The sequence below is a fragment of the Oenanthe melanoleuca genome, chromosome 20 (assembly GCF_029582105.1).
Source record: "Oenanthe melanoleuca isolate GR-GAL-2019-014 chromosome 20, OMel1.0, whole genome shotgun sequence".
Lineage (NCBI taxonomy): Eukaryota > Metazoa > Chordata > Aves > Passeriformes > Muscicapidae > Oenanthe > Oenanthe melanoleuca.
In genome coordinates, this window is record NC_079353.1 from 7809371 (window position 1) to 7939016 (window position 129646).

At 58.7% G+C, this 129646-nt stretch overlaps 15 protein-coding genes and 1 pseudogene across 37 annotated transcripts in view; 9 read left to right on the forward strand and 7 right to left on the reverse strand.

Annotated features, from left to right (window-relative positions):
- The first annotated feature begins 8677 nt into the window (after positions 1-8677).
- On the forward strand, positions 8678-12990 carry DNTTIP1 (deoxynucleotidyltransferase terminal interacting protein 1). 3 transcript variants are annotated; one of them, XM_056507277.1, is made up of 13 exons: positions 8678-8831; positions 8907-8977; positions 9109-9205; positions 9323-9421; positions 9918-9986; positions 10270-10326; positions 10575-10636; positions 11020-11065; positions 11516-11574; positions 11756-11816; positions 12114-12185; positions 12403-12458; positions 12825-12990. In XM_056507277.1, exons 1-13 carry the CDS (start codon positions 8745-8747, stop codon positions 12961-12963), a joined length of 975 nt encoding a protein of 324 aa, XP_056363252.1. In that variant the 5' UTR covers positions 8678-8744; the 3' UTR covers positions 12964-12990. The 3 variants fall into 3 exon arrangements, with proteins under 3 accessions (XP_056363252.1, XP_056363253.1, XP_056363254.1); XM_056507278.1 differs by having other exon boundaries at positions 8682-8822; XM_056507279.1 differs by lacking the exon at positions 12114-12185 and having other exon boundaries at positions 8682-8831.
- Positions 12991-13140: 150 nt separating this feature from the next.
- UBE2C (ubiquitin conjugating enzyme E2 C) lies at positions 13141-14980 on the forward strand. The gene is made up of 6 exons (XM_056507281.1): positions 13141-13744; positions 13821-13848; positions 13989-14075; positions 14250-14454; positions 14587-14646; positions 14789-14980. The coding sequence occupies exons 1-6, from the start codon at positions 13644-13646 to the stop codon at positions 14845-14847; spliced, it is 540 nt and encodes a 179-aa protein (XP_056363256.1). The 5' UTR covers positions 13141-13643; the 3' UTR covers positions 14848-14980.
- Positions 14943-16563, reverse strand: LOC130261248 (regulator of G-protein signaling 9-binding protein-like). Its single transcript, XM_056507280.1, has 2 exons — positions 15785-16563; positions 14943-15691 (listed from the first exon to the last, which is right to left on the reverse strand). Exons 1-2 carry the CDS (start codon positions 15975-15977, stop codon positions 15261-15263), a joined length of 624 nt encoding a protein of 207 aa, XP_056363255.1. The 5' UTR covers positions 15978-16563; the 3' UTR covers positions 14943-15260.
- A 50-nt stretch (positions 16564-16613) lies between these two features.
- TNNC2 (troponin C2, fast skeletal type) lies at positions 16614-18681 on the reverse strand. Its single transcript, XM_056507282.1, has 6 exons — positions 18351-18681; positions 17593-17644; positions 17352-17495; positions 17151-17265; positions 16938-17074; positions 16614-16859 (listed from the first exon to the last, which is right to left on the reverse strand). Exons 1-6 carry the CDS (start codon positions 18351-18353, stop codon positions 16828-16830), a joined length of 483 nt encoding a protein of 160 aa, XP_056363257.1. The 5' UTR covers positions 18354-18681; the 3' UTR covers positions 16614-16827.
- Positions 18682-18991: 310 nt separating this feature from the next.
- Positions 18992-22135, forward strand: SNX21 (sorting nexin family member 21). 2 transcript variants are annotated; one of them, XM_056507288.1, is made up of 3 exons: positions 18992-20472; positions 20592-20746; positions 21051-22135. In XM_056507288.1, exons 1-3 carry the CDS (start codon positions 20187-20189, stop codon positions 21720-21722), a joined length of 1113 nt encoding a protein of 370 aa, XP_056363263.1. In that variant the 5' UTR covers positions 18992-20186; the 3' UTR covers positions 21723-22135. The 2 variants fall into 2 exon arrangements, with proteins under 2 accessions (XP_056363263.1, XP_056363264.1); XM_056507289.1 differs by having other exon boundaries at positions 18997-20457.
- Positions 22136-22485: 350 nt separating this feature from the next.
- Positions 22486-26003, reverse strand: ACOT8 (acyl-CoA thioesterase 8). The gene is made up of 7 exons (XM_056507290.1): positions 25373-26003; positions 24512-24798; positions 24293-24429; positions 23862-24087; positions 23454-23611; positions 22963-23154; positions 22486-22864 (listed from the first exon to the last, which is right to left on the reverse strand). Exons 2-7 carry the CDS (start codon positions 24727-24729, stop codon positions 22746-22748), a joined length of 1050 nt encoding a protein of 349 aa, XP_056363265.1. The 5' UTR covers positions 24730-24798; positions 25373-26003; the 3' UTR covers positions 22486-22745.
- Positions 25993-30574, forward strand: LOC130261517 (zinc finger SWIM domain-containing protein 1-like; annotated as a pseudogene).
- Positions 30575-30663: 89 nt separating this feature from the next.
- On the reverse strand, positions 30664-33547 carry NEURL2 (neuralized E3 ubiquitin protein ligase 2). The gene is made up of 2 exons (XM_056507291.1): positions 32362-33547; positions 30664-31014 (listed from the first exon to the last, which is right to left on the reverse strand). Exons 1-2 carry the CDS (start codon positions 33035-33037, stop codon positions 30899-30901), a joined length of 792 nt encoding a protein of 263 aa, XP_056363266.1. The 5' UTR covers positions 33038-33547; the 3' UTR covers positions 30664-30898.
- A 47-nt stretch (positions 33548-33594) lies between these two features.
- CTSA (cathepsin A) lies at positions 33595-37834 on the forward strand. The gene is made up of 15 exons (XM_056507286.1): positions 33595-33690; positions 33897-34060; positions 34132-34243; positions 34362-34412; positions 34696-34782; positions 34883-35038; positions 35341-35432; positions 35730-35814; positions 35932-36023; positions 36196-36274; positions 36413-36561; positions 36633-36708; positions 36813-36902; positions 37012-37113; positions 37256-37834. The coding sequence occupies exons 2-15, from the start codon at positions 33897-33899 to the stop codon at positions 37337-37339; spliced, it is 1419 nt and encodes a 472-aa protein (XP_056363261.1). The 5' UTR covers positions 33595-33690; the 3' UTR covers positions 37340-37834.
- Positions 37835-38155: 321 nt separating this feature from the next.
- Positions 38156-44183, reverse strand: PLTP (phospholipid transfer protein). The gene is made up of 16 exons (XM_056507285.1): positions 42380-44183; positions 41477-41592; positions 41203-41302; positions 41003-41131; positions 40720-40875; positions 40514-40577; positions 40282-40345; positions 40087-40178; positions 39774-39950; positions 39565-39624; positions 39318-39479; positions 39078-39145; positions 38961-39003; positions 38744-38807; positions 38582-38658; positions 38156-38486 (listed from the first exon to the last, which is right to left on the reverse strand). The coding sequence occupies exons 2-16, from the start codon at positions 41583-41585 to the stop codon at positions 38346-38348; spliced, it is 1506 nt and encodes a 501-aa protein (XP_056363260.1). The 5' UTR covers positions 41586-41592; positions 42380-44183; the 3' UTR covers positions 38156-38345.
- A 114-nt stretch (positions 44184-44297) lies between these two features.
- On the forward strand, positions 44298-56446 carry PCIF1 (phosphorylated CTD interacting factor 1). Of its 2 annotated transcripts, XM_056507283.1 has the most exons (17): positions 44313-44407; positions 44642-44750; positions 47385-47523; positions 47703-47827; positions 48224-48361; positions 48539-48669; positions 48891-49045; positions 49270-49417; positions 49604-49687; positions 50408-50507; positions 50679-50841; positions 52057-52229; positions 52666-52752; positions 53228-53412; positions 53509-53602; positions 53799-53974; positions 55345-56446. In XM_056507283.1, exons 3-17 carry the CDS (start codon positions 47400-47402, stop codon positions 55595-55597), a joined length of 2136 nt encoding a protein of 711 aa, XP_056363258.1. In that variant the 5' UTR covers positions 44313-44407; positions 44642-44750; positions 47385-47399; the 3' UTR covers positions 55598-56446. The 2 variants fall into 2 exon arrangements, with proteins under 2 accessions (XP_056363259.1, XP_056363258.1); XM_056507284.1 differs by lacking the exon at positions 44642-44750 and having other exon boundaries at positions 44298-44407.
- A 1553-nt stretch (positions 56447-57999) lies between these two features.
- On the forward strand, positions 58000-59972 carry LOC130261395 (E3 ubiquitin-protein ligase RNF182-like). The gene is made up of 2 exons (XM_056507561.1): positions 58000-58099; positions 58543-59972. The coding sequence occupies exon 2, from the start codon at positions 58574-58576 to the stop codon at positions 59297-59299; it is 726 nt and encodes a 241-aa protein (XP_056363536.1). The 5' UTR covers positions 58000-58099; positions 58543-58573; the 3' UTR covers positions 59300-59972.
- A 3312-nt stretch (positions 59973-63284) lies between these two features.
- On the reverse strand, positions 63285-76890 carry ZNF335 (zinc finger protein 335). Of its 14 annotated transcripts, none has more exons than XM_056507318.1 (28): positions 72788-76890; positions 72087-72318; positions 71472-71745; positions 71010-71087; positions 70449-70778; positions 70175-70306; positions 69942-70097; positions 69570-69828; positions 69314-69491; positions 69121-69233; positions 68930-68948; positions 68608-68724; positions 68445-68521; positions 68205-68365; positions 67891-68084; positions 67680-67779; positions 67503-67597; positions 67105-67385; positions 66854-66992; positions 66397-66783; positions 66165-66307; positions 65692-65825; positions 65301-65404; positions 65099-65176; positions 64841-64924; positions 64613-64678; positions 64360-64441; positions 63285-64012 (listed from the first exon to the last, which is right to left on the reverse strand). In XM_056507318.1, the coding sequence occupies exons 2-28, from the start codon at positions 72285-72287 to the stop codon at positions 63897-63899; spliced, it is 4098 nt and encodes a 1365-aa protein (XP_056363293.1). In that variant the 5' UTR covers positions 72288-72318; positions 72788-76890; the 3' UTR covers positions 63285-63896. The 14 variants fall into 14 exon arrangements, with proteins under 14 accessions (XP_056363293.1, XP_056363282.1, XP_056363287.1 ...); XM_056507307.1 differs by having other exon boundaries at positions 63285-64015; positions 66854-66995; positions 67855-68084; XM_056507312.1 differs by lacking the exon at positions 72788-76890 and adding an exon at positions 72667-72739 and having other exon boundaries at positions 67855-68084.
- Positions 76891-82475: 5585 nt separating this feature from the next.
- On the forward strand, positions 82476-87220 carry MMP9 (matrix metallopeptidase 9). The gene is made up of 13 exons (XM_056507324.1): positions 82476-82928; positions 83131-83369; positions 83711-83859; positions 84066-84194; positions 84276-84449; positions 84532-84705; positions 84824-84997; positions 85129-85284; positions 85373-85649; positions 85771-85910; positions 86001-86151; positions 86251-86354; positions 86628-87220. The coding sequence occupies exons 1-13, from the start codon at positions 82788-82790 to the stop codon at positions 86735-86737; spliced, it is 2118 nt and encodes a 705-aa protein (XP_056363299.1). The 5' UTR covers positions 82476-82787; the 3' UTR covers positions 86738-87220.
- Positions 87221-94517: 7297 nt separating this feature from the next.
- SLC12A5 (solute carrier family 12 member 5) lies at positions 94518-119152 on the forward strand. Its single transcript, XM_056507676.1, has 27 exons — positions 94518-94586; positions 101289-101383; positions 101597-101728; positions 101927-102073; positions 102668-102722; positions 103566-103696; positions 103830-104071; positions 104150-104361; positions 106225-106392; positions 107278-107376; positions 107543-107600; positions 108251-108425; positions 109253-109371; positions 109666-109764; positions 109844-109963; positions 110137-110241; positions 110329-110497; positions 111403-111598; positions 111679-111848; positions 111933-112064; positions 112246-112353; positions 112525-112647; positions 112727-112914; positions 113253-113267; positions 113814-113947; positions 114444-114552; positions 114692-119152. Exons 1-26 carry the CDS (start codon positions 94535-94537, stop codon positions 114533-114535), a joined length of 3336 nt encoding a protein of 1111 aa, XP_056363651.1. The 5' UTR covers positions 94518-94534; the 3' UTR covers positions 114536-114552; positions 114692-119152.
- A 615-nt stretch (positions 119153-119767) lies between these two features.
- Positions 119768-129646, reverse strand: part of NCOA5 (nuclear receptor coactivator 5) — an 18009-nt gene continuing 8130 nt past the window's right edge. For all 6 annotated transcript variants that reach the window (XM_056507536.1, XM_056507537.1, XM_056507540.1 and 3 more), the window contains 6 exons: positions 126176-126526; positions 125835-125926; positions 125605-125731; positions 124425-124624; positions 122156-122479; positions 119768-121748 (listed from right to left, as the gene is read on the reverse strand). In XM_056507536.1, the coding sequence (XP_056363511.1) occupies positions 121090-121748; positions 122156-122479; positions 124425-124624; positions 125605-125731; positions 125835-125926; positions 126176-126526 (1753 nt within the window). In that variant the 3' untranslated portion in view covers positions 119768-121089. The remainder of the gene's footprint in view (positions 121749-122155; positions 122480-124424; positions 124625-125604; positions 125732-125834; positions 125927-126175; positions 126527-129646) is intronic.

The window sequence follows — 129646 nt, forward strand, 5'->3', positions numbered from 1 at the left end:
CCACTGGCCATGGGCACAGACACCACTGTGGTCTGGCAGTGCAGCATCCCACCTGTGCCCTTCCCCCTACATCTCTGCATGCTGCAGAAATGACTACCAAAACCCCTCACAGCTCCCTGGGAGAGCTGTCTGGGGTCTCTGGAGCCCTCACCTCCAGGGTCCCACTCTGGGGCTGGCAGATGTGCCCAGTCATGTTACAGTGTGAGGGCCTGAGCAGGGATTCCTGTCTTTCCCAGAATTCACCTAGCCCTCACCTGGACCTGGACCAAGGACCCAGTCTGTGCAGCCAGACAACAGCTGGACAGCTGGACAGCCAGCCATGGAGGGCTCCAACAGCTGCTGGATAATCACCCAGCCTCCCAATCCCCCCTCAGCACCCTCAGCTCTGTGCTTACCATGGGGGTCTCTGTGCCCCCTACCTCTCAGTAAACCCACTCTGTGATGAACAGTGTCTGGCTCCCGCTGAATCTGTCTCGTGGTGAGGCCCCACCAGCTGCTGAGAGACCTTCAGTCCCTGTGGGAGGGGTGGGGTACCCGTCCTCGTGGCTCCTGGTCAGGCTTTTGGAGGATGCCTGGGGAGCCTCAGGGAGCTGGGGCCACAGACCCTAGAGTATGTTTCCTCTGGTACAGCGATGCTCTGTGGGTCCTGGGTAGGTGCATTCCTGGGGCTGTCTCTGAGGGTCTGTCACAGGGAACAGAAAGATTTTGCTGTGTGGAAGGCCCTGCTGAGCCCAGCCTGGGCAGGAGCAGCACCAGAGGGTCCCTGTGCAGGGACAGGGCTGGGACAGCCACAAGGACCTGGCAGTGCCAGGCACTGACCAAGGACAGCTTGTTACACCCAGCCAGTGGCCAGTGTGGGGTTAATGAGGAAAGAGAAGGTCCTGCCCAAAACACCACTGTGCCCAGGATCAGCCCTGGTAGAGTGAGGCAGAGGAAGAGGCCCCTGCACCCACACACTGTGGGCTCTCCTCACCTCACATGCTCCTCATGTACCTTGTGGTATCAGTCAACAAGTGTAATCACTGTCACCATCACATCATCATCATCATCTCATCATCACTGTTAAAGAAATTTTTGACATCAGGCTCTCATCTCCATCAGATTGATTTATTGGCACAGACCCATCACAAAATCTGGTAGCTTGAGCTGCAGCCTCAAAAGGAGGACCCCAAACTAAGAAATCTCTGGGCACTTATACCCTTATAGTGTAAACTCCTCATCCCTCACATTACAGTTCAAATCAAGAGTTTTGTTAGGCTCTGGGGTCTTCTCACTCTTCATACCTTACTGTTTCATTTCCAAGTGGTTGCCATGTGGTCATTTTCACACCCTCTTGAGGCCAGTGTAGGTGAGAATTTCACTCAGTTCTGTGGTCCATGTTACAATATAGTTGTCACAGTTCATACACAATGATCTATGGGCTGTCCACACCAGCTATTAATTTTTAAGTAACATTAAGTAACAGCTTAATCTATTATAGTAATAATGTTCAGATTGTCAGCCCTGGGTTTCACTACTCTCTTTTACCTACACAACACACCCAATGTGGTTTTGATAAAGTTCAACTTGCACCTAACAGGTCCAGCTCCTGATATCAAACAAGCACTCAGCCACTTTCAAATAATAGAAAATTATCAGTCATGATCACCACGGGCATCATCACTGCTGTCATCATCATCATCACCATCACTGTTGTCATCATCATTGTCATCATCTGCCTCCTTGTCACCATGGTCAGATCCATTTCCCTTCTCAGGCTTCTCAGGCTTCTCTGGCTTCCCTGGCTTCCCCCCCGATCTCTGGCTTCTCCCACAGCTCAGGTTCTCTCCAGCTGCCAGCTTTCCTCCAGCCATTGGCCTTCTCCCCATCCCTGGCTTTTCCCCTGGCACAGATCTCTCCCCTGATGCCAGTTTCCCACCAGTCTTCAACTTTGTTAAAACCTCTAGCTTTTCCCTAGTCACAGTCTTCCCTCCCATTTTGGTTTTTTTTACCTTTAACTAGGTTTCTTGCCGGGGGAATTACTATAAACATTCAGCAAATGTTTACACCCCAGTGGGAGTTGGTTAAAGGTATTTTGTCCCTTCTCAAGGAAAAGCCAATTTCTCTTTTCTCCTCTATTATGGGGGCTATAAAGCACATATCTTTCATATCCAGTGCTGCCATCCATGGGTGTATGGCTGCAGAAATCCCATTCTGTGCTGCAGCAGAAGTTGGGTATTGTGGTACATTGTTGAATCAGGGAGTGCAGGTGCTGCACAGAGCACACACTGCAGCCTACTGATTTCAGGGTTAGGGCTGGCATTTGAACAGAAGGACCATACCCTGCTGAACAGCAGACACCAGGCTTGGCCTTTCAGAACATCAAAACCCAAATGTTTTCATTATGATCTCTAACTGCAAAGCAAGTGGCTGACATGCACTTCATGCCAATATGTGTTTCTTGCCCAGGGGCTATGAATTAACTTGGGTAGTTTGGCATTTGGAACTTGTTCAGTTTACTTCGATAACTTTAACTCTTTGCTGACCAGGTTGAACACCCAACAACTTTCTGTTGTGTTAAAACTGAATCTCATGCTCCTGTGTCTGTTAAAAATTGAATTAATTTTTGATGAGGTCAAATAGCACCAGAATGTCTGGACCATTATTATGTCTGCATTAATAGGATTTCACTTGCCAGATTTCAGTCTGGCCTGGCTTACAGCCATAGTGCTCCTGCTAATCAGTCATCTAAATCAAATCAAATGGGGCCAGTTTGGAGTATAATTTCCCACTCTATTCCAAGGTCCATTGGTTTCTTCTGTTTCTATAATGAGTCTGGTTTCATATTCAGGGGGATTTGAAGGAAACAAAGAATCATCTTCTCCAGGTCATTATGGTCAGGGCTACCCCAAATGTTTCCAATTTCATTCTTCAGGGGATAACAGCTAGTTTTCTAGTCTACACAATGTCAGGGGACAGGGAGACCACATAAATATAACTGCAATCTTTTCTTCTGACTTTTATTTTTTTCCCTTTTCTTCCTGTTTATGCAGCTTCTCAATTTTCAAAGACAACAATACAGCTTCTTTTCAACCTTCTATTTCTCTCTCAGATCTTGTCTCTCTCTGCTATGGTTTTTCCTATCCTAACAGGCAGCTTCTATGCAGATGTGCAATATCTTACAAAAAATCTCTTTGCTCTTTTCATATTTTATACAGTCCCTGGCCACCTTTAGCTATTCTTCCACAGCTTTCCAATCATGCCAGTTTTCATCATGTGGAGCATAAATTTGAAAGAAAATAATTGAGCACATTGCTCCGGATCTTCCCTCAGCCTTGGCATGTTAGTAGCCCACAACACTAAATCTCCTGTAATCCAAGGTCAATTGATATAAGTTAAAATAATTGTTGGCTGCCCATTAATAACAGCACTCACATAAATTGTCCAGATTGGATTGGGGCAGTTGTATATGAAGTAGCAGTGAGCACAGAAAACAAAGCAACAGGAACAGGAACAGACAGTGGAAAATCTTTTTCAGTGGGCATACAGGGAGGAGCAGAGTCTGGGCTAGAATTTACCTTAGGATATCACGTACCACCCCCACTCCTGAGATGCTGCTTTTCCCAAGCTCAGTTGTCCCACACATATCAATAGTCCATCTGCCCTATGTATCAGTCCTGTAATCCATGTTGAAGGCAAATCAAAACAATCTATTTGAAATCCTCTGTGTGGGCCACATTTCTGCAGGTTTTTCCCCAGCACATCAAGTAATATATGGCCATTCCTCCTGGTGTAATATCACTGTGAGCTTTAGAGATCATTAGTAGTGCAGCTATCTTCTCCCAGTCCTGCAGTACCTCAGCTAAGGGCATCTCCTTCTTTATGCCAAGTACATTGTTCACTTTCCCAAAACCCATAAAACTCAAACTTGAAAAAGGCAGGACTTGAACCTCCTTTAGAGATTTGACCCTCAGTACTCAGTCCTTCCTTACTCCGGAGCTCTTGGGTGAAACCACCCACTGCTGTAAATTTGGATATCTGGTGCTTAGAAGAAAAAGGGCAAGTGGCCAAGTGTCCCATTTTGGTTGCCAGGCTGTTAAAGAAATTTTTGACACTAAGCTCTCATGTTCACTAGATACATTTATTGGCACAGTTCAATCATGAAATCTGGTAGCCTGAGCTGGGTGCCACAAAAGAGGAAACCAAAAATCTCTGAAAATCCCAGGGCAATACAATCCCTTACAATCTAAAATCTCCACCCCCCATAATCAGCACCATTTTCACTGCTATTGGAGTGATCATATTCATTGTCATTGGAGTCACCATCTTCACTGCTATTGGAACTGTCACTGTTGATGTCATCATCACCATCATAATTGCTATTGGAATTTTCATCACTGATGCCATCATCACCATCTTCATTGCCATCATCACCATCATCATTGCCATCATCACCATAATCATTGTCATTGTCCTTGCCATCAGAAAGGTCATCTGTATCACCACCATCACCATCTTCATTGCTATTGGAATTGTGACCATCATCACCACCATCATCACCATCGTTGTCACCATGATCATGGTCACTGCCATCACAAAGCTGATTTTTATTACCATCATCACAATCATAGTCATTGGCATTGTTGCCATCATCACCAGTTTCAGTTCTATTGGTCTCATCAGTTTCATTGCTATTGGAGTCACCAGTTTCATGGCTACTGGAGCTGTTGTTGTCATTGTCACCATCACCATCATCATTGCCAGGCACCATGCTGGGCTCTTTCTCAGGCTCAAGGCTCAGAGTGCTTCCCAGCTGCCCTGGTGGTGGCCACCCAGCTGGAGCTACTCCATGGAACTCTAGGAGAGCAGCAAGCAGCAGCATTAGCCCCAGCATGCTAGCCCATCCCAGCCCTCCCACCCACTGCTCCCACCCAGCAGCCCAGTTTACCACAATGCTGTGCTGTGTTCTCCAATGCAGCTTTTCCTGGTGGTTTTCAGGGCTCTGCCTGACCCCTGTTGCCCTCAAGACTAAGATAACTCAGCCCAAGGCCATGCTGGTGCCTCCCAGCTCATGGCTGGTGCCTATGGGGCACCTCCTGGGCACCTCTGCCCTGGGGCCAGCAGCCACACATGGCCCCAGCTGCACTGGGGAGTCAGGAAGAGATGGCACTGTGCCCCAGCTCACTATGGCACTGCAGTGATCCCCACATCACCTGGGTTCTTCCCACCCCACTCCCACCACAGCTTCCCCAGCCCTCGCCAGGCAGCAACCTGGCAGCTGCCAGCACCTGCAAAACACCTGTGATTATATGAAAATAAGGAAAAAATATTCTTAAATATTCTTCCCACCCACTGCTACTTGCCTGCAATGGGTGCTGCCTGGAGCTGCACGCACAGGGTGAGGAGCCCCAGCAGGAGGATGCCTCGTGCCATGCTGATGAAGTCTGTATCCAGGACTGCGCAATTTAAAGGCAATTTAAAGTGCCTTGCAGGCAGCCCGGGTCCAGGAATGGGAGGAGGCAGCTCACAGGTGACTTCAGGAACCTCCCACATTTGCCTCTGTTTACCGAAGAGCCACTCCAGCTCCACCCACAGCCAAGGCAGGAGCAGGATCCAGACTTGGCTGCACTCCACGGAGGATAACACAGGGACTGGAGGACAGAAGAGGAAACCAAGACTGCACACAGGCAGATTCTTCACTGCTGCTCTCAACAGGAATCGATGTTGAGATGAGCTTTATCAACAGCAGTGACCCCAGTGCCGGGCTCTGCCCCAGTGCTGGGATCTTCTGCGGGCAGGAGCCTGTCCTGGCCCTGCCATCCCGGATGGAACAGGAACAGGGCAAGAGCACCTGGCAGCAGCACCAGGAGCTCCCTCCTTCCACATGCAAAATGCCCTTCATTCAAGGCTACTGTTTCACACATGAGATTCTTTGCAGATTTTTGTAAGTCAAATATTCAAGGCTTCATTTGAGCATCAATAGGATAGGATAACTTAAGGACTGGTCTGCCCAGGACACATCAGCACCAAGCACAATAGATTGAAGTTTCTGGATAACAGACTACATTTAAATTTACATCAGTGGAGTGAGTGAAATTAATTTATTTGAGATTGACATTATTACTACAACTGTAAGCTGGCACTTGACAGGAGCAAAGCAAAGTCATGCTCAAAGAGCTTTCCATCAAGATCACATCAAGACAATGCAGGGACAGTGCAAGGGAAGGAGCACAGCTTTGCACAAATCTCTGTAAATCTTTGTGGGAAGAGGGCTCGTGGCAAGAAAAATGCTTTAAGTGCAGGTTTATCCTTCTCCTCCTGCTATGACTCAAGAGGGATGCAATTCCTCCATGAGCCACCCATGTTCACCAGAGATCTGGTGCTCCACACCTCGCAGCTGCCTGGCGGAACCTGACGTTCCAGTGCTTATCGCGCGTTTCTGTGGCTGTTAATCACCCCTGAGCTGGACACCCCAGAGCAGGCAGTGCTGGCCAGCTGGTGTCAGCAGTGCCCACTCCCTTCCACGCACCTGGCAAACCATCTGGAACAACCTGAGGGATTGCAGGAAGGGCTCTTTCCAGCCACAGAAGTGGCACGATGGAGAGCTCAACACTGCGGCTGTCCCCGTGCTTGCCTGGTGGTTCCTCCGTCTGGGAACAACACCATAGTTTTGGCACATTTTTGTTTTAGCAGACCATATTCCTGGAAAATATTTAGGGAACTAATGGAGGAGAATGTCTGACAAGCAAATTGCTCTGATGAAATAAATGCCTGAGGATACTAAGGGTCAGAGGGACTTGTCCAAAGTCTCCCTGAGAATCAAACAGGAACATGGATAATCTCAGCTGTGAACCAGGTGTTCATGTCTGGCAGACATGCACCTACCACAGAGATCCATGGAAAAATTACCATTAAAAACAATGGCCTGAAGGAGACCCAAATAAGGCATCACATCAGTTAAATTTAGGTGATCCCTGACAGATGTTGTTCTGATACACTCTTGAAAAACATCCCTCTCCCTGCAAAAGTGTCACCTCAGTCATTGAGAATTTGTTCCAGGATTTAAGTCTTCTTCTTAATTGGAAAGCTTTTTCAAAGATCTGATCTCAGTCTCTCTTGATTCCAATAAACACAAGGAACAATTTGTCCATCAAGGTGGGTACAGAGTGCAAGCCTGTCTCACAGATTAACAGCATCACTCTCCTCACCTTTCCATGGGGGTTTCTACAGCCACAGTTGTTCTTCCTTTCCTCTAGGCAATGTCCAGTTTTTGTTGCTGACAACTTGGACCAACCAAAAAAAATGCACAAGCCCAGTGTTGGTGATAATGAAGTTGTGCTGATGTTGATGGTGACTTGGTTGGCCCCACATCCGCCACTGGGTTTGTCTAACAGCCCAAAGCTTACCCCGGGCTGGTGCAGCCCTGGCCAAAGCAGCAGGGAGGGGACAAAGGCAGCAGCTTTTTCCAGCATGTGAGCCCATCCTTGAGTCAGCAGCCTCTGCTCCCACAGGAACTCCAGGCTTCCATGGGAGCCCAGCGTGGTCACTGCTGAGCCGACAGCTACAGCAGGAGTCCCACTGAGGGGACACAGCCACAGGCTGCAGTGACAGGTGCTGAGACACCAGCACAACATCCTCTGGAGGTACCAGCACAGCCCCCACAGAATTGGTCACAGAACCACAGAATGATTTAGGTTGGAAAAGACCTCTGAGATCATCAAATGCAATCTTTGACCGATCACCACCTTGTCAACATGATCATGGCTCCAAGTGCCACATGCACTCATCCCTTTAACACAAATGAAACAAGACGGAGCATCTGGCAAAGCTGGTGGGAAGCAGATCCCACTTTTCCCCGCAGCATGGCTGAGGAATGTCCCACTGGCTCATAGGACAGGGACAGTACTTGGAGATGGCTGCTGGAGCATATCCCTGCTCTGCACAGCAAGACCCACCCTGCACTCTGGCAAATCCCCTTCACTTGGTTTCTCCCATTGAATCATCTTGGAATGAGGAAGAAGGTTACCAGCAAAATAGTAAATGGATTATCAATGCAAATTGTTATCCAACTGATTCAACAGAAAAATTTCTCTTTGACGGCATGGGGTGAGATTAGAAAAGTTTTTTTAACAATTCTGCACACATCAGACAAGGAAATGCTGTTACGGGATGTTTGCTCAGAGAAGCAATGAGATTTCAGGAAGAGGGTTATACGACGAAACAGAGATCATGGAAATTTATACGTGTATCACACAGATCATGGAAAGACTGGCATTCCCACTCCAGCTGCAGGTACTCGGGTCTCAGGGTCAGAGGCCACCCGCGACAGGTCCTCCTCTGGGTGGGACAGGGTGAGTTTATTACTTTGGGACTCAGTGTGCCCTGCCTCGCCCTCCGGCACTGCTCAACCCGGCGGGCTGCGGCTAGCGCTCCGGCGGCACCTCCAGGGCGGGCACGGTGTGAGCCCGGGGCTCCCCGAACACACACCGGGTGTTCCCCGGGGCTCCTAGAGGACATAGCGGGTGTTCCCCGGGGCTCCCCGAGCACACACCGGGTGTCACACCGGGGCTCCCCGACCACACACCGGGTGTTCCCTCAGCGCTCCCCGAGCACGCACCGGGTGACCCCCAGCCCTCCCTGCTCGCTCCCGCCGCGGGCCCGGCCCGGCCCCGCTGCCCGGTACCGTCACTTCCGTCGGGGCCCGATGATGCAGCCGCGGGATCCCCGCGCATCCGGCGCCTCGCACCGCGGCCGGGAGCGGGGCCATGGGCGCCGCCCGCGATGCGGAGCAGCAGCCGGGGCCGCCCGGCGAGGAGGGCCCGGGTGAGGCCGAGGAGCAGCTGGTAAGCACGGTGAGGAGCGGGCCGGGCCGAGCCGGGCGGGCTGCGGGCGGCGGCGGGGCCGCGGCTGACGCGTGTGTCCCGCAGAGCCCCTGGAACATCATGATCAAGCACCGGCAGGTGCAGCGGCGCGGGCGGCGCTCCCAGATGACCACCAGGTACGGCGGGACCAGGACGGGCGGGCAGGGCACGTGGTGGGTGGAGCAGCGAGACCGGGATGGGCACCGGATCGTGTTAGACCGGGCCGGGGCAGAGGCTCCGTGCCCCCTCCTGACCCCTCCACCCGCAGCTTCACGGACCCCAGCGTGTCCATGGACCTGCTGCGCGCTGTGCTGCAGCCCAGCATCAACGAGGAGATCCAGGGCATCTTCAACAAGTACATGAAGGTGGGCAGCAGCAGGGGCCTGGGGACAGCTCGGCTGCCAGCGAGGCCATCTCGCCTCTCTGTAGGAGCTGAGCCCACCTGTGCAGGCTGTCACCCTCTCCTGCCTTTGCCTCTCCAGTTTTTTCAGAGAGCAGCAGTCAACGTGCGTGATAACGTTGGGGAGGAGGTGGACCCCGAGCAGCTCATCCAGGAGACCTGTAGGAGCTGCCTGGAGCAGGTGGGTGCTGGTGAGGCGTTTCTTGGGTGCCTAGCCAAGCAAAGCAGCCTGGCTAGAATATGTCCCTCTTAACAGCTTTGCTGTCGCTGTGAGGGGACATCCTCAGCCCTTGTGTGACTGCTGTGTTGGGATTTATTCTCACTGGGAAGAAGGCAGCAGTCATGGCTGGGCAGCTCATGCTGCTTCTTCTCACTGCTGCTGTAGGAGCATTGCACACTGCTGGAGTCCCACAGAAATTGGCCCCCAGCACCTGTCAAAGGTCCTGGCAGGGTAGGGCAGGATTTTTTCCTTTCACATCTTGCTTATCTGCCAATTCACCAGAGTTTATCGTGTTCAGATTGTGCTTTTGTATCTGGCTGTCTGTGGAAGCATAGCCTGGTAGCATTCCAAAAGCAAAGCTGTTGCAAGGTTTTTAGGTAGATATTTAGAGGTGGGGGTTGCTTACAGGGCCCTCTCTCAGCCCAGAATCCATGGAACCTTTTTTGTCTTCCTGCAGGCCAAACTGTTGTTTTCCGATGGTAAAAAGGTGGTTCCCAGGTTGCCTCATGAGCAGGCAGTGCCAAAGGTAATTGTTGTGATTGTACACAGAGGTTTAAATGACCTGTGAGAGCTGGGAGAAGAAAAGTTGGGATCACTTTGTTCTCTGGCTCTTCTTAGCTGCCTGTGCAGTAGTGCAGAGGCAGAGAGGGGGATGTTTGGCTTGAAGGGAATATAGGGCAAGGAGAACCCCAAGTGCAGGTGCTGCTTGTTGCAGTTCAGTGCTGTTCACAGAGGTAGGCTGGGGTCAGCGTTCACCTGGCCAGATAGGGAGAAGAGCCCTGCTCATCCCAGTGCCCTTCCTCTTCCAGCGTGCCCGACAGATGGATGAGGAGCTGAGCCGTCGAGGGAGCCCCATTCCAAAAAAGGTAAGATGGTTTTCCCTACTCAAGATTTTATGTTTTAGGAAGCCTGGCCCTCCTTCGTGGCTATTCCCACAGTGTGAGTGCATGGAGGTGCACAGGCAGCTTTTTTGAGGTGGTGGAGGTGCTCACTCTAGTGCCATGCAGTGTTTCTGCCTGTGACAAAAGAAGCAGCTTCCCTGGGAAAGGGAGGGTTGCTGAGAGGGTTCCCTCAGCCAGCACAGCTGAGTCACAGAAGGATTTCTTCCCTCCAGAGGAAGGGGCGTCCCCCAGGACAGAGCCTGTCAAATGACCGCGGAGTCTCAGGCATGGCAGCGTGAGTACAAACCCTGAGCTAGAGCCCTTGTTTTGGGAGGGCAGGGGGAATGAGGCTGCCTGTGGGGAGCACAGAAACCCCACTGGCTCCTCCCCTGCAGAGAGGTGATGGGAGTTCTCCTACGGGCAGAAGGGGTTTTAAGCAGGTCCAAAGGGATGAAAAGTCCAGATCCAGAGTGAGTGGTGAGACACAGGGGTGGTGGGATCTGCGCTGCCAGGAGATGAGAATGTGCAGCAAAGCTGAGGGTCCAAAGCTGGGTTGTGGGGGAATGGAGGTTGTGAAAAAGGGTGGATCTGGAAGGGCTTGGGCTGAGTCCCTGCTGCTGGTGGTGACTAAGCTGATCCCACTGGGACTCATTCTTACTGTATTTTCCTTCCCCTCAGGTGGAAGCTCAAAGTCTCTGAGTCTGTGAAAAGGGATGGACCGAAGGTATTAGCTGTCCGACACTGCTGGGCTCCTTCTCTCCTCCCCTTGGCTCCCACTAGCAGAGCCCTGCAGCTGCAGGAGCACAGGACAGCGTGGGCTGTGGTCTGCCCTGATGGGGCCCTGGGCAGGGGTGGAGCAAGAAGAGGAAGCGAAGTGCCCGGAGGCCTTTGCTGGTCTCCCCAGGCACCATAGTCTGTAGCCTCAGTGTGAGACCTGAGGAGACCAGGAGTAGCCAGGAGAATCCCACAAGTGTTTCCCACGAGGGAACCTCTTAGATCAGCCCAGGTGGAATGTAACATCCCTCCCCTGTGGAAGGCTGGAGGTCTATGGCCAGCTCACTCCCTCCCAGTCTGGAGGCAGCTCCAAGGTTCCCTGTCAGAGAGCCGAGGCTTGTGGAGCATGGCCAGCCGCAACTTCATTTCTAATGTTGCCCCTTTTCCAATTGCTCTGTAGTGGGATCCATCCCGACTGACTGAAACCACAACCTTTGTGCTGGGATCTCGAGCAAACAAGTAAGGAATGGCCCTCTTGGTGGAGGGTGGTGTCCCCAGGCAGGAGCCCGTGACACTCCTCCCGTCACTTCGCTTCTCTGCCTCAAAAGCAGTAGGAAGGGCCTGGGGAGGAGAGGGGTGTCCCTGTGCCACTGCAGCTGTCCTCCCCACAGTCCTAACGCCCCTCATCTTCCTATTGCAGAGCTCTCGGGATGGGAGGAACAAGAGGGCGACTCTACATCAAGCATCCCCATCTCTTTAAGGTCAGGTGCCACAGCCTGATGGTTTCCCATGGGAAGTGGGAGTGTGTGTTTCAGCTCCCCTGTTTACTTCCTCCCCCATGCCCTTGTTTGTTATATTAGAGCACGTTCCCAAGGTCTGGCTAGCACACAGAACACAAGCCAATGGTGTTGTGTGCCTGCCAAGGCAGCAGGTTTGCCGGAGCCAGGGCTGAGGCTGGAGCAGGGCAGGCGGAGCGGGGGCCAGAGTTGCGCAGGAGGGGGATTTTAGGGGTGGGTCTGTCGCCCGTTCTCAGCTCGGTCCTTGCTGCTTTGTTGCAGTACGCAGCCGACCCGCAGGATAAGCACTGGCTGACAGAGCAGCAGCACATGAGGGCCATCGGGGGCAAGATGGTGAGTACAGCCTGGCACAGGGCCAGGCTGCGGTGGCAGGAGGATAGGCAGGGCATGAGAACACAGTGCTGCCGAGGTCCATCCCCAGCCCACAGGACTGGGGTGTGGGCCAGGAGGCACAGCTGGCTCCCACGGGGGCTGTGGTGGCTGGAGGGTGTGGCCCTGCTCTGGCTGCCCCTCACGGGTGTCCTGAGCTGTCCCCTGCCTTGTGCCACAGGCCTACCTCCTCATCGAAGAGGACATTCGGGATTTAGCCGCCAGTGAGGATTACAGGTGAGGACCAAAGTAGACATTCTGAAGGTGCTGCTATGCCTAGGGCTGCTTCCCTGGGGCCCCCCACCATGTCCCCCCTTACTGCTGCATTGCAGGAGCATCCTGTGCTGGAGGGACTCTCTCTGTGACGGTGTGGGGCTTGGTTAATGGGTGGGGTTTGGTACCCAGGGGTCCATGTTGGGCAACTAAGGTTTGGACTTGATGTTGGTTGGGGGGTTCACGGTAGGTTTGGGCTCAGTGCTGATTGAGATCCCAGATGTTTTTGGTGGGTCAGGGCTTGGTACTGATGGGTACCAGGGGACATGGTGGGTTTGGGGCCAGCAATGGGTGCTGGAGTCCCTCCATCTCCGCCTCCTTCCTCCCCAGGGACTCTGTTGATCTGCGGCTGGAAGAGCTGAAACCCTTCATCCCACCAGCCTGGATGACCGAGAAGATGCAGAAGCACATGGAGACGCTTCGCCGCGGGGGGGACGTGCCACCCCCCGAGGAGCCACCCGAACCTTGATACCCCCTAATAAAGCCGCTTCGTTCCCACCTCGCTGCTCCTGGGTCCGGCTGTCTCTGGCCATTTAAGGGCGCCGGGACCCGCGGTTCCGGCCCCGCGGGGCGCTGACCAATCACAGCGCGGTGCGTCAGCAGCCGGAGGGCAATCAGCAGCCGCTGGCCGTTACCGTGGGAGCTGCATCCTCGGCGGGCGGTGGTTGGCCAGCTCGAACGGGGCTGCGCGCTGATTGGTGGAGGGGCCGCACGCGGAAATATTCAAACGGGGCGCGGAGCAGGCGGGGCGAGCGTACCGGAGAGTGTCCGGGATCGGGGCTGTGACTGAGCCGCTCCTGCACCGGAGAACGCATCGGGACCGAGCCGCTTTTGCACCGGGGAAAGGCTCGTGACCGAGCCTCTCCTGAACGGGAGAGCGTCTGGAACAGGGCTTGGGATCGGGCCACCGCCGCTACACGGGAGAGCCCCAAGCACCGCCGTTCGGCGCTGGGGAGCCCCGACCAGTGCTTGACACCGGCAGAGCCGCAGAGGGGCCCGAGTCCTGCCCCGAGCGGGACTGCGGGAGGGAGGAAAGGAGCAGCGCGGCCCGGTGCGACGCCGCCCGGGAGCGGGAGCCGCGTCCAGCCGGTGACCCGCCGGCAGCGGCGGCCGGAGGCCGGTGTGCCTGTCCGTGACCCAGGAGCCGCAATGGCCTCGCAGAACGCCGACCCCGCCGCCGTATCCAGCGCAGCCGCCCGCAAAGCAGCCGAGACCGGGGCCACGGCGGCCCGAGGAGCGGTGGGGAAGAGGTGAGCGGGGCCAGGGCCGGGGCTCAGGGCGGGGGTGCCCCGGTGAGCCGGCCGGTAACGTGCGCTTTCCCCGCAGGCTGCAGCAAGAACTGATGGCGCTGATGGTGAGTGGGGCCCCGCAGACGGGTCGGGGTTTGGGGATCCTGGGACCAAGCTGGGGGCTGGGAGTCCCAAAGGCATCTGAGGCTGAACTGGGGGGGGGGGGCGGGTAGCCTGGACTGCCCTGACGCGCTGTGCCCCGCAGATGTCCGGTGACAAAGGCATTTCTGCCTTCCCCGAGTCCGACAACCTCTTCAAGTGGATCGGTACCATTGACGGCGCCGCCGGGACGGTAAGAGGCCAGATCCCGGTCTGGGGAAGGCCCTGACCCTGCCCCGCCTTCCTCCCTTTAGCTGAGGGTGGTACTAGTCCTCCTCTGCCCCTTCCTCTTTTTCCCCGAGGCTTTCCCGGACCTCTAGGGTTATAGCCCCCCCTGACTCCTGTCCCCCTCGACTCCCACCCCCAGGCCTACGAGGAGCTGCGGTACAAGCTGTCGCTGGAGTTCCCTAGCGGGTATCCCTACACAGCACCCACCGTGCGCTTCCTGACCCCCTGCTACCACCCCAACGTCGACACCCAGGGCAACATCTGCCTCGACATCCTCAAGGAAAAGTGGTCAGCGCTGTATGATGTCCGCACCATCCTGCTCTCCATACAGAGCCTGCTGGCAGGTGGGTCTTGTGGATAAACCGCTGTGGAGTGAAGTGCTGGGGGAAGGGGTGGTGGTGGGGATCTCCAAGCCAGATCAGGGCTCAAGGGTTTCCAGGTAACCCCCAACCAGCTAACCCAGCCCCTGTTTCCAGAGCCGAATATCGACAGCCCTCTGAACACACATGCTGCCGAGCTCTGGAAGAACCAAGTTGGTGAGTGCCTGAAGCCAGAACCCTCCTGCCCCCTCCGCAGTGGGATGGGCAGCAGCACAGCCCCCAGTGCCTGTCTGGCCCCCCAGCTGCCCTGGCCACTGCCTCAGGACCCTTGGCATCATATTCTCCCCTCTCTCCTTAGCCTACAAGAAGTATGTGCAGGAGACGTACAACAAGCAGACCAAGAGCCAGGAGACCTGACCATCACCACTGTCCCCCAACATACCCACTCCCTCCCAGCTGTCCCCTGCGTTCTGTATCATAGGCTGTTTTTAAATTAATGTCACAGTCCGAGCCACGGTTAATGTATAAATAAATGCATGTTTATAACTTCTGCAGGGGATTCTGTAGCAACTCTGGCATGCTCTCAGTGCCCAGAGGCTCCTCTGCAAGTGTGGGCAGGGAGGGTGAAAGGGACACTTACCCCTGTGGGGTAACAGGAGCTCTATCAATATTTGGGGGCCTGGAGTGGATCCCTTCCTTCTGCAGGGTGGGAGCAGCCCACTCCATCACCTGCAAAGGCAAGGGCTGAGGACTGTAGGGGTAAATAGGGCCTCTGTCCCCTGCTCTGTGACCAGGGTGCCACCTCTGCTGCTATCTCCTGCCCCCCTAGCTCACAGCACCCCACAGCAGTGCCCAGAACAGGGGCCTCCCCAGGCCGTTCTCTCTGTAGTGCCGCTTGTCTCTGGCTGTGTAGTCTCTGTGGCTTCCACTGTCCATGGTGGAATGTTGGCTCCGCTCTCCATTTCTGCCAAGGTCGCCCTCACCTGCTCGATCTCTTCCTCCAAGCACTGGGTGGTTGGGAGCTGTGTGGGCCCCCCTCCTCGCCGGCTGGGCAGCCCCCAGCCCCTCAGCCCAGTATGCAGTGGGGCAACATCACCCCCTTGCATAGAGAAGAGCTTACAGAGGTGCTGGGCTCTGCACAGGTCCTGCAGGAAGAGCTCCAGGGCGGAGAGGAAGAGCACCCACAGCCACTCCAGCTCCTGCCGCTCCAGCGGGCTCGCCGGGCTCTGCCGCAGCCCCGCCAGCAGCACCTGCCGCAGCCCTGCGGGACAGGCATGCTGAGCCCCTCATTGGCCCCAGTGAGGCTGCAGAGGTTCCCCGTGGCTGCTGCCCGGTCCAGCAGCTCCCTCCTTACCCATGCTGAGCTCACGGGCCTCTGTGCTCCTCCTGCGGCGCTCCTCACGCAACCGAGGGCTGTCAGCGCTCCCCCCGAGCTGCAGCACCAGCTGCCGGTGTCCAGCCGTGGCCTTGCAGAGGGCAGCCTGGGCTGTGGCACACGCTCCCACTGCACCCCGCCCACGGCACGCATCCCTTCTGTCCGGTGCCATAACATCCCGTGAAAACGGCCGGGTCAGGATGCCCTCGGTGGTCGCTGGCTCTCCAGGGGGCTCAGCTGCTGCTGTGCTGTGGTATGTGACCAGCTCTGAGCTCTGTCGTTCCAGTGATCCCACCCACCTTGGCTGGGGACTGTACCCCGCCTTATCTCCCCCGCTGTGCTCCACCCCAGCTGGTCCCCAGGGAGCTGTGATGCCCAGGGAACTGGCACAGCTTCTTCAGAGAGACCCAGAGACAAGTGTCACCTTTCCCCTATAGGGAGGGGGCTGTTCCTGCTCTTCCACCTTATAGCCAGGTCCTCTGGGTGGGAGATGTGGGTCCCAGTGTGGGGCAGGCAGTGGTGGCTCTCTAGAATCCCTGTGGTCCCACAGCCCTGTCCTAGAGCAGGACCCTTGGGGCCAGGGTCATGCTCCCTCACTCTCCAGCATGTGAACGAGCTGCTCTGCACGGAAACTCTGAGCTCAGCACTGGCGCCCGCCCAAGAGTCCGTGGGAACCACAACTCTGGGCTGCCCCTGCAGCACTGCCCTGTGGTGTGAGCCCGCCCACGTTCCCTCCCTGGGGAGCCGAGCAGGGACATGCTGCCACAGCCCCCTCCCCATGCACCCCCAGTGAAATCCTGCACCAAGCTCAAGCCTTTCCTCTTTAATTGAGGCTCGAATCAAAGCCACAGGTGACAGATGGGAGGAAAAGCTCAGCCGCCGGTGGTGAGAAGAGACCGGGACCCTGGCACAGAGCAAGGTCCCAGCCAGTGCTGAGGGCCAGATGCTGTGGAGCTGCTGCTCCCTGGACAGCAGGGGAGCAGGGCTGGGTGCAGCAGCTGGCCCGAGGAATGTCTGGTCCTTTACTGCACACCCTCCATCATCTTCAGGAACTCTGCAAGAAAGCAGCAGCCTCAGGCCATGGCCCTGCCTGGGAGCACAATGTGGGTGCTTGGCTGGGGCCATTGCTTACCATCAAAGTCAATGCGACCATCATTGTTCTTGTCTGAGTCCTTCATCATGTCCTCTATGTCCTCATCAGTGACAGGCTCTCCGGTGGCTCTCAGGATCTCACCCAGCTCCTCAATGTCAATGAACCCATCCGCATTCCTGCAGGAGGGTGAGGAAGGGATGGGACCTCGCTTGGCCCCACAGACAAGATAGGCCACTTCACCCCCACACTCACCGGTCAAAGATGCGGAAGCAGTTGGCCAGCTCCTCCTCAGATTTGCCTTTGGCATCCTCTTTCATCTGGCGCACCATCATGACCAGGAACTCCTCAAAGTCGATGGTGCCGCTGCCTGTGGGGAGGAAGCCAAGCGTGAGTCAGGCTGCCTGCCCAGGGTCCAGTACCCACCCCTGCCACCCACCACCAAGGGCTGCTCACCATCCTCGTCCACCTCCTCAATGATGGCATCCAACTCCTCTTTGGTGGGGTTCTGGCCCAGCATTCTCATCACCGTCCCCAGCTCCTTGGTGCTGATGTCTCCACCGCCATCAGCATCAAACATGTCGAAGGCGGCTTTGAACTCTGTGGAGAGACAGGTTAGGTCTCTGTGCAGTGGGGCAAAGCCAGGCCTTTCACCATGGCCATGTCTGGCCCCTGTCCCTGCTGTCCCCATACTCACCCGCAATCATCTCCTCACTGAGGAAGGCACGGGCCTCTGCCTGCTGGTCCGTCTGCAAGGCAAGGGAGAGGGGTCACCGTGCCACCCATGTCAGGCCAGAGCCCCCTCACACAGCATGGCCCAACTGGCTGTGTAAAGAGCCTCTGCCCTGCTGCAGGAAAATCCTGTGCTGACATGAGCCACAGACACCAGCAACCCTAACAGTTTCAATGCTTTCCAGGCATCTATGAACATGATGGCCTGCAGGGAGCTGCCTGCCCAAGTCCCCCACTGTCTAGGGGGCTCCATTGTGCAAGGGTCATGGTCCCTGTGTACAGCCTTGGCATTTTGAGCATGCAGTGCTATTTTTGGGATCTCCTCAGTTCCCCTTGTAGGGACTGCTGGGGCTATAATCGTGGCACCTGTCAACCCCGATCGAGTTTCTCCTGGAGGCGAAGGCCGGCCATGAAGCCAGCAGAATGACCCAGCACTCGACTTTCAGCCACCCCTTGCCACCACAGCCTCTGTACAGCCCTGAGTTTCAAGCAGGGGTGAGATGGTGTCCTCGGGCACTTGCACCCCCTCAGCAGCCACATGGTCACCCTCAGATCTGTCCTGTGGGGAGCCTGTACCATCCCAATGCTTCCCTGCCCTCACTGCCAGGGTCAGCACTGGGGACCATACTGCCCTTGGCAGAGGTACCTCCACAGCCCAGATCCCCCTCATGCCTCCTGCCCAGTCAGGTCTTGTCCTGGCACACAGCACACAGAAGCACTTACCATCTTGGGAGTTTATGGTGCTTCCCACCCCCAGAAAATCACCAGCTTCTGCAGCAGGACCTCCCAGAAGCTTCGTGGTGCCCCTGGCACCCCAATTTGTAGTGTCTCCTCTGTGGGATGTGTCTCTAGCTACTGCCCCCTGGCCCCCTCAGCCTATCAGCGCTCCGGCAGCACTCAGCCCCTTCTCACTGGCAACTGGTGCCTTTACCTAATTTAGCCAAAGCTTTATTGGCCAAGGGCTGGGATTAACGTGGGGATGAGGCTGGGATGGAAATTCAAGCCCTTCAGGAGGGGGACCGAAGCTGTGGCAGCAGCGCAGCTCTGCCCACCCCCAACACCCCCATCCAAGGCAACTCAGTACTGAGTGGGTTAAAAATAGCCCTGGAGCCGTCAGAATCACCTGGGTAAGGGGCACAGGGTCCCCCCTGCACAAGGGGCATGGGCTATCACCCATTGGCCCCTGAAAACACAGCCCTTCCTGGGACAAGTTCCCAATACCAAGCTGATTTTTCCCAGTGTAGCATCCCCCCCTGCATCCCCATTTTCTGCTCCAGGGGTCCCAGGCAGAGCAATGCTGCAGCCCCCCACCTGCCCCAGATAAGGAAGAGGTCCCCAGTGGGACCTGGGACATGAAGTCCCTGGAGAGATTTGGAGCATGAGCCCCATGATTTGGGGTCCCAAGTGCTGTTGGCACCTGGTTCCGGAAATGGCTCCATTTTTTCGTGCTTCTGAGGAGTGGGAATTATGCCCGGCACCTCCTCGAAGGCTCAGTCCTCACACTCACAGCCCGTGCCAGCCACTGCTGCCAGGACTGGCTGGGCCTGGTGGCTCTGGGGACGCACTAGCCAAGTAGCCCATGTCCCGTGGTGCTCGGAGACTCAGGGCTGCAGTGGGGTCAGGGTGACAGATCCCTGTCCCACAAGGTCCCAGTGCCAGGGACATCAGGGGTTTCCTGGCTCCTGGTTTGGCCAGGTTTCACCAGGTGGGAACTGTGAACGAGTCCAGCCCCTAGTGCATCCCACCCTGTCCAGGGAAGCTCTGGGGTCCCATCTGAGCCCGGGTGGGGTGCACAGCACTGGAACAGGGTGAAGTGAGCAAGCAATGGACAGAGTGATGGCAGCAGCTGGGCTGATTCCTCGATATTTATAGACATTCCCAAGGAAGTGGTGAGGAGACAGCAGGCGGGCACTAAAAAAGGCTGGGCAAGTGCTAGAGGTGCAGCCTGGCCATGGGGCGCATGGCGAGGCCGACTGAGGCCAGGGTGGCAGGGTGCCAAGGTGACCCAGGGGACCGGGATCGGGAGCCTGAGTCTGGGATACCAGGACACAGGGGTGTTGGGGAACCTGCCTGTCAGGGCACAGCGGTGCCAGGGTAGTGGGGTATCTACACCCTGGGGCACTACACCGCCGAGCACCGGAGTGTTGAGCTCCAGTGGCCCCAGGGCAAATACCCGGGGCTCGGCCCGACCAGGACATCCCGGACAGGGGACAAAGCAGCCGAGACCGGGACGGGCGGGGTCGGTTCCTAAGCAGGGACTGCGGGCAGCGCCGGCCCGAGCCCTGACCCTGATCCCAGAGTCCCGGGCGGCGCCGCAGGCGCTGATCCCGATCCCGGCCGTGCCGGGCGGTGCCGGCTCCACCGCCCCGATCCGGGTTCCCGGCGGAGGCGGAGCCGCGCAGGGAGGATCCCGGGACGAGCCGTGGCGGAGCGGCCATCGCTTGGCATCACCCGGCTCGGCCCGGCCTGGGGCAGCACCGGGAGGGTGTCCCGGTGCCGGGCTGTACCCGGTGGGGCTGTGCCGCGGTGGGCAGCCCCCGGCCCGGACCCCCGGCAGCGATGGCCGCCCGCATCCTGCACCGGCTGCGGCACGCGCTGGCGGGCGAGGGCGGCCGGGAGGAGCCGGCGGGCGGCGGCGGCGAGGCCGAGGACTGCCCGGAGAGCTCGGAGCTGGAGGACGACACCGAGGGGCTGTCGACGCGCCTCAGCGGCACCCTGAGCTTCACCAGCCACGAGGACGACGAGGAGGAGGAGGAAGGAGACGGAGCTAGCGAGGAGCTGGAGGAGCCGCCGCAGGCGCCGGGAGCGGCAGCAGGCACGGAGGACGGAGGCAGGTGCTGGGGCGGTGAGCTGGGGGGACTGGGGTGACTCCAGGGACACTGATGCGGTGGTGGCGTCCCGCAGCCCGACAGATGTCAGAGCCCTGTACCCACGGAGGGCACTGACACCCCTCTCCCGGCACAGAGTGGGTCTCTGCGGCTGAGCGTCCCGGCGGCAGCCTGCTGACCCGACAGCTGCAGGAGCTGTGGCGGAGGTCGCGGGGCAGCCTGGCACCGCAGCGGCTGCTCTTCGAGGTGACCAGCGCCAGCGTGGTCAGCGAGCGCTCTTCCAAGTACGTGGTGAGTGAGCCCGGCGCGGCTGGGCGGGCACGGGTGGGTGGGTAGGAGTCCTGCTCTCCCCGGGTAAGGGATCCCACGGGGATGGCGCTTATTTTTTTCTCTTTCCCCGTGCTGCTTGGATGGTGCTGTCGGCTCAGATGAGCCTCAGGTAAGTGTTTCTGATGGGTGCTGCACCTGCAGCAGCCCAGTCCTCTCCCTTCTGTTTGGGCAAACTCCCCCAGCCCCTTTGTGGTCGTACATTCTGCTGTGCCGGTGCCAGGAGTAACGTGCCCACAGCACTGCCTGACACCTGCCTCCTCTGCAGCTCTACACCATCTACCTGATCCGCTCTGGCCAGTTTGACAAGGCCCCTGCCACCATCGCCCGGCGCTACTCAGACTTTGAGCAGCTGAACCGCCGCCTGCGCTGCCGCTTCAGCTGCGACATGGCCAGCGTTGCCTTTCCCAGGAAGAGACTGCGCCGGAACTTCACTGCTGAGACCATTGCCAAGCGGAGCCGAGCCTTCGAACAGTTCCTGTCCCATCTGCACTCCATTGATGAGATCCGCCGTTCTCCTGAGTTCCTCGAGTTCTTCTTCCTGCCAGACCTGCAGGTTGCGCAGCGCCTGACCTGCACGGGCATGTACCGCGAAGCCCTGGCCACCTGGGCCAATGCCTACCGGCTGCAGGACCGCCTGGGGGTCTGCAACTCTGGCCGCTTCCTGCTGACGCTGGCTGGGCTGGCCGTGTGCCACCAGGAGCTGGACCAGCTCAGTGAGGCCCATGGCTGTTGCGAGCAGGCACTGCAGCTACTGGAGGCCCAAGGCAGCCACCCACTCCTGGGACCCTTCCTGCAGGCCCATGTCCACCTGGCCTGGAAGGTGGGCAAGGACAAGCGGCGCTCAGAGGCCCGGCTGCAGGACCTGCGGGAAGCTGGGCTGCCCCTGCAGCAGCAGCCTTCCCTGAAGGAATGCCTGATCAAGGAGCCTCTGGAATGAGCTGACTGTGCCCACATGGGTGGGAGGGCAAGGGCTATGGGGGGCTCATGCCTGTGGCAACTGGGAACAGTTGAGAGCAGCCGTGGGTAACAGTGGGGCAGGGGAGCAGCACTGCAGTCCCACGGCACCAAAGCCCATGCCTGGAGCTGCCTCCTGAATGCACTTTCTCTCTGGTTAGTCTGTCTTGCAGGGCTGGGGACTCATAGGGGTCCACCACCCCCACTGGTGCTTTGAGAAGCTGCTCCCCCTCTGCAGGGTATCCTGGAGTGGCTGAGCCTTTAGCTGGGACGTACTGGCACCTTGCAAGGGAACGGGAAAGCTTCTGGCAGGGTCCAAGGCTCTTGCCGGGAACTTCCCATGAAATTTACACAATAGAAAGGACTTTATTAAATAAAGTATTGGCAGGAAGAAGAGCAAGGCGCCTGCTGTGTCTGTTCAGCCCCACTACCCCAGGGCACCAACGGTGGGAGGCCTTAAGCCTCCACACTGAGGTGGGAGCTGCCTTATTCTCTTCTCCCAGCTGGGCCCAAGACGAGTCCTGGAGAGGAGCCCAAGGGCAAGCAGAAGCAGCAACTGAGGAGCCAGGGCACAAGTAGTGCAGAAGTGAGAAGAGGAAGCAACGTGTGCCAAAGTAGCACCTTCCCTTACTGTGACCCAGCCTGCCGTGGGGGCAGAGCTGATCTACTGTGCTCCTGGCACTACCCGCCCTCGAGCAAGCACAGTCACACGTCCAAGGGGACAAACTCCAGAGAGAGAGTCCAGCTCTTCACCCAATGGCTTTATTTTAAGATGGGTGAAGGATAGCTGATGGCAGCGTGCAGTTACATGCTGTGCAGCTAGCAGCTGGTTGCAGCAATGCTCTGTTAGTCACTGTCTGTCGCTGACACCACTGGCACCAGGACTTCCTGTAGTGCTTGATCCCACCAGGTCTCCTTCCTGTTCCTGTCCAGGTCCTATCTCGATCTGAGGGTCCCTCCCTCGGCATACCTGAGCCCAGTCTGAGTAGCATCAAGGTCTCCTCAGCTAGAGCTTGCTCTGGTTTGGTGTCTGTTCCACCCTGATGACACCTTCCTGTGCGCAGGTAACAGCCAGGACCCCGTCCCTGCGCCACAGCCGTCCCTGCACCAAGCCCCGGCAACCACCTGCAGAGTGGGACAGTCAGAATGCAGCACACTGCCCCCAAGACAGGCAGGGCTGGCCTTGGCCATGAAGACCTCCCAAAAACATACTAAGGACTTACCAGCCCAGGGGCTCTCACACTCATACAGCATCCAGTGGTCAGCTCTGAAGGGCGCATGGAACCACATGGAATGGTCAAGGGACACCATGAACTTGATGCGGTACTGCCGGTGTGGGAGCAGGGCCGTGCCCAGGAAGGCGTAGTCAGAGATGTAGGCGGCCACGCAGCAGTGCACCTTCATGTCAGTCTCCCCTGCAGAGCAACCAGTGCTGCCCATCCTGCAGGGGCCCCTGGGACACGCCTGGGGCTCCGCTCCCCTGCCAAGCACAGCTGAGATTCTTCCAGATTTACTCCCCTTGCCATGCTATGCCCCAGTTTGGCTCACAGCACCATCTCTGCACCCACACCTGCATTACAGCCTTGAAGTGCCCAGCCTGCGGCACAGGCAGCACCCTAATCACAGCCTTCCCAGCCCACTCTGTTGAAACAGTACTCCACAGTGTGAGCTGGTGCCCTTGGATTAGGAGGCACCTGCACCCAGCAGGACCCACCTATGTAGCCTCGTGCTCGCACCCAGAAGAGCTGCTTTGCCTCCTGTGGCTCTGAGCTGAATATATCTGGTGGGTTCACGGGTTTAATGTCAATGGGAACATCTTGAGCTTGGATCTTGGTGAGACGTTTCCTGTATCCCTCGGCCACATTAGGATTCCTGCAGCTCAGCACAGAGAAGAGAGGTTAATGCCAGACAGGCAGGTTGGAACACATCCTACTGGCAGCAGCTCCAGCCCAGGGACCCAGGGGAGCAAAGAAAGACAAGAGGGGCATAGCTCCTGTCGTGTCCTGCTCCTCTATTCCCCTCTCAGGCATATTTGAGAACTCCTCAGACAGTCCTCTCCTACACTCCCCTATGCCTCAGGCAGAAAAGGGCATCCCCGGCATGTTCCTTCCACCCCACTCACTGCAGGAACTTCTGGATGAGCTCCTCCTGTGTCAGCAGCTCCTCGGGGGGTGGCACGGTGGGCATGGTGAACTGGTGCTGCACTGGGCTTCCCTGGGAGAGCTGGAAGGAGGCCTGGCAGGTGAAGATCGGCTGTCCATGCTGGATGGCCTTTACAGAGCGAACAGAGAAACTCTTCCCTGTACGGGTCCGCTCCACCTCGTACAGCACCGGCACCTTGGGGTCCCCTGCGACAAGAAAGGGACGTTCTGCCGCTGGCCCACGGCGCACCACGCACAGACGAAACCTGCCGTGCAGGGGCCGAGCCCGGCAGCGCCACTCACACGCCTCCTCACTCCTGCCAACTTCCCCAGCGTCCCAGCCACTGCCGGGCCCGTCCCGAGCCCCTGCAGCCCATCCCCGCCGCCCGGTTCCTCGGTTCCTCGGGCGCACCTGTCCGCACAAAGTAGCAGTGCAGCGAGTGCACCTGCTCGTCGCGGCTCACGGCATGGGCTGCCGCCACCAGCGCCTGCCCCACGATCTGCCCGCCGAAGAGGCGCTGCGTGGCGGGCACCCAGTGGTGCCGGCCCCTGCGGAGAGAATGCGGCCGCGGTGAGGGTGGCGGCGGAGCAGGCGGCGGCCCGGTCCCGCTGCCCCGGCGTCCATGCGCACCTGAAGAGGTCGACCTCCAGCTGCTCCAGGTTCAGCACGCTGGTGATCAGCACGCTGCGCAGGTCACCGGACGGCGGCGGCTCGGATCCCGATCCCGCTCCAGCCCCGCTGGCGTCGTCCGGAGCCGCCATCACCTCCGCGAACCGGGACCGGCACCGCGACCCGATCAGCAGGGCGGACCAGGAAGCACCGCCCAGCCGCGGGGCGAATACCGCCATGCGAATGGACAGTAGAGCCGTCAGTCACCCTCGTCCTGTCAGGATGCTCTAGGCTGGTTGGTTCAGCTCCTGTCAATCGGGAAAAGACGGCGCTGGTTGGTCAAGATCGGGGTGTAGGCGGTGCCCGGCTGGTTTAACGGGGATGGCGGGGTGGGCTTGGGCCGGTCCTGGGGGCACGGAGCCGACGACCGGGCGGAGAGCGTCCGGGCATCCCTTCGCGTCTACCCTTCGCCATGCGCCCGCTTCCTCGCCTACAGGGGCTGACTCTACGGGCAGCAGAGCTGCGTCCCGGCGCGCAGCCACAACCGGCGGCACGGCACCGCTGTCCGCCAGGACGTCAGGTAAGGCCCGCCCGCCGCGTCCGGCTGGAGCTCGCAGCAGCCCTGTGCGCCCAGGGTCCCCCGGTGTAGCACCGCCAGGCCCCGTGGAGCCGTCACCTGAGGCCAGCCCAGCGCTGTCCCGGGGCACGGGCTCTGTCCTGTACCTGGCTTTGATAACCGAGCTGATCTCGGTATTGTGATGCCCCGGTACCGGGGCGCCGCCAGCTGTGCCACACATTTGCTGTGTTCAGTGTATAGCTCCTGCCTCTTTCAGCTCAAGGCTCTAAGCATCGGCATCTGCAGCATTCTCCAGCTGTCCTTACCTCACTGCAGTGGAAAGGTGATATCAGGTTTTCCTCAGGGATCACTCGATTCCACGGCCCTCACTTCTCCAAGCGGGTATAGTGACGCTGTTTACTTTCCATCTTAGCTGGTGGATCTGCTTGTGTGCGCAAAAGCTGCAAGGTCACTCACTAGTTACGCAATTGCTTCCTTTGCCCTTTTAAAATATAACTTGCCTTCTTAAAATACAATTTAACCTCCTTCCTTGAAGCTTTCCTTGTCATGTTTTAGCCTGCTCCTCCAGAGCTGCAGAACCGTGTGGTTTAGGGATAAAGGCACAAACACATGGGTATCGGCTTCCTCACTAATGATGCAGTGCTTCTTCAGGCAGCTGCTGAGAGTCTTCTCCTACACTGGGCGCCGGGCAAAGGAGGACAAGTCCTCTCTCTACTTGTCCTGCCTCCTTGTGGAGAGCAAGGAGTGACGGCGGAGAGTGGTGCACTTGTTGCTGAAGAGAGAGACATGAGAGAGAGTCCAGCCGCTGAGCCTCGAGCGATGGGGAGCAGCTGAAAAAGGAGGCAGCCAGGCAGGATCGGTGCCCGCACGCCGCTGCGGCAGCGGCCGCATCGCGGGGTGCTCCCGGCGGCCCCGGCCCGGTGCGATGCGCTCCCGGCAGCCCGGCTCGGCCCGGCCCGGTGCGATGCGCGGCGAACGCTGCGGGCGGCGCCCAAGCGCTCCGGTGCCGCCGCGGGCGGTACCGAGTGAGGCAGCATCGCGCTGGGAGGCGGCAGGGACCGGGACATGTCGCGGTGTCCCCGCCGGTAGCGGCAGCCCGGAGCGGCCCGCACTGACAGCCCGAGCCACGCTGGCCTCCCCGTGCTCTCCGTGTTCCCTCTCTGCTGTGTCTGGAGCACCGCACCGAGTGCTGGCCGTGATCGCCGCCGGGAAAGCCATGGGTGCAGGCGCTGAGAGCCACCGGCAGGAGCTGCTCACCGTCCGGAGAGACCTCATCAGGCCGGACTGGCTGTCTCAGCTCCATCTTCACTGGCTGCTCGAGGACGGGATCTGGACCACGCACAGAGGGCAGCTGAGGGGGGGGCAGCAGTGACTCCTTCACGGAGCTGGAGATTGTAATCTAAGGGTTAAGTCAGATTTTCAGTGCTGGGCTCTCTCACCACCTTGGCCCGACACTACAATGAGTGTGTTTCTAAGATCCCTCCTGATGCTGTGACACTTTATGCTCCCCATACCAATCATTGTGCTGCTCAGGCAGCTCCCCAAAGTCTGCCTATTTCAGACTCACCTCTTGCCCCTCACTCTGCCAGGGTAACACATCCCAGAGCTCTGGCCAGGCTGTGGCAGCAGCTCAGCAGAAGCAGCAGCCCGTGTCAGCCTCTTTTGTACCCATTGAGAGTCGTGTGATTGTTCTCCAGCGTCCATCAGCTCCCTGAGGCCCGTCAGTGTCAGCCTGAAACACCTCATGCTCTTCCCCAGAGTGAGCCAGCCAGCTCAGTCACTGTTAGATCCTGTATCCTGAGGTAAAACTGGAGGCCACAGAAACCTCAGAGGATGACAGTGAAGATTAGATTACCCAAAGGACTGAAGACAGCATCAGGCAGTCTTTGAGTGGTATTTGCACAGAGGCTGCTGCCAGCCTGTGCCTGACTGAGCTGGCAGTGGTTCAGAAGTCCATACAGCTGACTGGAACCAGGTAGGATGCACTCAGTGTACAGATCATCCTGGAGGATGCCCATCCTGTTGGCATCTTCCAGGAAGGCCCAAGTAGCTACACTTGCCACTTCACCCAGGCCTTCCAGCTGCCCTGCTGGCACATCTTTGCTGTGCTGAACTCAAACAGGAGGCTCTTGCAGAGGAGATGCTGAGTGCACCATGGCAGAGGGGATGTGATGCCCATCTGGCTGGATGAGACTGAGTTCTGATGGCCTCTTGGAGGGCCTAAAGAGCTCCTGAAACAAGTCTTTGAATAATCTCTGGTGGTGCCCTTTCTCACAGCAGAGATCAGCCAGCTTCCCACTGCAGTAGTGAGGAGTTTGAGCACAGGACTTTGTGGGAGGTGGCTGATAGCTGGATCAGACCCTACATTGAGGTGAAGCTCCAGCACTGAGTGGGAGCTGAGCTGGGTGCTTTCACTGTGTCCTGCACCTTCATTCCTCTCCGCCTGTCATTTCCTCAGTGTGGAAGGGGCAGTTTGGGTCCTTTATCTGCTGAGAGAGCATCACTTCTTGTACAGGGCAGCAGAGGAACTGGATTGGGAGCTCCTGATCCTGCAGGAAGGGTAACAGTGACTGACCTGGCTAGCAGCTGTGGCCAGGACCAGCTCTGGGTGGTGCAATGTGGGAGGTACTGGTAACATAGAATCTGCTGAGTTAGAAGGGACCCATTGAGATTGTGTCCAACTCCCAGTCCTGTGCAGGACACCACAAAAATCCCACCATGTGCCTGATAGTGTTGTCCAGACACTTCCTGAATGCCATGACCACTGTCCACAGGAGCCTGTTCCAGTGCTTAGCCACCCTTTAGCTGCAAAACCTTTTTCTGATATCCTACTTCAATCTCTTGTGACTCAGCTTGATACCATTTCCTCGAGTTCTATCACTGGTCATGGCAGTGAAGAGATCAGTGCCTGCCCCTCTGCTTCCTCTCACGAGGATGCTGAAGACCACAATGAGGTCTTCCCTCAGTTTCTTCTTCTCCAGGCTGAACAGACCAAGTTACCTCAACTGTTCCTCATAAACTTCACCTCCATTCCCATCACCATCTTCGTTGCTTCCTTTTAACTCTCTAATAGCTCAGTGTCTTTTTTATATTGTTGTGCCAAAACTGCCCCTAGGACTTGAGGTGAGGCTGTACAGTGCAGAGCAGGGCAGGACAATCCCCTCCCTTGCTGGCCATGCTGTGCCTGATGCACCCCAGGACAATTGGCCCTCCTGGCTGCCAAGGCACTGCTGGCTTATATTCAAATTGCCATCAACCAGGACCCCCAGCTCCCTTTCCTCAGCACTGCTCTCCAGCTTCTTGTTCCCCTGTCTATATATACAACCAGGTTGCCCTGTAGAAGGTGCAGAATGTGTCATTTGCTCTTGTTAAACTTCATACACTTGTTAATTACTCATCTCTCCAATTTGTCAAGGTGTCTCAGCAGGGCCTCTCTGCCCTCAATGGAGTTGGCAGCTCCTCCCAATTTAGTGTTGTCAGCACTAAACATTAGTATATTACTTAGTATTCCTTCAAGTCCTGAGTCCAAGTTGTTAATGAAGATGTTGAAGAGAATTGGGCCAAGGATGGAGCCCTACAGAACCCCTCTAGTGACTGGGCACCAGCCTGATGTCACCCCATTCACTATAATTCTTTGTGCCCAACCTGTGAGCCAGTTGCTCACCCATTGTGTATCAGGATTATTCAGCTGCAAGCTGGAAACTTTGTCCGAAAGAATACTGGGACAGACAGTATCAAAAGCCAAAAACATTAAGTCTACTGGCTTTCCTTGATCAGTTACATGGGTTACCCTGTTGTAGAAGGAAATCATGTTCAACAAGCAGGACTTTCCCCTCATGAAGCCATGCTGGCTGTGACTGGTGACTGTTCTCCAGATGTTTTCCAGTGCCTACCAGAATGATCTTTTCCATTATTTTACTGGGCACTGAAGTGAGACTGACAGGCCTGTAGCTTCCAGAGTTCTCCTTTTTGGCCTTCCTTGAAATTGGGACATCATTCCCCAGCTTCCAGTCGTGTGGGACCTCTCCAGATTTCCAAAACTGCTCAAAAATCATTGAGAGTCTTTGTGATTACATCAGCCAGTTCTCTGTGGTTTCTTAAATTAATTCCATAAGAGCCCATAGATTTTTAGGGATCTAGGTACAATAACATGTGACAAAACTATTTCATCTGTGGCCAGCACCCGCAGGTCCTTGCAGCATCCAGCTGTGAGGTGTTGTGCAACAGAGCCAATAAATCACTCTTGTGTTGTTTGGGAGCAGAGTCTGTCCCTGTGCCAGCTGCAGCCACCCTTCCCTGCCCAGAGAGCAGGGCATGGGGAATCGGGCAGGGCTTTGGGCAGTGCTCCTCAGTGGTCTTGTCTCAGGTGGCAGAAGGTGGCAGCTCCTGAAGGTGACAATCCCACTGTGCTGCAGCCCACTGTAGAGCAGGGGTGTTGTTTATCTGCTTGCAGCATCTGCTCTCAATTCCTCAAGAAAGAGGAACCCGCCCCCGTGTGCGGGGGTCACTGCCGGGCAGATAACGCTGCAGGGAGGTGGGGAGCAAAGGCTTCATGCAAGGGTGGGGGAGGGAAAACAGCCTGCAGAGTGAACGCCCTGCTCTGTGGGTGCTACTCTGGTGTGGGTGAGTTCCCCAGCCCCATTGCAGCCAGATGAGCTCCAGCCCCAGCAGCTCCCAGCCTGTTATTGGGACACAGCAAGCAATGTCAGAGACCTCACTCCATTGCTGTGGTTTGGTCCATATTTTCCCCATTTAGCAATTCCTTCATTAACACTTTGCTGTTGATGGAGTTGGCCGTGGTTGCGGGTTGGGGATTTCCTTTGAGCAGGAGTTTTGTAACATGATCTGATACTATCGAGTCTCTGCCTAAATATAGCATCATGTTTCTTTAAAGCACCTTTTTGTAAGCATAGAGCTGCTTGTTTCCCCTTTGTTGTGCTGTGGAAGACGCCTGGAAGGCTTTACCAGCCCCTTCACTATGTCTCTGGCTCCCGTGTGCACCCCTCTGATTTTAGCAGACCTCTCCCCTCCAGCCTGTTCCTTTGCACAGCTGCAAAGTGCCTGATGGAGGCACTGCAGGATGCCAGCTGCCATCCCCACCTGCCAGGAGTCGAAGGGTCTGAGGGCACAGAGCTGAGGGCATGGAGCTCCAAGTCAGGATGGCTGCGCCCCGCACCAGGTCACTGTGACTGGCTCTGTGGCCACAGACATGTGCCCAAGCAGTGGCTGCTGCCAGCACTGCTGTCTGGGTGCTCCAGCATCTGACTCGTCCCCCTCTAATCTGAACACACAGGAAATAACTCATCGTTCTCTGGGTAAACATCTTTCCCAAGAGTGAAACTGCCCAGCCGGGATGAGCGTCCAGCTGTAATTTACCTCCACGTGAGAGCTGTGCCGTGCCCTCCCACGCTCCACCAGCCCCAGTACTCGCTCTGATCCACCCAGACAGTCCCAGCATAATTCCAGGGCTGGGGACATGTCCTGAACCCCACAGGGTGTGGCCTGTGCTCCCTTTCTCACTGGTGGGGGAACTGCTCCCACAAGGGGTTGCTGAAGCTCAGGGGGGTCCCAGCCCCACAAGCCTCCTTTGACAGAGTCTTGTCTGGAAGCACTTTATTGCTCTCTCTGACCCACATCAATCCCCCTGCCCATGCTCTGGGCATGCCACCATCAGTGCGGGGAAAATCCCAACCCCACTTTGCCCTGCTCTCATTTAACCCCTCAGCAGCACACACTGGAGTGAGTGGGCAGGGAGGGGCACAGAGCCTGCTGGGCAGCCATCACTGGGGGGCTGTTGATGTGGGGGGCAGCCCAGCAGCACCCTCAATACCTCACTCATGTTGGCAGAAGCTCTTGAGTAGCGGGGGCAAGTCCAGGCCATCAATGGCCAGGCGGTGCACGATGTGTTTCTGGATAACCAGCCGGCACAGCGTCTGCAAGGAAGGAACTGGAAGAGAACAGAGAGTATACCTGAGCTGGGCAAGTCGGCAGTGAGGCTGAGCACAGAGGGGTGGAGGAACTGGCAGAGGTTCTCAGAGGCACTGTGGTTAAAGGCAGTGGTAGATGAGTTTGTTCTGTAGCGTTGTCCTGCCCTGGGCTTGAACTGGCTGTGCGGGGGCTGGTGCCAGGCTGCTCCAGCAGGGCTGGAAGCTCAAGGGCCCCAGGCAGCAAAGCTCTTCCCGTTATTAGGAGGAAGGTTGAGAGACAGTTATGTGCCCAAGCTGTGTGTGGCTGTGCCTGGTTTGCATTTCTTTCTCTGGCAGCTGTCAAGCAACTCTCCAGGGTCTCACATACCCATGCTGTGCTTCTTTTCCATCCCACTGCCTTGGTCTGCCTGCACTGGCCCCAGCACCAGGCTGGGGCTGCACTGCCTGCAGAGACAGGGCCTGCCATGTCTTTGGGGCAGGCCACCATGAGAACCATCCCCTTGGGCACCTGCACAGAACCTGCCTGGTTCCTGCTCCTGTGATACCACTTCCCAGAGCCATGGGTGGCTCAGCAGTGTGGGTACTGACAGCTGCAGCCTGCACTCTCCTCAGGTGTTACACCACAGAGAATACCAGGTTCCAGCCTTGGGACAGAAGCAGCTGCTGTTGACACCAGCATGTGAAGCAATGGCTTCCAGTGCTGGGGGCAGCCAGTACTCTGGCTCTAGCTCCTCCTCTGGCTCTGTCTCACCTGATCCATCTCCTCATTTTTCCAGCGTGGTGCTAATAAGTAGTCATTAGCCTGATCCCTCCCAGCAAGCCAAGGGACACGGGATAATGCCCAGGCTTCAATGGCATCACAGGGTGTCTGCCCAGGGAACATCGTGTCTGGGGCATGTGGCAGGTGCGTGGGCACAGTGTGCTGAGCCATGGTGGGTGTAGGTGGATGTTTTGATGCCAGGGCAGGATTTTGTCTGGCTCAGGTTGCCATGTGCTGTAGGCAAGACTGGGCACAGCGAGGCCTCACAGCTGTGGGACAGCCCCAAACACCCAACTCCATCACTCTGCTTGGGAAGGGTGACCAGGGGGCTCTGCCTGACTGCTGTTGCTGCTGGGGGTCTCTCCCCTGGCCCCAGCACAGCACCCATGGCAGAGCTTTCATCAGACACTGCCCAGCAGCAGTACTGTGAATCTCGCCGGTGCTCCACAAGGACCAGAGGCTTTCCCGTGCCCTCTTACCCCGTGTCCCTCTGCCCAGTGGCACACATCCACCTTCCCACTCTTGGTGACTATGGGATGATCCCACCAGAGCTCCCCCACTCCTGGCCCACGCAGCACGTGCTGCAGGGAGGGGCACCGGTACCTACAGCCATAATCCACTGGGACGACCCGGACACTCTTGGTGGAGGCAAAGACGTCGATGACGGCGTAGAGCGGGCGGGTGGTGGGCAGGCCCCTGGCACTCGGCCCCATGTCCTCGCCGTTGATAACGATGTGCATGTCGGCGGTGCTATCGGGCTGCGGGGCGTACAGCACCCCGATGCGGCTGCGCCGGGCGGTGGCGGGCAGCACGTTCATCTTGTACAGGTCATCCAGGATATGGCTGTAGCGGCCGGGCCGGCTGCGCCCCACCAGCGTGTCGCGGGGAATCCGCACCCGCTCGATCAGCAGGAAGGGCTCCCAGGGCCGCCCCTGCGCCTGCACCTCCGCTCCCTCCACCACCACGCGGTTGTGATTCCGGGTGATGGCAAACACCCAGGTGTCCCCCATGTTGACCAGGTCCGGCAGCGAGTACTCAGGCACTACCTCCAGGCTCTGGGGATCATGGGCCGTCAGTCCCACGCGCAAGTGCCCGCACCAGCCCAGCTCCTTCTCCTCTATCTCCACCAGGAAGATCTGCCCGGGTGCCAGAGGCTCCTGGCTGAAGCACAGCCCGTTGGCGAAGCTCTCCACTCGTGTGGCTTGTGTGTGTGAGGCATCCAGGCGGATGTTGGCGCCGTGGATGTGGTGGAAACGTGCAGCAAGCCGGCACCGGGCAGCCATTGCTGCCGGAGCTATTTTTAACTATCCCTGTCACAGCTGCTCTGAGGTGGTGACAGCCCGGCTGGGAGGGACAACCAGAGGCCTCAAGGAGGGTCCTAGTGCCAGGGGGGAGGTTGGGGGGGGCGACCCTGTGGCTGCTGGGCACAACCGGGCCCAAAACAGACCTACAGACATTCCACACTACACTGTCCAGCGCTGTTACTTGGGCCGAGGTGCCCATGCTGTCCAGCAGTGCCTGGCAGTGCCCGGTGGTGCCCAGTGGTACCAGCTATAGACAGCAGTGGCCAGTGGTCATCACAGGGTGATGACTGGCAGTGCCTGGTGATGCCCGGCTTTACCCAGCTGTAAACGGTGGTGCTCGGTAGTGCCCACCGGCGCATGGCCCCTCCGGCAGGCTGCCCCCGTTAGGGTGCGGGGGCTTCATCGCTGACTCCCCCCACTGTCCCTGTCCCGGTCCCGGTCCCGGTCCCGGTCCCGGTCTGGGCCGCTCCCACGTGCGCGGGCGGAGCCGAGGCGGGGCCGGACGCCCCCAGGGCGCTGATTGGCCGCCACCGGGCCCCGCCCCGCTCACGTGAGCGCCGCAGGTCATATGGGCGCGTGTCATGTGCCCGCCGTGACCGCCGCCTGCGAGCGCCCCGCCGGGAGCGGCCGCGGTCAGCGGGACCGGGGGGCACCGAGACGGGAGCGGGGGGACGGGATGGGGGCACCAGAACCGGCGGCAGGGGAGCCGACTGGGCCGGGCTGGGGGCCAGTCCCGAGTGCGGGGCCGGGCCGGGGCGGCCGGGCCGGGGCGCTCGCGGGGGCGCTGCCGCGGCCGTTCCTGGCGGCCGCCCCTGACCGTCCCTTCCGCCCACCGCAGATGGGGCCAGTGTTGCTGTCGTCGCTGCTGCTGCTGCTGGGGTTGGGCCGGGCCGCCCCCCCGGACCATGAGGTGACCTACCTGCCCGGGCTGTCAAAGCAGCCCTCCTTCCGCCACTTCTCGGGCTACCTCTGCGCCGGGCCGGGCAAGTACCTGCACTACTGGTACGTGGGACTGCGCCTGGCGATGGGGGGGCATCGGCTGGCACTGGGCACTCACAGCTGCACGTCCACAGGTTCGTGGAGGCCCAGAGTAATCCCCAGAGCAGCCCCCTGGTGCTGTGGCTGAACGGGGGCCCTGGCTGCAGCTCCATGGAGGGCTTCCTCAAGGAGCATGGCCCCTTCCTGGTTAGTAGTCACTGCTATCCCGTGGCTCGAGGACTCAGGGAATGACCAGCTGCATGGCACGAGCCATCCTGCTGTGTCCTGCCCTGCTTTGCCCATCAGTCACCACCTTCTTCCTCAGATCCAGCCCGATGGGGTCACACTGAAGTACAATGAGTACGCATGGAATAAGGTACAGACACAGGCACTGCTTTCCTTTGTGGCTTTGAGATGGAATGGCCCTGAGCCAGTTCTTCCTGAATCTCCATGGAGCCAACTCTTCCACCGCTCCCCCCCCACCCAACACACCCTCCTCTCAAGTCTGCTGTTGAACAGCACAGGAATGTGGCCACCCCAGCACAGCCCTGGGGAGGGCCACGCTCCTGTGGGTGCTGCCGTGGGTGGGGCCAGCAGCCCTTGGCCCCACTGAGCCACAGGGTCTCCCCTGATTGCTGCCTCCACTGCTTTCCTCGCAGATTGCCAACATCCTCTATGTGGAGTCTCCTGCTGGTGTTGGCTTCTCGTACTCCGATGACAAGAAGTATGGCACAAATGACACAGAGGCGAGTGACTGGGGTGCAGGGAGAACCCTGCTTCCTGCCTGCCCACTCCTGGGCATGGAGCGCAGCCTTACCACCTGACCATGCCACCTTCTCCCTGCAGGTTGCTCACAACAACTACCTGGCACTGAAGGACTTTCTCCGGCTCTTCCCCGAGTACTCCAAGAACGATCTCTTCCTCACGGGGGAGAGCTATGGAGGGATCTACATTCCCACACTGGCAGAGTGGGTGATGCAGGACCCCAGCCTCAACCTGAAGGTGGGCAGCTTGGCTCTGCCCAGCCGGGGAGAAGAGGGCTTGGCACAGCCGGGTGGGACCAGCCGGGATGTAGGGCACGCCTGGCCTTGCAGCCTTTGATCTCTTCCTGGGGTTCTGGCAGCAGCTGCTGGTGGACGTGTCTGTCCCTGCTGCCGGGGGAGCGTCCTCAGGCACCCCCAACCCTCCCTGTTCCCTCTGCAGAGTAAACAGTTCCACATCTGCTTCCTGCCTGCGGCTGCTGAGCTGCAACTGCCCCGCAGGGAGCTGGAACACAACAGGGTTGTTTTCTTCTTGCCTCGCAGGGAATCGCGGTGGGAAACGGCCTCTCATCTTATGAGATCAATGACAACTCCCTGGTGTACTTTGCCTATTACCACGGGCTGCTGGGGACCGAGTAAGAGCAAAGGGAATGCTGGATGAGCCATCCCTGTGAAAGCGGGATGGATGCACAGCTGAGGCTGGGACTGTCTGGGTTAGTGGTGTTGAGAAAAGGGCAGCACCTATCTTACTCTGGGCCAGCAGCTGGGTTGTAGCTCCTTATCCCAGGCAGCTCCCATGGGTGCATTTTTTGTGGGATAAAGAGGGTATGGGGCCAAGCTGTGTGCCTTGTGGCCACTGGGCAGAGAGCTGCAGGGCAACTGTCATGTCAGTGTTGCCACCTGGTCCAAGTGGTCCTGGTCTCTCCCCACAGGCTGTGGAAAGACCTGCAGGCCTTCTGCTGCTCCCAGGGGAAGTGCAACTTCCATGACAACTCCAACCTGAACTGCACACTCAAGGTGAGGGGAGCCAGAGCCCCTATCTGTGTGCTGGGCAGCACATGCCTGGCTCTTGGTGGGCCCACAGTTCCACAAGGGTCCTGCTGAGTCCCAAACCCTTCTTGCGATTCCTTGCAGATGGGGGAGATGATTCAGATTGTAGAGGAGTCTGGCCTCAATATTTACAACCTCTATGCCCCATGCGATGGAGGTGTCCCAGGGAGCATGAGGTGAGAGTGAAAATTGTTCTGCAGGCACCAGCTCACTTTGGTTGCACTGGCACAGAGGGACATGGTGGGCTGGGCAGAGGGCCCCTGTGGGACAGATGGATGGTGTGTGGCTGCTGCTGAACCCTTGTTCTCCACGGTTTTCAGTCTGTCCTCATACTCACTCTGGCTACAGGTATGAGGGTGACTATCTCATCACACATGACCTAGGCAACTCCTTCATCCGGATGCCACTGAGGTTCTCCTGGCGGCAGGTAAGCCAAGGTGCCCATGCTGCTGGGCTGTGAGCAGCCTCTGTTTGGCCAGTTGTGCTGTTGTGGGCAGGAGGGGCAGAAAGCAGCTGCTGCAAGGGGCAGGTGCTGCAGTGACAGTGACTCTCCTGACTCTCCCAGAACCTGTTCCGGATGCCAGTAGCCCGAAAGAAGGTGCGGATGGACCCGCCCTGCACCAACTCCACAGCCCCCAGCATGTATCTGAACTCCCCCGAGGTGCGGAAGGCTCTGCACATTTCCCCTGAGGCCTCAGAGTGGCAGGTGTGCAGGTGAGCAAGCTGTGGGCAGGGAGGGACTACTGTGAGAAGGAGCAGACATAATGCCAATGCTTCCTCCACAGCTTTGACGTGAACCGCAACTACAAGCGCCTGTACATGCAGATGAATGAGCAGTACCTCAAGCTGCTTGGAACTGCGGTGTGTGCAGGGGAGCCCACAGACCCTGGGAGTGTCTCTGCCAGCTCAGCCTCCTACCTGGGGCTGCTGCCCTGCCAACAGCTCACTCTCTCTCTGCTACACAGAAATACCGGATCCTGGTGTACAACGGGGACGTCGACATGGCTTGCAACTTTCTCGGGGATGAGTGGTTTGTGGATTCCCTGTGCCAGAAGGTAAATGAGCAGGGCCCAGGCCAGGCCAGTCACTGGCTCCAGGCTATGTGCTGTAGCTGGCTGTGGCAGGAACATGGGCAGGTGCTGAAGGCACTGCTGCTACTCCCAGGTGCAGGTGGCTCGCCGGCCCTGGCTCTACACTGAAAACGGTGAGAACCAGATCGGTGGCTTTGTGAAGGAATTCACCAACATCGCTTTCCTCACTGTCAAGGTAGGGCTGAAGGCTCTGAGGGCCAGGAATGAGGCTGTGGTTGGGTGTGCTGGACACCATGGCTGCAGTTAGAGTAGGGTAGTGTTGACTGGGCTGTGGCAGCACCCCAGCCACACTGACAACCGCTACCCCTTTCCTACAGGGAGCTGGCCACATGGTGCCCACAGACCGGCCGCTTGCTGCCTTCACCATGTTCTGCCGCTTCATTAAGAACCAGCCTTACTAAGAGCTGCAGAGGTAGCGCCCGGCGCTCCAGCTGCTCTCACCACCCCACCTGCCCTCACTGCCGGCACCTTGCAGCCTGTCCTCGCTGCTGCTTGGCTACGCCATGGACCTGTCACACCTGCAGCCTTCCCCCAGCTGGACAGGGCTGCCTGCCATGGGTAGGGGTCATGGGCTGGGGGACTCTAACCATGTGGAAGAGGTGTTGTGCACCTGCTGCAGCCACCTCCTCCCTTGTGGCTTCCTGTATTGCCTCCTCCCTGTCTGTGGTGGCAGCTGCTTCCCTCCTAGGCAGGGAGCAATCCCCAGCACTTCCCCTGAACACAGCTTGGGCAGGCTCTGAGGAGCAGCAGCAGGGGGCAGCTGGGTCCTGCTTACCTCTACCTTGGCTCCCACCACCTCTGCTCCCACTGAAGGAGACTTACCACCATTACCACAACAATCCCACTGCCAGGGCATGCAGTGCTTCAGGAACTTGTAATAAACTCTGACCAAGGTGGTTCTGCTCCTCCTCACACCTTTGTGCCAGCCCCTGCTTTGCTTTCGTCTGCTCTTTGAGGAACACCAGTGAGTGCCAACGCTCTGTGGCAGGGAGCCCTGGGCTCTGTGAGCTGTGCCCTCTCTGCAGGAGTCCCTGCATCCTGGAAATGAGTGACCTACCTAAGCAGCAGCAGCACAGTCACTCTGAGCCCTCTGGCACTGAACTAAGCTGCTTCTGCTCTCAAGGACCAAGCTGGGCAGCAGCATCAGCTGCCTCTTTTACTTCTCCCAACCATGTACCCCAGCATGGACATGTCCTCCAAGCAACAAGGCCATGTAGTTGGAGTCAGGTGGTTTATTAGTGTAATGAGCAGGGGTGCAGCAGGGATTCCCAGAGCACCCTCTCCACCTTGCTGCGCCCCACCAGGGCCTGGATGCCCTGACAATGTGCTGGTGGTACCAGGGAAGCTGCTTCCTACCTAAAGTCTATGGGTCCAGCCCGGGATCTGCCCTTGGTCCAGGGAGGAGAGCTAGAGTGAGCTGGGGTCCAGGCTGGGCTCTGCAGGCCGGGAGCTGGAGTAGGCAGTGGCAGTTGGCACTGGGCGGTATTTCTCAATCACCTCCCGCAGCCCCTTGGAGAAGTGAAGATCAGCTCCCACTGTGAGGAATCCCTGTGCAGAGGGAAGAGGGTCAGTTCAAGGCTGGAGAGGAAAATGCCCTTCCCAGCAGGACATGGAGGCAAAGGCTGTCCCATCCCACCACATACTGCATGATTGGTGACCACCTCCCTGGTGAAGTCCATGCCTTCGGGCAGTGGGATCTGCACCCCCTTCTTTGTCCTTTCTGCAGAGAGGGAGAGCTGGGATGAGGCTGAGCCCTGCTATGCCCCTGCCTGCACTCCCAGTTGCGTGGGAGCAGTGTTGCCTACCATTAATGATGGGCATGATAGTCAGCTGCAGCAGGGTCTTCAGTGGGGCCTGCAGTGAGAACAGCTGCAGGAGAAGAGCTGGTGTCAGTGTAGTGACAAAGCTGCCAGCCAGGGCAGGGAGGGCTGTAAGTGGGGATCCTGAATGGGCAGCTTCTCCCTAGCCCACCCCATGCTGTGGCTGGGTGTAAAGGTTCCCAGGCCATCACCGTGCTCTCACCGCGAGCGACTCCAGCGCTGACTGCTTGGAATAGATGCGAAACCTGGACAGAAGGAAGCAGTTGTGAGTAGGGTTTGGAGGGGACTCTCCCAATGCCCCCACAGACCCCAGCCATACCGTCGTAGGTCCAGCTGCACACGCAGCGCCTTCCCTTGCAGGAACACCTTGGCACTCAGCTTGGTTTCCTGGGGAGGGAGAGGGCTGACTCACAGCAGGCAGAGGGCAACCAGGCCAACACAACCCACAGGTCCAGTGTCCCCTCTGCTCGGTGACACCAGTGCCTTGCAACACAGGATGGGGGACACTGCTCCTGTGTACACTGGAGTGACTGCACAAGGAGCCCCACCCCTCCCTCACCATGGCCATGCTGGAGAGCTGGACAGGTGGGCGGTCCGGGGGCACCAGTGAGATGTTCAGGAAAGCAGAGACAGAGACTGAGGTCCCCGAGGGTTTGATGATGCAGCGAGGGGGAGCAGAGACCTGCAGCACAAGCCGCAGCGGAGCATCCACAGAAGGACTCTGGGGAAGGCAGGTGAGCTGGAGTCTTGGAGCAGGGCAGGGCTATGCTCTGCCATGCCTTCCACCCTGTCTGGAGGCTCCTTACCAGCATGAAGATGGTCCCAAAGAATGTGGCTCTCAGCAAAACTTCCAGGTCCTTCGGTATCTGTGGAGAGCACAAACCACCGGAGGGAAAGGGAGCTGCTGCTGCAGGTCCCAAAAAAGCTGCTCCCTGACTGGCACCTCCTTTACTCTGTGACACAGCTCACCCCTCCCTCCTGCCTGCACACAGTCCGAGTGTCTGGTGCTCCTTACCTTCTCCCCCTGGAGCTCTATGGTCAGCACTCCTGCCTGGAAGTATGAGTGCATGGCTGAGTCGAAGAAGTACTCAGAGAAGGCAACATAAACCATGCGTTCAGTCTCCTTGATCACCGGCTCCACCGCGTGGTTCTCCAGCTCCTGGTCTTCTCTCACCCGAGGGAAGAACATGCCCTGGACCAAGAGCAAGAGAGGTTCCTATAGCCACGGGGGCAGCCCACCTCACCTGCTCCATGGAGCCCAGCGTGTCTGCTGACACAGCCTTTCCCCAGGGATGGGGAAGGACCAACAAGCAGGACCCAGTGTTCACCTTGAAGTCGAGGTCAAGGGTGTCAGTGGAGATGGATGGATCCCGTAGGAGGGAGTAGTCAATCCCGATATGCTCATCCACATAGTTCCTCACTGCCAGGGAAGATGTGCTGGTGTCACTTAGCCTGGAGCTGCCTGGCAGACTGTCTGCCCCACAGTGAATGGGATCCAGTCCCTTTCCCAGGGCAACACACACCAGGCACTGTGTCCAGCAAAGAGTTCAGCAGCACCAGGCTGGCATGCTCCAGGGATGGGCAGATCTGCAAGGCAAGGAGCCAGGCTGAGGGGAATCACTCCCAGGACTGGATGAGGAGCTGCAGAGGCAGGACAAGGCCCAGCAGATGGGTGGGATACAACTCTGCCCTCTCCCACACACAGAGGGCCAACCCTAACATCCTACAGCCCCTCTCCTCTACACTTGGTTGTACCTGCTGGCTGAGGAGGAAGCGCATCGCTGTGACAATGAAGGTGCTCAGGAACTCATAGACCTTCCTGCAGGACACAAGAGTGGTTCTGCACTGCCTGTTCTCCCTGTGGCTCTGTACCCATTCCAACAAACAGCTGGGCTGAGGAAGCACTGAGGGTGTGGGAAGGGGATTAGAGAGCCAGGCACAGGCAGAGAGGTCAGGTGTACCTGAGTGTGCCGGAGAAGCCAGCATGCATTCTGGCTATGGAGGCATTGCAGGTCATATTGGAGATCTTGAGGCGCCCAGCCTCATCCTTGGCCAACTGCAGCACCGTGTAGATGTGGACACCATCCGCAGAAGCATTGATGGACCCAATGTCATAGCTGGAAGCCAGGAAAGAAGATGAGAGGAGCACACAGCTCCTGCCAGCTGCAGGACAGCAAGGCACCCAGCAGGCATAGCTGTGGGGTGGACTAGCACCCAGAGCAGCAGGAAGGGGACGCAGCTCACAAGAACCAGTAGAGCAGCTGCCTGCGGAAGCGTAGGCTAATGGAAGCATTGTTGATGTCGAAGACAAGGTGCTGCTGGGGCTGGAAGTTTAGGTCTGAAAAGGCCAACTGCAGGTCTGTCACCTTGACCCTGCAGAGGGGACAGGGGTGGTTACATGGACAGATGGACATCGGAAGCCGTGGGCAGAAGGCAGCACTCACTGGCTGATGTTGTACTGGAACTGCCCCTCACTCCCATGCAGGTCCGACACCGTGATGTTGTGCAGCTCCTGCTCCACAAAGCGCAGCCCCTCCTGCTTCACTGCAGGGAAAAAGGAGGCTGGGCTGGGATGTGCCCTCCCAGCAGCATCGCCCCTGACAGCCCCCACTCCTCCTCGGCCACCCCACGGTGGAGCAGTACAGGCAGAGCCCTACACAGGCACAGACCCCAGGAGAGTGCCAACGTCCCTCTTTCCCATCCTGGCCAGCCCCTTACCCAGGTCCAGCCCCTTGGAAGTAATCCGGATCTTACAGCCAGGAGGGCTGTGTGAGGCTGTGACCAGCGAGGGAAGAAGGAGAAGAAGGAGGCAGCTCCCGGCAGCCATCTCGCACCTGGGGAGGCAGAGAGCAGGGTCAGCACGGACTGGCCTGGGGACACGCACGGTGTCAGCAAGGACAGGCCGGGGGACACCTTCCCGGGAAGGGAAGCAGCTGGTGTCCACCCTGCCCGGGGCAGGGGGTAGCTCCAAGGAACACCCCACGGTTCCACTATTCTCCCTGGAACCCCGCAGTGCTGCCCAGGTCGCCTTTGCCCAAAATCTCTGGACCAGCAGCCCACGCGGGGCACGGCCCCCACCCTAGGGTGCTGTGCACAAGCCCCAGCACTGGCCCTTTGGAGCCCAAGGGTCCCACATCTGGGAGCACGCACTGCAGCACTCTCCCCGCCCTGCACACACCCCGCTCCCCAAACCGCAGGGACAAGCGCCAGCCCCGTGCGTGCTGCAGCAGCGGGGAGCCTCAGCACTTCGCAGAGGAGCGAGCCCTCGCCCGTGGGACCGTCCCGCAACCCTCACAGGCCCCCCGAGATGTGCCGCCTGCCCCCAGGCTGGTTTGAGACGGGAGCTGGAGTCCGTCCATCCCGCAGCAACAGGCAGAGCTCCGTGCGAGGCTGTGGGATGAGACGGGGCACCCCCGCACCTTCCCCCAGTTCTCTGAAGGGAGAGGATGGCGGACCCCCTCCCTGGGGCTGTGTGATGGGACAGGGCTGCCCCACAGCGTTTTCCTCCACTTCTATGAAGGGAGAGGATGGAGGTTCCCCTTCCCCGGGGCCCGGAGGCACTATCGTGCCCAGAGGCTGGGGGGGTCCCTCACACAATGCCGGCTCAGTTCGGGTACTTACAGCGAGGCTTGTCCTCGGCTCCCGGCGTGGGGAAGCTGAATCACGTGAAGGCAGGAGGGAGGGAGAACACCACCAGCTCCAAGACTTTCTTTTGAGCTGGCTGAGGTTTCCCTGCCTTTATATAGCCCCCAGCTGCCACTCCTTGTGGGCTCACAGCTGGGAGGAGACAGCGGGACGGATGGACGGGGAGGATGCAGGTCTGTGTCCTGCCGAGCCCGGCTGGCTGCCAGCTCCGGCACAGACAGCGGCTCGCCTGGCCACCCCAGCTCCAGGCTGGACACGAAGCCTTCCTACCCCCGAGAACACCGCTCCCCGCGTCCTGCACACGCAGCCGTGGATCTCTCCGGCACCCGCCGTGCGAGGGGCACATGTGCAAACGGCGTCCTGGAGGGCCTGGGGTGTTGGGGACTCCCAATCTGTATTATAAAGCTTCTGCCAGTGCTGATCTATCCCAGCTTCAGTGCAGACTCCGCGGCCCCGGGCCGGAGGTGCTGTTGGGGGCTGTTTCATGCCTATCTATAACATGAACTAAGCAGAGAAGCTGCCGAGGCTGTGGACTCTCAGAACTGCCCCCACAGACTGTGCCCCGATTCCAAGCCAGGCATCACTGGCTCTGCAGGATATGCCTCTGGATGGCCTTGCCCCGTGTGTTAGCGGCAGTTTGACTGGCTTCGGGGTCGCAGCACGTATATAGGCAACTGCCGGAGTGTCCCCATTTCGCCGTCCTGCTCCCGTCACGGGAAAGATGGGCAGCTCCTCAGCCCGGGGCTCCCTCCCCAGAATCCTGCCTGGTCGAGCCATGCCGAGGGTCTGCCCCTGCCCTCACCACCCCCTTGGCCACCTGAGCTGCTTCGCTCCAAGGCAGGAGTTTCACTGTCCCGTCTCAGAGTCCCCTCTGCCCTCAGGGGTCGGTCTGAGCCGGCCCTTTGTGCCCCAGGCGGTTATCGGTGCTCTGGGCAGCGGAGCCGGGCTGCTGGAAGCCCAAAACGGGAGCCTCAGTGCTTACACAGCACTTACCCCCTCCAGAACTGCTGCGCCAGCGTTAACTCATTAAACTGACCCCAGTGCTCCCGGAGCAGAGGGCAGGACTCCGGGAGATGGGAAACCCCTTGGAAAGCTGGGCAGCGGGATATCCCAGAGGAAGAGTGCAGGACAGACCCCGCGGTTTCCCCATCGGGATAGAGGGCCATCGGCTGCCCAAGGAGGTGGGGTCAAGGCAGGACGGGGGCTCTGCTAGGCGGATGCGGCTGAAGCTCCCCCGGCTGGAAGGGGATCCTGCGGCCCCCAAGGAGCCCCCAGTAACAGCCGTGTTCTCCTTCCACGTCCCGTGTCATCCTCCAGCATACGCTGTGCAGGAGCAGTCACGGGCCGCGGGCAAGGGAGCGACCCCAGCGCCCATCAGGCTGTGCCCTGCACTGCATCGCGTCCCTCACTGCCAGCGCCCGCCGCCTGGCACCGGGACCCGCGGGCCAGGGAACAGCCACGGCAATAATGTGGGGAGGGACGTGTCATGCGCCCGAGGAAACGCCGGGACAGGCAGTGGCTGCCAGGGCCGGCCCGGGCTAAAGCGCAGCAGGAGCAACCGCTGTGCCCGGCGGGCGGCGGAAGCCTCGCGCCCGCACATCAATGCAGCCCCCCCCGGCCCAGCTGCCGTCCCGCCCCGGCGCCGCCGCTCTTCAAAGGCCCTTTGGTGGCGACCGCTGCGGCCGCACCCTGTCAGTACCGGGAACCGCCCGCAGCGGGTGAGAGGGCGGAGCCGCTCCGCTTTAAGAGGGACCGCCACCGCTCCGCACCCACGGCGGGGTGGTGTCCGCCACAAAGATGGCGCCGGGTGGGCGGGAATGACCGCGCAACATTTGCGCATGCGCCACGGAATTCCCCAAGCGCGGGCTCTGCTTCGCGCAAGCGCTCCACACCCGCGGCCCCGGCGCAAGATGGCGGCGGCGGGGCGGGCGAGGCGGAGGTGGGGCGGTGGCGGTGGCGGACGCAGCGGTGCCCGGTGCCTGCAGCCCCTGGCCTCACGCCCAGGTAAGCGGCGCAACCGCGTGGCCGCGGCTCGCCGTGCAGGAGGAGGCGGCGGGGGCGGGCAGCGGCGGCGGGCAGGCGGCGGAGGGGAGGCGGCGCAGGCCCATGGCCGCCATCTTAGAGCGCTGCCGCCACGGCCGCCGCGCTCCCGCCGCCGCACCCCCGCTGTGCCCCCGCCGCGCCTGCGCGTCCCGCGGCCCCTCCCCGCGGCGCCGTAACGGGCTCCTGTCTCCGCAGCCGCCCCCGCGGGCCAGGCGCGGGACGCCCCGCTATGAGGATGCGGCCCCGGCGCGCAAGCGGCGAGCACGGAGCGACGGCCACGCGTCCCGCCAGGCAGCCCGCCACCGTAAGTACCCGCCCGGCCGGCCGCCGCCCCGCTTAGGCCGCGCCCCCGGACCGCTCCCGGCCAGACTGCAGAGTTGTCGCCGCCGCCGCCTCCTCTCCGCACTCGCTAGGCGCCCGTGGCCGCCCGCCGGCCCCGGCCCGCCGCGCCGAGGAGCTCCGTGCCGTCTTCGCCGCCGGCAGGGCAGCCCCAGGAGGTTCCCGGCCGCTTCCCCGAGCAGATACGGTGCCCAGTGCCCGTGCTGCCCCGGGAGCGCTGCGCTGCTCAGCTCCGGGCCCGCCGGCCGGGAAGGGGATGGGTACCGATGGGGGAGGCGGTGGTCTGGCTCCCAGCCTCCTGGAGCAGCCGTGGTTCTGGGATGGGGGAGACCCGCGGGGTTGTCCCGGGGGGCTGTCGCTGATCTCCTTTGTCTGCATTTACTGTTGTCTTGTACAAAATGCTACCTCGGTGAAATGGAAACAAATACCGGTCCTGTTTGCTGTACTTCTTTACTCTGTCTCCTTACCCCTCGCTGTGGTCTCTGGTTGTGCTGCTGCTCTAGGTTGTAAGCTCTCTGGGCAGGGACAGCATTGTACCGTGTTTGTGAAGCACTGTATGCATTGCCATGGTGTATAAAAACATACCGTAATCACCATAAAATGCTTCCTCTGGATCCCTGTCACTGTCTAAGTCCCAGTGTAGTTGCATAAACGTAGAGTGGCTTCTGCCACTATTCCTGTTAGTTTGGCTGTTTCCTTTTTCCAGACCTTAAGGGTACTTGGATTTAATACTTGTTAACACTGATCAAATGATAAAGCTTCTTGGCTACTTCCACCGTTCCAGTTTATCCATAAATGGGAGGAGGCAGAGCCAGTGACCCTATTTGACAGCTCTTTTGAGCAATGGGTGGTGAAAAACACTGGCAGGTCCCTGGATCTGGCGCGTGCAATCCAAGCTGGCCAGGGCTCCATGCCCAGCACTGTCTGAATCCTGACATACATCACTTTGAAAGCTCTGGTCCCCCCAGTACACACCAGTTCACTCCAGCATGTGCTCTGTGTAACGTGCAGGACACAGCAGCAGCTGCATGTGCAAATGTGCCTTTAGTTTGAGGAGGGACTAAAGATCCTTCAGAGGTACCCTGCACTCCTGCCTTGCAGGCCCACAGTCTTTGGGGTCCCTGTAGCCACAGGCTGACAGGAGTCTGAGCTGCTGCCCTTGACCCAGCTCACCTTGGCACCTTTGTGAAGTGACTGTAAAGACACGGTGGGGTTGGAGTTCAGGAGGGAGTGCGAGATTGCTCAGTGCTCACTTCTGAGGCATTAAAGGTCCCCAATTGTGCCCTGCACTCTGAAGCAGGCATGAGGTGTGACCTGCCTGTACTGGAGAAGAGACCCAGACTCTGCGTGTCCACAGTGTCCCACACCATCCCTTGTGTACCCTGCCTGAAAGGATGGAAACATCTTCCTAGGGGCTAAAGAAGTTGAGTTCCTCAATGCTGATCTCAGCCAATGCTGTGGGCAGCTGAGCTACTGCCCACTCTTGACCAATGTTTGCTCCTGCCGTTCTGTTCTGCTGAAATAGCCACTGGCCTTTATGCACAGGAAGGATAGCAAAGGCTTCAAATCCAAGTGACTTAGCCCCAAAAAAATCCAGAGTTTTTATTGAAGACCTCCTATACATGGCTTGTGCTGCCAGGTGAGAAGTACACTATGCACAGCATTGTGCTGCTGCTGCCCTGATAGTGCTGGTGTGTGCTGTCGGGTGTCTCCAAAGCCTGAATAGAGTTAAGTGTCTGAGGTAGCTGGGAATTATGTAAAATGCTTGTTTCCCCCCAGTTCATTGCCAATGTGTTTTGGGCTGCCAGAGAAGAGCAATCTGCGGCGCTGTTTCAGAAACTTCCCCAGGGGAAGCGTGGTGACTAAGAGAGGAAAAGCCTGGCTGTTTCTCTCCAGCTGGCAACATTAAATTATGATTAAGAGGAGCTTTATTGTTCCAACAGACCTTCTTTTGCATGACTGTTGTTATGCAGATGAAAAAGCAGCAAGAGCCAAAACAGCTGGCTGAGGCCCTGCTTGTGGGACTAGGACTAGGAGTATGACATGTCGGCCTGGGACAGGCAGAGGGTAATAATTCGGGAGCTCCTGACTCCTAGCCTGTGGTTTTCTGAACCACAGAAGTTGTTAGTGAACCTTCAGGGCTATTTTATATAGCAGAGGTTTATTTTTTTAATTAAAGCCTTTAGTGAAATGATGTGCAGTTATGTGTGTGTGAGTTGATTTAAACTGTCTCTGAGGACAACAGATCAAACCTGGCTGGTGGTATTGGTGTGGCAGAAGGTGGTATATAATCACAGAGGAGCATATGTTATTTTTTACAATCTGATGCTTCACTCTTTGAAGGCATCTAGCTGAAAAGGAAATATATTGAATGCTGGCCTGAAGAACACCCTGGCTAACCCCATTTAACACTGAGCATTCTTCATAGCTAGTTGTGTCCAGGATAATGGTTGTTTTCCAGGGCTGAGCTGCTGTTTATGTGTACTGGTTCAATCCCTGTTTTATTATCAGAATGAACTTGTATTGCTACACCTGAGTGTGCCGAGCAGATCTGGGACCTTTCCTGCTCTAACACTGGATATAACTCTGTTTTTTCTAGTGTGGTTGCTGAGAAATGGCCAATGAGAATCACAGAAGCCCTGCGGAGGAAGCGTCTCTCATGAGTCACTCACCTGGCACCTCCAACCAGAACCAGCCCAGCTCCCCCAAACCCATGCGCCTGGTACAGGACCTGCCAGGTACCACTCTGCCTTTGGGAATTCTGCAGGGCCCTGGGAGTGGGGAGGGGGTGGAGCAAGGTTACCAAGGGAGGCTGGGAATGATGTGTGTTTCAGAGTGTGCTGTGACAGTGCTGGGCACCTGCAGGACAGGTCTGTGGTGCAGGATGCTCCTGTCCTGACTCTCGCTGTCCTCTCAGATGAGCTGGTGCAGGCTGGCTGGGAGAAGTGCTGGAGCAAGCGGGAGAACCGCCCATACTACTTCAACCGCTTCACGAACCAGTCTCTGTGGGAAATGCCTGTGCTGGGACAGCACGATGTCATAGTAAGCACTCACTCACCTCAGAGAGGACTGTGCCACTGCTGGGGTGTTCATGGTCTGTGGACCTTAGATTACAGGTGTGGGAGGGTCTTCTGTGCCTTCAGAACCTGCTCGGTCCATTGTCTGGCATGATTCTGGGGAAGTCATCTCTGTCAGGTGATGCTGTTCCAGGAGTCATGCACCGCTCAAAGAACAGTCAGCGTGGGGGATTTGTGATGAGTTTTTCATTAAAGTCTTTTAAAAAAACATACAGTTATCTAGAAGAGAGTTTTTCAGCTTTGTGCAGGTGTGACTAGCGGTGTCCTTATTTGCATCCACATGGGAGGTGGGAGCAGTGCAATGGGATGCTGCAGTGGCAGTAGGTGAGCTTGACGTGTCCTGTTGTTTGGACTCTCATAGTCAGACCCTCTGGGACTGAACGCAGCTCCAATGCCCCTGGAAGGTGGGGTGGCAGATGCCTCTGTGGAGAGCAAGCAGAGGAAGAGGAGATACTCAGAGGAGGTTCCACCGAGTGGCAACAGTGTGAAGAAGCCCAAGGTGGGTGTGGTTGGGTGTGGTGCTCCGAAACAAAGGTGCAGCCTGAAGTCAAGGGTGGCTGGAGGGCTCACAGGGTTCTCCCACGTGGTGTTCTGGTGTGGGACTGTTTGTTTCACTGGGCTGCTTCTCCTTTCCTTGTCTCTCTGGTGCAGTAATTAATCTTTCTCAAACACACAGGTGGATGTCCCAGGGAACTCAGCTGCTCAGCCAGTCCCCAGCTCTCCCAGTATTCCAGGAACCTCTGTTTTGAAGGCATGGTGTGTTTCACCTGAAGACAAACAGCAGGCAGCTCTTCTACGACCAACTGAGTGAGTTGTCTCCAGTTGTCTTCTGTTCCTTTCTCAGTGAAGTGTTTGAGACACACAGGTTTCCAGATATTTTCATAAAACCTGATGGATAAATCATTGCCAGGAGTCTTGATAGTTTGGTTTCCTGGCTTGGGAAACAGCCCAAGGAAGCATCTTTAAAAGTAATATTTGATAGGTAACCAATGATCTGGTTATCCTGATGACATTTGCTTCTTCCACAGAGTATACTGGGACCTGGATATTCAGACAAATGCTGTGATTAAGCAGAGGGCACCATCAGAAGTGCTTTCTCCACACCCTGAGGTGGAGCTGCTCCGGTCCCAGCTCATTCTCAAGCTGAGGCAGCATTACCGTGAGCTCTGCCAGCAGCGAGAAGGTGAGTTTCTATTGGATTCCTTTGATTTCCTTCTCAGTTCTGCAGTGCTGTGGTGATTTGCCTTCTGTTTCATCTCTGTCTAGTCCCTGTGTTCTCATTTTGTGATGGTTATACTCTGTGACATTGTTGGTTAATTGATTAGGCAGAACTTTGTGTGATGATCCTTGTCAGAACTACTGGGCATTTCTGTATTGTATTGATTAGACCCTTCTGTGCATCTCCAGGGATTGACCCCCCGAGGGAGTCATTCAATCGCTGGATGTTGGAGAGGAAAGTGGTTGATAAAGGGACAGATCCTCTTTTACCAAGTGACTGCGAGCCAGTAGTGTCTCCTTCCATGTTCAGAGAGATCATGAATGACATTCCCATCAGGTACTGTTCACAGACAGTACCTTGTTGGGGTGGTTCTGGGCTGGTCTGATCTGGTGATTTACCTGCCATGGTTCTGCTGTGGTTCCCTTTGGGTAATGAAGTGGTTGGATGCTGGTGAAGCTGGGGAGCTGAACCTGCCTTTCATGCCTTTGTGAGACTCATGCCTATGAATTTAACTTACCTCAGGTTATCCAGAATTAAGTTCCGGGAGGAAGCCAAGAGGCTGCTCTTCAAGTACGCTGAGGCTGCAAAACGTCTGATTGAATCCAGGTGGGAGCTCTTCTTGCAGTACTGTCACGTTCAAAAAAGGACTAGGAGGGGCTTCTCATGCCTTATCCAGCACTGGTCATAATGTTATTGAAGAAAAGCAAGGTTAAGAACATACAGAAGAAAAACAGTAGTGCTGGAGCCATCTTTTGGTGTAATACTTGGAAACTGAATGTGTGTGGAGACAATGAAGTAGTGGGTTGTGGAATGCCTTCTGTTATCCCTAAGATAAAATCAGGGGTACTTGGGCACTCACTGCTGTTGCAGAACAACAAGCTTAGAGTGGCATTTTGTATACAAGGTGGGGTTTTGCTGACCAGTTCTGCCACAGGAGACAGAACTGAGGAAGATAGTGATGGAGAACCTTGTGAGGGAAAGGAAAAGCTTGTAAACAGGGTGGTTTTCTCAGAATCACAAGTCCCTAGCAGTACTTGAAAATTACAGGCAATATCAAAATGGACCACTGCCATGACAAATAAAGGCTTTGTGGGCCTCTCCTATTGCATGAGGACAGCAGCCTGCTACACTAAGTTTTGGAGAGAATATGGCAGTTGGCAGTCACGCAAACGTCCGGAAGGCCTTTCCAGAGAGCTCGAGGGGAGTGACAGGGATGGGCCTTGAGGAAGTGTCAGCATCCACATTTCCCACTGATTGAAAACTTTGGAAGGGGGTGGAATATCTTAGTGTGCAGCCATGAGTTAAATTTTGCCTCTGTTTTTGCAGGAGTGCTTCCCCAGACAGCAGGAAGGTGGTGAAGTGGAATGTGGAGGACACCTTCAGCTGGCTGCGACGGGACCATTCTGCCTCCAAGGAGGACTACATGGTCAGTGTACCACCCATGTGGGGGTATGTGGGGACAGGTACTGGTCCTTCTGGAGACTGCTGCCATTAACTCCCCTCGTTGTGTGCCATGGGAGAGCAGCCTGGAGACACTGAAGAACCCTGGAGAGCCGGTGTTGGCCACGTGAGAGACTTTGGTTCTCTGTTTCCACAGGACCGCCTGGAGCACTTACGCAAACAGTGTGGGCCCCACGTGTCTGCTGCAGCCAAGGACTCTGTCGAAGGCATCTGCAGTAAAATTTACTACATATCCCTGGAATACGTCAAGCGCATCCGGGAGAAGCATCTTGCCATACTGAAAGAGAACAATATCTCTGGTATGCAGCCAGCTTGGAAGAGCTGTAGAGCTACTGCACTGCAGTTAATGGCCCTGCGGTCTGGCCTGTCCCTATTCAGAGAGTATTACCTGTTGGGAAGACATTTCTGTCTCCAAAAGTCAGAAAGCCTGTATTTCAAAATAAGAAACAGCCAGTCCAGCATAAGCCTCAGCTTTCAGTCAAGTGTCTGTGCAGTGACAGACCATCTTCCATCAGGTGCTCTGACCAGCTGTAACATCAGATACTATAAATATGTGATTTGGCAGGATGAAGTAGCTTGTTAGGAACAGGTCACACTGAGCAGGGCCATTCGTTCATTTCACTGGACCATGCGTTTTTTGCTCTGCTGTTTCATTAATTCTTGGGGACGGCTGACACCCCCTTAGTAATGCTGAGTATTCTCCATTCATTCTCATTTGACACATTTCTTGTGTTCTGAACACCTTCCTGCACCCCCCTGCCTCCCATCTTGTCACTGTGCACCTTTTCTTGGCAGAGCTTGTGTTCCTTGATCTTTCTCTGTTCTTTCTTCCATTCAGGTCTGTACATCTGCCTCTAGTCAGCTTTCCAGTCAGCTTTCCCTTCCTCCCTGGGATCTGCTCCTTTCATTACCACTGTCTGTAGTCCTTTTCCCTGTTGGGTCCTGGCTCTCCTCAGGCTCCCTTTAGGTCCCAATGTCTGCCTTTTGCCATTGTTTTTGATGCTTGTCTTCCAACCCCACTAAGTCAGAGATTCTTTCCAGCTGATCTGTGAGCTCTCCCTGAAGTTGAGGCAGTGGATAACCACAAGGTGCAGCGCACCTTTGCCTCCTGCATTTGGCAGCCTATGAATTGGTATTGTGCTTTGGATGAGTTTGGGGCAAACTGAAATAAGAAACAGTAACAACAGAAAGAGTGTTTTGTGTATTTTGAACATGCCTCAGGACGCTGGGTTGGCTGAATGCTGTCTGCAATTCTGCTGGGTTAGAGGCAGAGAAATGCTTTCAAGTGGGTCCTCTCTGTGCTGTGGCAATGGAAGACTGAACTGATTTGGGGAATCAGCTTTGAACCTAGGTAGCTGCCTATGAAATCTGTGAGGGACCACCATGGTATTTTCTGGGACGACCACCCTACTCTTCAGCCTTATTTGGTTTGCTCTGTCTTTTGAGGTGGACTGAAGATTGGTCCTGAATACCCTTGGCTTCTCACAGGCTGCTTTTCTGTTCATTCTGCACAGCTGAGGTGGAAGCTCCTGAGGTCCAGGACAGGCTGGTGTACTGCTACCCCGTGAGACTGGCCATCCCCTCACCGCCGCTTCCCAGCGTGGAGATGCACATGGAGAACAATGTGGCGTGTGTGCGCTACAAGGGGGAGATGGTCAAAGTCAGCCGCAACTACTTCAGCAAGCTGGTAAGGGCTGGGTGCTGACTGCTGCCCCTCAGGGCAGGGGCATCTCCGGGGCAGGGCTGGGCAGAGGCTGGCCAACTGACCTTGCAGGGCTGTCAAACACTGCCACGGCCATGAGGGCAGCTACTCTCACATTAGCTGGAGCCAGGCTCTGCTGGGAGTATTTCCCAAGTCTTTGGTGTGCTCTGAATAAATGTTGTGCTGCCAGAACATTGCACTCAAACCAAGGCAACCCTTGCTGAGAGACACGTGCTGCTGTGGTGGTTCATTCATTTCATGTTAGTGACAAGCTGGTGGCTCACGCAGTGACAGCAGATGTACTGACAACTCCCTGCAGAGGCCACCTGCTCATCAGGCTCCCTCTCCCTGTCACATTGTGCTTGTATCACCATAGCTTGGCTGTTCCTGGTGTATTCAATGGCTGGGCTTTCTCTTCCAGTGGCTTCTCTATCGGTACAGCTGCATCGATGACTCGGGCTTTGAAAAGTTCCTGCCTAGGGTTTGGTGCCTTCTCCGTCGATACCAGGTATGGTCTCACCACACCTATACCTTGGCAGCACTGGGAACTTATCTTTGCTCTGGGAAGGGGTCACAGCTTTGGGAACCTGGGGCAACACAGGGTTTAAACTGGGTGTGTAGTCTGCTCGTGCTATGCTGGGGTAGGACTGTCAACTGGGGAGCAGTTGTGGTCTTTACATGAGACCTTGGTGTGGGTAAAGATTTTTGTGAAGCTTCAGTAGCTCTTGTTTCAGAGGGGCAACTGAAGGCTCACTTGGGTAAAAGAGAAAACTGATGGTTTTGTGAGGTCAGAGTTGCATAAAATCTCTAAAGAGCATTCTTGGGTACATGCAGGGACCTACAGGAATTTGAGAAAGGACGAGGGGGCCCTGCATACCTAGAGGAGTAGGTGCATGGACATTTGACCCTGGGTCCGTGGTCAGTGAAGGGAGCAGCAGGAACAGCGAGTGCAGGCACGGCTCACCAGGGTTTGCTCTCCTCAGATGATGTTCGGTGTGGGGCTGTATGAGGGGACTGGTCTGCAAGGGGCACTTCCTGTGCACATCTTTGAAGCCCTCCACAAGCTGTTTGGAGTGAGTTTTGAATGCTTTGCCTCGCCCCTGAATTGCTATTTTAAACAGTACTGTTCAGCCTTCTTGGACACAGACGGGTATTTTGGATCCAGGGGGTGAGTATTACATTCCCTTGCTCTGTGTGGGTGTGGGTGAATGCCCATGAGATGACTCAGGATGAGCTGATGGGGGATCTTTGCCTCTTTCTCCAGCCCGTGCCTGGATTTCTTCCCTATAAGTGGCTCTTTTGAGGCAAATCCTCCGTTCTGTGAGGAGCTGATGGATGCCATGGTCTCTCACTTTGAGGTATGTCTGCTCACCAGCGGGGTTGTTTGGGATGGAGCCATGCTGTCCATCCTCTGCTCCCCACACTCCTGCACTCTAAGAGCAGGGACAGAGGACAGTGACAGCTGGGCACTGCTCTTGAAGCAGAAGCATTTCCTTTCTGTAGGGCTCATTAAAGACGTCGTTGCTGAGATTGCTCCTTTTCTTCTTGCACTAGAAACTGCTGGAGAGCTCCAGCGAGCCACTCTCCTTCATTGTCTTCATCCCTGAGTGGCGGGACCCCCCCACACCAGCCCTGACGCGCATGGAGCAGAGCAAGTTCAAGCGGCACCAGCTCATCCTGCCCGCCTTCGATCACGAGTACCGCAGCGGGTCCCAGCACGTCTGCAAAAAGTAGGCTTTGTTCTTGGGTCCTTTGGGAACACGGCTCTGAAGCTGTGTGACAGAAATATCCTCTCCCAAACTGAAATCAGTGGGAAGCAGAGAGCAGGCAAGGACAAGCGCAGCGCATCATCACTCTGGGTGTTTAGGATTGTGGGAGCCCAGAGTATTCCTCTGGCTTCCCTGGGAGGTTTAAGATCCCCCTGGTGGGGTCCCCAAAGACCTTCGAATGGGACCCAAGTGTCTTAGGGGCTGGATTTAGCTCCGTGGAACAATTTGCCAACATTGAGAGAAGAAATGCAAGCTGCAAAAATAAATAGAGTGTAAATTAGACTGTTAGAATGTAGAATTAACTGATTTCTAGAATGTTTATATTAAGGGGCTCTTGGCCAAGATGGAGGATTTGGGGCGGGGTATACCTCTTCCTCCTTCTCCTTGTCATCCATGCTGGGTGACAGGCTGGCACTTTCAGGTTGGATGGGGACAAAGCTGGACCATGTTATAAGATTGAAGTGTATTGGGAGTCAATTGTAAATATCTAGTACGTAATTTAGACTATAAAAGATAAGTCCTGCCTTTCTCAGGCAGACTCTGCCCTGGACATCTGGCGAGCAGACCACTGTTCGCTGGACAAAGCATTCCTGAGATAAGAAATAATAAACAACCATGAAAACCTCTAAGAACAGCCTCCTGCAGTCTCTCATCAGCGGGCATCGGAAAGAACTGGGTTCCAGACCACCTTTATGTCCTCCTGAGGTGATCTTAGGTCTAAGGAGACACCTTGGGCAATGATATAGGATGGGCAGACAGTATGGTGAATTCAACTTCTGTTTAATGACTGCTAACTTCAGCTTGTGAGAGGTGTGTGCCTTGGGCACAAATCCAGCTAGAACAGGTCACATCTGTGGCACTGATTGATGCCTCTGCCCTCAGGCCTGGTAGATGCTTATGCAGCAGCAGCTGGATATCCCTGGAGGACCAGAGGCAATTGGGAGCTTGGTCCTCGGTGGGGCAGGCTGGCCTCTGCTCTGCTGCTGAGGCAACAGATTTGAGCAACGGGTGCCTGAACACTGAAGTTCTTATCTACTTAGGACTGATGCCTCGGTGTGATGAGTCCCCTCTGGAGGGACAGCAAGTTTCCAGCACATGTGTACTGGTAGGGAAAACAGTGAGGCTCTGCAGCATGAGTGCTTTTTTCCTCTGGAAGCTCAGGAGCCTCTACTGTACTCAGAACTATCTGAGGCTTCCCTTCTCCTCAGAATAATGAGAGAAAGGAGGGGACAAATACTTGTCCTAGTGAAGGCAGGAAGATGAGGAGCAGGTGTCCAGGGCTTTGGGCAGGGGCCAGGGGAAGTGCTGATGCCTGTGCTCTTCCCTTGCAGAGAGGAGATGTACTACAAGGCTGTGCACAACACAGCCGTCCTCTTCCTGCAGAACAGCGCCGGCTTTGCCAAGTGGGAGCCCACGCCGGAGCGGCTGCAGGAGCTTGTTGCAGCCTACAAGCATTCGGGCCGGACCCTCAGCTCCTCATCTTCCTCCTCCTCGTCCTCATCCTCCTCCTCCTCCTCCACAGCAGACAAAGAGCGGGAGCTGGGCCGAGAGCAGAGCAGCAGCCGAGAGACTAATCCCAACTAAGGCAGAGGTGCGAGGCAGCAGGGGAGGTGCCAGCGGCCCCGGGGCAGGCTGGCCGGGGCAGCAGAGACTGCTGGCTGTGCAGCGCCGGCCCGGGACTCGTGCACAGCAGCTCCATGGCACTTGCTCTCCTCTGCGAACTGCACGCCAGCCCCCAGGAGCCGGCAGCGCCCGGCGGCCAGTGGGAGAGAAGGCTCAGCCGCAGCCCTCCGCAGGGGCGAGGGAACCCAGCGTGGCGCGGCAGGAGGAGCCGGCAGCTCCGCCACTCCGGAGCGCCGAGGGAAGGGACAGCCAGAGCTGGGATGCGCGCAAGCAGAAGGACGGCGGGACAGATGGAGGGATGGATGGATGGATGGATGGATGGATGGATGGATGGATGGATGGATGGCAGGCAAGCGCGAGTGCTGGGCGCTGAGCGCCACGGCCGGAGGGGCCCCGGCAGGAGAGGGACGGGCAGAGCCCGGGGGCTCCTGCGGCCGGACTGGCCCCAGCACAGCTCCGTGTCCATAGTGTAAATAGTTCTGTCTGTGGCACCCACGCTCCTCGTGGGGCTGCTCCCATCGCATCTGTGTTTCTTTCTCATGTGTGAGTCCCGTGTTCACTGACATTGTGTCCTGAAGAGGGGAGGAGCAGAGGAGAAGAGTTTGGTGTGTAAAGACGTCTTTGCAGCTGTTTTGTAGTCGTGGTTTTTATGCGGAGCCTCCGGGCTTTATTTAACCTCCTTGGGTTTTGTTTTGTAAGGATTAATTTAACACCGCTAACCATTTTATTACTTTTATCAAGAAGAGCAAAGTCTATTTTTGATTTCTGTTTCCTAGTTCTTAGGAACATTAAAACCAGCATACAGCTCTGCTTGTGTCCACGACTTGCCTTCTTTGGTGTCTGGGGTCTGTGGTCACCCTTCTGGTCTCTCTCTGGGTGGAAGATAGAAAAATGTTGGGGTTTGGTTTTTCAGAACTATGTGGCATCTTCACTGTTCCAGGCAGCCTTGCCCTTCTGGTGGGTTTTGTTTCCTAATGAGCACTGTGAGCTTGTAAAGCAGCCTGACCACCTCACTGCTCCAGTGAGGTTTTGGTGCTCTCCCACTGGAGAAGTGCAGGGAAGTGCACTGCCTGTGGACTCCCTGGAGCAGGCAGCACAGCCAACCTCTCCTATGGTGTGCCACAGGACTGCTGGTGCCAGTGCCAGAGCAGTGACAGTGCCACCCTGAGGTGGGCAGGAATTGCCCAGACCCAGAGGCATCACAGCTCTCCAGAAATGCTTATGATGGTGGCAAGGAGATTAATAATGACCTTTAAGTGAGGGCAGTTGGGAATGTCAGCTGTGAAAATAGCAATTTGTGAAGCATTTTTTCCTCTTTCAATCATTGTTTTTGAGCCAAGACTGCCTGCTCCCAAGGCACAGGTAAGCAGAGATGTGCAGATGCTGGGAGCGTCCCTAACCCACCCCTTGGTCAGCCAGTGCACACTGAGCCCTTTGCCTGCTCCCTCAGGTGATGGACATTTACCTGGTTAAGTATCCAGTGGCTGTGGTCTCACATGGGATGTGTAAGTGTCATCAGTGGCCAGAATCCTCGTAGCATGGGCTACTTCTCGAGTCTTTATCCTAACAGCAAGACGTGGTCGACGAGGCACATCAGGTTGACACTGGGGGCGTTTCAAGGGCAGATAACCAGGACTAGGTGCAGCTGTGGGAGAGTTGGAAGAAGTGGGCGAGCAGGAATGGTGGGAATGAGGCACACCAGGAGCTGGGGCTCTCCCATAAAAGCTCCAACAGGCTGTACTAAACCTGAACGATTTGAAAGGCTCTCACGACCATTGTCCCTGTGGTGGACAGTGCTGCCACTCTTACCTGCAGGGAAGGAGGGGATCCCTGAGTGCTTTTGCACCCCCCGGGGCTACAGGAAACGCCATGTAAGGGCAGCAGCTGGGCTGGGTTTGACTAGGTTTGGGGAATAGAAGGTGCAGTGTGGGATGTGCAGGGGGCTTGGCTGTGCCCAGCCTGACCCTATCAAGTGCTGTGTCCACCAAGTGCTCCCGACTCGACTCCCCGGGGGTGCTGAACCCCAAGCGCCGCTACCGCAGGCCCCACGCCGGGAAGGAGCATCCTCAGGGCTACCCATGAGCGGGGAACCCTGGAGTACCGGGAGACGCACCGATCCCACACCAAAACCCGAACCGCCCCCTGCATCGACCCCTGCGCCTACCCCCCGGCAGCCGGCGGGGCCCGGTGCTGCAAGCGGCGGCTCCGCAGGGCTCCAGCACGGCCTGTCCGAGCTCCCCCTCCGTTCCCCGCTCCCCGTTACCGGGCCAACGCCGCGGCGCTGCCGGCGGCCCCTGCGCCGCGCTCGCCCCCGCAGCGCGGCGGGCAGCGCCCCGCGCCTCCCCCATGGGGCTGCCGGGCCCGAGCCCGCCGCCGCCGAGCCCGCCGGTGCCATCGAGCCCGCCGGCGGCGGGGACGCGCCTGCCGCTGTGTCCCCGCTGGGAGCTGCGGCGCGGAGCGCAGGTACGGGAGAGAATGCGGTGCGGGCTGGGAGCGGGAGCGGGGAGCACGGACCGAGAGCTGCTCGCCCCGGGAGCGCGGTGCGGGGTGGGGGGACCCCGCCGCCGGCACAGCCGGTGTTCGGAGCCGTCCCGTCCCCGGGGAACCGGCACGCACCGCAAGGGCCAAAGATGTGTCCGGGAGCTGCCGTTCCGCTGGTGCCGGCCCTGGGAGCGATTTTTTCCCCTGCAAAGCAGGGCCCGGGATGATGGCGAGTCCCGGCGCCGGTGGCACCGGGCGGGGGTTGGAGTCGAGGCCGGGGAGAGGAGGGGGCTGTCAACACCGTTCTGCTCTCCTGCCCCGCTCTCCCCCCGAGCCCCGGGGTCTGACCGGGACAACACCGTGGAAGGCCGCGGGCCCGGGGCCTCCCCTCAGCCCTGGCTGACAGCGGTGCCCCCTCCCTGCAGCCCGGGCAGCCCCCAGCCGCCCACCAGGAGCATGGCGCAGCCAGAGAGCAGGCTGATGTCCCCGCCGGCGGCACCCTCGTCCCCCGAGCTGGAGTGCCAGATCTGCTACAGCCGCTTCGATGCCCGTGCCCGCAGACCCAAGCTGCTCCGCTGTGGCCATCGCCTCTGTGCCCGCTGCCTGCGCAGGATTGTCCCCCCGGGGGACACTTCAACCCCCCAGCTCCGTTGCCCCTTCTGCCGCCAGCACAGCTCAGTGCCGGGCGGGGACGTGCAGCAGCTGCAGGATGACGGTGAGGCGCTGGCACTGCTGACAGGCCGTGAACGGGCCAAGAAACGGGGCCCACCCCGATCTCCTGAGGTACTCCTTTGCCCCAGTGTGCTGGAACCCACGTCCAGCCCCGACTGTCTGGTTGTCACCATCCTGGAGGTGCCAGAGGACGTGACCGCACCAGAGAGCCTGGGCAGGCTGGAGGTGGTGCGGCTGTACCGCCCCGCCAGCCTGGGTGCGCTGCCCTGCCACGGCCCTGGGCAGAAATGGCGCTCGTGGGGGTGGCAAGCCATCCCCCGCTTCATCCTGGGCGTCCTCTGCCTCCTCTACTTCAGCTCCCTGCCCTTTGGCATCTACCTCCTGCTCATCGAGCACCACAGCCTGGGCATCATCCTGGTCAGCCTTGTGCCCTCCACCCTCCTCCTCTGCATCGTCTACAGCCTCTGCCAGTGCCTGTGCCTGGAGGTCTTTGGGTTCCCCCACTCCTGACCCTGCACAGCCAACCCCTGTGCCTGACCCAGGCAGGATTTGGGGTCCTTAGGGTATTATCCCTTGAGGTACACGTGTCCCCTGACCCACAGCATGCTCTGCCTGGACCTTGGGGAGAACAGTGCCTGGTGCCTTCCCATGCAGAACACTGTCTTTTCCATGTGGGTGCTCACACCGGCTGGAGTGGCTGCAGGAGCTCATTGCAGCCTACAGGCGTTTGGGCCAGACCCTCAGCTCCTTGTCCTCCTACTCCACAGCAGACGAAGGGCAGGAGCCAGGACACTGATCCCAACTGAGGCAGCGCTGAGCGCCGCGGCCAGAGGGGCCCCGGCAGGAGAGGGACAGGCAGAGCCCGGGGGCTCCTGCGGCCGGACTGGCCCCAGCACAGCTCCGTGTCCATAGTGTAAATAGTTCTGTCTGTGGCACCCACGCTCCTCGTGGGGCTGCTCCATGGCATCTGTATTTCTTTCTCATGTGTGAGTCCCGTGTTCGCTGACATTGTGTCCCAGAGGGGAGGAGCAGAGGAGAAGAGTTTCTGTGGTGTGTAAAGACGTCTTTGCAGCTATTTTGTAGTCGTGGTTTTTATGCGGAGCCTCTGGGCTTTATTTAACCTACTTGGGTTTTGTTTTGTAAGGATTAATTTAATACTGCTAACCATTTTATTACCTCTATCAAGAAGAGCAAAGCCTGTTTTTAATCTCTGCCTTAGACTTGCCCTGCTCCACAGGGGCTGCTCACTGCAGCACTGGCAGTGAAGTTACCCACATCTCTGCTGGCACCCTGTATCCCTGCCAGCATCCCCCATCACACACAGGCAACACCAGGAGACCCAAAACAGAGTCACGTTTATTACTGGGTTGTGTCCCTCCCCACCCACATCTCCCACTCTCCTTGGCCAGGCAGCTGCTGGGACCCATGGCTGTCTCTCCTGCCACGTCCTTGGGGACAGGACATGACTGTCCCAGCTCTATACCTGCTCCAGCACCACTGGCACCCCTGGGGGACACCCGTTCTTGCTGGGGGGAGATTCCAGTATCTCCGCCACACTCCAGATCTTGGGTTTCTGGGGCTGCTTGTCCTGCCCAGGGCTGGAACTGGGGACGGGGATGGCGCCCCATGGGACCCCCTCGCCCTCGCTGTCCTCGCCATCTGAGGCGCTGCGTGTGGCCCAGCTCGCCTTGTTCTCCTTCTTGAGGCGCCGGCGGGCATTGGCGAACCAGGTGGAGACCTGGGTGAGGCTCATCCTGCTGACCACAGCCAGCATCACCTTCTCCCCCTTGCTGGGATAGGGGTTCCTGGGGTGCCGTGCCAGCCAAGCCTTCAGTGCCCCGGTGCTCTCCCGCGTCGCCGCCACCTTCGCCCGCCCCGGCACCGTGGGCAGCCCCAGCGGCACCTCGTAGGCTGCCGAGACCTGGATGGGCAGAGGGGTGTCACGGTGGGACAGGTGGGCATGACGGCCAGAGGAGAGGGGCTATGGGATGTCAGGGCTCGGCCCTTTGTGTGTGGGAGAGGGCAGAGCTGTGTCCTGCCCGCCGCTTTCCTCTCCCATTCACACCCAAAGTGCCAAGTGCAGGAGGGTATGTGTGTGGGGCCAGGGGAATGCCGGGGAGGGGCAAAGGTCTCAGGACAGCAGGTCCCCAGCCCCGATCCCAACCACCCCACACAGTCCCATCCTGGTCCTGGGAAAGCCCCACATCCCATTCCTGCCCCGGAGCTGCAGCGCGGCACTTACCATGGGCGTCACGAGGCTGAGAGGGGGTGGCAGGAAGCTGTACCCGGCCAAAACGGGACAGGGGCAGGAGTAGGAGTAGGGCAGGAGGGCTTGGGGTGGCCCCCGCAGGGTCTTCCAAGACCCTCCGCAGCCCCCCAGCTCTTGCCCTGGGCTCCTCTCACCCCAAGGTGCTGCCATACTGCAGGAGAGGAGCTGGGGAGCTGTTCCCGGGTGTTTTATAGCTGCTGGGGTCTGCAGTGACTGACAGCTGATTAGGGGGTATTAGCACCCATGAGAGCAGCAGCAGGATCTGGGGCACCTGATACCCTCCCTTCCCCAGCTACTGTTGGGCAGGGACTTGCAGGGACCGTCCTCCTCGCCTGCCTGCCACCAGCCAGAGCCCTGGTCTCTCCCAGCCCCCCAACCCTGCACAGCCTACACAACTCCCAGGGATGGGGTACAATGGCACCCCAGGGCTGGTGCATGGGGCCCACCGTCAGCCCCACGACACCCACAGCCACAGCACACAGCCCAGCTGAGGCGTTACTGCAGTGCTGAGCTCTGTCCCATCTATGACCCCAGCCCTGACCTGGGGCTGTGAGTGTCAGAGTCCCCTGTGCTGTGGAAGGGCATGTTGGAGGGCCAGGAGTGGGTGGAAGAACTACCGCCAGGTGAAGAACTACAATCTGGTGGGAGGACAGCAACCCATGCTGCCCCATCCTGCTCCTCCTCTGGCTTGGCCAGATCCTCACCCAAACCCCAGCAGTGCCATGCCTGCCCCTGGATTCCTGGCAGCAGAGTGGCAAAGGGGAAGGGTCCCGCAGCCCCATGGACAGCAGGGACCCCTGCAAGGCACTGGGGGTTCCTGTGGTTGGCACAGCAGGGACAGTGGGTGGGCAGGGCAGTGGTAGGCAGCTGTGAGGGGCCCCGAGAGCCCACGACCCCCTGAGCCGCCTGCTCCTGCCGCCACGCCTCCCCGCTAAGGCTGGGATTATCCCACAGGTTGTATCCGTCATTAAACACTGACTAATAACGCTCTCAGGATATTAAATATGTAACAAACCCGCTTAGCGCTGGCCAGGACAGGAAGGCGAAGGTCACCAGTGCTAATGAGCCCGGCCACATCCCAGTATCCCTGCAGGCCCTGGTGACAGCAGAAGGTCCCAGGGCTGAAATGCCATTGCCAAGAGGTCCCAAGCCCCCACACTACTCTATGGCCAGAGAGTGAGCAGCACCTGGAGCTCCCGACACAGCAGCCAGAGCTCTGGTCCTATCCATCCCACAGTTGGCTGATCTTTTGCTCTGGGCAGCCACAAATGTAGAAGCCTCAAGCCAGCCAGGACACTACTGATGCTGCTGGCTGGGACCAGCCCTGGCCACTGCCCTGCAGTGGCCCCATAACCTTGTCCCCACAGGACTTGTCCAGCCCTAATCAGCACGGTGGATCTGCTTGATTAGATAATGGGGCTGTAATCTAGGAAAGCGCCTGCGGATTGTGTGCAGCACCCTGACCCTGCACAGCACAGCTGGAGAGGGAGGGACACGGCCAGCAGCCGGCACAGCGGGCGGACACAGCTGGACACCGAGCAAGCCACAGCTGGGCAGGCACAGCCACGCACCAGCACCACCGCACACAGGCACGGCTGGTGTGAAGGCAGAGGGATGGAGCCGCAGCTGGGAGAGCCTCATCAGCCGCAGGCACCTCAGGGGAGGTGTGGCGCCACCCACACCTCACTGCCCTGGAGGTCAGTGAGGTGTCCCACAGCAGCCCGGGGCCATCGCCCTACCCTGCATGAGGGCAGGGAGAGCCCGGCAGAGATCACTCCACCCCCGTGGGGCTCAGGCTTCACTGAGGCTCCCGCCGAGCCAGGGTGGTTCCCAGCCTTTTTCCCCTCCATGGATAATCAGTTTAATGCAGGAGCAGAGAACTAAAACTCTGCGATTAGCTGTTATAATCGCATGTAAATAGGCCCAGACAAGCCGCTCAGGAGGGCGGTGTGTGGCTCGGGACAGAGTTACACGGGATTTAGGCTGTTTACCACTCGATTAATTTCATGACTCCAGCCCCAAGCCCACCGCTGTCCCAGCTGCCCGGCTTGCTTCCCAGGAGTCAAGGTCACTCGGGCGGGAGGCAGCTGATAGCCCAGTGCGTCTGCCAACAGCAACTGGCTCAGAACACTGGCCTCCTGGATCCATGGGCCTCAGCCCCAGGGCCATGCTGAGGCTGGGCTGTTGCATCCCTGTCCCCTGGACCCCCACATAGGCACACACACGGATCTCCATCCCTTTTTATTCATAAGCATAGTCAGAGCTTGAGAATGTCACAGCTGAAACCCTCCAACAACCACCAAAGAACTAACATGAGAGTCCATCCCTCTTCAGAACAAAAATAGAGCATCTTCTGCCTCCTTCTCCTTGGGTTCCTCCAGTCCAGAGCCCTGCTGCTGCCTGCCCGCAGGCTGGAGATACCACAGGAGGGCTGGCTGCTGGCACACTAGGACCACTGGCCCCATGGCTACGGGGAGCAGTGGCTGTGGCTGCACACACCTCGCCTCTGACACTGCACCACAAAGTTGTGCCCAGCCCTATGGCTTCCCCGGGATCCTCATGTGTGGGGCAGACGCTGATGCATGGCTGCCCACACAGACCGTTCAGGAAAAGGGGTTTCAGACCATCAAGTGCAACAGGCAAAGAGACTGTGCACACAAGGGCTGCTTAGCAGTGTCTGGGAGAAGGTGCAGGACCCCCACGGTGCAGGGCTGAGCGACGGCGTGTCCCTGGTTGTGTCTGTGCTGCCACAGCTCAGGCGCGTCCTTGCAGCCCCGGCACAATAAGGCAATGCTGGCTGGGGCGTGCCTGCCCAGCGCGGTGCGGCCCCGCCCGCTACTAGTCCGACAGCGTGATGACATCGTAGTGGATGCCCGGCTGCAGCTGCTGGAGCTGCTCGGCTGCTGCCTCGGCAGTGAAGACGCCCTGTGCCTGGGCCATCGCCGCATCCGCCACTGCTGCAGGGGAGGGAGGTCAGTGCTGCCTCTGACCGAGGGCAGGGGGAGCCGAGGGCTACTCAGGGCTCCCCTTCATGCTCCTCACCTGCCCCCGGGGAAGGAACATAAGGCCACCATGCCCATGTGGGGCTACAGCAGGGAGCCCACCTCCAGTTAACCCTGTTCCAGAACTGACAGGGTGGGACCAGCAAATATCTGCCCTTGGACACCATGGCTGATCTTCCCAGCCCACCCACCAAGGACTGCTGCACAACTTGCTGCCAACCCCAACAACAGGACTGACAGGACTGGCACCCCAAAACCCTGTGATGATTGGCCCTTCTGGCACAGGGCCCTGCTACTACCTGAGACAGCTGAGTGTGCTGCTGCTTCCAGCTGTGCCTGGGTGACAAGCTGCTGTTCAGGTGACACAGGCATGTACTGGATCTACAGAGGGGAAAACGGAATCCCTGAGGAGAGGGTTCCTCCTGGAGCTGCTCCAGCCATGGTTGCTGCACTCAGGGACTAGCCCACGAGCTCCCTCTACTTCACATATCCCTCTCCAGTTGCAGGCTCAGACCCACCCTCCAGCTCCTGCCACCATGCCTGGCTCCTTACCTGAGACTCCGGGAGGAACTGGCCACCCTGCTCGTACTGGATGTGGGTGATCTGACCATCCTGTACCTGGGGACAAACAGAGAAGCTGTGGTACCATCTGGGTGTCCAGACCCCCAACAATGCTGTGACCCAGAGTAAGCAAGAGGGAGCAGGAGGGGGCCCAGCCTTACACAGGACACCCCACAACTCCAACCAACAACTGATGGGAGCCGACAGTCTGAAGCTCACCTGGATGTGGTGTCCCTCTGGGACAACAACATACTCTTGGGGAAGCAAGTGCGGGACACCTTCCTGGGCAATAATGTACTGAACCTGAAAACATGGGAAAACACAGAAGGGAGGTCACCACTACCCATCCCTCACCACAATAGCAGGATCTCTTCTCTCTCCTGTGCCTGTTTCCACACCCCAGTGCCTTCAGCTCTCCCCACTGCTGCCAGCTCTTTCCACTGGGCAGTCTCCCATCTGTGGGCCACATCCCCTCACCTGGTTGTCAGCAGTCACTAAGTGCTGTACTGTCTGTCCATCAGCAGTCGTGATCTCCTGGATGTAGGCTGCCTCCTCCTGCAACATCAGCAAGTGTCCAGTGCAGTCAGAGGGGCTGGGCCTGACCACAGCTCCCCAGGAGGCTCCCACTGTGAGGAGCGGCCACACAGGACATCAGTTGAGGCCAAGGGACCCAACTCACCTGGCTGGTGACACTCTGTTCCTGTGCAACAAGGATGTGCTCCTGCCCCAGAGCCTGCTGCAGCCGCTCGGGAGCCAGCACGGCCTGGCCAGCCTGCAGAGCAGCTGCAACGCAGAGAGAGCCAGTGGGGATGCTGCTGGGGACACTGTCTGGGCTACCAATGGCCTTGCTCCCCAGTGGCCACTGCCTGACAGCTGCCCCAATGAAAAGCACAGGGCAGTGTCTGGGCTCTGCTCACACAAGGTGAGAGCTAAACTACTATGGGCAGAAAACACCCTCCACATCAGGTCCTCAACTCTGCTCCCACATGCACTGATCTACCACAACCTGCCTGGAGGGAACACAGACCCCCTGATTCCCCAGTTGCCATGATCCTGGGGACATCTCTTACTGTGCAGGGTGGCCAGGGTGTCCTCATCACTGTTCAGGATGATGGTCTGCTGGGCAGCAGCCGGCCCTGGCCTTTTGCCCTCTGAGCTGTGCAAACGCTGCGTGTGGAACTTGAGGTGCCCATTACGGTTGAACCTATGGAGAGGCAGAGCGAGGTGGAGTGTGCTACAGGCAGCACAGAATCCTGGGCTCTCTGCAGGCCACGGACTCCGTAAGCACATCCTACAACATGGCCTGTCCCCTCTCCCAGCATGTTCCCATTAGTACCCAGGGACTTAGTCCTGCTATGCAGAGGTTCATGGGAGACAAAGTTGGGTCCATCTGCAGCAGTTCCCAAGGGCACTGTCCCCTCCAATGGGCTGATCCCAGGGAAGGTTTGAGGCAGACAGCTTTGCCAAGATTCTATCTCGTCCTGAGCCGTGTAGAGCTCTGTGGGATCCCCCAAAGTAGGATCAGCCCAGCTCCATCACTCACCTCTGTCCACAGACCTGGCAGACAAAGGGCTTCTCATTGGTGTGGGTCAGCATGTGCCTGCGCAGGTCCTTCTTGTTCTTGGAGGCAAAGCTGCAGTGGGGGCACTTGTGTGGCCGGAGGTTGGCATGTTGAACCATGTGGCTCTGGGGCAGGAGGACAAGTGCTGGGTCAGAAACCCCCTTGTTTCTCCAAACCCCTTGTTCCCAGGGCTGCTTTGTGCCAGGGAACTTACCCGGACCTCTGGCCACAGCGTGGCAGTGAAGGGGCAGTCAGGACACTTGAAGGTGCTGGGCCCAATGTGGGCTCTCTTGTGACTCTCCATCTCTGCTCTCCCTGTGAACATGGCTGTGCAAATCTTGCATGAAAACTTTTTGGCCATGGAAATCTTGCATGAGAACTTCTTGCCTGTGGAAATCTTGCAGGAGAACTTCCTGGCCATGCCTTGGAGTGCAGGCCACTTGACCTTGGGTGATGAGACCTCCTGCCCCTCAGACACTGGGGATAAAGACGAGTCCTTCTGGAGCTGCCTGACACACTGCACCAGGGGCCACTTGACGTCAGCAGGCTGTACCTCCTGGCTCTCCGCAGGTGAGGAAAAGGCAGCATCCCCGCTGAGGGGCTGAGAGAGAAACATCAGTCACATCTGCTCACACTGCTGCTCAGGATGGGGAGCAGGCACAGATCCTTACCTCCATGGTCTGGAACTGGCTTCCTGGGACACCAGATGACATGATGTAGTGATTGCTATGGTCCTTCAGTGTCTCCTCTGTCACCACATCTCCACTCACCACAACTGTGTGGGAGGTCTCCACAGAACTCTCCTCCTCACTGCTGGAGAGAACAGGTTCAGGGAGGATCCACCTTCTCCTCTGCACTACTAAAGCCTCCTCACTGGAGGCCAGAAATGCCTCCCCCTGCCTACTCCTCCCGTACAGCTGACCTGTACAGCGTGGCAGGAGCCTGGATCTCCTCGCCAATGGGTGCAATGATGCTGTACTCTGCTGTTCCATTGAAGGGGATGGTGATCTGCTGCAGCTCCGAGCCACTCAGGCTCGCTTCCCCATAAGCCTCCTGCACAAGTGTCTGCCCAGGCTCTGCCATGTGCAGCATCACCAGCTTTTGCTGCTGCTCCTTAGAGTCCACCTTTACTTCCTCATCCTGTGCCTGCAGCTCACAGGGGCCTGGTGTCTCTCCAGGATTATCTGGCTTCACCACTGCCACCTGTGCAACAGAGCAGCTCAGCCGAGAGGGCAAGGCTCTGCAAGACACCCCAGCAGAACAGGGCTGGGAAGCCTTGTGCCAGATCCCAGCAAGCCTGCCCACCTTGACTCTGCCTACCTGCAGTGAGCTGGAGGCCAGCTCCCGCTGGGCGCTCATGTTCAGCAGGAGATCCAGGGCAGTCTGCGTGGCCAGCTCTGCTGATCCAGCCACATCTGAGGGGTCAGATAAGAAGGGTCAGGCAGGAGTTCACCTACCTCCCTCCCCAACCCACCCCCTTCCCGAGTGCTCACTGACCTTGTTCATAGATGATGGTGGCCCCTTCCAGGGAACCTTGCGAGAGAACAGAGGGCTCTGCACCTGCGACAGCCTGGACTGTGTGGCAGGTGACGGGTGCCTGCATGAGAGAGATAGCTGACAGCACAGTGGGCAGTGAGCAGGGGGAGGAGCTGGGGCCAGACATGGCACTCACTGGTGAGCTGGCCTCTGGCTCAGCCGGTGCCTGCACCTGGCTGTGCTGCTGCTTCAGCTCCTCAATCTGCTGCAGGGTGAAGAAGGGGCGGCGGCGGCAGGGCGGCTCCTCAGGGTGCCTCTGTGCCCACTCCTCAAAGGAGTCAGCATGGCGGCACTGCACGTGCAGGCGCAAGTTCTTCTTGTGCTTGGTGGTGAAGTGACAGAACTCGCAAGCGAACGGCTTCCCTCCTGCAGGGCCCAGGAGGGGGAGTCAGGCAGGAGGTCCCCAGGGGATGGCAGGGAGAACAGGCAGACTCTGACTGGCTCTGGGAGGAGGGTGCAGGGCATCAGTCAAACAGCTTCTCTCACCTGTGTGCTTGACCGCCATGTGCGAGACCAGGAAGTCCTCCCGGAAGGTGGAATACTTGCAAATGCTGCACTTGTAGGGCTTGTCATTCATGTGCGACAGCTGGTGGTTCAGCAGGACCTTCTTGTCCTCACAGACATAGTCACAGAACTCACACTTGAACCTGCCAAGACAAAACCACCTGTCACACCTGCTGAGGGGGAGAAGGACACAGGCTCTGCCCAGGCATGCCGGGCTCCTACCTGCGGTTGGCAATGGCCTGGATGTGTGTCAGGAGGTGCATCTTGAAGGTGTAACGCTTCTTAAAGGACTTCCCGCACTGTCGTGAAACAAAAGTGAAGCAGTGCTCATCCCTTGCCCTGCCTCACCCACTGCCAGCCCCTCCCCAGGCAGTGTCCCAGTCACCTTGTCACACATATGTGGTTTCTCTGTACTGTGTGTCTTCATGTGCTGTGTAAGCCTCTTCTGCATGGGGTAGACACGGTTGCAGACAGGACATGGGAAGGAGTTCAGCTTTGGTGGCTGGATGGAGAGCATAAAGATGAGATCACCTGGATGTGCTCATCAGTTTCTTTACCCTTTCCCCACTGGAGGACCTGGGCTGCCTTTCCTCAAGAGATCCATAAACAGTGCCCTCAACGAGCCACCAAGTTTTGTGGAAGACCCAGATGTGCCTCTCCCCACATAACAGTGCTGAGATTCAAGCCAACAGAGTATTCAAACTCACCGGATCAGCTCTTTTCTTCCTGAAAAAGAAGAAAAGCCCCTTGTGTCAACCACCCAAAGCCCAAGCTGCCTTATACCCAGACACCAAAACTCTCAATTTTGGAAATATCTGGGGATGGGACAGCCATGGCCACTTCTCCCAGAAAGAACAGTGTCAATGCTGTCCAGTCCCCAGGATTGTGCTGCCCTCACCTGTCCCGGCTATGCACTGTTGAGTGCCGAATGACATCCTTCTTGTACACGCTGGTGTAATTGCACTCTTCGCACTTGTAGGGCTTGCTGCCCACATGGTTGAACATGTGCTCCTATAAGAGGCAGAACAGGGCCATGAGACCTGGGGCTGCCAGGCAGCCTGTGGGTTCAGAGCAGGGCAGATGAAGCTCACCTTGAGGGAGGACCAGCGCCGGGAGCGGTAGCTGCACTGAAGACACTTGAAGAGCTGCGGGTCATTGGCCTCGTGCGAGTTGACGTGGAAGCGCAGGTCATCGTGGGTGAGGAACCGCGAGCCACAGATGCGACACAGGTAGGGCCGCATCAGGGGCTTGGGGGACTTGTAGTAGTACCTGCAGAAACAGGAATGGGGGTCAGAGCTGTGGTGGCAAAGGGGCTGGACCGGCCAGAGGGCCCAGCACACCCCTCACCTGCGCCCCATGTACTTGCGGTATTTCTTGCCCAGGAAGCGGCGGGAGGGCCGCCCGCGCCGCCGGGGGATGACATCTGCATCCTCAGCACCGCTCTTGGAGGAAGGGTCCTTGTTCTCAGAGTCCGACTGGCTGATACCAGGCTCTGCCAGGGTCTCACCGGTCCCATTCTCCAGGCCAGAGGAACTGGCTGCTTCCGAGTTCTGCAGCTCCTGGCTTGGTGTGCTTTGGGATGTCACCATGGGCTCCACCTCCCCTCCTGTTCCACAGAACACAGCACAGTTCCATCAGGTTCTCGCTGCAGATCCAGGAGCTTGCACACCACTCCCCACTCCACCCCTAAACATGGCTGCTGCCTCCCACCTCCCTCACCTTCCGGCATGTCCTGAGACATGTCCAGACGAAGCAGCTTGCGGGGTCTCCCTGGGCGTCGACGTGGCCTCTCCTCACTGGACGTTGGAACAGTGCGGCCATACTTGGGCAGGCGCCCCCGGGGCTCGTCCTCAGCTGGGTTGTAGTCACTGTCCTCTGCAAGCAAGTGCCCCAAAATATCAGAGACTGGGAAAAAACTAAGCTACGTAAAATGTGGGAAGGGCGAGTCCTACCTTCAGGATCATCAATAGCACCAGCATCCATAATATCGTCATCTTCTTCTTCTTGGGCCTCCTCATCCTCTGTCTTTGGAGCAGCTCCCACCTTCCGTGGTCGTCCTTTCTTCAGAGCCAGAGCTGAACCCACTGGCACAGAGAACAGGATGAAAGCTCTTTACCAGACTGTGCAAGAACAGGCCCTTATGCTCTAGCTCCTCTCGTTTCTTCCCAGGAGAGAGCAGAGCCTATCTGCACTGAGATGAATTTCCCCTCAACCCTTGGCGCACACCTGGCTGGAAGTGACGCTCTTTCATGTGGTTAATCAGTGTTTTCTTAGAGATACTCTTGTACTGACACATCTTGCACTTGAACTGCTGTACCACCACCACTTCCATCATCTCTTCCAGGGTCTCCAAGTCTGGCTGGTCCAGCTCCTCCCCACCATCCGCCTCTTGGGCTCGGTCTGGCTGTGCAGGCAGTTTTAGCACTTCCAACTGCCTGGAAGTCTCTGAAGGGCCGGGCTGCTCAAGGCACGTGGAGGTAGGTCCATCAGCAACAGCTTCTATTGCCAAGCTATTGGCTAGAGCCGAAGTGGCCACCTGCGACACCATGGGGGCACCTGAAACACCAAAACCCACTAAGCCAAGGGGTAGACTCTCACCTGCATCTAAGGCTGCACCTATACAGGGATCACATGGCTGAATACAAGCTCAGGAACAGGCTTCTGACAAAACTGTGGTACAAGCACTGTGGCTAATAGAGCTGGGACACCCACTCCAGGCCACACTCCAGTGGCACAAGGCTCAGAGGCAGAGCTGGCCACCATGGACAGCCCAGGGAGCTCCCTCACCATCATCAGGTCCTTGCAGAATGAGGTACTGCGTGGTCTCTGCCCTTCCATCCTCTGCACTGGTCACAGCGATGCAGCCTGGCAGGGAGAGGAGAGCAAAGTGGTGACTGCTAGATCCAGGGCCTGTAGAGTAACTGGGGCTCCCTAAGGCTCTTCCACTTCAGACAGAAACCAGAAGGTGTGAGGAGGGTCTGGCTCTGGGGTTGGAACCGGCCCTGGGCTAAAGGACTAGCTAGACAGAAGGAAGGCTGTCCACCAACACGAGCTCCCCACCAAACCCTCCAGTCACTGCAGCAAGGCAAGAAGACAAAATCCTCCTGACCAGTTGGACCCAATGATATTAAAGGTTTTTTCCAGTCTTAATGATTCCATGTCCGTATTTCCCCATCTCCTGAGGTCTGGTGCAATGGCAGCTCCCTCCCCAGCCCACCAAGCCATGTCCACATGGGAGCACACACTCACTCTGAATAATGTCAGGCCCGATTGTCGACTCGATGATTTTGTCAATGGCAGAACCCAGGTCTGAGGAAGTGGATGCAGTAGAGTCTGACACAATTGTGGCTCCATCGGTAACGACACTGGAGTGGACCAGAACTTGTGGGGACTCTGACACCATGATGGACTGGCTCATAGTGGAGACACTGGACACCAAGGTGGACTGGGCAACAGAAGATGAGTCTGGCAGGTAAATCCTTGGAATGGCATCTGTGCTGGAGCTGCTCTCCGAGACCTCTTCCTGACAGATAAAGAGTCCAGAAGAGCTCAGGTGAGACACCTTTGCCAGCCCAAGCCCTTGGGGCAGCCAGCTTATGCAAATGACCCGGTGTATCACTGCAAAACTTCCAGGAAAGGCATCAAAGCAAATCCTTTGGTACTGACAAAAACCTGGACCTTCAGGGCTGCTCTTGCCATCAAGGGGAGTTTTACTCCTCACACTGACAAGCAGACACCAGACCAGCGGTATAACAGTGCTGTGCCAAGGCTGCAAAGCTCAGTCTGTCAGAAACTACAGAAACTCCTAGGAACCAAAACCACGGCTGCCCTCCCTGCCGCCCCATTCTTCCTACCAGCGCCTACCAAGGAGACTCCGCTGCTGTCGGAGCTCTGCCCCACGCAGGAGTCATCAGCCCGCGAGAGGAGCCCGGGCCCCGCGGCGGCATCGCTGCTGTCCGCCGACACGGCGTCCGAGCTCCCGACGCCCAACCCGCTCTCGGTGGGCTCCTCCAGCGCCGCCTGCGAGGTCGCGTCGCTGCTGCTCTCCACCGCATTCTCCTCCATGCCCGCCCTGCCGGGGCCCGCTACACTCGACCTGCGGGAGGAGTGCTGCCATCAGGGCCGCCGCTCGCTCCCTGCTGTCCCCGTGCACAGCGGGGGCCCAGGCTGGGCGGGCACGGGGCCCCGGAACCGCCGCGGGCCCGTTCCCGGCGGTCTCGAGCCGCCTTCCGGGGGTCCCGGCACCGCCTGGCGCCCCCGGTCCCATCATGCCCCGCGGCCTCGCCCGGCGCTCGGCCGCCATCTTGCCGCGGGGTCCCCCCCGCCGCCTCCGCGCGCGCGCACACGGCGGGGCGGCCCCGGTGCCGCCGGGGCGGGGAGACGCCACCACGCCGAGGGGAGGGGGTCCCGCCGCCGCTGCCCGCCCGCCAACCCGCGCCCTTACCTAGTCCGCCGGGGCCCCGCCGCGCCCCCGCCGGAGCCGGCACCACGGCGGCCGCCATGCCCCCCCGCCCTCTTGCAGCGCAGTGATATGGCGGCGCTGGCCCTGCGCCGGAACTACTTACCGGCGCCCAGCCCGTGCCGCGCTCGCTGCGGCGAAGACACACTCCTCGCCCCGACCGCTGCCTCAGGCGCCTCCCAGCGCCGCCCGCCGCCCGCGGACGAGGAGAGGCCTCGACGTCCCGCCGGGGACTACTTTACCCGCGGAAGGGTCGGCGGTGGTGCGGCCGTGCGTCATGGCGTCTGGTAGCGGCGCCCGGGCCATGAGCGTCGGCGTCGCGCCGGGTTGCGCTGGTCACGTGGCAGGAAGACGGAAGCGGCGGCGGGCGAGGCCGGGGCCAGGAGCGGGGTTGGTCGGTCACACCGTTCTCTCCTCTATCTCCGTTTCCTGCCCGGCCCGATCCGACCCGACCCGGTAGCTCGTTCCCCCAGCCGAGGTCCTTACCTCGGATGAACCATGCAGCCCCGGCCCTCCAGCTCCCGTTCCACAGCCCGCGGTGGGCGCTGAGATCTGTGTGGGCTGGGGGCGCCCATTCCCGGACTGATCCTGGCCGCGCCCTTCTCTGTGAAGCCCGGGGCCTTGCCGCCTTCAGCCCCGACCCCGGCCGCGGCCCAGCCTCAGCCTGCCGAGCACTTTTCCTATCGGTCTCTAGCGAGGAACGGCACCTGTTGTCCGTTTGTTCCTTGACGCCAGACTTTCCTCTTTCGATGGCAGCTCTGCATCTGAACAGCAGCCACCTTCCGATGGGCTCTCGCTTACCAAATTCTGCCCTGCGGGATGGTTTTCCCCCAGAGCAGATGGCGACGGGCATCAGATTTGGCTGCCCTGGCTACCAAATCGGGCTGTGCCCGCTCTTGGAGTGCACAATCTGGGGGGCTGCTCTGGCCTCACTGAGGGCTCCCACAGCACTGCTGGCACCTCCTGATGCCACAGCATTCCCTGCAGGGATGCACTCGGACCTTGCTGCCCTCCCCGCTCCTTCAGCACTGCTGATTGCGGTGTGTTCCAGATCCTCCAGCTGAGCTCAACTGTGCATGGCCTGGGCTTGGCCTCTGCTCCGTGGTCATGGCTTTAACAAACCCTCAAACCCTTGGTCCCACTGATATTTTCTCATGTTGCAGTGCTCTATTGAGAACGGCTCTATCCCGGTTTTTTTTCTGGAAGAAAGGCAGCTGTATTGTGCCTGTTCTCTGTTGGGGCTGGGCCGTAGTGGGCTGACCCTGGCTCTGAGTCCCTGTGGAACAAACACACGGGGCTCTGCATCCCAGCCAGTTCTGGGGCAACTCAGACCAAGCCAGTCCGCAGTGCAGGTTGGGGATGGCAGTGCCATCATGTCACTGGCCAGGATGGCCGGTCTGGAGCCGGTGCTGACATGGTGCCAGCTGCAGGACAGACAGTGTCTCATCTGGCGCAGTCTGTGAGCACGGACATAGCCAGAAATCCGAGCTGATGGGTGCTGGGCTGGATCAGCACTCTGCAGCATTGGCTGTGGTGCCTCTGTGCCTCTGCTCCGGAGCGAGGCAGGCGGGGCCTGGATCCAGCCCCCACAGCCCGGGGCTCTTCCTTGGGACTCTGCGGGTCCCTTGTGTCCTGCTCCAGGTGACAGTTCCAGGAGGCACCGTGTGCCCGGCAGAGGCAGTAGAGGATCTATACCGCCAGCTGCTGCGTGTGCACCTTCCGGCTCTTTTTCAAGCTAATTAAATGCATCCTTGAAAGGTTTATGCCCTCATCCATCATGGGCAGACAGCAGCGGTGAGAGCCATCCCCGGGCTGGCTGTGTGAGCTCCTCTGCCGCAGCGCTGCTGCCAGTGCCTCAGGGCTGAGTCCCCACATGCGCCCGGCTGCTGCCGTCACTGTTATGCCAGAAACCCAGAAAGAACACGGGCTTGAGCTTTTTTCTTCCATTACTGCTTTTTAAAGCAGCCCTGTGTAGCTCAGTGGGGGAAGTGGAGTTGGGGAGGAAGGGAGGGAGGTGCTCCTGTGCCTGTCCTCTCTCTGTACTTCTGTAGCTCACACCGGGAGAGCTCAGCACTGCCTGTGATCGGCTCTGTCTGGGTTTGGAATGCCCTTGTGGTCCCTGTTGCGGGAAGCTCTGTGTATCTGTTGGGGAGGGGGAGTGGTGTCAGAGGAACTCCTGGCAAAAGCTGCCTGCCAGGTAGAGGAAGCGGGGTGGGTTTGTGTCAGACCAGCAGGTTTCCTCTTTCTGCCTTCAGTCAGTTGCTGTGTGAGACAAGTGAAGGATTTTCCCAACTGGCGATGGCTGAAGGGCAAAACAGCCTGAGCTCCAGGGGCCTCAGGGGCTCATACAAACCCTCCTGGTGCTGGCTGTGCTGATGGAAAGTTGCGTCAAGCTTCCCTGTCATCCTGGAGAGGTGCCCCATGTCCTCTGTCTCAGTGAATTGTCCCAAGCAGAGCTTTGCTGTGATGGGTAACCTGCTATTTTTAAAAATGCTGCGTGCCCCCAAGCGGGGTGAGTGGGGGATTTCCAGGGCAGGCAGAGCACAGCTCCCGTCCTCAGTTCCAGAAGCACAGCTCTTTGCTGATAATTCTCTGCTGTTGTGCTTGTGAGCCTGAAGTCACTTCAGAGCCAAAGAAAACACAAAGAAATCTCAGCAAGACGCTTAAAGAGAATCCAAAAATGGCTGCAACACATGTTGGATTTGTGTGTCCAAATACCTTAGCGGGGGGAGCAGCAGGTTAAAGGCCTTTTGAGAACGGGCTGAAGGAGACAACGCAGCGCTTGTGCCTGGAGGACAAAGCTCAGGCTTGGGCGGAGTATGAGGCTGTTTTTATCAGGCTGCTTGATGGGCTGCACTGACAGGCTGTCCCACGCCCGGGGAGCTCCCTGCTCTTCAGCCCGGGTGCAGCGCTGGGAAGGAGCTCCCATCAGACAAGCTGCCGTTCGGGCAGGGTGAGCCGCAGTGATGGGTGACCCCGGGCACGGGCCTGTCCTTGCTGGTGCCCCATGGCCACGCCGAGCTGACCCTCCCCGTACAGTTTGCTGAGCTGCCGAGCAGGCTTGTCCCACAATGGCTCTTCCCTGAGCTCATGGCCCCGGTCACTGTCCCAAAATAGGAGATGCTGAGCACGGTGCCCAAGGCAGAGCCTCAGCTTCCCCCCCTCCCCGTGCAACCCGAACCCCGGACTTCCACTGCCAGTGATTTTGTCATCCGCGCTGTTTGTTCCTCCTTGTTTTCTTTTTTCTTTTCAAAGAAAACATTGTTGCGATGTTTGTGTAGCTGCAGGGCACAAATCCACATCAAGACTTGTATTTATATCCCACCTGGGAAGGGCAGTTGCATCAGCACATTTTGCAAAACGTTGAGCAAAGCAGCCCTTGCTGCAGGAAATGGTTTTTCTTTACACCAGATTGCCTCACCGCTCTGTGCCTTCCCAGCAATGCTGGCTCCTGGAGAAGGCTCCTGGGGCACTCCTGGGGGATTGCTCCACTCCAGGATGGCCGTGAGAGCTGGGATAGCTTCTTGCTAGACACTGGCCTCTGTACCCTGTGCCAGGGTGGTGCTTCTGTGGCGAGCAGCCTCCCCTGGTGCTGGCTGTTCCTGCTGGGAACCCCATTTCCCAGAGCGCTGGCCTGAGTGGAAGTGCAATAGGCTAATGCCTGTGTTCTGTGGCCACCAAAGCTGTGGCTGAACCCATGACCTCAGCCATAATGCCACCCTTGGGTTCAGGCAGGGCACTCCCTGGACAGGCAGGAGCCACTCCCAGTGGAGGAGCCCATGAAACTGATGGTGAGACCACTCAAAACCTCACACAGTCTCCTTGGCAGGAGGCAGCTTACTGGCCCTGGAGGTGCTGCTGGTGGCTGTGCCTTAGGCTGTCCTGGTGTGTCCTGGTGCCTCTTGTGCTATCAGTGACTGCCCTGACCCCAAGACAGAGCGATGGTGGCACCGAGCCATGCATTCCTTCTATCATGTGTCTTGTCCCACACCAAGGTCAGTGCCATGGCTGCCGTTCCTGAAAGGTTTTGGGGCTATCAACAGCCTTTCCAGGATGTGCTTGGAGCTGCTGGATGCAAACAGCTGGCTCCCTCATGCCTGCCAGAACTGCTGCTGCTACTGCTGAGTGGTTTTTTTCCCCTTCTGGAGGGATCCTGTGGCTTCCTTCCCAGACCCTGAGACCTTGGAGCCATGGTCCAAGGCCACCAGTTTCCACCCTCTCCCATGCTGCTGATTCATCACTGCTGGTTAGTTAAAAAATGGTAATCAGCAAATTACTGAAATACAAGTAAAATAAACAAGGTGGGCAGAGAACTGTGTATGTAGCAGGGCCCCAAAGGCCTCGGGTGTGCAGTGTGTTGGGCTCTGTCTGTACCCTGCACTCGTCCCCTTCACAGGGTCTGTGTCTGGATGAGCATTCCTGGAGCAGGGGGTCAGTACCTGGCACTGCCGTGAGGTTCCCAGCACTGCTCACAGCTGGTCCTGCAAGGCTGCTCGGCTCAGTCCCCCTCGCTCCAGCCCCTCAAATGAAAGGTTGCTACACTCCCGGGCAGAGCAGGCAGACTGTGGTGCTGCTCCCCACCCTATGGGGGCATGTAGCTCCCACAGGTCTGCTGGCCCTTGCTTGGGTGCTCTCCAGCCCTTCTTCTCCCTGGGCAGCACGATGGCTCTGTCCATCCTGGTGTTCCTTCAGCCCAGGGTGTGCTTTCCCCTGCTCACATGATGCCCAGTTTTGAAAGGTCTCAGGTCGTGTGGCTGGGGCAGCTCCCAGCAGACAGCCAGGCTGTGTGCCGTTCCTGGGCTGCCTGGGCTTTGTCCATATGCCTGTGTTGACAACTGAGCTGCTCTGAGTTAATTTGGCAGCAAGTGCTGGAACAGTTGTCAAATGTTTTACTGAAATCTGAACGTGTTGCATCTACCGCCCTTCCTTCTGCTTTGCGCAGTTTACAATTAAATGCCACCAGTTTTGCCCATATTCCACCTTCCACAAACCCCCGCTCCTTATTCCCAAGCCGCTCCATTGCTGACAGCCATGGATTCCTGGCAGCACATTGTCCCCTTGCACACAGTCAAGTTCCCTGTCATTGTCACAATTGCTGCTCTTCCTGTTTTAGCAGGCAGCTGCTGTGCCCGTGTCACTGCTAAGAACAAAGTGCTGCCCACGTGTGCCAGGGTGCTGATGGTTCACCACAGCAGCTGTGGCCCCCAGACCTGGCAGCCACCCAGCTCTGTCCTGCCCTGCTCCCCTCCCAGCTCCTGCCTCACTCCTGTAGTGCTCAGGAGATGCTTCCATGGAGCTGATCCAGCCGGTCACCCAAGAGGGGATGCTGAGGGGATGATGGCCATGAGGTTGCCCATGGATACCCCTTCCCAAATGTTCCCCAGGTGACCTGGACCCTGTGCCCCTCTCACCTGCCTGAATACCCCATGCTCTTGCTCCCGGCAGGTAGGAAAGTTTAGGAGAAGAAAGATTGGTCAAAGCTGGAGGCAGAAGCTGAGGAAGGAGGAGGGTTAAGGGATGGGATGGAGTTTACGAGGAAGTCCTGAAGCAGTAAAGCCCTGTGAGATGTTTGGAGCAGGCTGCTGGCGGCCTTGGTGTGAGGTGTGCCATGGTGCTAGCTGTTAGCCCTAGTGCCTGGTGAATGGAGCTCTGGGTGGGATTTCTGCAGTATTCCAGTGGGACCCCTAGAGATATGGGGGGTTCCCAGGGCGGGCATGGAGGGAGATGTCCCAGCTCAAGACATGGAGGTGACTGTGCCACCCACCTGGACACTGGGAGCTGGTGCTGCAGGCAGGGCATCCGTCATGTGTGGTTTGCAGCTGGGATGGGTGGTGACACGGCAGCACTGGTTTCAGTGCCTGCAGGGAGGAGTGAGCCTCCCGGTGACAGCGGCCGCGTCATCCTCACCCAGACAGGAGGTGCGGGAGCAGCAGCATCAGTCTGCGGCAGAGGGGCTGGGCCCAGTGAGACTAAGGGGTAAGAGGCTAGGGGGGGCAGGACACCAGGCCAGCAGGGTGAAGGACTGGCAAGAGGGGATGCTGAGAGGTGGGTAGTTCCCCAGGTGAGTCAAGGGACAAGCAAGGACCTGAACAGGTGTATCCACAGAGCTTGGGGCAGGCAGGAAAAGGATGCAGGGCCAGGGATTGCTGGTGCTGGAGAGCTGCAGGTCTGTGGCATGCAGAGTGGATTGCCAGGAAGGGTGCTGGACCCAGCTGGAGACTGCAGCTCCAGCCCACGTGCGGCCCAGCGCAGGGACAGCAGATACGGGAAGTGTGTGCAGGAATGTGGTTTCTGTCTGGAGCCCTTGAGCAGGAGTGATGGGGCTCCGAGCATCTGATGCAGAGCTGCTCCCTGTGCCCTGTCCTTCTCCCATGCCAAGTGTCTCTGTGCTCCGGTCACTGCATACCATGGACCAGTGCTGGCTATGGCAGCCAGTGCCAGGGTGTCAGCTCTGCTCCCTGGGCATGGGCAGAGCCCATGAACCAGGAGCAGGGATTGGTTCAGGGCACTGTAGCTTAGGGCAGTGGGCCAGTGGCTGCCTTGCTCAGCAGTAATGCCCTGTCCACTGTTCAGGGTGTCTGGCTGTGCCATGGTGGCCGTGGCACTGGCTCTCCCTGTGGCTTCTGCCAAATCCAAGTGCTCCCTTCCCTCTGCACGGGTCATGTTCCCAGTGCGACCAGCACTTGCTCTCTCCAATCCAGTGCTGTCTCACCCGCACAAGATGCTGACTCTCTCCCACCCCACTTCCCCTTGCCACCACACTCCTACTTATGCTGGGAGGGCACCTGATACCATCCACACGCCTGTGCCTGTCCTTTGCTCCTGTATACCCCTGTCCCCTGCCTGGGGTTTCTGGGTGTGAAGCAGTGACTGTGGCAGCTGCGTGTTCCCTCACCCCTGTACCTCAGCTCCCTAGCAGCTTTGTTGCCCTGGTGCATCACATGTTTGTGGACCTCTCCCCTGGCTGTCTTGGTGCCCTCCCTGGCTGGCCCCCACCATGCGTGCCTTTGTGGGGGGAATTGTACTGGGGGTGAGGGGGTCTATGGGCCCAGGCTCCATACAATCCCCCCAAACATCACTGCTGACCCAAACAGCACCTCCCAGTAGGAGACCTGCAGCCCCGCAGAGGTGCAGCTGTGTTCTGTCAGCCTTTGTCCTGGACAGGGATCCAGGCAGGCACCAGCCCCCTTTGAAGTCCTGTGGCAGCTTCCCACAGAGGATCTGCAGGAGGGTGGCCATGAGTAAGGGTGTGTGAAGGGGCTGTGGTGGCTGTTCCTTCCCCTTTTGGCAGCGCCGGTGGTGACCGGCAACCTCGTGGTTTGGGCAGTGTCTGGGATGGAGGATGTCTGCCTGGGTTTTTCCATCTCACTCCTTTCAGTGGCTCTGGGAGGGAAAAGGCCATGGGCAGTCTGGCCTGGGCACAGCTCCTGTGGTCTCTGCCATCCACAGCCCTCTCCTGCCTGTGGCACTGCCCCATCATCACTGCCCTCCTTGCTTTCCCACCAGCCACAGTGGTTGCCCCAAGACTGTGTGCCTCCCTCCACACATGCACTTTCTGAGGAACCTGTGCCTTGACCAAGCTCCCATAAACAAGCTTATTGAGGCTGCCTTGCACGGGGCTCATGCCAGAATTCCCTGCCTGGCATAGAGGCTGCCAGGACTGCCAGACATAGGGGTTTCCCTGCTGCCCTGGCCCTGCTCCCTGACGAGCCTCCAGAGAGTCACCAGAAATTCCCCCGGGATGGTTCCAGGAGGAAGCTGCTGAGTGGGGCCATGAGTCAGTGGGAGCGGCCAGGACGGGGGCAGAGCTGCAACCGGCAACCCCCCACTGGAGCTCCCACTACCCAGCTCGAGGGCTTGCTGGGACTGGTGCACACTGTGTGAGGCATTGGCCCTCATCTCCTTCTGCCATCATTTGCTCTGATATCCCACTCCCCTCCCAGCCCCATTTCTGCCAGGGCTACCCTGTGCTGCTGGGCCACAGGCAGTGTGATGCCATGGTGTGCCCTGGCGGAGTGCCCAGGTTGTTGGAGCTGCAGCTTCTGCATATGGTGGAAACAAGAGATGGGAATAGCATGGGGATGGCTAAGGGATCTGCCACAGTGTCAGTGAGACCAGAACCAGATCTGACTTTGACTGTATCCCAGAGCTGGAGTCAGAAATCTCCTTGTTGGGGCTGCCCTGCAGGTTCATCCTCCCAGGGGTTATTTAGCACCCAGCTCCCACAACAGCTCTGTGCTGAGAGCTGAGGTCCTGGCAGGCTGGAGAGTGGAGGATGTGGAGCAGTGCCTGCTCCCCAAATGCCTCAGGAGCCATCAGCTTCAATGGGCGTACCCTGAGAGAGGCCCTTCTCACCTTGGCTACCAGCACAGAGAGCCAGTGCCTCCTGCTTGGCAAAGAGCTGGGCCATCACAAGGAGGGCAGGCTGGATCCTGTGGGAGGGGGCTGTAGGATGACCTGGCTGCAGGGTCCCTGGGCTATGTCCCACCATGAGGGAATGCTTGTCACACCGGGTGCAGGATGTGTTTGTCACACCGGGTACAGGATAGCTGCTGCTTGTGAAGCAATTTCCTGTGCCAGGAAATGGGGGCTGCTCTTTCAGGGCTGTGGTAGGGGAGTGAGGCAACCCCCTGATTTCTCACCATTGCTTCCTCCCAGCTTAGCCCACATTGCCGGTGGGTTTCCTGTGCCCAGCCAGCTGTGGCCCTGAGATGCATCCCACCAGCACAGGGCACCTGGCAGGTGATGCTGCCCCAGGGATGAGCCCTCCCTTGGGCATGGGGGTTCCTCTTCAAGGGCACAGGGAGCACAGCCCTAACCTCTCACTGTTCCCAGCTGTGCTGGGTGCCAGCATAACCTGCTTGTCCTTTGGCTCGGCCAGGAGCTGCTGGCTTGGCTCAGCCAGAGCTGGGGGGATACTGGGAGGGGGTGGCTGCTGAGCCACAGTCTGGCACTGTTGGGAGCTGGGAGGACAGGCACTAACAGCATTGGGGTGAACAGGAGGATCCTCCTGAGGAAGCCAGCTGAGGACCCCGTGGGCTCATGGGGTGTGTGAGGACTGGGGCAGGGGATCACTCTGGGACCTGTGTCTCAGGCAGCCTCACTGGGCTGCACCAGCCCTCCCTCCCCCGCCGCTGACGCTGCGCCTTGTTCTCTGCCATCTGTTTTCCCCTCGCTCCTCATCCCTGTTTGCTTTCCCCTTCACTGCTCTCGTTCCCACAAACGTCGGCACTTTGGGAGAAGCAGGAAAACACCATCCCATGGCAAGGTCTGTGCTGTGCTGGGTGGGAACCTGAGTCAGCAGCACCCCGCAGAGCAGGGCAGCAAGGATAGGGCACCCCTGATGTCCCAGGGCCTCAGGTGGAGCATTCCCTTGCCCAGAGCTGCTCCTGGGCAGGCACTGCCTCTGGTCCCGGGAAGCTCTGCCATTCAACTGCTGGCATTTGGGCTTAGAGGTCATGGGGTGAGGAACCATGGGCATCTCCAATGCTGGAAACACTCTGACCCACTGTGGTGATGCAGCTGTGGTGGGGAAGGATGCAGAGTCCTGGTGAGGGTGCAAGATCCCAAATCCCAAGCAAGTGGGTTCCAGGTGCTGGGGCTCAGGTGGGGGCTCCATTGCCTCTGCCCCATGCCAACCCATGCCCTTGCAGGTCTGGGTCCAGCATCATCACCCCTTGGCAAGCCAAGCTGGTGTGATGACATGGCTACAGAGTCCTGAGCACCTGGCTGGCCTCCAGTGATGCCCTGCTGTCCCCACAGCTACCATGGTCTTGGGGCCAGCAGGGCAGTGCTGTGCAGGGCAGCCCCAGGGTGGCCATTCGGGGCTGTGCTGTGGCCCGGTGCAGCCGCCCAGCCTCCTTCCTGTCCTCACGTGGCTGCGGAATGCAGCGTGTTTAGTAAACAAGGTGATGAAACAGTTAAGGCAGAGATGGAGTGTGCGTTTCGTCAGCGTGGGAAGGCAGAAGGGAGCGTGAGTCGGCGCTGAGGGGTCTGAGGGTGACTCATTGCCCTCCCACCCCATAAATAGGAGCGGGTAGCCCGGCAGCACCCAGAGCAGAGAGCGGGGACCAGCACAGCCACATCCCTCCTGTCACCGCCGAGCCATGGCACTCCTCCTGGTCCCGCTTGTCGTCGGGCTGCTGGCCGTGTCCTGCTGTGCTGCCCCTCTCCAGGGCAAGCCGCAGGCGTTTGTCACCTTCCCGGGGGACCTGATCAGCACTCTGCCGGATATACAGCTGGCAGAGGTGAAGGGAGCATGGCCCTGGGTGCCCTCCAGGCACCAAGGTCCCCAAGGGGCACCCAGGCTGACAGTGAGGGGCTGCAGGCACGGCTTGAGAGCTGTCAGTCTCCTGGAGCTCAGGGAGGCACCCAGGCTGGGATGGGTGCCCAGGGCTGCTGGAGCCCCCTCCTGCCTCACTCACCCCTATGGCTGCCTTTCCTCCACAGCGCTACCTGCGGAGGTTCGGCTACACCACGGAGGCAGAGGCTAAGATTGGTGGCAGGCATGTGTCCCTGGGCAAGGCACTGCTCAAGATGCAGAAGCAGCTGGGTCTGGAGGAGACGGGAGAGCTGGATGCTGCCACCCTGGAGGCCATGCGAGCCCCCCGCTGCGGCGTCCCTGACGTGGGAACCTTCCTTACCTTTGAGGGGGACCTCAAGTGGGACCACATGGACCTGACTTACCGGTGAGTCTGCTCCTGAGATGAACCCTTGCGTCCCCAGGGTGATGGTCCCAGGAGAATGGAGAGCCTGAGGGACCAGGAGGCTGGCAGCCTCTGCTCAGCCCTTGTCCAGGTTTGGTACTGCCTGTACAGCTGGGTCCCAGTGCTGCCAGGGCCAAACTGGGGTGGCAGCAGCATCTGCTCCCCGATCTGCTCACCCAGCAGAGCACCTGAGCTCTGGGTGAGGTCAAGGATGGTGGTGACTACTGTCACCTCTGGGAATGGGGGTCTGCTCCTTCCCAGAACTGAGTTACTCCTGCATGAGGAGGGCACCTGGTAGCACTCACTCTCTGCCTCCCTGGCAGGGTGATAAACTACTCCCCTGACCTGGACCGTGCCGTGATCGATGACGCCTTCAGACGGGCGTTCCAAGTGTGGAGTGATGTGACCCCTCTCACCTTCACCCAGATATACAGCGGCGAGGCAGACATCATGATCATGTTTGGCAGCCAAGGTGATGTCCTTTGGGCAGGCAGGTAGGGAGGAGGGGCCTGGTGACACACCTTGCCTGTGGGATCCTCACCCCATGCCTCCTTGGGCTATACCCAGGGTCCCCCTGCCCCCACAGGTGCAGGAGGTGTGCAGGGCTGGGGTGTCTGTGTGTGCTGGGGATGTGAGGGCTGTTCTGGCAGGTCCAGCTGAGAGTACTTCTCCCTACAGAGCATGGGGACGGGTACCCCTTCGATGGCAAGGATGGGCTCCTGGCCCACGCCTTTCCCCCAGGCCAGGGCACCCAGGGTGATGCTCACTTTGACGATGATGAGTTCTGGACACTGGGAACTGGCCTAGGTAAGGGCAGGGTGTGGCAGATTGAGGGGGTCCAATGGCGCCAACCCCAGCTGCAGCACTGAGCCGCCCCTCTCTGAGCAGTGGTGAAGACTCGCCATGGGAATGCCAATGGAGCTGAATGCCACTTCCCCTTCATCTTCGAGGGCCGCTCCTACTCTCGGTGCACCGTGGATGGGCGCAAGGATGGGCTGCCCTGGTGTGCCACCACCTCCAACTATGACCAGGACAAGAAATATGGCTTCTGTCCCAGCGAGTGTGAGTATGGTGACCATACGACCATAACCCCTGCCCACCCCTGCCGTGCCTGGGGCCCTCCTCACTCTCCCTCACCCCACAGTCCTCTACACCAATGGTGGCAACAGCGATGGAGCCCCCTGCGTCTTCCCCTTCGTCTTTGATGGCACGTCTTACGATACCTGTACCACAGATGGGCGCTCTGATGGCTACCGTTGGTGTGCCACCACCTCCAGCTTTGACCAGGACAAGAAATACGGCTTCTGCCCCAACCGAGGTGCCAGCAGGGAGGGGGGCATGCAGGGGAGGGGGCACATGAGAGACCTCAGTGTTGTCCTGGGTTCTGGTGGGCACAGCCGGGGACCAGGGACAGCCTCACTGACACTTTGCTGCAGACACGGCGGTGATCGGTGGCAACTCCCAGGGGGACCCGTGCGTCTTTCCCTTCACCTTCCTGGGGCAGTCGTACAGTGCCTGCACCAGCCAGGGCCGGCAGGACGGCAAGCTCTGGTGTGCCACCACCAGCAACTATGACACCGACAAGAAGTGGGGCTTCTGCCCTGACAGAGGTACTAACCCCTCTGCCATGCTCACCCTTATGCCTCCCAGACCCATGCCATATTGTCACACCACAGTCTCTGGATGGTGTGTCCTGCCCTGTTGTGGCCCATCGGGCACTTATGTAAATGTTTTCTCCCAGGTTACAGCATCTTCTTGGTGGCTGCCCATGAGTTTGGGCACTCACTGGGGCTGGACCACTCCAGTGTGCGTGAAGCCCTGATGTACCCCATGTACAGTTACATCCAGGACTTCCAGCTGCACCCCGATGATGTCCAGGGCATCCAGTACCTCTATGGTGAGCAGCGACACTGCAGCTGGGTGCATTGGGTGTCCTGCAGCACTAAGCTGGTTCCAGCCTCATGCCCTCCCCTGTATTCACTCAGGTCGTGGCTCTGGCCCTAAACCCACTGCACCTGCACCTGCTCCCACTGAGGAGCCTCAGCCGCTGCCCACTGAGGAGCCCCAACCTGTGCCTACTGAGGACACCCAGCCAATGCCCACAGAGGCTGGCAGCACTTCCACCACTGAGGAGGAGGAGGAGACAACACCAGAGACCACAGTTGGACCCATTCCTGTGGACCCCAGCTGGGATGCCTGCATGGAGAAGAACTTTGATGCTATCACAGAGATCAATGGGGAGCTGTACTTCTTCAAGAATGGGTGAGTGGCAGCATCTGGCACCTCCTGCCCTGGTGAGGCGGGATGTGGATAAACACAGGGATGTGGGGGGCATGGGCTATGGCAGGAGGAGGTGATCAGGACAGCTCATCTTCCCCACCAGGAAATACTGGACCTACTCATCCTTCTGGAAGTCGGGCATCCAGGGTGCCTTCTCTGTTGCTGATACCTGGCCTGGCCTCCCAGACACCATCGATGCTGTTTTCCAGGATTTGCTTACCAAGAGGGTCTTCTTCTTTGCTGGTGAGCTCAGTCCCACGGGCAGTGGGAGGAGCGTGGTGAAACCTGGGAGCTCTCAGGACTGCCTGACACCCTCACTATCTCCCACTGCAGGTCGGCAGTTCTGGGTGTTTTCTGGGAAGAATGTGCTGGGCCCCCGGGGGATCGAGAAGTTGGGCATAGGGAAGGAAGCCGGCCGCCTCTCGGGGGCCCTGCAGCGGGGCCGCGGCAAAGTGCTGCTCTTCAGCGGGGAGAGCTACTGGAGGTGAGCAGGACTGGAGAGCGGCAGTGCCTGCCTGAGCCCCTGGCAAGGGACTAGGAGGGGGCTCCCGGCAGCCCTGAGCACAGCTCTGCTCTCCCACAGGCTGGACGTGAAGGTTCAGAGGGTGGACAAGGGCTACCCCCGCGCCACCGATGACGTCTTCACCGGTGTCCCCCTTGATGCACGCAATGTGTTCCTCTACCAAGGTGAGTGGAACCTGGCGGGTGGGTGCTGTATTCAGGCCTGGGCTGCCTCATGGCATTGCTCCAGTTCTTGGCTTGGGATGCTCAGGTGTGTGGGGATGGCCCAAGGACAGAGCATGCCATCAACCCTGGTGGGTCCTTGTGGTGGATCTGGCACACTGCCAGCAAGGTGCAGAGTGCTATGTGCCTGTGCTGCTTGGGCAGCCACCAGGATGCGTCTTTATATAGCCAAACTCCTGGTGACCCTCCATTCCCTCTGTCCCCCTCCTTGCCCAGGCAAGTACCACTTCTGCCGGGGTAGTTTCTACTGGAGGATGACACCACGCTACCAGGTGGACCGGGTGGGCTACGTCAAGTATGACATCCTGCAGTGTCCCCAGCACTGAAGGCCTGACCAGTCACCGGCTCTGCCAGTGCTGGTCCCTGCCTGCTGCTCCCAGCCTGTGAGCTCCTGTCTCATAGGCTGAGCCCTGGGAGCCTTGTGGCTATGGGTAGCCCCAGATGAGGTCACTATCTTTCTGGAAGAAAGGGGCAGGGGGCCCTGGGGTCACCCCCTGGGAGCTGCCCAACCTGGGGAGCCCCAGATGGGGAGAAAGACTCTTACCACAGCTGGCATTGTGCCACTCCTGCCAGTGCCAGCTCCACTGCACAGAGGTGTTTGTCTGGTGCACATGGATTTGAGACAAATTTGTCTTTTTCCTGAGCAAGTGATGCCAGGTCAGGCTGAGCCCCACTGGGAGTTGGCACCTGGGGACGCACCAGGGTGGGACATGGGTTTTGCCTACTCCTGCCCACTGCCCACTCTGCCAACCACCCCCTCTGCCAATTGCCTGCTGATTTGTAATAAAGACAGTTCTTTGGACATAGTCTCAAGTGTTCTATCAGCTATTGGGGCCATGGCTTGGAGAACCTCCATATGCTGGGGGCATCATCGTCCCACAGCACCAGTGGGCAAGGGGGCACTGGGGGGGAGGAGGAGGGGGAGGCTGTCACCAAGTCTCCCTTTGCTAAGGACTCTAGATCCCTCAGGGACACTGGGTCCAACGAGAAAGGATGTCCTTCGGTCCCGACATTGTCCACCACCAGCCCTATGCCAAGCGTGGCACCTCCCACCCCGACTCCCTTGACCTCTCAAGCGCTGGCCCCACATAATCCCCCACCCACTGCCCTCCCCTGCGCTCCACCTTTGCACCGAGATGAGGAGCGGGCGGTTCTCACCGCATATGGCCGGCACACACCGTGTGACTGCCCACTGCAGCTGAGACCCCGCCGCGAGCTGGCCCCGTAGATTTCCCCGGCTCCGCTCTGTCCCTGCGCGGCCGCAGAGCGCAGCCAGGGCCGAGATCGTGCCCGAGGGTGCCCGGGTCCGCGGCAGGGTGGGGCAGCCGCAGCTCCGGGGCTGTAATTAGCTGTAATTAGCGGCCGCGGCTTCGGACAGGGCGGGGGCAGAGCGCTGTCCCCTCCCGTCCCATTGGGGCACGGTCGCAGCACCCCCAGTTCGGCGGCGGCTGTGGGACGGACCGGGCGTGGCGAAGCGGTCCCGTCCCGTCGAATCAAGCCGGGCCGAACGGGGCCGAACCGAGCCGAGCGGAGCGGGGCCGAGCCGATCCGTTCGGACTGGAGCCAGCCCTGCGGCCGCGGGGGCGGCGCGGCGGGCGGTGCCGCGGGCACTAGGACCCCGGTCAGCGCCCGGCGGGGCCGCGCTCAGCCACCGCCGGGGCCGGAGCCACTTGTGGCGACGACGGGGCCATGAGCGGGCGGTTCACCGTCACCGGCGGCGGGGGTGAGCGCCGGGGGCATGGGGGGCCCGGGGAGGCTCCGGAGGCGGAACACGATGCGCGACAAGGATCCGCGGGGCAGGACGGGGTCCGCGGGGAGGGTCCGCGAGAAGGGCCGGGACGTCGGGGCAGCATGGGGGGTGCGGGGCTGCGTTCGGTCTGGCCCCTCGGAGGTAGTGCAGACCCCCGGAGTAGAGATGGCGCGGAGCTGTGGGATCCGGGAGATGGGAGGTGCAGAACAGGGAGTGGGGCTCAGCTGCTCGGACAGGACCCCCCTTCCCAGACTCTTCCCCGCGGCCACCTCCGTTCCTCAGGGAGCTCCCTTGTTCCATCCCCGTACCGGGGGCAGTTGGAATGAGGCCGTGCTGCTGCCGGACCAGCAGCGGGATGTAGCGGGGTTACAGCTGGTGGGTCAGCTGTGGGTGCGGGGTCAGATACTGCTCCCCAGGGAGCCATGGTCGAGGGTGACTGCTGCCCAGAGAGGCGAGGGTGTGGGGAGGGCAAGCTGTGGCCAGCCTTTGGATGCAGCAGTGCCCACCGGGCTGCCATAGGCACAGGCACTGGAGCCGGCAGCCATCACCTCGAGGTGCCCTGGGGACGTGGTGGTGGGGCTTTGCTGTCACCAGAGCCGTATCGATCCCAGAAAACCGGCCGATGGCAGCACCGGAGCTGTGCTGCCGGAGCTGTGACCTTGCACCCTCGGCGAAGGGCGTGGGTGGGAGGCGCGAGCAGCCGGACAGACACCAGGACACCCGGGCTGGTCTGTGTCTCCGTCAGAGGGCTCTGGCCTTTGGGGCCCTGTCTAGGATCACGCTGTCGTGGGTGATGTAGGGCTGCAGCCAGAGGCAAGGGGATGCAGGGCCACTTGTCCCTCTGTGGCAGCTGGGCCAACTGGGCCTGGGCTGTGAGCTGTGTTGGGGCAGAACGGACCATGATGAGCCAGGGCTGTGGCTGAATCCTGGGGCCTTCCAGGAACAGCTCCTTGGTTTGGCAGCCAGTCTGCTGGTGGGGGGCTGCGGGGAGCTGGGGTGGGCATGCCGGGTGGGCATGCTGTGTGGCTGCAGTGGGAGCAAGGGACACATCCTTCTGGCTGAGCTGTGACCTTGTGCCCTCCCGGAGGACAGCCAGTGGCTGGTCCTGCTGGAGGTGCCCTGTCTTCTGGGGTGGTCACAGTCGTGGCAGGGTGGCTACTTGGGGATTGGCAGCATTCATGGATTCCTCATATCCCGCATTTCTCCACAGCGCTGGGACCATGGATGCTGCCTCCCGGGGGGATGGATGGGGCTGGCGGTTGCAGAACTGGCAGAGGCTGCGGATGGCAGGCGGGAGCTCTGGACAGCAGTGATCCCGGGAGGGACTCGTCCCTGGGCGAACGCTCGGTGTTGTCTGGCCCCTTGTCAGTGTCACGCGTGGGGGACACAGTGACAGGGATCCCGGGGACCTCGGGGCGCTGCGGGAGCGAAGGCGGCTGCCATTGCTGCCAGTGCCGGGGCGGTGTGGGGGCTATCGGGCCAGCTGGAGGGTTCCCCTAGTCCGTGAGCTGGCGCCGTGCTCGGGGCGCCTTGTGGCTCCCGGGGCCGCCCTTTGGGAAGGTCCTGCCCGTGAGCGGCCCAAGACGGGTGGTGCTGAGAAGGGATCTCAGCCCCCGGGCAGGGCGGCGGCGGCGGCAAGGGACCTCCTGATGCCGGGCGGGGTAGTGTACGGACAAGGCGCCGCCGCGGGGGCCTCCGGGTCACTGCTGGAGTACGGCCGGATCCAGGGCTTGGCACGGGAAATGGAATCCGTGCGGGCGGCGGCGGAGGCGGACAGGGCTGCGCGGGGTCCGTGCGGGGTCCGTGCGGGCGGCGGCGGGGACGGTCCGGGCCGCGTGGGGCCGCCAGGGGGCGATAACGGGCCGGGCCGGCTCCGGTGGGGGTGTGTCCCTCCGGGCCCCGCCCCCGTGGCCCCGCCCCGCCCCCGGGGCTCGCCGGTGCCGGTGCCCGCGAGGACCCGCTCCCACCTCCAGCGCGCGGCGGGCCGGACCCGCGAGACCGGGGATCGATGTGCCCCACCTGGCACCCACCGTGGGGGTGGTCTCCCCCCGGGCTGCACGTGGAGCTGCTGCCTCCGTGCCCGGTGCGTGCCCGTGGAGCAGCCGCCCTGGCCCGAGAGGGCACCGGGGCATCCCTAAAGGAGCCGCTCTGTGTCCCGAGCGGCCGGGATCGGCGGCAGTAGCCATGGCAACCAACCAGTTCAGGAGCCTCTCTGGTTGCTATGGAAACTGGTCCCGGTGTCACCCTTGCCGTAACTCTCGGTGCTGAGGGGGTTCAGCAGCTCTCTTGCCCCCCTGGGCGCCATGGGGCTGTGGGCCATGAACTGTGGACAAGGCTCTGCGGGGCAGCTGTGTGAGGGTGGCCCCAGGTGGGAGGTGAGGCCCTGAGGGGGCTCGGGTATTGCAGGGACCCCAGCAGCCCTGGCTGCACCCCCATGCAGGGCCCCTGCTGAGACGGACCAGGACACAAGGCAGGGGACACGGCTCCCACTTGGAGAACCGTGCACAAAGGGGTACATGTGAGGGACAGGGGCCCACACATCTACTCCAGCCCCCTCGCAGACACTCAGGTTTGTGGCAGACTGGGTGCCCTTGGACTATCATTAGAAGAGCCAAGGGTCTGCAGCAGGTAGAGGCCGATGATATGGGGGGTGGAATGCTGCCAGAGGAGTGGGATGCTGTCAGGGGTCTGGAGCACCCGAAGCTTCACCTGCTGCCTGCAGTAGCTTTCCCAAGGAGTCATCATGCCACTGAACACGCCACAGGTGCTTCAGTGGGTTGCCAGAGTGGAGGTCCTTGCACAGCCTGTGGGGCTGAGTGAGGTGTGCTGTGTGGAACACGGGATACTCCAGTGCCTCATCAGCTGATCCTGCACCCAAACCCTTCTGGCAGTGGCTGGCAAGTGGCCGTGCAGCTGCTCCTCGGCCATCACTGGGCCCTCTGGCCCTGGTTCAGCAATGGCTGCCTGGAATCCCCAGGGTACTGGAACTGGCTCAGGGCTGCCTGGGGGCTCCTCAGCTGTGTCACCATGAGCAGGGCCTGGTTGAAGGAGGCTGCTTCTGCTGCTGATCCCTGTGCCAGGCTGCCCAGCCACTGCTGTGACCCTGCTGCTGGCAAGACATCTGGGTAAGGGCAGCTGGGGACGCTGCACCAGCTGCGCACTGTGCTGGGCTCAAATGACGCAGGAGCTCACAGCCTTGTCCCATGGCCTCTGCCAGCCCTGCCCCACTGCTGCCCTTCTGCTCTCAGCCTCAGGCAGCTGCAGTGGCCCTCATGGCTCCCCTCCCCGCCGCACAGGACACTACCTCCCTCCATGTCTTGTCCTGCTGCTGCAACTGGTGTCAAGTCCCAGCTGGTGCCTGTGTCAGCACTGGGCTCTGCTTTTGCCCCATGCTGGTGGCAAAGCCCTGACCTGTTTGGATGGAGGTGAACAAGAGCACTCCCCCCTGCCAAGGTGCTGCAGGACGTGTTGCCCCTGGGCTTAGGACAGCCCAGTGAGGGCACACTGTGATGCAAACCCCCCACTACGACATTTGGCTGGCATCACTGCTCTTCTGCCCTGTTGCACCTCCATTGTCTTAGGGTCTCTCCTGCCCCCAATCTCTTCTTTTCCCTGGGAGCTGCTTGTCCTCAAGCCCTCAGTGCAGGATGTCCCATCCTGGCAGGATGTGGATGGACAGGCTGTTGACAGTGGCCAGGGATCACAGCAGGCAGTGCAATGTGCTGACCAGCATCTCCACAGCACAGCCCTCACTGCCCAGGTGGCACACTGCCAGGCTGCCCGCTCCCTGCCCTCAGGAGGTTTCCCAGTGACTCCAGCACGTGTCTCGCTCCTGGGAGGTTTGACCGCTGCTGGTAATAGGACAGGCAAGGGCTGTGTGGCCTGTGGCCAGGATTCCAGCCCTGGGAATGTGTGTGAGAATAGTTCCCCCCACCCAGGCTCTCTGCGGAGGGGTCTGAGACATTCTTGGGAGTCTCTGCAGGGGTACAGGACACTTTGCAGAGATGCTTCTTGGCTTGGCCACTCTCCGTCATCATTCCTGGGCAGCCTCTTGCAATTAAGTGGGGCACTGATGCTCTGCCTGGCCTGGTGCCAGCATCCTTCCTGCTACTCGGGCTCAGGGGCCACTTGCAGTTGATCCCCCGCTCCATGGCCAGGGAAAAGTGTTTGTCTTCCTCTTTCCCCATGCCCTTGTGCTGCCTACAGCACGACTGCAAGCAATGCAAGGGCATGGATGATGCCCAAACCATGCCAGACCTCTCTCAACACACTGCACCAGATACCCCAGTCATGGGTATTTGGGCCAGGTTTAAGGTCAGTACTCTGATGGGGGATCAAGCCCCTTGGTCTCCTCTGCCTCAGAGACACTCTCAGTTTGCCCCCACATGCTGGTGGGACCCTGCACACAGCTAAGCCAATGCAGTCTTGATAGCGTAGCCCCCTGTGCTGCCGTCAAATCCCAACCCCTGAAATGGAGCCATAATCCAGGGATTAGGGGATTAGTGGTCTTTCACGTGCTCCCTCCCCCGCATCTGTTTTAGTAGGAAAATCCCTCTTGTGCCGAGCCCACGCACTGTGGCCTCCTGCAAAAAACCACCCTCTGGTGCTTGGCCCTCACCATTGCTGGCTGGACCCTGGCCCGCTGCCCTTTTGGCCAGCCACAGCCTCCTTGGGGAGGGTTGGGGGTGCCCTCTAACCCCCCAGGCCCACATAGGATGGTGGTTTTGTCCACTACATCCTGTCTGCAGCACCTTCCTTCCAGTCCCAACCCTTGGGAGTGGGCCAGCCCCTTGCTCCAGCGCTGGGTCCTGCTCAGGGCTGAGGGATGCAGGTGTGAGGGGTTGGTGCTGCTGAGGCTGGAGGGGTAGTCCCATGTGGTGACTGCCACACAGAGTCCTGGGAGGGGGGTGTCCACCCTGAGCTGCCCACCCTGAGCTGCCCATCCTCCCTGCAGCCCTCCTGTGCCACTTGCCATGGAGCTGGGGCTGTGCTGCTGCAGCTCCCTGGAGATGCCAGGTCCCAGGGTCCTGGCTGGAGCCATAGGGCAGGGATTAATGCTGCCTGCCGGGCTGGGGTGAGGGGTCTGAGCCTCTCTCCTGGCTGCGAGGTCAGGCCGGGAGCATCCGCGCTGCAGAGCAGCTGGCTCCGCACCAGGAGAAAGTAAACAATTAATTACAGCCGTCAAGAAGTAACAGAGGCCAGCGGGCTGTCATGATCTCAGCCTGTGCCGGAGGAGATGCCGGGAGCTGCAGCCAGCTCAGGCTGGGGGATTCTCCCGGATTAAGTGCATGAGAGAACAGGGGGCTTCAAACAGCCCTGGAGGGTCTCTCTACAACCCCAGCTCAAGAGTGGCCTATGCCCCTGGCCCTGTGGGTGACAGCTGCAAGAGCTGGGGCCTCCGAAGATGCCACAGGATCCGGGGGGTTTGGCCCCATTGCAACCCTTTTCTGGGTTTGAGAAGGTTGTTATGGGTGTGATTGGCCCTCTGGTTACCAGGGGAGGTCACATGAAGCCCGCTCCCCTCTGCAGGGAGTGTTCCCTGTGCTGCAGGTCAGCTGGGCAGAGCAGGGTCTATCACCTCTGCTGTCCTCCCAGCCACGCTGTGGGGTGGTCTGGATGTCCCCCATCTCCCCGGCTGTCCTAGGTAATCCTGCTGCTGGGGCAGGGGTCTTCATCCACGGGAGGGGCCCTGATGCCCGCAGAGGGGTCCTCTGCATGACGCGGTGCTGCCCACCCGGGGAGCCGCCCGTCGCGGGGCTGGGGCCACGCAGATAGGGGCTGCCTTGATCCCGGGCTTCTGCCACCTCTGATGCGTCGGTCCCGCAAGCACAGGTTGTGCCCCACTGTACACCCCGAGTGTTTTCGAGGTCCCGAGGCTGCGCCGGGGTCGGGTGCGGGAGCTGCTGCGGGGTGCGGGGGCTGGCGGCGGATGCGGGGCCGGTGAGAGGGCCGGTGCGGGGTGCGGGGGCTGGAGGCGGGGTTCGGGGCCGGGGCGGGTGCAGGGTCGGTGCGGTCGCAGGACCGTCCCGTCTCGTCCCGTCCCGCCCGCGCCAGCCGGGCCCGCAGCGCTGCCCTAGTTCCCCCCCACGCCTGGCGCAGCCGGGAGGCGGCCCCGCTCCGCTCGCTCGTCTTTGTGCCCCCCCCGCGCCGCCGCGCCCCCCCCCTCCCCGCCGCGGCGGGGGCAATGCCTCCCGCATACGTGATGAAGCGGGCGGCCGGGCTGGGCTCCGCCGGCAGCAGCCGTGAGCCGTGAGCCCGGGCGCCTCCGCACTGCAGCCCCCTCCCACCGGCGCGGGGGGCGGCGCGGGGACGCGGCTGCTGCGGAGCGAGAGCTCCAGCTCCGGCGGCAGCGAGCGGCCGTGGCACCGGCGCCATGCTGAACAACCTGACCGACTGCGAGGACGGCGACGGCGGCGCCAGCCAAGGTGAGGCACCGGCACCGACGAGCGGGACAGCGGGGCGGCCCGGGGCCGGCGCTGGCGCGGGGCAGAAGCGGCGCGGAGCCGGGGCAGCGGGGGTAGGGGTGCCCTGCGGCGGGGTGAGCGGGAGGCACCGGCACCGCCACCGGCCGCGACGGCGGCTCTCGGCCCGCGGCCCCGCGGGGCTGCGGCGGGCGGTACGGGCATGCTCCCGCTCCCGGCGCCCCCGCGCAGCCCCGGCCGCACTCCCGCCGCTGCGGCAGCTTCGGGAAGCGGTGCGGCCGAGCCGTGCGGGGCTCACCGAGGAGCTTCCTCCCGGGCGGGGACTGCTTGCTGAGCTCTGAGCGACCCTGTGAGGCTGGCCCCGCCGCTTCCGGACAGCCCCCGCCAGTCGCCGCATTAGTCCCGCTCCCACTCGCCCGGGACCCCCGCAAGGGTCCCCGCACTCAACTGCCGACCCCCCCTCCCGCATCTCCGCTGCAGCTCCCCCAGCCCTCCCTGCTGCCGCCCCCTATCTCTCCATATCTCCTCTCTCACCCCCGCTGCCCTCCCCCCCATTCCTGTCCTCTGCCGCCCGCCCCCCATCTCCGGCAGCCGCCTCCCCATCCCGGGCAGCCGCCCCCCGCTCCCTTCTCCGCTCCCGCCCCCCGGGGCCGCCGCCGCTGTCCTCGGTGCTGAAGTGGCCGCCGGGCCCTTCTTCGGGGCCGCAGGAGCCGTTCGCCCGGGGCCGAGCCCAGCCGAGCCGAAGCGAGCCCAGCTAAGCCAAAGCGAGCCCTGTCGTGCCGAGTCGAGCTGGTCCGGTCCGATCCGGTCCGTGCCGCGCTGCGCTGTGCCCCGTCCCGCTGCAGCCCTGGCGCAGCCTCGGCTCAGGGCCGCTGTCTGTCGCGGGCGAGGGGCCGCTCGGCCCCGCAGCAGCCCCGTCACTGCTGGAGCTTTGGCCTCAACCCCTCCCGGCACCCGGCACTATCGAGCTTTGTTAGGGTCCCCGTTCCTCCTGGGGCGACGTCCAGCACCAGGCAGCACAGGCCCCGTTCTTGCGCCTGTTCCTGCCGGGCACAGGGATGGGCACAGGGATGGGCTGCAGCCCGAGGGATGCAGTGTGTGCCCAGGAGGACTTGCACTGCCCCTCTGACCCTCCCAGAACCCGCCAAGTCTCCTCTCCAGGTCCCCTCGTGGGGTCTGCCAAAGCCCCAGCCCCAGCACATGTCTGGCTATGGCAGTGGTTGTGGGGTCCCGGCTGCCCACAGTGGGGCTCTGGGCGCAGCTACAGACAGGCTCTGTGTATTCCTCTGCTCTGCCGACCCCAGTCTGTTTATTTGCTTGTTTATTTGCAGCTCCGCTCAAGGTCAGGGCTAGCAGGAGACTTTTGGGGGCACCTTGCCGGGCTGGGGTTGTCGCACTGGCCTCCGGCTGTGCCCTTCCCTGAGCACTTGCCTTACCCTTGCCCTCTGCAGTGCCAGGATCTCTCCCACTCACTGATTTCCATCACAGCAGTGCCAGCGGCGTGGCAGCAGGCGGTTCTGCCGTGCTGGGGTCTGGCAGTAGGGCTGGACACTGTGCCACTACAGATGGACCAGGCAGACTGTCCCTGGAGCTGAGCCTGGTGAGATGGTGCCCTGTGGGACAGAGGATGAAGGGCTGGAGGAAGCAGGGGCCTGGGGTACTTGGGGGAGCAGGGATTATCTGTAAGAAGGGACTCAGCAGAGCTCCCCACACCTGTGACAAGGGTGGGTGTGGCGGGGGGGGGGGGGGGGGGCGTGGGTTGTCCCCCCATGCCAAAGATCAGCTGAACTCCCATCATGAGGTTTGTCTGCAGGAACCATGGAAAACCTGTCAGGAAAACACTGCAAAGCTGTTGCATGCCAGTGGTCCCCCTTCACATGTCCTGGCTGCTCCAGTGTTGGCTGTCCAGCATCTTGCCAAGCCCAGTATGACCACTGAAGCCCTGGGTGCCACTTAGGCCTTATTTGTCAGAAAGGTCAGCAGTGTCCCAGCTCAGGTCGTGCTCTGGACAGCATGCACGAGCCAAAGGACAAGGGCTGGAAGGGCTCCAGCCCCAGCAATCCAACAAGGGCTGGACGAGTGCAGACCCTCTGGGGAGATGGTGGGAGCGGGGAGCAGGCAGGGCTGCTGCCTGCAGTGTCCGGGCTGGCACCTTGCACTGCTCTGGTTGGGGTGCTTGGATGTCAGCCGCAGCCCCACTGCAGGATGCCATGACACCCAGCCCCGGGGCACTGAGATGCCTGGGGAGCCCATATCCAGGACCAGGAGCTTTGCTGGAACTTGTGTCCACGGCCATTTCCAAGGCAGGGCTTGGACTGTCGGAGAATCTGGGAAGCTGTTTAAATGCAGCCAGCCAAAACGCCTGTGCTGGAAATCCTGCGCTGCAGGGCCGGCTGATCAAAGGGAGGATAATCCTGGGTTTAGGAAGGAAGAGGATAGGTCTGAAGTAGCAGTTGGTCCAATTTGGGTCAGGCAGTGAAGGAATCCAGCCCAAAAGGCCACTGGGTGTGCTTGCTGGCTGGAGGGGGGAAGTGCAGCCCTGGGATGGAGGGAGCATCCTACTCCATCATCCCAGCTCTGACCCCCTCCCCTGCTCCCCGCCACGCTGCAGCTGGAGCTGGCTCTGCTGTGACACTGCCAGCACGAGCTAGCACTGCTCTGATCATCAGTGGTCTCTGTCTCAGTGGGGCTGCAAGGGCTGTGTGGCCTCTCCAAGGGTCGCCCTCCCCAGGGCAGCTGTCAGACATGGCTTTGCAGGTAGAAGGAAGCAGGATGGGTGCAGAGATGCTGCTGCTGTAAGAATATCTTGGCCATCCCCATCTGCTTTAGGCACCTCAGGCCAACAGCCCAGGGCCAGGCAGTGTGTGTACAGCCAAGTCCCCTTCATAGCCGGAGGTGACGGAACAGCAGTGTGGCCTCCCTGGCCAGCAGCTCCTGCAAAACGGCAGCAGCTGGGGACATCAGCCAGGGCCACGTGCTCGCCAATGTTCTCGCTGGCCTGCTGGGGTCACCCTGGGGTGCCCCTTGCTGCAGGCACAGCCCTGGGAGCCCAGGTGTCCTGTGGTAAAAGTCAAGGTGTCCTGTGTACCGCCAGGGGAGCCCCAGGGCATCCCTAGTGCCATGAGCAGCCATTGCACCGCTGCTGCCCCTGGGGCTGAGGGGACTGGCATGGGGGTGGTACAGGGGATTCCGAAGCTGTCAGCAGCCCTGTGCAGGAGCACAGACGGAGGTTCGGAGGGCTGTGAGGTCGGGGCTATCCCCGCCACCCGCTGCACCTCCCGATCAGCGCCGCAGCCCTAGTGCCCGATGTGCCTGGCTGGGGCTCTCTGTGCTCTGGATGCTGCGGAGGGGACGGGCAGCCGTGGTCGGGTAGCAAGCTTGGCAGCAGCTCTGGTTAATTGGCCCGTGGGGGGTGGCTGTTGGGGCTACCCCAGCCAGTGCTCAGTGCCCTGCGCCGTGTAAAGCGATTAGGGAGGATTTGGGATAAGGGACATGACGCTTCCCAACCCAATTTAGGGCTAAGTGAAAAGCCATTAGAAGATCAAATTGTGGCTGGTGCTTGTGCCTGGGCGCTGCCTTGGGGGGCTCCGAGGGTGCTGTGACGGTCCTTTGGCGCTGCCACGTTTGCTCTGGGCTGCCCCGGGCAGGCAGGCTGGTGGAAGCCCTGCCGAGAGTGGGGCTGCGCGGTGCCCACGGCGGGGCTGCGGGTTCCTGCCAGCGATCCCGCCGCCAGCCCTTCCAGCCGCCGCAGCAAATTAAAAGGCCGATTCATGCTGAGTGATCCCTGGGGAGGGGGGCGGCTGAGCGCCGGGATCGAAGCCTGGCACGGCTCGGCTCTGCTCACACCGCCTGTCCCGGCTCGGGGTGCTAGCCCCGTCCAGCGCTCCAGCCCTGCGCTGCTCTGTCCTGGCTGCGCTGGGGAAGCAGGGCAGGGGCAGCCCCGTTGGCGCTGGTGGGACGGGCAGTGTCCCACGTGTCCCCAGGGCCAGGAGGCAGCACCCCATTTGTGCCGCCGGGCAGGGCTGGCCGTGACAGTGGCAGGTGAGGGACGGGTGCATTGCTCCTGCCTGCCCCGCCTGCCCCTTACTTCAGACCACGGGTCGGCGGCAGCTACCGGGGACAGGCTGCACCAGCCCTGCTGCGGCAAAATGGTCTCCGTCAGGAGCAGGAGCAGAAGCGGGAGTGCTTTGTCACCTGGGACCCTGCCCCCTGGTGCTTAACTCCTCCCAGTCTGTGGGGCTGGAGCGTGGGAGGCTGAGAGTCTCCCCGACCCGTGCAGCATCCTCATGCTCATTAGCTCGGGGCCTCTCCCAGTGCTGCTCCTCACAGCAGCATCACCAGGCGAGGGGCTCCTGCGCCACGGGCCAGTCCCAGCAGCCTGGCTGATGTCAGCACGGGCCGTGGCCCCGGCGTGAGGATCGCTGGCCAGAGGTGGGGGTGGAGGGGCTGCGAGCCGTGGATGCTGTTGTGGTGCCGTGGGATGGAGCGTGGGCACCCCAGGGTGCTGCTGTGGGGTGGAGCCGAGCAGGGTCAGTCCCGTGGGCTAGGCCCGGGGGTCCGGCCGCTCCATCCATCGGGCTCCGGTGGCGAGTGCCATGCGGGGCCAGCGTCCGGCTGCCTGCGCCGTTACATAAGAGCGGGAGCCGAGGCGGCCGTGGCTCGCCGTTGCCATGGAAACCTACACGATGATGTCGTCGCTGGGTACCAGGCGGTGAGGCGAGGCCCCCGCGGGCTCCGTTCTCCCGGAGGGGTCCCAGAGCCTCGCCACGGTTGGAGCACATCTCCCTGCCGAGCTGCCCGTGTCCCCCGGCACCACCCAGCCCCAACGGGGAGGTGAGCCCCAGCCAGCCCTGCTCCTGCAGCCTTGGTACGCCACACTGGGGATGGCCACAGCATCAGCCTGGAGGGTGTCTTGTCAGCATGATGGACATTTCACATCAGTGTGGTCCCCAGAGTGCAGATGGCAACAGCTGTGGCGAGTGGGTGGTTGCCAGCCCACGCCATTACTGTACCTAATGACAGCAGGGTTCGGTGGGGCTTTAGACCAAACACAGAGCAAGGAGAGCATGACGTTTGTGATGAGACCCGTGGGAGATAAAGGGCAGGCACATGCCAGTGGTGCAACCTGGGGTGCTGGGTATGTGTCCAAGGGGACCCTGGAGTGAAGTCTGTGGGCCAGGGTGTCCCAGTGCCACTGCCATGGCCATTCCTGCACAGGAGAGGCCTGTGAGCTGTGCCTTGGTGTTTGGCTGTGCCCTTAGGGACAATGCTGCCCTGCTGCCCCATGCTGGAGGAGCCCAGGGATGGTGGGAGTTGGGGGCCAGCCTGCAGGTCGGTGTCACCTGTAGCACTTGAGGCTTCACCTCCTGGTCAGCCAGGAGCACCCTGTCTGCCAGGGAATTGCAGATGGTGAATCACCACTGCACGCGGGCTTCCAGGATTCCAAATATGAGTCAACTGGCAGGAGAATGGCAGTCTTCAAAGGACCAGGATGTTTCAAATGGTCACAGGGTCTGTCTTGTGGCTACCACCATGAGTGAGCGACTACACTGCTAGGGCACCATCCCTCTCCCCTGGGGCACTCATAGGCTCCATGCTGAAGGATGGTGGAGGGGGCAGTTCTCTCCCTGGCCCCAAAGTGTGGAGCTGGTCTGTGACCCTGCCCATGTGGGCAGCCTGCCCAGCAGCGGGGTGGCCAATGGCAGTGTGACTGCTCTGGCTGCAGGGCTGTGGTGGTGGGATGGGTTTGTGGCAGGGAGCCTTTCTCCCCCCACTGAGGGCAGGGGACTAACCTGGGGGCTACCTGGGTTTTCCTGTGCCATGGGTGTCTCCTCAGCTGCTCTGCCCAGGACTGTATCCTTTGGCTCCTAGCCCCCATGCTATGGTCCCTCTCTGCTCAGGGCCTTCTCTTGGAGCTGTGCTTCTCCAGCAGCACCATCCTTACTGCCGCTCCATTTCCAGCTTGATTTATTTCTGCTGCTCTGCAGCTCAGCTGTTTTCATCGCTATTAAGCCAACTCCAGGTTTTCTGCACTAGGTCATTAATGCAGAGAGTGGCTGTGGCCCCTGTCATGGTAGTTCTATGTGACTGGCTGTGCTGTGGGTGGCTCCACTGCCCCAAGCACCATCTGCCCTCAGTGATATCACCTCTGGATGCCTTCCTGTGGCCCCTACTCCTGTGGTGCATGTCTGGGAGGAGGACCAGACACCTGGCCAGTCGCCCCACTCACAGGCATCATGCCGGGACCTTCCCCTCTGCGGTGATGCTGAGCAGCCGTCCAGATCCTGCCCCTGCAGACAGTGCTGAGGGCAGTCCCAGCGCGCTCACCCGCAGGCACCCCGTGCCGTGAGTTATTGCATCCCGCCGGGGGGCTCCCCCGGATCCACTCTGCTTGCCTCACTGCGTGGATGCGCTCCAGCGGCTCCACGTGTCAGCACGGCCAGGCAGGGCAGCGTGTGGCTGCTGGGGATGGCAGCCTCTGCCCGTGTGTGCTGTGGGAGGTGATGCTGGTGGCTGGGACGCTGGTCTGCCATTGCCTGTGCTGGGACTGGGCACGAGCGTAGTGCCCACAGCACTGGCAGCTCTCCTGCAGGAACCACGGGCAGCTGTGACCCCTCACAGGTGGCCCTGTGGAATGGATGATCTCCAGGTGTGGGGTGTGGGTGGGGCAGGGGGTGTCTGACTGACTCAGTGGTGTCTCTGCAGGCGATGGCAATCCCAAGGAGAGCAGCCCCTTCATTAACAGCACGGACCTGGAGAAGGGCAAAGAGTACGATGGCAAGAACATGGCCCTCTTCGAGGTAGGGCATGCAGGCAGTGGGGTGGGGGAGGGAGCTGAGCTAAGCAGCTGTCCCACAGCACCCAACCTGCACCCTGTGCACTGGGGCGTGCCATAGCCCACTGCCAAAGCCATTCCTGCAGGGGCAGTAGGGGAGTAACATCTGGTGAAGTCTCCTGGGGATGGCTGGGGTCCCAAGGGACTGTCCTCATGACTGGGGATCTGCTCTCCACAGGAGGAGATGGACACAAGCCCTATGGTCTCGTCCCTGTTGAGTGGACTGGCCAATTACACCAACCTGCCACAGGGCAGCCGGGAGCACGAGGAGGCTGAGAACAATGATGGAGGCAAGAAGAAGCCGGTGCAGGTGAGGACTCAGGAGGGAGGTTACATTCCCTCCCTCTCCAGCCCCTGCCTGTGTAGTGCCCTGGGAACAGGGGACCCCCTGGCCTCAACCAGGGGCAGTTTTACCCTGGGTTCCTGGCTGCTTTGTGGAAGGAGCGCGACCTCTTGCTCCTCTGACAGCAAAGCCCCTGAGCCCTGATAACTGCTGTTCCCTCAACAGGCCCCACGGATGGGCACCTTCATGGGTGTCTACCTGCCCTGCCTCCAGAACATCTTTGGAGTCATCCTCTTCCTGCGTCTCACCTGGGTGGTGGGGATTGCTGGCATCATGGAGTCATTCTGCATGGTCTTCCTCTGCTGCTCCTGCGTGAGTTTTGGAGCCAGATAAGCCTCCACAGACTTTGCCCATTGCCTGGGGGTCACCACTCTGGCTGGCTGGACTATAGAGAGGTGCACTACCTGCTAGCCCCCAATGCTCTGCTCAGCTTCTGCCCCTGCCTTAGCTCCTGCCCCACTTAGAGCAAGGAGAAGCCTTCAGCTTCCCAGAGGAATCAGCAGTGTAATGGTGCTCAAATGGTGACCCAGATCATAGCTGCCATGTGGGGGGATGTGCCGGGGGTCCCCTGCTCTGGTACCATGCAGAGAGCCATCTTACCAGGACAGTAACCCCAGGGCAGAGGCTGGGAAGACCTTGTCCAGTGTCCTGGGCAGCCTGAGCCCCCCCAGCGCTGCCAGCCCCTCCAAAGGCTCAGCTCTCTCAGCTGTGCTGCCAGCCAACAGCCCTGCCTGCCCACCCACACATACATCTATCCATTCATCCCCCCGGGCATCCTTGCCCTGTGGCACATGTCAGCGTGGCCCCAGGGAGCCCCATGTCCTAGCATGGCCCCAGCTCTCCCTTCCACTCCCCTGTCCCTCTGCCCAGCTCCGCCGGGTGCTCACACTGTGTTTCTTCCTGCAGACGATGCTGACGGCCATTTCCATGAGCGCGATCGCCACCAACGGAGTGGTGCCAGGTAGAGCCGAGCCCGCGTCCCCGCGTTGTTCCACGTGTGCGGGCAGCCGGTCCCCGCCGGGTGGGGAGCCCGCAGGGGCTTTTCCCAGAGAGCATCCCCCGGGGCTGCCAGCCGCTCTCCAGCCTTCTGCCACCAGCCCGTGCAGATCCCCAGGGCCCGGGGGAGCCGCCACCCGTCCCCAAAGCCGCGAGGTGCAGATGGCAGCGGGAGCCGCCAGCCGCGGCTCCTCCCTCCGCCAGACTGGCGAGGCCCGGGGAGCCGGGAGGCACCCGGCAGGAGGATGGGAGCGGGGCGTGCAGGGTGCCACGGGCCGGGTGATGCGATGGGCTCTCCCCCCGCAGCCCCGGACTCTGCCGTGTGTGGCCTCGGCCCCCCGGGAGAAACCGTGGGGTGCGGCCGGTGGGTGCCCTCCCGCAGAACATGCCAGCCCTGCAGAGCCCTAGGGAGCCGTGAGCAGCGCCCGGCTGGGCACGGCGCTGACAGCCCAACACGGGGTGTAATTAAAGCTATTTATCATCCTGCTGCCGCAGCGGGACCATCGATCCTGGCAGCCCAGCTCTAAGGGCTCCTCTGGGAGGGTGGAGCAGAGTATGGCCCAGGTCCCTGGGGCTCCAGCTCCTGTCTGGTGTCCAGGGAACACCTGTGCTATTGGCCCTTGCACCTGGCTGCTGGGCTTTTGGGGAATGACTCTACCTGTGTGGTCACTCCTGCTGCTCTGCATCTTGCTCAATGCTGGAGCAGGGCCTGTGGCTATCCTGGTTCCAGTCTGCCCTCTGGGATACCTGACAGGGCTGATGGTGTCACTGGGGTCTGGCTGGGAACCACTTTTGCTCTCTCTGACAGCGGGTGGCTCCTACTACATGATCTCACGCTCCCTGGGACCTGAGTTTGGTGGGGCTGTGGGGCTCTGCTTCTACCTGGGCACCACCTTTGCCGGTGCCATGTACATCCTGGGCACCATTGAAATCCTGCTGGTAGGTACCTGGTCCTTGCCTTGTGCAATGCCATGGGCTCAGCTCCTGGCAGGGCAGGGGGCCTGAAGGGCCCTTCCCTGTGGTCCCCTCTGCAGGCTGTTAGCCAGGTGGTGATGCCACGTCTCTTTTCCAGGCCTACATCTTCCCAGCCATGGCCATCTTCAAGGCAGAGGACGCCAGCGGGGAGGCAGCTGCCATGCTCAACAACATGCGTGTGTACGGCACCTGTGTGCTGACCTGCATGGCCACTGTCGTGTTCGTGGGTGTCAAGTACGTCAACAAATTCGCCCTGGTCTTTCTGGGCTGTGTCATCCTCTCCATCCTTGCCATCTATGCTGGTGTCATCAAATCAGCCTTTGACCCACCAAGCTTCCCGTGAGTAGGGGGTCCTGCAGGGATGCAGCAGGGCTGGGGCATGCAAATGCTGAGTGCTGAGTGCCCATGTTCCCCCAGGATCTGCCTCCTGGGCAACAGGACCCTCTCACGCCATGGCTTTGACCTCTGCACCAAGATGGTGGTGGAGGGGAATGAGACAGTTGGCTCCAAGCTCTGGGAGCTTTTCTGCACCTCCCGCTTCCTCAATGCGACCTGTGATGAGTACTTCACCATGAACAACGTCACTGAGATCGAGGGCATTCCTGGCGCTGCCAGCGGCCTCATCCAAGGTGAGCACATGCAGACAGAGGCATGGGAACATGGGCATGAAGGCATGGGAATAGAAGCATGGAGAAGGAAGTGCGAGGGAGCTGTGGTGGGGCAGTGGCTGTGCCTGCTGGGCAGCACTGCCAGCAGGGCTGGTGGAGGTGTGCTGTGGGAGGCCATCCTAAACATGGTTCCTCAGCCATGCCAGGTGTTGTGGGGGCAAACAGTGCTGGGTCCAGGTGGGAGGGCATGTGGGTGATCTCTGCTGGGGGCTGCTCTGCTCCTGAGGCACAGTGAGATGTGCTCATGCTGTGCTGGGCAGTGGGACAGACTCCTGCACTGGGTGACAGAGCAGGGTGCTGCAGCCACCTGCACACAGTCTGTGTCAACCAGTGGGGTGGTTCAGAGTGATGCCCAAAGGCTGGGGAGGAATAAATCCTCCCTCTGCTTCCTCTTGGCCTTTGGAAAGCTGGTATTGATTTGAGGTTTTGAGAGAAGCAATCACCCCTCGGGGCCACTTAGCTGCTGTGGCTACAGCCTTGCTGGGAGAGTGGCCAGGACCACAGAAAGACGCGTGAAGCTGCTGGGAGGAGCCAGTTATGACCTGTTTTTGTGGAAATGCTGGTACATCTGCCAGGTGCTCAGACTCAGCAGCGGATGACAGAGGCTGATGCTCTGTGCCACATTCAGGGTGTCTGCAGACCCCCGTGCTGGAGTGGTTGTTGGGACTCAGGAAAGCAGCAGAGCTATGAGCAGTATCAGTCCTTCCTGATGGCTGCAGGGCTGTCCCAGCCATCCTGCCCTGGTGTCATGGGAGCTCAGACTTGGCTAAGCACGTGGTGCTCAGGGCTGCAGCTGTGACCGTGATTAGTGGAGTGCAGTCACAGGGTGTTTGGAAGCCTCCCAATGGTGTCCCACTCTGTCACTTGGGTCAGATAAGGAGTTCCTGGCTGCTGGGTGGAACCTGCTCTTGTTGGCAATGGTGCTGCTGGGGGGGGGTGGGGTGCAGACCCCCACCCACCCAGCTGGTCTCTGTCAGGGCAACAGGCAGCAAATGCTCCTGCACTGGGGCCATCAGGACAGAACCAGGACCCCACTCTGGGGTGGCTGGTGGCAATGGTGAGCAGGCTAGCAGCATCTTAAGATGGGTGGCACAGTTTGGCCCTAGCAGAGATGACTGGGGCTTGCTGTGCCCCAGGTGACAGGTCTCGCTGTAGGGAGAAACACACATTTCTGGAAGGATGAGACAGGCGAGGCCAACAGGGGTTGCCAGCCCCATCTGTCAGCTGTAAGCAGCCATGAAGGGGGCTCAGTGCAGGGGTTGAGGGCTGGTCCCTGCAGGCCCCTTTGCCCCTCTCTGCAGCCCCCCAGCAGTGACATGCCAATGGCAGTTGCCTCTGCCCGCCCTGCCTGGTGCTGGCTGCTCTCCACTGCTCCAGTTTCTCCCTGCAATCTGTGGCCAGAGCAGCACACGGAGGGACATTAAGCCTGTTACATCAGCCCCGCACTCATAATCCCATCAAAAACATTATCAAGTTACTTTGACACGATCCACTTCTCTTAAACCTGTGTTGATCAGCATTAATTATATTACTCTCTTAATTATTTGCTACTGCAATCCCATGTCAGCTGCTCCAGTATCTTGTGGGGACACTGCCAGCAGCAGTATGTACCTGCTCTGGCTGCCCACCTGTGCTGCCAGCCTCACCCTGTGGATGCCCGTAGCTCTGTCTTCTGGCTGAGCCATCTGCTCAGTGAGGCCAGGGAAGGGGTGGGAGAACCAGAAAACCCCCAGCTCCATCCCTGTGAGGTGGGGATGTTGTGCTGGGTGTTTCTCATGGGCGCCTCATGCCAGCGGCACTGCCCGGCTTCATTCCTCCTCACAGAGAACCTCTGGAGCTCATACCTGACCAAAGGCGTGATCGTGGAGAAGCGGGGTCTTCCCTCAGTGAGCTCCCCCGACACCCCAGTGGACATGGACCAGCCCTACGTCTTCAGCGACATGACGTCCTACTTCACCCTGCTCGTCGGCATCTACTTCCCCTCGGTCACAGGTGGGAGTCGTCGCCGGCCCCGCTCCGTGTGCCGCCCCCGCCGTGGGTGACAGCGGTGGTGACAGCGGCGGCGCGGGGGAGGCCGCTCGCCATCGCCTCCCACGCAGCCGCCCGCGCTCCAGATCTGACGGTGCCGCCCGGTGCGCGCTGACGTCCCGCCGCTTCGGTATTTTTAGCTCTCCGGGGGCAGAGGAGCCCCCCCGCCCCAGTCCCGCTGCGGAGCCGAGCGGGGCGCAGCCTGCGGGGCTCCCTGCAGCTCGCCGGGGCCGGCAGGAGCCCCCGGGGTGCCCCGGGCATGGCGAGCGCTGGAGGGTCCGGCGTTGCGGAGTCCCCGACAGCCGCTCAGCCTCCACTGTCCTCCCTCCCTCCCTTCGGTGCCCATTGCCCAGCAGGTCCCAGTTTCTGCAGGACCGTGTCCCCTGGTGCCGCGGGCTGTGCTGTCCGGCCCCGGCCGGAGCACGGGTCATCCCTCGGGCTATGTTGATCCCGCCCGTGCAGCCGTGTCCCTGCATGACCTCCTGCCCTCCCAGAGCAGCGTCGGGGCTGGACCCTGGCCCTGGCCCTGCGGCAGCCACCGTCCTTGCTTGAGCTAATTAAGGGCTAATGAGACAAGGCACTTGAGAGCTTTTGAGCCTGATCCTTGAGTGGCCTCAGACTGCGTTTTGGGGTAGGGGGGGAAGTGCTGGGGGGGATGAGAAGAGCAGGCTTCGTGCCCCCAGCCGCAGCAGCCCCTTCTCCTCTGCGCATCATGTCTGCTTCCCATCCTGGTGCACACCGAGCTGAGCTCTGCTGTGCCCAGGGCTCACAGAGTGCCTGGCATGAGGGTATCTCAGGCAGTATGGGCTGTAGCTCTGCACCCCCTGACACCACCCCCTCCTTCCCCAGGCATCATGGCTGGCTCCAACCGCTCTGGAGATCTGCGGGATGCCCAGAAGTCCATCCCCACGGGCACCATCCTGGCCATTGCCACCACCTCTGCAGTCTGTATCCTTCAGGGCTTGCCTGAGCCTGGGCTGTGGGGCTGAGGGTGCGTGGGTTCTGCAGCGCAGATTAGCTCCGGTGCTTCGCTGGGCTGGGACAGGGTCCCAGCACCCACTGGCTGGACAGGCAGGACTCTGCATCCTCCTGGCTCTCCTTGACTACCTGGCAGATATCAGCTCTGTTGTCCTTTTTGGAGCATGCATCGAGGGGGTTGTCCTGCGTGACAAGTGAGTGTCCCAAGGCCATGGGGCCATGGGGAGAGTCTGGCAGCCCCCCAGAACAGGCTGGGGCAGGGGCAGCCTCCAGAGCAGGCAGAGCTGTGGGGAAGGCTGCAACCAGGACACACTGGGCAGACATGGGGGCATTGGGGGGCTCGTGGGTGCCACCGTGCAAGGGGGCTGGAGCTTGTAACAGGCACTGGGGGCTTGTGTGCACCCCAACCATCCACGTTTTGCTGCATTCCTCCCACTCTGGGGCTGCAGGCAGCCACTTGTTTGTCAACAGGCAGGGCTGCCTGTGCTCCTGCTTATCTGGGGCAGCCCTGCTCACTGCACGTGGCAGGTGACACTTCTGGGTCGGCAGCACCAACACAAACAGGATCCAACTGCATGCATCGTCATTGCCCCCCCCGGCACAGGGACAAGGAGTCTTGTTCCACACCTGCCCTTGTCCTTAGCCATGCTAACGAGTACAGGGATGAGGACAGACCCCTGGCTACCTCTGATCCTGCTCCATTGCTCACCCCCTGAGAGGGTGGGCCCTTGCCGGGTTGTGTCACATCCCCCCAAAGTGGTGGGCTGGTTTGTGCCGCTGTGATGCTGATGCTTTTCGGGCTGGGACATGGGATGGAACCAGAGGTGATGCTGATGCCCCGCAGGTTTGGTGAGGCCGTCAACGGGAACCTGGTGGTTGGCACCCTGGCGTGGCCGTCCCCGTGGGTCATTGTCATTGGCTCGTTCTTCTCCACCTGTGGGGCTGGGTTGCAGAGTCTCACCGGAGCCCCCCGCCTCCTGCAGGCCATCTCCAGGGATGGGATCGTACCCTTCCTCAGGGTAGGTGACCCCCCAGTCCGGTGCTTCCTCATCCTGAGCGCCCACTGAGGCTGCAGATCCCACCAGCACGAGAGAGCGGTGGGAACCCACCCTGCCTTCCCCTGGAGCAGCCCCGCTTCCCTACCCTCATCCCGCCGGCACCGGCACGGCGGTGGGCGGCCGTGATGGCTCTGGCTGCGGTATCGGTGGGAGGAGAGTGTCGGGAAAGGTCAGAATTCCCTCCCCCCCCGCTGCCGTGCCGCTTCATATTTTATCTGCTCTCTGAAGACGCGTTCCCACAACCTCATCTCTCCAAATCCAACCCGACAGCTCCCCCCAGGGAAGAGCGGGCTAATTTTATCCTCCCTCCTTCTCCTTGCCAGCCCCAGCCCGAGCTCTCGCTCGCTCCGCCCGCACCCTCTAATGCGTCCGGACACGCGCCCCCGGCCCCCTCCCCGGTCCCCTCACAGCCGCAGGAGGGGCCGCTCTCCGCCGCCTGCGTGTCCGTCCCAAGCATAGGATGCCCGGCTCTGTGCTGGCTGTGGCCAGGCTGAGAGCTGGGGCTCGTCCCTGCCGGGGGAACAGGGGCTGCTGCGCTGGGTGTGGGGAGAGCGTCGGGATCTGCCGGGAACGGGGCTGTGCTGTCAGCAGAAGCCAGCCCTGGACTGCTGCCCTGGCAGGTTCCCATGGGACATGTGCCAGCTCATGGCACCCAGTGTTCCCAGTCCCTGCTCCTGCCAGGGCTGGGTGTATGGGAGGGTCGAGTCTTATCAGGCTGCACTGAGTACCCTTGCCCAGGGCTACAGGGCACGGCAGAGCCTGATGCACCCCTCTCCCTCCACTTCCAGGTTTTCGGTCATGGCAAAGCCAACGGGGAGCCGACGTGGGCCCTGCTGCTCACAGCCTGCATCTGCGAGATCGGGATCCTGATCGCCTCTCTGGACGAGGTGGCTCCCATCCTCTCCATGTAGGCAGCGTGCTGTCAACCCGCACTTCTCAAGCAGCGGGTGGCATGTGTGGGTCTCTGCTCCTCTGGTGGGGGGGAACACCTGCTGCCATGGCCCCTGCCTGGGAAGAGGAGGGGGCCCTGCAGGGACTCTGGGATCCCATCTTGGCCAGCATTGAGGCTTGGTTTCTCCATGGCACTGCTTCTCTGTCCATCAGCAGGGTCTGCTCCAGCACTGGCCACCCCAGGGCCAAGAGGTGTTGAGACTTCAGTCCCACACCGTGCACCCACTCAGCCCCCTACTCTCTCCTGCAGGTTCTTCCTCATGTGCTACATGTTTGTCAACCTGGCATGTGCGGTGCAAACGCTGCTGCGGACGCCCAACTGGCGGCCCCGCTTCCGCTACTACCACTGGTGAGCTGGGCAGGATGGGGCAGGACAGGGACATCCCAGAGGACCCCAGGGCACGCTGACAGCTCTGTGCTCTCTGCAGGACCCTGTCCTTCCTGGGCATGAGCCTCTGCCTGGCACTGATGTTCATCTGTTCCTGGTACTATGCACTGGTGGCCATGCTGATCGCCGGCCTCATCTACAAATACATCGAGTACCGTGGGTAAGGGAGGCTGTGGTGCTGCAGCTCCTGGCCAGCCCCCCCGTGGCCACATGGCCTCCCGGTGTGGCTGCTCAGCTGCCCTGGGATGCTTGTCCCAGGATGCTCCAGGGTGCCAGTGTGGTGCTCTGTGGGCAGAGCCTTGGGCATCCCTTATGAGCTGCTGGTTCCTGCAGGGCAGAGAAGGAGTGGGGTGATGGGATCCGGGGTCTATCCCTGAGTGCAGCACGCTACGCCCTGTTGCGGTTGGAGGAAGGGCCCCCGCACACCAAAAACTGGAGGTAAGACTGAGCAGAGAGATGGGGATCAGAGGGTTCTGGGAAGGGACAGGCTGGGTATGGGCATTGACTGCAGGACCCTCCTTCCAGGCCACAGCTGCTGGTGTTGGTCCGTGGGGATCAGGAGCAGAACGTGGTGCACCCGCAGCTCCTGTCCTTCACATCGCAGCTCAAGGCTGGCAAGGGCCTCACTATCGTGGCCTCTGTGTTAGAAGGGACCTTCCTGGACAATCACCCTCAGGCGCAGAGGGCGGAGGAGGTGAGAGCTGCCCGCACTGGGACAGGCTGTGCCAGCAGTAGGTGCTCTTGGTCTCCAGGTGTCCAGGGTTGTTTCTGCCCCATGGCCAGGGCTGGTGGCCCCAGGATGGCCTGGAGAGCTTCAGAGTGGCATCAGGCAGAGCCTGAGGACTCCATGCTTCTCTGGTGCTCACAGAACTGCAGGGACCTCTGGACCCCTCTTCCCCTCCAAGACACCAGAGATGCTGGCACTGGCCAAGCACTGGTCCCAGTCCTGGCCAGTTGCTGTAGGACTTGGCACAGCATGGCATGTCACAGCACAGCACAGTGCCCAGCCAGGGGTTGCTGTGCTGAGCCGACTCCACACCCTCAACCCTTGCCACAGTCTCTGTGGCCCTGGTGCCAGGCAAGGTGGGAGTCGAGCCTTTCCCTGCCAGAGTGAGAGCATTCCCCACCCCCTGTACCCGCAGGGTGGCACATTAATGAGATTAAGCCCTCGGAAACAGTTTTCTCTCCTATGCAGACATGTTATAATTTCTCTGAGTAAATAATATAATTGCTGCTCTGCCACCTGTCAGAGCCCTGGCACAAGGACACCCTTCACTCTGCATGGTGCAGAGCCGTGTGCCAGCTCTGTGCACCGCTGGGCAGCACCCCCCTGGCCTGAAGCCACCAGCCTGCCATGGGGCACAGAGACCTAGGCACCCTGCAAAGACCTGCACCCTGCACCTCGCAGCCCTGTACCCCATAGTCTGCACCCCCCATTCTATACCCTGTACCCCACAGTCTGCACCCTGTACTCCACACCTTACACCCTGTACCTCATCTGGCCTGGGCTGTGTCACTGCTGGGCCTGGCAGCTGCTGTGCCCATGATCCATGGCCGTCCCCAATGCCCTGGGATCTCTGACTTCCTTCTCCTTCGCAGTCCATCCGGCGCCTGATGGAAGCAGAGAAGGTGAAGGGCTTTTGTCAGGTGGTGATCTCCTCTAACCTGCGGGATGGCATGTCTCACCTCATCCAGTCCAGCGGGCTGGGGGGGCTGCAGCACAACACAGTGCTGGTGGGCTGGCCCCGCAGCTGGCGCCAGAAGGAGGACCACCAGACCTGGAGGAACTTCATTGGTAGGCACCGTGGAGGGTGGGCACTGCTGGACCTGAGGGGCTGTAAGCTGCCCTGGCTGACGTGGCCCTTCCCCTCCCAGAGCTGGTGCGAGAGACCACAGCTGGGCACCTGGCCTTGCTGGTGGCCAAGAACGTTGCCATGTTTCCGGGCAACCAGGAGCGGTTCTCGGAGGGCCACATCGACGTCTGGTGGATTGTCCATGATGGGGGCATGCTGATGCTGCTGCCCTTCCTCCTGAGGCAGCACAAGGTAGGCTGGGCCCTGCAGTGCTGGGCTGGGACTTGGGCTGTGGCCGTCCCTGAGCCGTGCCCAAGCCTCCCCGGTCCCCTGCAGGTGTGGCGTAAGTGCAAGATGCGCATCTTCACGGTGGCACAGATGGATGACAACAGCATCCAGATGAAGAAGGACCTGACCACATTCCTGTACCACCTGCGCATCACCGCCGAGGTGGAGGTGGTGGAGATGGTGAGTACTGGGACAGGGCACATGCTGCTGTCAGGGATGTTGTGCATGGGAGACACAGAAAGAGCCTGACATGGGGCACACAGCACCATGGGGGACACAGCTCCTCGGGGACATGCTGGGCCATGCTGGGGCCAGTTGGTACAGCTTACCCTGCCCCAAATTTCTCCTGTTCCCTCCACAGCAAGAGAGTGATATCTCTGCCTACACCTATGAGAAGACACTGGTGATGGAGCAGCGTTCCCAGATCCTCAAACAAATGCACCTCACCAAGAATGAGCGGGAGCGGGAGGTGAGGCTGCAGGACAGGCTGGGTGGGCTCTGACCCCTGTGGTAGCTCTGATGTGAACCAAGCTGCCCTGCAGCTCTGTGTGCTCATCCTGATGGAGAGCTGGGCTTCAGGCTGGGCTCTGCCCAGCCAAGCCCTGTGTCCCACTCCTTTGGCTGAACCTTCCCCACACAGATCCAGAGCATCACAGATGAGTCCCGTGGCTCCATCCGGCGCAAGAACCCGGCCAACACACGCCTGCGCCTGAACGTCCCCGAGGAGCAGGCTGCTGATGGCGAGGAGAAGCCAGAGGAGGAGGTGAGGAGTTGTATCAAGATGCAGCCAAGCAGGTAGCTGGCCCCAGGCCCTGCCCACCATTCCCCTCTTCCCCCTGCAGGTCCAACTAATCCATGACAAGAACGCCACCACCTTCTCCAGCAGCTCTCAGTCCCCTGGTGATGAGGTGGAGGCAGCCCCTGAAAAAGTGCATCTCACCTGGACCAAGGAGAAGTCCGTTGCTGAGAAGAACAAGAGCAAGAGCCCTGTCAGCCCTGAGGGCATCAAGGACTTCTTCAACATGAAGCCGTACGGCCCCCCATGCTGCCAGCTTGTCCCACCCATGCCTTGTGATCCTGGCTGTCCCTGCCTGCCCCAGCCAGGCGGGTGCAGGGAGGGTCTCGGCAGCACCAGTTTGATCCTTGCCCTGAGGAGTGGTCAGGCAGCCTGGGTGCTCTGAGTGTGCCCTTACAGAGGGGCTGGGGGCAAGTGGGGAGGGGTTTCTGTGTAGAACTGTGCTGGCAAGGGATGGGGTGCCCACACTGGGTGTGCTGCAGGGAGTGGGGTCCACACCTAGTGTTCACCACATCTCTCTCTCTCCTTCTCTCTCTCTCTCTCTCTCTCTGACCCCATCGTGCTCCTGGCAGGGAGTGGGAGAACCTGTAAGTCTGGGTTTGGCTGGGCGCCGGAGCTGGGGTGGAGGGAGCTGGGATGTGCTGGTGGGGCAGCATGATGGGAGCCATCGGGGTTGCCCCTGTGCAGGAGGGCTGCTCAGTGAGCCGTGACAGCTGCAGTGCCAGACAGTTCACTCTGGCTGCCAGCCCCGTGCACCGCGCACTGCCCGCACTACACGCTCCTTGTCTGCCCTGTTATGCTGCCAGCAGCTCCTTGCAAGCCTGGGCTCAGGCACCCACGGTGACACTCACACCGTCTGCTCCTGCTCACTCCCACGTGGCCTGGCCCTGAGCAGCTGTGGTTGCCACTGCCCATGAGCACCGTGCATGGCCCTGTGGCTCATGGCCACCGATGCAAGCTCAGAGTCACCAGCACAGTGCCTGGCAAAGCTTGCTGCACCCCAAGTTTGTGCTGCATCCCAGCCTGGACTACTCTAGGGCAAGAGGCCAGTGTGCCCTGTGGCCCCCTGGGTGTGGTGTGGGGCTGGAGGCCAACTGTGCCTATCCCATGCCCACATGTGCTGTCACCCACAGGAACCAGTCCAACGTGCGGAGGATGCACACGGCTGTGAAGCTCAATGAGGTGATTGTGAAGAAGTCCCAGAGCGCCAAGCTGGTCCTGCTGAACATGCCAGGGCCTCCCCGTAACCGGAAAGGGGATGAGAACTGTATCCTTCTTGTGGGGCCAGTCATCAAAACCCCTTTGTGCCAGGGAGACCAGGGTCCATATCTTCCCCAAAACTGGTGGGTCTCAGGCAAGTTCCAAGAGGCACAGGTGTAGTTCCTGAGCTTGGACACACCCCCCTACACCTGCTCCTGGCTGGGTCCAGCAGCTGTCGTTGGCACCAGCTTGCCCCTCCAGCACGTGATAGGTGCTGGGACCACATGACATTGCGCCAACACCCATGAGTGCAATGGCCCATGATGGGCCCGGGCAGAGGTCTTTGGGGCTCAGCCATCTGCTGGCTCAGTCATCATCCCCATCACACAGCACCAGTATGGGTGGGCTTCCCTGGCCCCTCGGCTTGGGACTGACCCTGCCAGGTCCTGGCTCTGGTGTGGAGGTGTCAATGCTGCAGGTTCAGCTGGGGATGGCAGGGATGGAACAGACCTGTCCCCATGTATGTTCCAGTATGAAGTTTGTCTTCCTTGACAGTTGTGCAGACATGGAGTTCCTGGAGGTGCTGACGGAGCGTCTGGACAGAGTGCTCCTGGTGCGTGGTGGGGGCCGGGAGGTCATCACCATCTACTCCTGAAAGACGGCGCGAGAGAGGTTTGTCTGCATACCGAGAGCCCCACCACCCCTTTGCACCGCGCTCCCAGAGGGGAGGAGGGAAGGCCGGATGGCAGCCGGTGCGCAGAACCTTCTCCTGGCTTTGGCCGTGCCCCTGATCTCTCCATTCGAACTGCAGCACCAGATCTTCCGGGAGCATCCAGCACCAGAGCAGCTGTTCCTCATTGCAACACCACAGCACTGCTGTCCTTGTTTATATATAAATATATACAGTGAACCGCGGACTGAGCACCAGAGCTCGGCACTGCCGCCGCCGCCACCGCCCGCCCGGGCAGAGCCAGCCCCTGGCCAGCCCCAGCACTGCCGTGCGGCCCCTGGCCGGGCAGGAGCGCGGCCGTGCCCGGACGGACCTTGGCCTCACCGTGCTGCTACTCCTGCACAGACTGGGCTGGACGCGCCCGTGCCCTGTCCCGCCGCCGGCGCCGTGCCTCCCTGCGAGGCGCTGCAGAAGAGAGAGCTCAGCTCACCCCGCTGCCCTCGCTCCTGTCCCGGCTCCAGCAGCGCCCGGAGCTGCCTCGCACGGCGCTGCACCCGCGCTGCCCCTCACCGCCCCGGTCCGGACAGCCCCGCCTCTCCGCTGCCTCGGACAGAGCGCGGGCTGAGCTGGTGGAGATGCAGCACGATGGTTTGGAGGAGGCAGAGGGTGGGGGGCGGCTGTTTGGGGTCAGGTGCTGGAGCACAACAAGGCCGTGAGAACAGGAGCCCTGACCTAGGGTGGTTGGGGGTGTTCCCTGTCCCCCCTGCCTGACTCCAGGCTCTCTTGCGCAGGAGTCGCGGTGTGGAGCTGCGGTGTCGGGATCCACCCGGGATGCTGGGGACCCCGGGTAGCTGCTCTGGCCTGGCACAGGGTTGTCCTGGACCCCCACCCTCCTCCCCCACCGCACTAAACTGGGGACTCTCAGGGCCCAGCACCCGCACATGTGTCTGGGTTCCCCCTGTGCCCCGCTGCACTCCCTGCTGCTCCCTCGGCTTCTCTGCTAACCTAGCCCTGGCTGCGGCCCCAGGCAGTCGCAGATGTGGGGGCTGTAAGACACTCTGGATCTGTGTGTATTTTTAACATATGCAAAGGCTGCTTGCTGATCTGACCAGCAAGACGCCACAGCGAGGTGGGGGCTGTAGAGGTCCCATCGCCCCCGGGCATCATGGCACTCCCTCACACGGCTGGCCAGGGCAGCCCCGGCACCAGCCACGCCACAGCCGCCAGCCCCCACAGGGGCAGCAGAGCCCCCCGGGGCAGATCAAACACCTCTTATCTTTGGCAGCAGCTGCAGGGTCACCCCGTCACCGTCCCCCCACCCCCTCACCCCGCCAGCATCTCTCAACAGAAGAGAAACTGAGGCGCTTTTAACAAATGTGAACGGTTCCAGGAACCACGCAGGAAGCGGTGCGAGGGCAGCAGGGTGCCGCTGGCGCCCGCCCCAGCCCCATGTACATAGTGTACATAATACAGTACGTGTATTTTTAAAGTGATCATATTTATGTTAATAGAACCAGATGAAGTCTATATATAGAGATCTATATCTATTCTGAGAGATGCAGGGCTCTGCTAGCACCAGGCCACAGGGACGGGGAGCTGAGCCGGGCTGCTCCTGCACAAACCAGGAGCCCATCCGTTGCACCGAGCGCTCCAGAGTGGTGGTGGAGGCTGCAGCCTTCCCCGGCCACCAGCAGCCCCTGGGAAAGGGCCAGGTCGCAGGTTTATTCTCTTCTCAATTTAGCTTCTTAAGAGTTTTCAGGGAAAAGAAGTCACAGACTTTTCTGAACTTGTTTCACAGCAGATTTGAGCTTCCACTCAAAGTGCAGCCTGCTAAGAGTTGCCCTCTCCCGGCAGCACTGGCGGTTTTGTACCAGCCTGGGCCCTGGGGCAGCACTTTGTCCCTGGCCAGAGCTGAGCCCCTGTGCTGAAGCACTCGCCCCCCAGCCCCTCCAGACGCTCCCCAGTGCTGTTCTGCACTGCAGCAGGTGCAGGGGGAGCGAGTACTGCTTCAGCATCCCCATGGGTGTCCATCCAGGCAGCAGCTGCCTCCTGCCTGGCACAGGCAGCCCTGACTGGTCCCAGCTCCCTGCATACCCGAATCCCTGCCAACCTTGGCTCCTGCCTCCCTGAGAACAGGAAATCCCCCTGCACTGGCCACTTCAGCCCCTGCTCCCTTTCAGAGCTCCTCTACTCCAGGTCCAGGCCAAAGCTATTTGGGGATGCTTGGATAAAAAGCAGTGGGTTTTTTGATGTTGGATTTTTTTTTTTTTTTTGCTATAAGATACTACTTGGACGCACTCCTTGACCAAAACCAAGCCCCAGCTGCACATTTGTGCCTGCTCATACCTTGCTCCTACATTTCCATCACTCCCGAAGTGCCTCCCTTCTCTCCAGGAGCAGTCCCAGTCACAGCCAGAGTTTCTGCCAGGGTAGCTCGGCTGCCTGTGTGGTTGCAGGTCTGTGTCACAGATGCTGCTGTGGAAGCCGCTGTGGAAGTCCCTGAACATGGGGAGCTCAGCATTTACAGGGGAACTGTCAGGCTGAGCTGAGACCTGGCTTCAGCACAGGAGCTCAGGGCTGACAAATGGTGCAGATGCACAGGGCAGCACTTTCCAGTCCTTCTGCTGCCTCAGCAGCCCGGGAGCTGTGAGAAGAGCAGGTAGGGGTCTGCAGGTGAAAAGTTCCTTTAGTTTTGGGAAGGGCAACCCATGGGAACCAGCATTTGCCAGTGCCCAGTTCCTCTGCCCTTTAGAGCTGGCCCTATACCACCAAACAAGCTCATGGGCTGTTTCCAGCCTCCCAAAATTACTTCAGGCACTTAAGCAGCAGCGGGGGAGGCACAGCAGCCTACCCACACAGCTCATGTGTTAGCATCATGTTGTTGGGCCTCGAGCACTTGCCAGCTGCTCTGCCTCTTCACAAGATGCCACTCAGTCCCTGCAGTTGCCCTCTAATTGTAGCTTGGCTGCTGCCCCCTCTGCTGCTGGGCCTGAGGCAGTGAGCACCATCCCCTCCTGCCCTGGCACATGGCACAGGGCAGAGGGCAGGGGCAGGTTATGCACAGCCTCTGCTGAGCCTGCAGACAGCACCCACCCTCACAGCATCAGGTGAGAGGCTCCTCGTTGGCTGCAGGTACAGGGCAGCCAGGAATGACACTTGCAGAGCAGTGGTGAGAGCAGCCAGGGCACACTTCTGACATGTTTGCTTCACCCCCCCAGCATCACCAGTGGATCCCATTCCCCTCAGCATCACTTCCATCCTGACGGCAAAGCCATGGTCCCGGCTCCCCCAGGGAGTAGGAAGGCCATTCCTTTCCATCACTACTGCTGACAAAAGGCATTCCCCTTCCCCATCCTTCAGCAAGAGCAGGGGCACAGCTCTGGACAGAGTCAGGGCTGTTCCCACACCCCTGCCAGGCAGTTTGGCTGTGGCAAGACAGGAGCTGGTTTCCACAGCGTGTCCCCTCGCCGTCGGCTGGAGAGGGCCAATTTTAGCAGACAGCACTGCATGTTAGTTTACAAACCCAGCCCTGCACGTTTGGCCTCTGTGAGTGTTCAGTTTCCCCATGGAGCACCCTTCTGCCGCTCCACCGTGGTGAAGACAGTGTCCTCCTCTGGTAGACATGCAAGTTCCTCCTTGGCACATGCGCAGACACGGTCCGGTTTTTGTTCCAGACAGGAAGGTCTTGACCCCCCAGTTTGTTTTACAGGCAGGCTGCTGCTGGAGCAGCACTGAGCAGCACAACCCAGGGGAGGGTGGGCTGGAGTGTGGCCACAGCCGGCAGGGAGTGTTTGGTCAGCACACAGTGCTGGTGGCATGTGCTCCAGTCCCTCCTGCAAGAGAGCCAAGCAGCCCTGGCCCCTGTGAATGGCAGTGGGCAGCTCGGGTCACTGTGGAGGGCAGCTCAGGTCGCTGTGGCCACCATGCAACACAGGCAGCAAGCCACAGAGCAGCAGGGACAGGAGACACAGGCAGCATCCAGCCTGGGCAGGTGCTGGTCATGGCTGGATGAGAGGAAGGACAAGAGAATGCACAAAGGCAAGAGTTGCACTAGAAGAGTCAAGACCCTCCTCTGTGTAGCAGGACTAAAAACTGGCAGAAAGACCAAAAGGTCTGAGATCTGCTGGTTACAACACTTTCTGTGCTACATGTGCAATATATTTGTTATGAATGTTATCACAAAGTCGGTTCATTCAATACTCTTTTAATCACTGTAGCTAGATGTTCTCTGTCCATTCAAGTGACTTTTATTCGAGTGCAATATTTCAATAGACATGTAGTGACCTAGAATGCTTTGTGTTTTAGAGAATCTGTGTGCAGAGCAATGCAATTAAGTTTAAAACCTTGTAAATAAAACAGGTTGCAAACCAAAAAAAAGACCCTATTAGGCTTGTATTTAATTTCTGTGTGTATTTCAGTGTTGTGCATTAGGCCGCTCCAGTGCAGACCCTGTGTTCTCTGTGCAGGTGTTCATGGAGGAGTGGCTCCTCAGCTGTTGAATGCTCCCTGTTACTGCTTTACTGCTTTACTGCTTTACCTGTATTCATTTTTCTAGACTCCTGTCTGCACAAAATGCAATAAATGATTTTATTACACCCTTCACTACTTGCACGGGGACTTTTCACTTGCTTCCAGGTCTCCACAGCTATTTTGCACCATTTCCATAACAGGGAAGAAGCCCTGACAGGGTGCAGATTGCAGAGGAAGCAAAGCACAGGCCTCTCCAAAGGGATGCAATTTCCACATTTCACCTCACAAAGGTTTCTGGTCACCCCAGTGAAAGTGCTCTACCTGGCTGCAGGATTGTAGAGGTGAAGAAAGGGATCTAACAGGAGGAGAGACAGCAGACAGACACACTGCTGCCCAGACTCAGTCTGTGGGGTGATAGTAGCATGAAGCCATGTGCTGAATCAGTGCTGAAGGCACAGGGACTTGCAGCCCTGACCTCATGCTGGCTTGTGGCACAGGCCCTGGACCTGTCCCTCCCACCACCTGTCACCAAAGAGGTTTTGGAACCCTCACATCAGCTGTGCCACATCACATCTCCTGGCCTGAGGCCACCCCAGTGGTGTGCAACTCAGGACCTGTGAGGTCCACACACAGTCTGCTATGCATCCAGTGTGGAGCTTCCAGCACAGCTTACCCAGGAGAGAGGAACAGCAAACACAGTGAAATGACATATTCTGAGGATACTCAAATGTCAAAAAATGCAACAAGTAATTTTTCTGGCCTTTTATTAGAAAGTAATGTCCTCTTGTTAACAGCACAGAGATAAAAGAAATGCTACAACACAAACCACCTGGGACAAAGAAAATCCTCTGCTTCAACCCACTGCTTTCTCAGTATCGCTCGGTTCCCTGCGGGAAGCCCAGACTCCAAGAAGGCCATGACGGGGAGGACCACACAGTTAAGTGATGTTTTGTGTTCTGGTATCAAAGTATGTTCCCAGTAAAAACAACGTGAGGAATCTGCCTGATTTACCACTCCACTGTCTGCTGCAGCTACCAAAGTGTTGAAAAAAATGTTTAAAATTATAGTATTACATCTTGGCACTGCCTCTTCTCCTCAGATGGCCTGAACATCTATTAACAGCAAGAAGAGGTCTGATAGAGCAGCACTGCTCTCAATGCCTAGTGACAGGTATTCCCAGGGAGAGCCAGCAGCACATCAGTGTGGCTGCAGCTGAGCTACAGTAACAACCTTGCCAAACATTGTAAGAAAAGGAAATTTACACATCAAATTTACCAGGTTGATCTTAACACTGATTACTCACAGTAGGAAAACTGACAGACCATTTGAAATCTCTGCCTTGGCTGGAAGTCCTTATGTTGCAGATGTATGCTCAGCCCACAGCTGCCAGTCTCTGTGAGTGGGTTGAGGTGAGGAACACCAGCAAAGTCCTGGTTACTGAGCAGTGGTCAGGCATGTGCTTCATGATTTTGGCTGCCAGCACAATCACTGGACTTTCCAAATGGCTTATATGCTATTAAAAGGGTGAAGAAAAAAAAAAAAAAAAAAAAAAAAAAAAAAAAAAAAAAAAAAAAAAGAAAAAGAAATCCAAAGAAAAATAGTGCCCATTCCACAGTGGTGGGTGTCCAAGGCCTGTCAGTTTGCTGCTCTGTTCAGTCCCCTAATTCATCAAAACCAGCAATCCAAAAATACACTGAGACCAATCAGTGAGCCCAGACTGCACCTTAGTGGGAAGGTACACCAGGTGCTGGGAGTAAGGAAAACGCAGCAGGACTGCTACTGCGGCAGCTTCTGGGATGGGACAAGACAACCAATGATCCAACACAGTTCAGCACATCGTGCTGTGGAGAAAACTGAGCATTCTGCTCCAAACATTGCTAACCAGACCAAGGAGAGGGAGGGCAGCGCCAGCAACCGTTGGCAGCAATGCTGCAGGGGGTATGCTCTTGACAGAGTGGAGAGGACATGCACGTCCAGGGCATCTGTCCCGGGTCAAGGATGGGAGACTCCTTAAACAGCTATAAGTATGGAATGGCAAAGGGAAGGGGAATGGGCCCAACAGCTCAGCTCTAATAGTGTCGCTGGTAGGCACCAATGGGTTGCTGGGCTGAGGACCCCGCTCGCCCCTGGGCCACAGTTTGGCTCACAAGGTGGGAGAGAGCAGGACCACTCTGGATAAGGGTGTCCAAGGCCTTCTGTACACTGGGGTTGTCAAAGTTGATACCAGAAGACACTGGCCTTTGGGCAGGCACATTGCCAGGCGCAGGAAGGCGGGTTTGGTGCTGACCATAGAGCGGCTGAGGCTGTGGAGGAGCTCCAGGTCTTGGACCCGCGTTTCTTGAAGGGCCCGGGAGAGCAGGAAGCTGTGTGTTTGGAGTCTGCAATCTCTGCTGAGCCTGGTTTAGATTTCCAGCATTCATCTGTGCTGGCCGGGGCTGCCCGCCGGCCATGTTAGCAAAGTTCTGGTTGGGAGTGCTGCCTGAAGAGCCTGCAGAGGCCGCAGGGCCGCTGTTTGCCACAGCAGCTGCTGCCGCCGCCGCCGCCCCACTGTTGAAGAGACTGAGGATTTTTGCTTGAAGCTCCTGTTGAGGAGTAGAAGAGGACACTGGAACAGAAGGAGTAGAGACCAGAGGCTGTGAACTCTGATGAGCCTGAGAACTTGGAAGGTTGGACTGACTACCCAGTGATGATCCTGAAGGTGCCCCCAAAGGCTGTCTTGATATGGGTGCTGGGAAAGAAAGGAAAGATGGTTAAAGCTCTGCAAATGCTCTTGAAGGGACATCTAAAGAAAACTAATGAAACAGCTACCAAAAACACAACATCAGTGAACATCCACCCTCAGATCACAGCTGCACAGCTCTGGGAACCCAAACCACTGTACAGAACTGAGTGTTGCAGCCCAACTAGTTATGGCAATCCTCCTGTTGCCCTAAGAGAATCCAGTATAAAAGATCTTGCACATGAAAACTCTGAATTGTCTCAAGGCATGCAACGACACGTCCACCTCAGTAAAATGAGGTGCTGCATGAGGATATTATGCTCCCAAACTCCTTTGCGGTCCCAGATTCTTTTCCTGTCCCAGCACTGAGGACCACAAACCACAGAATAAAGTCTGTCTGGGGCTGTGGGACTTACCCTGCAGAGATTCAGAGCTGCCCCGCAGCAACCGTTCCTTCCGGTCTCTCAGGTAATTAATGACTTTATCTATCTCCTCAGCAGTCACATAGCGATTGTCTGCCAGCAGGTTCAGGAGAGTTTGGATCCCGGGAGGGTGACCTCCTCTGACACCCTCCTCCATGGGAGGTGGGCGCTCCCGCTCCTGCAGAATAGCTTCATCTGCCATCTTGGCAGCCTGCCGGGCAATCTCATCCCGCTCTTTCTCCCGGGACTCTGTCTTGTAGCGCTCGTAATTCCTTGCCACCAGCACCATGGCATCAGCCTGGGGCATGTTGCGATGCTCTGCACAAAGGAAGAAATGCTCTGAGTGACCCAAAGTGACCCTGATGGAGGTGCTGTTACTCCCACCTGCCAGCACAGCCCAGTCAGCAGCAGGCACTGCTCAGGGAGTGTAAGTACAGACTTGGGAACTTCCAGGCACATGGGAATAGTTACATTTCCAAAGCCAACAGAAGGCCCGTGGCTATCAGCCAGCAAGGCCAGCCTTTCCTTCATAGCTGAGGGCTCAGCCCAGAAATGTCTTTCTTGCCTCTCACCAGTTAAAAGGAAAGCAGCTCCCTCTACCTCTCATATGAATCCTCGGCTCTCTGAGATAAGATGGTCCCAGTTATTTTACTGCTAAACCCTTGAACAGATTCAAAACTTGCCCACTGAAGGCTCTATGCTTCCCAGAGGAGGAAAGCCATGGGAATACATTTGTTTCTGTGCTGCCAGTGCCTTAACATCTCATGTGCAGCTGGGGAGGGAGCAGCACTACCTCAAGTGTTACATGGCTGCTCACACTGACCACTCTTGAGGCAACAAACAGCAGTCAAATTCTTCTGTGATAAAATGAGTAGTGGGCAATTCCAATGGTGGCTTTTGAGGTCATTACTTCCACCTCCCAAAGCACACGCATGAACAGTCACCGGAGAACAGATTCAAACTGGGAGATCAGAACAGCCTTTACCTTCCCAAAAGTGCCCAAAGCTCTGGGCAGGGTCCTTTTCACACCTGCAGAACATCAAATTCTGCAAGCCTTTTCCACCTAACAGGCATTAATTTTAACGTTAGGCTTTGCACAAGCTGTGAAAGAGTTCCCTGAAACAAACATGCAGGCAAAGGTGGCCAGGAGCACTTGAAGTGAGCATACTTAATCTCTAGAATGAGCTGTGGATGAGCTAATGACTGGGGTTCCCATCAGGTCTGATACCTGATAACCAGCAGATCCAGTGAAGAAAAGAAGCTTTGGCCTCCTGCCAAAGGTTTAACAGGTGTTAAACCAAAGAACTTAAGAATTTAAACCAAGGGCAGTGTTAAGCAAAGTGACAGTGTGTGTGTGAGCGATGTGTCTGCAGGAAATGAGGGAGCTCTCCTATCACATCTGCATCTGATGTTTAAAGAAACTGGGCTACTGCAATCAGTGAGCACACACCAGGCACTGACTGTGCACTCAGAGGTTTCCTCTCCCAGACAAACATTACCTGGGAACACAGTAAGGGAGAAATAACCTTTGAAAGCTCAGCTGTGGTCAAACCAGTCACTTGTGTTGACAGATTACATGAACAGGCCTATGATCAGAGCCATAGCTGCTTTCTGACAAGGTGTTTTTAGTACCTACACATTCCGACAAGGTGTTTTTAGTACCTACACCCACTCTCATGCAACCAAGTCACACCCTGCGATGGAAAGTGATGTGAAAAGTATAAAGAGGCTAAGAAGGTGGAGCCTGTATACCCAAATACTTTGTAGATCTATCTTTTCATAACACTTCATAGTTCTATCTTTTCATAACTCTTCCCAGTTTCATTATCAAATCTCTACCTTTACCAAGTCCTTATTAAATCACATTTGATTTTAAAATCTGTCCTTGAATTTGCCACATTCCCAACAGGCTCTTTGGGAGAGCAACAAGTGGTAGAGTGAGGTTGGGCTTGTATTACTCAGCGATCTCCCAGAGCAGTGCAGCTCTGGGGTCCATGACTTGCCCAGAGATGCAAAGGCTGGCAGTGTTAGGAATCAAAACCAGATGAAATTCCTCTTGGCAGGAATTTGACATTCCTTTTGACAAGGGGCAATTAGAGTATTATGGAAGCTTTTAAATAATGATATTCACATTTATGACATGGTGTCAAGTCATTTATAACTACTTATGTGACAGCAAGGATGAACTTTGTCCTGTGTGGCTCTGCCTGAAAGAAAGGTTCAGAGTGACCACAAAATTCCCAGCCTACTGAGACTTTAGTACCTTGTGGGGTGCCAAACATGATGTTAACAGTGCAAGAACGGTGAACTTGATGCTGCTGGGTGATGACAATGGCAAAAGGAGACCCTCCTCTGCTCACATCGTCCAGGGCTTGCGTCAGTGACATCTCTGTGTTGAGGAAGATCAGGTCCACCACCATGCCCAGGTCCCGCACCTTCCGCCCCACTGACTCTGCGTACTCCCTACACAAAGCAAAGGCAGCAGTTTAACAAATCAGTCACACACTGGAACAGAAACCTTGGCATTGCACCCTCCCCCCATCTCAGATTTACGCCTCTGATTACTTGCCCAGCTTCATGACGTTTACCAGGACAGTTCTAAAGCAATCCCATTATAGCAATATAAAAGCCCTTATTCTGATCTGAATCAGTCATTTCAGTTCAACCAAAATAAATTACAGATCAAGCCTTAGTTTAGCTGAGAAACAGAGTGTTTGCAAAGGGATTTACACTATTACAAATTTGTTTATACATGAATGTGTTTCAACTGAATTCATTAGGGGAAGAAATCTATGCCAGCAGAGGTACAAGGAGTACAGAGCAGAGGAGCCAACTAACAGAACTCATTTACTCCTGCTTTGTTCAGTATCTCAACTGTTCACACGTGCCTCATTGCTTATTGGCCTGCTCTTTTCTACCAGCTGCTTTCTGCTCTAACCGACTGCCAACACAGGATCCACTGCTCCTGTATGCCCTGTCCTACAGACTTCCCCACCCAAGCACAAAACACAGCTCACAAGGCTAAGCTTAAATTGCTAACTTAGAACCAAACCTGCAATACCGACTGCACAAAAAGTCTGACAAATTCAGTCTGTGTGCACCCATACCTCAAGAGAGTGATTTTATTGTCTTTGGAGGCAAAGTCAGTAATGGTGACTAAAACTGTACCCCCTTTAACCATATTTTTAAGAACTTCAAAGTAAAATGACTGTATCTAAGGCACTCAGGAGTTATCTTTCAACAGGTCTATAGCACAAGATACATTTCCTCATCTCATCAAGGCATATTTCCAGAAGGAAAATGGGAGCTGTAGCTTTCTGTGGACTCTAAAGCCACACTCCCCAAGAGCAACCTGTAAGACAAACAGCCTCAAGGCAGGACTAAGTTTAAATCTATTCCCTCCTACCATACAATAATAAAACTGATTGTAATTATTTTCTTACTTTGTCTGTTTATTCACCACTATCACAGAACAATCCACGGGTCTCTCTGCATCAAAACGTCTCTTGATCTCCTCATAGTACTGACGGTACAGCTCCTCCCGGCGCCGCTCCTCGCGCTTCAAGCGGTCTGAAATGAGAATGAGTGACACCCTTCTGAGCTGCTCAGAGGGACACAGAGCATCACAGCTGTGGCACTGTGGCACCCCAGATACAGTGGTACAGGTACTCACCCTCTGGCTCCTTGTAGCGGTCGTAGTAGGAGTCGTCCTTGCGCCGGTAGTAGTCCTCGAGGCGCAGGTAACGATCATAAGATTCGTCTCGTCTGCAACATTCAGAAGCAGTAATGGGTTTCCTCCAGCACCTCAGGCAGCGACTTTGGCCAATGCATCACATCCAGACCTCCCTCAAGTTTAATTTTTGAGGTACCCATCTGCTCCTCACAAGACTCAGAGCAGCACCCAACTGTCCCCAGCCAAGGGTGATTTCCTTAAACACCTGACACCACTCAAACAATTGCAGCAGAAATGCCAGAAAAACATTATTTTGGCAAATAGGATCCCAGAGAGTTTACCTGTACAAAGGGTCCCGAGGGTCTCTCATATCCCGTGGATCTCTCACATCTCGTGAATTTCTCATATCCCGTGGATCCCTGTATCGATCATACAGTGGCTCCCGTGGGTCACGAAGATCTCTAACATCACGTGGATCCCTCAAGTCCCTTGGATCCCTGATATCCCGTGGGTCTCGCAGGTCCCGTGGGTCCCTGTGGTCTCTGGCATCACGCATGTCTCTAGCTCGAATGTCTCGAGCATCTCGCCCGTTCCTGCCATCCCTGCCATCTCTGGGGTCTCTCCGTGGGCTCCCCCGCAGAGGGGAGCGGTCACGCCTGCCATCTCGGCCATCCCCGTAGGTGTATTGCTCTCTGAGGAAAACACCAGGGAAATTCCATTAGCCTGCTAGCAACACAAGTACAGTTACCCCTAGATCTCTTACCTGAGGTGCCAAAGTGGACTTTCACAGCAGCTGAATGCTCCCTCTTATCCCATAACAACAATTGACCAAAAGTCGTATTTTTTAAGCAGTCTGGAGAAGGTTCTTAATTCTAATATTCAGCCAAACAAGAGCCAGAAAGCTCCTTAATGGAGCACTAAGTGTAGAGCACCTGTGCGTGAAGTGAACAGGCACTTCAGAAAACACCATTTTAAGGCCTCCAACCTCCAACATCAGCCATAGATGATCTATCAATCATGTTTGGCAAATTCTTTGAGAATTTAAGGTGATGTAGGCTAATACCCACAAATGTGCAATAGCCAGGAGTGTTCAAGGGACCCATTAAATTCACTCATCGATGACAGCAGAACATCTGAAGTAACATTACTGACATATGATTAAAAAAGAAGCAGCTTGTGAGCAAAGACACTGCAGGTTCCATGTTGTGGTTGGGTTTGTGCTGCTGATAGAAAGCAAAGACAGCTATGGCCTTGTCCTGAGGATCTGAGGGATAGTTTCCGTAGAAAGCCAGCCTTATGCTCATAATGCCCTGGTTAAGAGGGTACTAAACCCAACCATCACTGCGTCCTCCGCAGTCACAAAAAGCTTCTCTGTTGGATCTGAATGATCCATCTCATTCAGACTTTGTATTGCAGTCTTCAGAGGCAAGGAAGAATACAGTTCCAGTCTTCATCTTTTCCCAAAGCAGTAAGGCTTTTTCCACATTGTATTCTGTTTTCCAGAGAAGACCATAACTTCACTGTAGTCAAAACAAAGCATTGCAGAGAAACTACAGGGCTCCATGTGTTTGCACTGTTTTTCCCCCGAAATACTGACAACCATCAGGAAAAAAAACCCAGCTTTTTGAATCTTTTTATTTCCCATACTTGACATGACTTTTACAGTCCTCAAACACCCTAATCTAGTTTATATAGAAATATAAGCAGAACCTAAGTCTGCATCCACTGCAGTGCAGTCACATAGAGATCACCTACAGAGAACGAGTCAGATGAACCCAAGTTTGGTGCCAGGCAGAGTGACAGGAACGAGATGAAGAGCAGAGCCATCATGTATGGATTTTGGTGTCAGACACCCAGCTGTGCTGGAAACACGTAAGAGTGCTGGCATTCTCTGTTTGCATGTCAGATACAAACCAGATTTTGGGAAAAATTAGAGATGCCACCAAGAGCACACACAGCCTCCTCCTCTAAGTGACATAATGAATTTGTGGACAGCCAGGTATAAACTCCTTCAGTCTCTTTGATATATAAATCCACTTTTTGTTTGCGATCTGCACTGAAATCACATCCTGTGAGAGACACATCATAGCCCCCTTCCCCCAAAACCTACAATGAATGATGGCAGAAGCTCAGGGAAAACTTCTGACTTATTCTAGTGGATATTGAGTAACTGATCTTTCCATAGCTGTGAGACCATTTAGCAAAACAACCAGATGCAGGGGAATTGTTTGGCATATGACATTTATTCCAGCTGAAGTGGGGGTGACCAGAACAGGCCACATTCATTATCAGCAGAGACAAATAGATCCGGAATGAACAACGCACAACTGTGACAGAAGTAGAGATGTGGCATAGGTACCCCTGGCTCTTGTGTCCACATGGCTGCCCTGCTCAAGGGAGAGGACAGCACCAAGAGACAGCTTCCACTTTCTGCTTCCACACTTGTCACCATGGTCTGGCTCCTGCAGCATCAGCACCATTGCCTGCATCTGCTTGGGGCTCAGCCCTGCCGGCCCAGCACCACTGTGTGTGGCACGGTGTGGGGATCTGCAGCACTGGCAGTGGCACCTGCTGTTCCCAGGCCACAGTGTAGTCCAGAGCCCATCGATCACAGCCATGCCCAGGACCTGATGACTGTGACCCCACAACCACCTGTGCCCACAGTGCTGCTTGGGACATGGTGCTAACCACATGGCATGGCCATGGTGTATGCAGTGTCAGCTGAAATCCAGTGCCTGTCAGCAGCACCAAAGCCTTCAGCTGCTGTCCAGTCCACAACCTGGTGCCCACAGAACCAGAGCTCATGCACATCCAGTGCTCCTTAGGACTGTGGCACAGGCACCTGCTCTTGCACACATGTAGGATGGCATAAGTTGCAATGCCCATGGCATCAGTGCCTGTGCTTATCCCTCTGCAGCACAGTCCAAGGACCAATGCTCATCATACAGATGCCTGCCCCTCATCCCTGCAGTGCTACAGCATTGATGGCACTGAGGCCAAAGATGTGCCACAAAGTGCCTGCTGCTCACATACTCCCACCAGCACCAAGCACACCCCAGGCCCAAGACTTGCTGCATCTGCATAGGAATCCCAGCACTTCTTGGGCCTGATGCCCACATGCTGGTCTCTGCAAGCACATTTTACCCTGTGTAGGGTTAAATGCAGTGCAAAAAAATCGTAGATGGTGCCAAGAATTGCAACTACTGATTCTTTGTGCTTTGTTTTTTTGGTGTAGCTGTCTTGCTAGTTGCACTTTTTCCTCGTTTTTGATAACTTAACTGGTCAAGCTAGTAAAGCACAGTAGACACAGGACCTTGATTAAAGTTCAACAAGCTCCAGGCTGTTTCATGGAAAGCTTTACAGCAGAGACACACAGGGTCCATACCTTGTACCAAACAACACTGGAGCTCGTATGTCTTTGTGTGCTTCCTAGTGATGCTGTGGAAAGGAAACTGAAGTCATCTTCCTGTGACAGGCCAATCTGTATCTTTTCCCCTTGCCTGTGGCTGCCCACACAGAGGAGGTGAAGGAGGTGAATATGCTGTGCCCACTGAGGGGTGGGAAGTCAGGAGAAGCTGGAGAGTACATCAGTGACTGCACAGGGGGCTGGCTCCAGGCACTGAAAACACAACCACATGGGCAGACAGGACTGTGCAAGAGACATTTGCTCTGTCTTGTGTTTTGCTTAAGTGTTCCTTTCCAGTCTAATTGCAGCATTGGAAGCTTTCAACATCAGAAGAGGCAAGACCCCAAGATCCTCTGCAGCAGAGCTCTGGAAATGCTGCAGCCTCTTGGCATTCTCTAGATATGTC

What these genes read in the sequence shown, in the direction of transcription:
- DNTTIP1 (XM_056507277.1), top strand. Translation starts at nt 8,745, where the DNA reads ATGGGCGCCGCCCGCGATGCGGAGCAGCAGCCGGGGCCGCCCGGCGAG. An exon ending in GGGCCATCGGGGGCAAGATG is followed by an intron (nt 12,186 to 12,402) that starts GTGAGTACAGCC and finishes CTTGTGCCACAG; the next exon opens with GCCTACCTCCTCATCGAAGA. An exon ending in GCCGCCAGTGAGGATTACAG is followed by an intron (nt 12,459 to 12,824) that starts GTGAGGACCAAA and finishes CTTCCTCCCCAG; the next exon opens with GGACTCTGTTGATCTGCGGC.
- UBE2C (XM_056507281.1), top strand. Translation starts at nt 13,644, where the DNA reads ATGGCCTCGCAGAACGCCGACCCCGCCGCCGTATCCAGCGCAGCCGCC. An exon ending in AAGAACTGATGGCGCTGATG is followed by an intron (nt 13,849 to 13,988) that starts GTGAGTGGGGCC and finishes TGTGCCCCGCAG; the next exon opens with ATGTCCGGTGACAAAGGCAT. An exon ending in TTGACGGCGCCGCCGGGACG is followed by an intron (nt 14,076 to 14,249) that starts GTAAGAGGCCAG and finishes TCCCACCCCCAG; the next exon opens with GCCTACGAGGAGCTGCGGTA.
- LOC130261248 (XM_056507280.1), bottom strand. Translation starts at nt 15,977, where the DNA reads ATGGCACCGGACAGAAGGGATGCGTGCCGTGGGCGGGGTGCAGTGGGA. An exon ending in GGCCCGTGAGCTCAGCATGG is followed by an intron (nt 15,692 to 15,784) that starts GTAAGGAGGGAG and finishes CCTGTCCCGCAG; the next exon opens with GGCTGCGGCAGGTGCTGCTG.
- TNNC2 (XM_056507282.1), bottom strand. An exon ending in CAGTGAGGAGATGATTGCGG is followed by an intron (nt 17,496 to 17,592) that starts GTGAGTATGGGG and finishes GTCTCTCCACAG; the next exon opens with AGTTCAAAGCCGCCTTCGAC. An exon ending in TGCTTCCGCATCTTTGACCG is followed by an intron (nt 17,075 to 17,150) that starts GTGAGTGTGGGG and finishes ACCCTCCTGCAG; the next exon opens with GAATGCGGATGGGTTCATTG.
- SNX21 (XM_056507288.1), top strand. Translation starts at nt 20,187, where the DNA reads ATGGCCGCCCGCATCCTGCACCGGCTGCGGCACGCGCTGGCGGGCGAG. An exon ending in CGGAGGCAGGTGCTGGGGCG is followed by an intron (nt 20,473 to 20,591) that starts GTGAGCTGGGGG and finishes CTCCCGGCACAG; the next exon opens with AGTGGGTCTCTGCGGCTGAG. An exon ending in AGCGCTCTTCCAAGTACGTG is followed by an intron (nt 20,747 to 21,050) that starts GTGAGTGAGCCC and finishes CCTCCTCTGCAG; the next exon opens with CTCTACACCATCTACCTGAT.
- ACOT8 (XM_056507290.1), bottom strand. Translation starts at nt 24,729, where the DNA reads ATGGCGGTATTCGCCCCGCGGCTGGGCGGTGCTTCCTGGTCCGCCCTG. An exon ending in CTGGAGGTCGACCTCTTCAG is followed by an intron (nt 24,430 to 24,511) that starts GTGCGCATGGAC and finishes TTCTCTCCGCAG; the next exon opens with GGGCCGGCACCACTGGGTGC. An exon ending in GCGAGCACGAGGCTACATAG is followed by an intron (nt 23,155 to 23,453) that starts GTGGGTCCTGCT and finishes GTTGCTCTGCAG; the next exon opens with GGGAGACTGACATGAAGGTG.
- NEURL2 (XM_056507291.1), bottom strand. Translation starts at nt 33,037, where the DNA reads ATGGCTGCCCGGTGCCGGCTTGCTGCACGTTTCCACCACATCCACGGC. An exon ending in CGTCCCAGTGGATTATGGCT is followed by an intron (nt 31,015 to 32,361) that starts GTAGGTACCGGT and finishes GTTCTCTTCCAG; the next exon opens with TTCCTTCCTTGCAGACGCTG.
- CTSA (XM_056507286.1), top strand. Translation starts at nt 33,897, where the DNA reads ATGGGGCCAGTGTTGCTGTCGTCGCTGCTGCTGCTGCTGGGGTTGGGC. An exon ending in GGCAAGTACCTGCACTACTG is followed by an intron (nt 34,061 to 34,131) that starts GTACGTGGGACT and finishes GCACGTCCACAG; the next exon opens with GTTCGTGGAGGCCCAGAGTA. An exon ending in ACCCCAGCCTCAACCTGAAG is followed by an intron (nt 35,039 to 35,340) that starts GTGGGCAGCTTG and finishes CTTGCCTCGCAG; the next exon opens with GGAATCGCGGTGGGAAACGG.
- PLTP (XM_056507285.1), bottom strand. Translation starts at nt 41,585, where the DNA reads ATGGCTGCCGGGAGCTGCCTCCTTCTTCTCCTTCTTCCCTCGCTGGTC. An exon ending in TAGAGCTCCAGGGGGAGAAG is followed by an intron (nt 39,625 to 39,773) that starts GTAAGGAGCACC and finishes TGCTCTCCACAG; the next exon opens with ATACCGAAGGACCTGGAAGT. An exon ending in TATCATGCCCATCATTAATG is followed by an intron (nt 38,659 to 38,743) that starts GTAGGCAACACT and finishes CCCTCTCTGCAG; the next exon opens with AAAGGACAAAGAAGGGGGTG.
- PCIF1 (XM_056507284.1), top strand. Translation starts at nt 47,400, where the DNA reads ATGGCCAATGAGAATCACAGAAGCCCTGCGGAGGAAGCGTCTCTCATG. An exon ending in CCTGGTACAGGACCTGCCAG is followed by an intron (nt 47,524 to 47,702) that starts GTACCACTCTGC and finishes CTGTCCTCTCAG; the next exon opens with ATGAGCTGGTGCAGGCTGGC. An exon ending in GAAAGAGAACAATATCTCTG is followed by an intron (nt 50,842 to 52,056) that starts GTATGCAGCCAG and finishes CATTCTGCACAG; the next exon opens with CTGAGGTGGAAGCTCCTGAG.
- LOC130261395 (XM_056507561.1), top strand. Translation starts at nt 58,574, where the DNA reads ATGGCGCAGCCAGAGAGCAGGCTGATGTCCCCGCCGGCGGCACCCTCG.
- ZNF335 (XM_056507307.1), bottom strand. Translation starts at nt 72,287, where the DNA reads ATGGAGGAGAATGCGGTGGAGAGCAGCAGCGACGCGACCTCGCAGGCG. An exon ending in AGAGCGTCACTTCCAGCCAG is followed by an intron (nt 70,307 to 70,448) that starts GTGTGCGCCAAG and finishes TCTCTGTGCCAG; the next exon opens with TGGGTTCAGCTCTGGCTCTG. An exon ending in CACCCTGGCCACCCTGCACA is followed by an intron (nt 65,405 to 65,691) that starts GTAAGAGATGTC and finishes TCTGCGTTGCAG; the next exon opens with CTGCTCTGCAGGCTGGCCAG.
- MMP9 (XM_056507324.1), top strand. Translation starts at nt 82,788, where the DNA reads ATGGCACTCCTCCTGGTCCCGCTTGTCGTCGGGCTGCTGGCCGTGTCC. An exon ending in CACATGGACCTGACTTACCG is followed by an intron (nt 83,370 to 83,710) that starts GTGAGTCTGCTC and finishes CCTCCCTGGCAG; the next exon opens with GGTGATAAACTACTCCCCTG. An exon ending in GAGGGTCTTCTTCTTTGCTG is followed by an intron (nt 85,911 to 86,000) that starts GTGAGCTCAGTC and finishes CTCCCACTGCAG; the next exon opens with GTCGGCAGTTCTGGGTGTTT.
- SLC12A5 (XM_056507676.1), top strand. Translation starts at nt 94,535, where the DNA reads ATGCTGAACAACCTGACCGACTGCGAGGACGGCGACGGCGGCGCCAGC. An exon ending in AAATACATCGAGTACCGTGG is followed by an intron (nt 109,964 to 110,136) that starts GTAAGGGAGGCT and finishes TGGTTCCTGCAG; the next exon opens with GGCAGAGAAGGAGTGGGGTG. An exon ending in AGGTGGAGGTGGTGGAGATG is followed by an intron (nt 112,065 to 112,245) that starts GTGAGTACTGGG and finishes TTCCCTCCACAG; the next exon opens with CAAGAGAGTGATATCTCTGC.